This window comes from Panthera leo, chromosome A2 (assembly GCF_018350215.1).
Source record: "Panthera leo isolate Ple1 chromosome A2, P.leo_Ple1_pat1.1, whole genome shotgun sequence".
In the NCBI taxonomy this organism is placed as follows: domain Eukaryota; kingdom Metazoa; phylum Chordata; class Mammalia; order Carnivora; family Felidae; genus Panthera; species Panthera leo.
This window is the reverse complement of record NC_056680.1, coordinates 55,605,718-55,739,318: the sequence shown is the minus strand read 5'-3', so window position 1 is coordinate 55,739,318 and position 133,601 is coordinate 55,605,718. Positions and strand designations below refer to the sequence as shown.

At 54.8% G+C, this 133,601-nt stretch overlaps 1 protein-coding gene across 5 annotated transcripts; it reads left to right on the top strand.

Moving 5' to 3' along the window:
• Positions 1 to 32,318: 32,318 nt before the first annotated feature.
• On the top strand, positions 32,319 to 121,425 carry FBLN2 (fibulin 2). Of its 5 annotated transcripts, none has more exons than XM_042911797.1 (18): positions 32,319 to 32,386; positions 60,277 to 61,617; positions 91,163 to 91,274; positions 92,712 to 92,841; positions 95,051 to 95,231; positions 98,286 to 98,495; positions 99,112 to 99,225; positions 99,832 to 99,933; positions 102,174 to 102,314; positions 106,481 to 106,615; positions 108,532 to 108,669; positions 110,547 to 110,690; positions 110,818 to 110,946; positions 111,409 to 111,534; positions 113,647 to 113,763; positions 114,285 to 114,413; positions 117,817 to 117,940; positions 120,526 to 121,425. In XM_042911797.1, the coding sequence occupies exons 2-18, from the start codon at positions 60,336 to 60,338 to the stop codon at positions 120,881 to 120,883; spliced, it is 3,672 nt and encodes a 1,223-aa protein (XP_042767731.1). In that variant the 5' UTR covers positions 32,319 to 32,386; positions 60,277 to 60,335; the 3' UTR covers positions 120,884 to 121,425. The 5 variants fall into 5 exon arrangements, with proteins under 5 accessions (XP_042767731.1, XP_042767742.1, XP_042767733.1 ...); XM_042911799.1 differs by lacking the exon at positions 32,319 to 32,386 and adding an exon at positions 59,367 to 59,466; XM_042911798.1 differs by lacking the exon at positions 32,319 to 32,386 and adding an exon at positions 59,367 to 59,481.
• Positions 121,426 to 133,601: the final 12,176 nt, after the last annotated feature.

The following is a 133,601-nucleotide window of genomic DNA, read 5'->3' as shown; positions in this document are numbered from 1 at the left end:
GTCCTGGGAGCGATACGATCCCGTGATGGTTTTTGAGGCTGCAGGGTATTTTGATTTATTGATTTATTGATTTAGAGAGCAAGAGAGCACAAGTTGGGGAGGGGAACAGAGAGGGAGAGAGAGAGAGAATCCCAAGCAGGTTCTGCATGGAGCCCAATGCAGGACTCGAACTCACAAACAGTGAGATCATGACCTGAGCTGAAGTGGGTTGCTCAACCACTGAGCCACCCAGGCACCCCAGAGGCTGCAGGGGATTAAAGTAGGAGCTTCCCATCCTTCACCAGCCTGGCTTGGAGTCCTGCCTCCTCCCCTTGCTAGCTGGGTGATGCTTCCTCTCTGTGCGTTAGTTTATGTCTCTGTAGAATGGGGCTGATAGTACCTACCTCACAGGGTTGTCATGAGGATGAAATGAGTTTGTAAGGTGCTTAAAGCAGTGTCTGGCATGGAGTTGATCTTAAAAAGAAACCTGTTATTTTGCCAACAAAACTGGGTTTATTTGGGAACGGCAGAAAATTTCAACTTGGGACGAGCAAGCTATGGCAAAAACCATAGAGTAATCTGACCAAGGAGAGGGAACATTATTTTATGGAGAAGGAGAGGAAGTTGGGAGGGGTTGTTTTGAAGGAAGGCCCAGTTGGAGAGAAGCATGAGTTCAGACAGTTTCTCATTGGCTGAGTTGCTGGGGCAGTCAGTTTCTCGTAGGAGATGTGATGTGCATCTTTTCCTTTTGGGAGCTATAACTGAGGATTCTTTGCTGTTGGGGATTCTTCCCTTGGGACCTAACTGACCCTTCTTCCTGTAATTGGCTGCCAGTGGTGTGGTGTGAGAGCTCCCCCTTCTGGCCTCCTGGCTCCATTTTAGCGAAGCTTTTCCTTTATTAATTTTCAGAGTAAGTCCTCTACATAGGTTAGCCATCATCATGATCACCATTTAAAAAATGGGGACATTAGAGACTCAGAGAAGTAAAGATCACAAGTCAGGTGATGGAAAAGCCAGGGAATGGACCCGTGTCCATGTGACCCCCAAACTAGTGCCCTTTTCCTATAACCAGACCTGTCGGCAGGGGTTTGGAATGAGAATATGTGGGGGAGCTCGTGTCCTGTAGCCCACCTGGACCTGTCAGCCCCTCCGTGGCTCACACCCTTACTAGCAATTGTGGGAGAGGCACAAATCAGCACCCCAGAGTCCAGACGAGACAAGGAACCTGGAGGGGAAAGACAGCCTCCGTGGCCCCTGGACAGTGGGGCAGGGCCAGGCCAAGGGCACTGTGGCAGCACGTGGGTAGGTGGCTGTCTGTCTGCTTTTGAGCTGGGGCCTGGAGAGATGAACGGCTTCCCTGTCCTGCCCTTGAGATGCTCTTTGGCCGGAGGATGAACATTGGGCTTTCTGCAGCTCGAATTTTGCAAGCAGAAAGTTAATTTTTAAAAATAAAACAGGGCAGGCAGCTGAGAAGTGCTTTGTGAACTGGCGTGTGCACAGTCAGAGCCGAGGGTCCCCGGACAACCTGTCCCACCTGCTCATTGGGCAGACAGCACACGGAGGCCCAGCCTCGTGCCACCGCAGCTGGCTGGGGCGTGCTGGGCTGGAGGAGAGGGAAGGAAGGCTGCCCTTGTCCGAGGGCCTGCTCAGATCCTGGCTCGGTGCTGGCAGTCACCACCGTCACTTTGTCTCTAGGAAACGTGAGGCCCACGGAAGGGTGTTAAGGAGCCTGACGTCCTGGCAAGCAAATGAACCAGAGCCCAATCCTGGCTTTCCTCCCTCAGTGTTCTTCTAGGGGATGGCAGGAGGGAGGGACAGAGGGGCCATGTCGAGCGTGTGCAGAAAGTAGTGTCCGGAAGAGGACTTGAGGAAGCCCTCCCACCGTGAGCCACACGACCTCTGACCTCCCTGTGTTCATGCTCACAGTGGCCTCCCTGGGAAGGGACCTGGAGCCTCGTTTTACAGGCTGGGAAACCAAGCCTCAGAGAGGCACACGGCACTTGCCCAAAGCCACACGCAGCCAAGTAGTGGAGGAGAATGGGCTCTACAACCCCCCGCCCCCACCACGTGCTTTCTTCTGCATTCCCTTGTCACTATTAGGGTTAAGACGCAGGTGACAGCATGAGTAGGAGCCATGAGCTCTGCCGAGGAGGTCTCCAGAGAAGGGGCACAGGCTTTGGAATTGGCCAGCCTTGGGCTCGAACCTGCCTCCACGACCGGCCTGCAGAGTGACACTGGGCAGGTAGCATCCCTCAGGTAGCATCTGAGACCCACTTCTCCCTCGACAAGGACCGAGCGAGATGACGGAGGAGGGGCTGTCGTATGGTCCCTGGGTCATTCGAGGACAGAATTCGGATCCAGAGAGTGAGTGTGGGAGGGACCTTCCTGCCTCCCTGTCCAGCCCCTTGTTGCACAGGCAGTGCACCCGAGGCCTGGAGACGCTGGGCCCCTGGGAGGCAGTGTAAACACAGTGGCTAGAGCCGGGATGAGCTTCCCCGCAGGGCCACTCCCTAGCTGTGCGCCCTTCGGTGAGACAAATCCCTGCCCCGAGCCCGCATCTTTTCCCCCAAAAGACGTGCCGGCATAGGCAAGTGCTCAATCAATATCAGCTAATGATGCTCTTCGGACGGGAATGAGGCAGGACGCTTGCTCTCACAGTCAGAGCTTTCCAAAGATCATCAGGATGGCGGCCGACACAGCGTGGCGCTTCTGGGTTCACGGCACGGTTCAAGCAGCAGCCGTGCACTGCCCGGCTTCATCCTCACGCAGCCGTGTTCGCAGACGAGGAAAGGGGGTGCGGGGAGGGTCTGTGTCCCAGCCGGGGTATGCTCCGCGGCTCGCCCCAGAGCCTGGTGCCGAGCCACTGTGTATGCTCCACCTTTGGGTGTCCCGGGGGGGGGGAGGGGTTGACCTCCTCCTTCTGGAAGGTGGAGTGGTGGGGGGAAGGATTTCACATCAGGGGGCCCTCTGGCTAGGCCGTTTCTGGGACTTCCCACCCCTTTTCCTGCTCTGAGTGTGCAATGGCCTTGGAGCTCAGGGGAATGTGTCACACGCAAAGGGGGAGGGGTTCCTGCTGGGCCAGAGGCCCACTCCCTTCTGGGACCCTGGAGCCAGAGCGCGCAGCCTGCTGGTCGTCTCGGTAACCGATACCCAGGCGGCCAGACAAAGTTATGGTGTGTGGCTGGGAGGCTATTTTGTCTAATATGCTAAAAGGCCTTTGGAAATTCCTGGAGCCCATCTGGTCCTAGTTACACCACAATATTGCTGTCTCTTCAACTCACAGACAAGGGAACACTTTTTATTTCTCCTTTCGGAGCTCAGGAATGTGCCTTAAACGCAGCCCGCAGCCGCCCATTTGGTTCCCCGAGTTCCTTGATCATGTGTCAGACCCATCATCCTTTTAAATGCCCACCGCTCCTTCCCCTCGGCTCCCCCCGCCTCAAACAACCCCTTCGAATCCTGAGGGCACCACGGGGAGGGCTGAGGCTTTAGAGGTGGGCCTGCTCAGCTTTGCGATATGCCCCCGACCTCCGTGCTTTCTTGGCCGTGCAGCAGAGACAGGAACCCCCGAGAAGCGGCATGTGGTGGTTGCTTAGTAAATGCGGGTTTCCCAATTAGCGCCATGAATTTGAGAAAGTTCCTTGACCCATCTAAGCGCTGGTAGCTTCTGTAAAATGGGCTCCACAGCTCTAAGGGGTGTCGGCAAGCTTTCTTTTTTCACCTGGCACCTGTCCACCCACTCGCGGCCGCCCCAAGAACTGCACAGGTAGAGGTGCTGCATCTAAAACAGCTCTGAGGAATCCAGGCAGGGCCACCTGGGCGCTTCTCCCTGTGCTGGAGTCTGTGTGTTTCTTCCCTAGAGTTCTGGTCCCTGTGGGGCCCTCGGGGCTCCTGCTGGCTACAGTGTCCGGGGGGCTGGGTGTGGCTGCTCTGCGCTGTCTGGCTGACACACGGCCCTCCCACCCTGCGCTGGCTGGCTCCTGGCTGCTACCCTGGGCAGTTGTTGGGGCAGCCGGTACCCTCCCTGCTTCCTGAGGAACTCCTACTCCCCAGTCCCAGACTGTAACAATCACAGTCCGCTGCCTACTCCCAGCCTAGCTGCCCTGCCCCAAAGGTAACCACGTGACTCAAGTTCAGAGCGTCCTCATGCAGACCCCTCCTTCCAGGCCAGGGCAGGGCTGTACCCCGCTCCCCACCCCACTGTCCTCTGAAGTTGGATGTAGCCGTGAACTTTCTTTATGGACTGTGAGCTCAGGGGCTTGTGCACCTCCTGGGTGGAAGCTTTCCGAGCCAGTGGGTGATTTTCTGGGTCCTCCTGTCCCCTTTGTCATGGTGATGGTAGGAGCACATTTTGAGCCATAGCATCTGATAGTCTGGGTCCCTGAAAGCCCAAGGTGAGCAGAGTCCCCACTCAAACAGGGGTGGACATTCAGTATGAGTGAGAAATAACCCTTTGTCATTTAAGCCACTGAGGTCTTGGGTGGCTTCTTACACAGCATAACCTCGCCTGTTCTGACTGACACACGTCCCCTTTCCATGATCACAGAGGTGGTTTAGCGATGCAATGTTATTCAAACTGGACCAGAGTCCTTACCTAGACTTTTTTTTATTTTGGGGTGAGAAGGGAAGGGACCTTGTTTCTTGAGTTATAGAGCAGTCATATTTTGACCACAAAGATAAAGCCCATCTAAGGTATGAAAGAGTAAAATGGAGGCAGAAAAAGATAAAATGTGATAAGATGTGATAAAAATTCTGGTGACATCAAAACAGAACTGCCATGAACAGCTGTACAAGTTGTGCACTACACAATTCTAAATAGGGCTATGTGCATTGCTATCACAATGTATTTGTGTATTTATCAGGACAATTTCCCAGCAGGTGGCAGTAAAGTGTCTTAAGGAAGTGGAACTTTTCTCTATTTGGCACGAATTTGCTATACAGGCTAAAAACCATGCTGTGTCAAGTCCCCAATTTCAGTCATTAAGTGCCCAGAGCTTCCTGAGCTCAAGCTCAGTAGAATTTATTCTTTTGATAAATTGCCTTTGTTGTTGAGCCGTGCTCACAACAGAATCATTGACACTCCAGTCACCAACAAGATGCATCAAGCTTGTTTTTCACTTTCCAGAGCAGACCTTGAAGTGCTTTTATTTTTTTTTAATTTTTTTTTAATGTTTATTTATTTTTGAGACAGAGACAGAGCATGAACGGGGGAGGGTCAGAGAGAGAGGGAGACACAGAATCCGAAGCAGGCTCCAGGCTCTGAGCTGTCAGCACAGAGCCCGATGCGGGGCTTGAACTCACGGACTGTGAGATCATGACCTGAGCCGAAGTCGGACGCTTAACCGACTGAGCCACCCAGGCGCCCTGAAGTGCTTTGAGAAATAGAGTCCAGGGGTGCCTGGGTGGCTTAATCGGTTAAGTGTCCAGCTCTTGGTTTTGGCCCACAGGTTCGTGAGATCAAGCCCCGTGTCGAGCTCTACACTGAACAGCGCAGGGCCTGCTTGGGATTCTCTCTCCCTCTCTCTCTCTCTCACATAATAAGTAAATAAACTTAAAAAAAGAAAAGAGATACAGTCCAACAACAAGAGAGGACACAGAACAACCATTAAAAGCAGACCTAACAGGGGTGCCTGGGGGGCTCAGTCAGTTAGGCATCTGACTCTTCATCTTGGCTCAGGTCTTGATCTCACGGTCATGAGTTTGAGCCTCGTGCTGGGCTCCACACTGGGCATGAAGCCTACCTAAAAACAAACCAGAACAAAACAAACAGACATAACAACAACAACAACAACAACAACAGCATCGGTTTGAGGCCATTTGTGTAGATACAAGTCATTTTCTTATCTCAATAAGCACCTCGGTTCTTACCCTATGGTGCTGTGGCCTAAAAATGGTTTGCAATAGTAATTTTTCTAGGGACACAGAGCAGACATTGTATAGACTTTGGTTAAATTATAACTATGTTGTTGCTTAACAACATTATCTGGAGAGTTCACATATGTGTGGCTTAAGCTGGATAAACAAAGTATCATCGTAAAAGAAAGGATGGTGTCCAGTGAGGTCCAGCCCCCCTGCCATTCCCAGCACCAGGGGAGGCTTCCCCACCAGCCGGGGCCCTGACCCCGCTCTGCCCTGTGCGTGATAGCTCACTCCCACGACCCTAAATGCCAGGAGTTTCCAGGAAAGGTTTAGGGGAGGCTGTGGGCCCAGGCGTCAGATGATCTGGGACGGGGTCCTGGCACTGCCTTTTTTTTCTAGCTGGGTGACACCAGACAAGTACCCCCCACCCCCTCATCTGGAGCCTCAGTCGCCACTTATCAAAAATGGGAATGCTGACACCCACCTGCGGGGTCGTTGGGAGGGTCAGGTGGGTGTGGGAACCACCAGCCTGTAGTTGGTGCTCAGTGAACAGCCTTCGTCACTCATCCCACTGTCCGCGCCCCCCCCCCCCCCCCACGGCCAGGCCGTGAGGGGGCGGGGATTGGTCTGCCCTGCCAGCCTGCACTCACAGCAGGGCCCGTTGCCACCTGGTAGGTGCTCCATAAACACCCTGTCACTGTTCCAGTTGTGAGGGAAATTGGCTTGTGCCTGTCGGGGCTGTCCCTGCCCTCCAGGCTGCGGGGGAACAGGCCAGGAACTGTCTTTGCCCGGTCAGGCTAGAGATCCACTTCTCCCTGACACTTCTGGGGGCAGGGGGCCCCCGTGTCCCCTCTGGATCCATGGGGCCCCCACCCCACTCCTGAGCAAGCACTCCCCATTCCCTAGGCCCCTCCGGGCCCTTCCCTGCTCTCCCAGTCAGCACCTCTTGGCAGCGGGACATAGAGAAGGGGAGCTCCCAGGCCCCTCCAGGAGCCCTGGGCCAACACAATGGTTTTTCTGCCTGAGGCTTCTGGTTTGCTGCTGGCAGCCAGCCTGGGGGGCTCCGGGTGAGACGCCAGTGGGCGTGGGAGGAAACAAATTCTCCCTCTCCGCCCAAGAGGGAACTCTGGGATCCGCTGGACAGCATTGGTTGGGGTCCACTTTCCTTTGACCTTGGGTGAATGACTTAACCTCCCTGGTCTCAGTTTCTTTATCTGTAAAATGGGATAATCTCGGTACCGGGGGTGGGTCTTAGCCAGGCTGTGAGGGATGGATTAGTGGGCCCAGGCCAAGCACTTACAACAATGCCTGGCATGTACTGAATGCTCCAGAAATGAGTTGTCATGATTATTATGACCGTAAGTCGTTCCTGGCGGGCTTCTAGTGGCGCAGGGCTGTCATTCCCCATCTCCGAACCTCAGTGTGCCCAGCGTGTGGGAGGCTGTGCGTGCCCCGAGGCTGTGCGAAGGAGGCAGAGTGTAGGTGAAAGTTGCCTTCCTCCCTCCCCTCCCCCCCACCCTTCCTCCATTCCTTCTTCCTTTAGCCTGGGAACTGCCCCTGAGGCAGGGCGTGGGCCACCTGCCCCCTGGGAGAGTCTGCCAGCTCCATCAGCCACAGAAAAAGTGGACCCGTGGGCCCCGGGGTATTTCACGTCCCACCTCCCTTTGCATGGGATTAAAAATGGAGGCCTGAGAGGAACAGGGCTGGCTGCTGAGCAGATGTTAGGTCCAGCAGAGCTAGGTGTGGTCAGCCAGGTTCCCCTGGGCCCAGCTATGGGAACAGGCTGTCCCGACTCTCTGGCTGCCGTCCCCTGCTGTTGTTTGGAAGAGAGAGCAGTTGTCAGCCGCAGCCCCGCCCGCCCCTTGGCTCCCCTGTCTCCTTGGCCTGCGCGGCCCCTACCGGTGGAGGTCATGCTAGGTGACCCCGGGTAGCCCTGCTGCCCCCAGGACCTCGGTCCTTCACCTCCACCTGAACACCAGTGCACAGAGCTGCTGTTCTCTGAGTGCCCCTTCCCCCCAAGACCGTGGGGAAAGAGGACAGGAGGCGTGGCGCAAAGGGCCGACACTTGGCGAGTGCCCGCTGGGCACCAGGAGCCACTCGGGACTCCACACCCCTGATGGCATCTGGGAGGCAGACACAGGCACTGCCCTTTTATGAGTGGAGTGTGCACATCCGGCGGGTGGGGCGTCTCCCCTACCACAACCTCAGCCATCGCACCTCGTCCACTACCTACCCCCTGCCCGGACCCAGCGTGGGTCTGGGCTGGGCAGAGCGGCCCCTGGGCCGCGCGGATGGACCACATTCCCCAGAACCGCACAGGGTTGCAGAGCGAGCCGCGGAGGCCCTCGGAAAGGGGAGGGGCTGGGGGAGCGTATCCTGGGTCCCGGGCGGGCAGATCCGGGGGAGGCAGACCCCAGTCTCATTCCTGTGCGCTGGAACCGGGAGAGGCAGCAGAGCCCAGCCTTCTCAGCAGCAGGGGAAACTGAGACAGGAGCCCCCTCACAGGCCTGAGGAACATGGCTCCTGTGTGGACACGCGGGCCCCAGGGTCACTGTGAACCCGGGGCTCCAGGCCACTGACTCCAAACCCTACCTGCTGGCGGAAAGGAGGCTGTGGCCCGCTCCGTCACTGGTCAGGTCAGGCCCAGCCCCAAACAGGGAGAGGCTGCCTTGAGGGGCATTGGAGACTGGGTCCTGGGTTCAAATCCCACCCATGTCACTTCTTAGCTGCGTGACCTTGGGCAAGGCCCTTCTCCTCTCTGAGTCCCCATGTCCTCTTCTACAAACAGGAGAGTCATGCCCTCGATGTGTGAACTTTGGACACAGTGCGCACGAAAGGCCCAGGGTGTAGTCGGTGCTCCGTGCCTCTGTCCTCCTCCACCTTCACTTCCCTGTCTAGGGTGCCCGAGGAAGCAGGCACGGGTGATGCTCGTGCTGGCATCGGTTCCCAAGTCCCTGGCAACCTCTAGGCCAGGCCTCAGCTGCCTCTCCCAGACGATGCCAGCCCAGGGACACATTCTCTGCCCATGGGAACTTGGGCCCATCCCAGGAACGTGGGCTGGATGGTGGGAAAGAGAGGGCAAGGTGCAGGCTTGACCGGGGCTCTGCCAAGGTCTCCTGGTCACAGGATGGAGAGTGGGCCCTGCCTGCTGAGCCCAGCGCCAGGGGCTGGCGGCCAGGGTCCAGTGCAAACCGTGGCACTCCCCACTGAGAGCTGGAAACGGGAGCCTAGAGAAGCCTGCAGGCGTTGAGTAAATATTTTCCCAAAGGATGCTGGAACAAAGCTCACTCAGGGAGCTCCCTATGGTGGCTGGACACATGGAATGCTGGGTGGGGGGGAGGGAGGCGGCACCTGCCGACAATGAGGAGAGGGTGTCCAGCCAGGGTTGACAGTCAGACCGCAGGGCCGGGGACTGGGACCAGGCGTCCTGGCCTGGGGCCGAAGCTCCAGGGGCTACAGCTCCCTCTCCGGGAGGGCTGGCAAGACGCAGCAGGCCCCAGTGCTAGACCTCAGCATGCCCCCGTGCATGTTAGAAGAAAGTGCCCCCTCGGCAGACACAGCTGGCATGCTCCACCAAGTGCCCATGTCACTAGACATGGCAGCCCTGGGCATCCTCAGAGCTGATGGCTTCCCAGGCTGATCCTGAAACGGCAGCCTCCTTAGTCAGGGGCTGGGCAGGGGGGACGGGGGGCGGGCCTGGATCACAGTGCCCCCGCTGACTCTGACCCACGTCCTCCCTCCCTCCCCAGCAACTTCAGGCCTTGCGGTGGGGGTCAGGTGACCTTTCTCTCTCAGACACCCTGGCCCCAGCATGCTGGAGGTCCTGCCCTGGGGCCCTGCAGCACCAGGGTTAGACTGTTTACAAAAACTTGTGATGACTTAGGACAAGAGGGAAGTGAGAGTGGAGCGTCACCAGTGGGAGACCATGGAGCTCACTGTGAATGACCGGCTGCCCCGTCCATAGCCGTGGGCTCATGGGCTGCACCTTCACCCTGTGCTCTCCTGCCTCCCTCCCTTCTTGCTTCCTGGCACGGCAGAGATGCCCCCCCCCCCACCGCCTGCGCCCCTGGCCCTGGCCTGCCCCCCTCTTTCCTTCCTCCTCCCCCAGGCTGGGGAGGTCTCTGAGGGGCACCCAGCCCTTTGTAGTTTGAGCTTTGCAGAGATGTGGAGAGTCCCCTGCTCTTCTGGGCCTCTGTTTTCTCAACTCTGGCTCTTTCCACACTGTTCCTGGGGACTTCTCATTGGATTCCGAGGCCTGCAGCGGGAAAGGCTGAGTGGCCAGCTGCCCAGGTGGGGGCAGAGCTCTGTCCCACATCTGTGAGGCCCCTGCCCTCCAAGCATCCCTTCCCACCCATTAAAGAAAGAGCTTTGCAAAAATGCAAGCTCATTCGCTTTTTGTTTTGAAAGAGTAGCTATTTTTCACACAAATATGTTATTTATTATTTAAGAAAATAGATGTATATTCAAACAAGTTTTCCATTCTGGTTTCCAAATATCCAATGGTGATATTTACAACTCGCATAAACTAAAATTGTTTGAAGTTCTCAATGCTATTTAAGAGCGTAAAGAGTAGGGTCGCCAGATAAAATGTGAGTTTGTCCTACGCGGTCTTTGGGACACGCTCATATTACAGAGGTTATTTGGTAATTATCTGAAATTCAAACTGAACTGGGCATTCTGTGTTTTTATGTACTAAACCTGGCAGCCCTATCCGAAGATCGTGAGAGCCGAATATCTGAGGACCGCTGGTATGATGTACAAGCGTTATTCTGGGTAATAATCCAGAGATTGAGGGAGATCACCAGTTCAGTGTGGTCGGGGACAGTGACATTGGGTGGACCGTGAAGGGGAGGGAGCTCACACAGGAGTCTCTGTGACTACCAGGGGCCTGGTCCAGGCTTGGGTGTTGGAATCGTGGCAAGGAGGGAGGGGGACGTGATCCCCCGTCGCCCTCAGATATGTTCTGGGAGGCCGAACATCTCTAGATCCAGGAAGTGGGGCACAGGGCAACTCAGGAACGGGCCCGTATTTGTGTAGCTCGTGTGTGGCCATCGGGAGCAAACCCCCCTGGGGGGGACACCAAAGCCCACGCTTGGCCTCTCTAGCAACTTTCCCAGCTGCAGGACAAGGGCAGGCCAACACAGAGCCTGCTGGTGGTAGACACAGGGCAGGAAGCCTCCTTTCTCCCGGGCTGTGGGGAAGGCCGCGATGGGGGCCGGGGGCAAGGGGCAGAAGAACAAAGGCCGTTTGTGAGACACAGATTTCAGGCTGGCCCCATCCGCACGTGGGATGAGGGTCATCAGTCTTGGCAGAGCAGACACGGGTTAATCCAGGCCGCATGCCGAGCCTGGGATTCCTGCTGGAGGGGGGCTTGGCCACTAGGTTGCATTTCCATGGCAGTGGGCTCATGACCATCCGGGCTGGGAGAGTGAGGAAGGGACCCTGACAAGTGTCTTTCTGGAATAATAGGGCAGAGCCAGAAGGGTCCTCATTCTCAGAGATGCCCCCCCGGGGGCTTGTCCTGCCACTCACGTCAGGGGCCTGGTGGTTGCCCTGGCCAGGATGCCGTCGGGGTGGTGACCCGATTGATAACCGGCCTACCAGGTGGGCCGAGAGAAAAAGACAAAGGCTCCAGCCACAGCCATGTGTGGTGGTCACAATGCTAGGCCTAGGCAGTAGAAGAAAGCCTCTTTCACAGCTGGTGCCACTCGAGGACCACGACGGACCAAGGGCAGGCGGTGGGACCAGTTTCTCCTGGCACAGCCCACAGGGGGTGTGTGGACTGTACATGATTTGATTTGGATCAGTAACAAACCCCACCAAAAGGCGGTCTGCTTTTTATTATCACCATGCTCTGGGAATTCTAAAAAAGGATCAGTGATAAAAATATTCCTCCCTGTTGTAAACAATTACAGTAGATACTGTTAAGTTTTAATAATATAGATGCGTGCCGCAGATTCGCATGTTTTGCTAATGTATAAACTCCCCCTACACAGGCACGCAGACACGTGGGGACTTAACAACGAGCATATGTTTGGAGGGCAAGTTTGTGACAGTTTGGAAGCCTTCAGGCAATTTCATTCATTCATTCATTCATTCATTCATTCGTTTGTTCATTTTTAAGTAGGCTTCATGCCCAGTGCAGAGCCCAAGGTGGGGCTTGAACTCATACCCCAAGATCAAGACCCGATCCGAGATTGAGAGTTGGATGCTTAACCGACTGAGCCACCCAGGCACCCACATTTGGGCAACTTGGCGTCACCACCCGCCTGTGGCACCATCTACTCTCGTGTGAGGCAGTGGACTTGAAACAATCACTAATTGCACAGTGATGATAACGATGGAAGGAGCAGTATTTGACTTAGGTCCTTTCTGTGTGACCACACAGAGTTTCTATTTAAGCTTAAAATTTCGTACAGTGAAAAGAAATGCAAACTTGGAATGAAACGCTTTTGCTGGGTAAGTGCACATGTTTGTTCACACATAAAATATTTCCATTTTGTGATTATTACAAGCAAAAAGTTTGGCATATAGAGAACAGGGCTTGTGAACAGTGATCCTGAGTGTCCAACACGTTAGGTCGGCCACTGGGTCAAAGCAACCACAGAAAGAGCTGAATTGGGTCTGAGAAACTAAGTCCTACAGAAGGTGGCTCTAAATCCCAAGTCGGAGTAGAAGGCAAGGCTGGGCCGGGGAGGGGGTTGCTGAAGGCACAGCTGAAGTAGGAGGAGGTAAGAGGTCCCAAACTGAGGCTGTGGATGGCCAGGTTCCAGATGGAGCCCAGAGAGGGCTGGGGGCAGCTGTGACTGGGACGAGTTTACCAGAACCACCACTCCCACTTTCTGCACATTGTATCTCTGTTAACATGACCTTTGGCTGCCTCTGTTTGGTGGACAGCCCCACCACTCTGCAGCAAATGATGACTGTTCTGCCAAGCCCTAACTCCTTCATTCTTTCTCTGCACTCATTTGTCTGACACCAAGGGCAGGACAGCACGGGAGAGGGGGCCTCAGGGCAGGGAGCATGCCCTGACGGAATGCCCCTTGTGCACCCTCTCTGCCACCCTCTGTGGACTGTGCCTCGCTGGGGCTTCCCACCTGGCTCCTCCCCAAGCCTTTCTCTCTGGTTTCCTCTTGACTGGCTTCACCCCCCTCTTCACCCCACCCCAAGGTTCTGCCTCCATTCCCTGGCTTTTCCCACCCAGATCTTCTGGAAATTTCCCTCAATCCCACATGTTCCTTTAGCCTCTCTCTTTTAGAAACCCCAAACCTGGTTTGGCCCAGAGCACTCCCCTGAACTCCAATCCTGCTTCTGGGTGGAGCCCCGATGGACAGTCATACTCAGCACGTCCATCCCAGGCTCACCCCTGCTCCCTGAGCTGGCTCCACACCCCGTGCCCCCCTCTCCTCCTCCTCGATGTCCCCAGTCACCAAGCCCAGCTGGTTCTGCCTCTGTCGTAGCTGATCGGTGTCTCACCTCTCCAGCCCCCAGCCTCCTGACTGCTCCCTCCACCCCACCCGCCGGGCCCCATTCCTCACCCTGGTCACCACTTCCTGCACATCCGTGCTGGGCTCATTGTCAGCTTACTGAGTTCCTGCTGCACACTCACCCCTGGGTCAGGCTCTGTGGGAGATCCACAGGGCAGATAAAGATGCCGTCCCCTTCCCAAGGGCCTCACCAGCAGCGGAGTAAGGAGAGCTGTCACGTCCCACCCTGTCCCTTCCCTCCCTCCGTCTGTCCCTCCAGTCACCTCTCCCTTGCTCCAGCCCCCTTCCCTGTCTTTTCCTCCCTCCATCCAGCCTCTGTCCATCCCTCCATCCCTCCGCCTAGTCCCCTCTCTACCCATCTCTGCCCCCATCCACCCCTCCATCCACTTATTTATCCATTTGGCCCCATTTTGTTCCAGGCCTTCAGCTGGCCGCGGGGGGTCAGTCATGACTCAGGTGTGAGGGTGATCAGAGCTGTAAGGCAGACACACAGGGGCGGGGGACCAATGCCTGAGCCGGGTTCTGGAGGGCAAGTGGGAGTTTACCAGGGAAAAAGGTGAGGAAACAGTATCTGCAAAGGCACGGGGTTACGAACGGTGTGGTGTGCAAGGGGGGGCAGATGTGTGGGACACGAGACAGGGAGTAGGGGAGGGCTGAGCCCGCTCACATGGGCCTTGAAGGCCAGGGTGATGCAGTCAGACTCCATCCTCAAGGCACTGGGGCCGAGGCAGGTGTCTAGGGAGAGGAGTTCTGCGGACAAGGTGCGTTTCCAAAAGCGCCTCCTTACGGCCGCTTTCTGGGCAGATCAGAGGGGAGCCAGGGAGCAGCAAGACACAGTGAGGTGGGCACAGGGGTCTGCGTGAACCAGCGGAGAGGTGGCAGAGCAGAAGAATGGGGACACAGGCGAAAGGGCCACACTCATCCTGCTGGCGGAGGACTGGTTGTGGGGCTGGGCAGATGGCGGTAGGGACCCAAGAGCAAAGTGGGCTGGAGGTGGGGTGTGCGGCTGAATCACCACGTTTCTCTTTGAGCATCCAGCCACCACTCACACCGTCCGGCTTTCATTCGGTGTCTGTTATGCAGCCCGAGAGGCCTGGGTCTCTCAGGCCTGGGTCAGCTCAGGTCACATCACGGCTCGTGGGTTCGAGCCCCGCATCGGGCTCTGTGCTGTCAGCTCAGAGCCTGGAGCCTGCTTCAGATTCTGTGTCTCCCTCTCTCTGTGCCCCTCCCCTGCTCGTGCTCTGTCTCCCTGTGTCTCTCAATAATAAATAAACATTAAAAAAAAAAGTGGCAATGACATTCATGTTGGGGGGGAGGGGAGGCGAAGGCAGGCCGGGAGGCTAATGTGGTGGCACTGGGGTGGGTCCTGTCTGTTCCCAAACCTCTAAGGCATCTAATCCCTCTGCAACGGGATGAGGGCTCTGCACAGCCGATGAGCGTGCTTGGTTCCACAGACGCCCTGGGCCTTGCTGTGACCTCCGCACCCAGCAGAGGGACGCTTGTTGACGGGAGGAGGGAACTGGTATGGAAGTGAGACGGGCGCGTTCAGCTCAGGCTCTACCTGCAATTTTCGGTAGAAGTTGAGTTTGCATATTGCGTATACAAGTTTACGGGTGTGCATCTACTTTATCAGATGAAGGAAGCTCCCTTCTGTTCCTGGCTGGCGAGGAGATGCTGCCCTGAGGAAAGACATTTTTCTCCCCACACCTATGGGGACGCCCGTATGGTTGTTCTCCTTTCGCTTACGTACGTGACGAACGAAATGATTTGCTCTTCCAGAGTTAAGCCGGACTCGTGCCGCTGGATAAATCATACTTGCACGTGCTGCATTACCTTTTTAGAGATGGCTGGATTTGGTTCGTCCCTGTTCGTTTAGGATTTTTGCCTCTGTGTCTAGGGATGAGTCTGGCTTGTGCTTTACCTTCCCATACTTGCAGGGTTGGGCGGAAAGCTTCTATTTCTCAGCACATCCACACCCCGGCCATGCTCATGAGCTCAGTCAGCAAAGCTGGACAGGGCCCCAAGACGGAGGGCCCTGGGTGGGGCCTTGGGTGGGCATGAGCCCATCTGTGCAGCCTGGAGGGCTCTGGGAGGAGGGTTCATGATGTGTGAAGTTGGTGGCTCCCGGCAAAGTCACTGAGGGAGTAGAGACCCCCCCCCCCCCCCCCCCGCCGACTCCCCTAGTCTGCACAGTGGGTAGGGGTCTGGTGTGGCAGATGCGGACAGGGTTTGGGGACAAAACCTAGAGTTCTCTGACAGGAAGAGTCAGGTTCAGGTCACTGGGGACTTAAAATCTCCTCCCTCCCCCACCCCTCCTTTGTCCTTCAGATTTGGATTCTGCCTGTGGCCCTGGACAGGGTGGGGAGGGCGTGGCCTGTCTTCCCCTGCTCTCTCCACCCTCTTCTGCAATCCAGCGCGGGGAGGCAGGAGGTTGCGGGGAGGAAGGCCAGCCTCTCTCTGCCCATCTCTGTAGCCTCCTAGGGGGCACTGACAGGCTATCAATGCCGACGGTATCCTTAGTGTGGCCTCCATCCCCACCAGCACATTCCTGGGCACATGTAATTCTTCCCGAAGCCCTATTGGGAGAAGCCCCCTCTGCAAAAAGCCCCTAGATGCCGCTGGATTCCTTCCTACCTGCTCATTTCCTGCTCCCAGCAAGGTCCCCTGCTGCTGTCGTCCCCCCATAGCCAGGCATCCCCATAGGGCAAGGAACTGGCAAGGCAGTCCACACCTGGCTCCCTATTGTAGTGACCATCCGTGGGCCCTGACAGGCAGTCCCTGTGCCTTCTGCCTGCCCTGCCCCATCTTTCCCACTCTCTTCTCCCCTGCGCACACAGGCCCAGGACCCAGGGGTCCTGGTCCATTCCAAGAGATGACATCCAAACTGAGAGTGGGGTGCCCACCCCCCCTCCTTGCAGATCTACCCAATCCCTTAGCAATGCGGCTTTTGAGGGAGCTTTACTTTTCGGGGGGGAAAGGAAGCTTGGCTCCTGCCCCCATAAGCAATAGTTTATGCCCCTCCTCCTGGTGGTCTGTATATGCAGACTGATGGGGTGGGGCAGAGGGTTCCTGGGATGATGGCTGGAGCTGCAGGCTGCTTCCGTCCCTCATTGGCTTCTGGCTTGCTTGCTTGCTTTCTTTCTTTCTTTCTCTCTTTCTTTCTTTTTACTTTTTTTTAATGTTTATTTATTTTTGAGAGAGAGAAAGAGAGACAGAGTGTGAGCGGGAGAGGGGCAGAGAGAGAGGGAGAGGGAGACACAGAATCTGAAGCAGGCTCCAGGCTCTGAGCTGTCAGCGCAGAGCCCGATGCGGGGCTCGAACTCATGAACTGTGAGATCATGACCTGAGCTGAAGTTGGATGCTCAACTGACTGAGCCACCCAGGCACCTCGTCTGGCTTTCTTTAAAATGTGGGCTTCGGGGACTTCTTTGTCCTTAGCTCTGGGTCCTGGCCACTAGTTCCTGCTAAAGTGAGAATCTCAGCACCCTGTGCTACTGACAGGCTCAGATAAGCAGGTAACTTGCCCATGGCCACATGGGGTCTTCTCGTCAGATCTGGGACTGGCTTCCCTCCCCTGATGGGGACCCTCCCTCCGTCATTCTCTCTTGTCCTGACATTTAGGGTTACAAAAGATGACGTGGGGCAAGGATTTGAGTGCAGGTAGTGTATTTGGGATATAATTCCAGAAACCACAGTGACGATGTGAGGCAGGGGAAGGAAGAAAGCCAACAAAAGCTGCGTTTGCCAAAGAGTCACCATTGGAGGCAATTGGGGCGCAAGCCAGCTGGGGACCCTGAGGGGACTGTGCAGAGCAAACCTCAGAATTGCCCGGCATGGGCCGAGGAAGCTGGGATGTGCGCCCACCAGTGCCCCTTATTGGCTGAGGCTGTTCCCGGAGGCACGAACCGCACGGCACCTGGGGCTGTCCTGCAGGCCAGGTGCTCTCTTGTCAACAGAAGACATTGGTGTGTGCAGCGGGGACCACGGAGGCCACAGTGACGTCCCTCGCGGGCTGACAGGTGACGGGCAGGGCATGGATGTTGTCTGCCACTGGGCCACTCTCTAGCCATCCCTTTAGAGTCTTAATAAAAGAAGAAGCAGACCAGTGAGGGACATCGCGGCTTACCCCGCAGCCCTGTCCTTTATTAACTCCTTAGGCCTCCGTCCTAAGTGTGTGCATGCTGGATTTTCACAAATCAAACCCAGTCATGAAACTGGCACTCAGATCAAGAAGCAGAACCCAGCCGGCCCCCTGAGAGTCACCCCTGTGCCCCTTTCCGGTCACCACCGCACACAGCGGACCTGCTCCCAGCTCCTAACGGCAAGGGATTCGTTCCGCCCGTTGTCGAACTTGGTAAACAACGGACTCATACGTGTGTAATCTGTTGAGCCCGACTTGAGCTCGGAGCTGTATTAGTGAGCTACATCCGTGTTGGTGCGCGTGGCCGTGAACTCTTTGCTTTCGCCGCGCTGCGGTACCCTCGGCTGTGCGAACGTGCCGCGACCTGCGTCTTCATCCCGCTGCTGTTGGACGTTTTGCGTGGGTGTCTGGGCTGGGGAATCACGAACAGGGCTGCTGGGGACCAAGGTCTTGTCCTCACTTCTGGAGGACACATGCTGTCCTCCTCTGGAGTCGACACTCAAGAGTGGAATTTCTGGGTCATAGGCTGTGCATGTGCTCAGCTTTAGTCAATCCCACCAAATAGTTTCCTAAAATGATTGTACCATGTGAGGCTCCCACCAGCGGCGGACAAGAATTCCAGTTGCTTCACTTTCTTGCCCACACTTGATCTTCCATTATTTTCCCTCTGCCACTCCGGGGGATCGAGTGGCCTCGGCTTTGGCACACTCTCCGTGTTGTGCTGTCCCCAACCCCCCCCCCCACACCCCCACCCCCCCCAGCCCTCACTCACATTTCGAGGGTGAGAAAATGGAGGCTCAGAGAGGGGAGGCCCTTGCCCCGCATCACACAGCTTGTGGGTGGCAGGCTGGGAACTTGAGTTCTTTGCAGGAGACCTTCTGAGGGCTGGCAGGCAGGCAGGGTGGATACTCAGATTTCCAGATGTGAAGTGGCAAGTGGGGCTGGGGCCTCCCCCTCCTCCCCTGGAAGCTGTCGAGCAGGCCGGCGCTGACACCCTGTCCCTTTCCATTCTCGGACTCTCTGAGGGGAAGCCGCACGGCCCGCGTGTTCTTGCAGGGAGGCCAGGGTGAGGTCTGGTGGAAGAGGATGCCCCCTGCAGCCCACCTTGATGGCAGAGAGTGCTCTGGGGTGTGGTCCCAGGCAGGACCCCTCAGGGCAGCAGAGCAGTGGAGTCAGGCTGCCCACGTGTGGTCCGCCCTCTGCCTCTCCTGGCTGAGCCCAGGGCTCGTGACCATGACCTCTAAGCCTCCCGCATTTCTCATCTGCTAAGTGGGCCTGGTGGCAAGGCCTGCCTGGAGGGTTGTTGTGAGCCTTGCTTGACAGGAGAAGAGGGCACACGCTCTGGCTGGCTCCCCCTGCCCCACAGGAGACTCAGACGAGAGTGGCTGGGGGTGTGGGGGGCAGCAGAAGGGGAGCTCTCCTCAGCGTCTGTGGCCTCTGGCACTCTGGGCAGGGCCTGGAGTTGAGAGGGGTGCTGGGATGCTGCCTGCACACCCACCCCCTCCTCCCACGTGTTGGCATGTGGTTTTGTTCAGCTGGGGCCAAGCTGTTGGGGGGGAGTTTCCGTGAAAGAGGCTGGGAACAAGGCCCCTTTGTCTGGCCCGGGGTCTGCCAGCTCACTGGGCCTGAAATTGTAGGTCAGACCTCAGGCCGGCCATCCAGGGGCACATCTCTGATGGGAAGAAGGCTGGGGATCCCTTCTTTGAGATGGGGAAACTGAGACAGAGAAGATATCAGGCTTGTCTAGAAAGCTCCATCCGTCAGCGGGGGAGGCAGGACCCAGTTCCCCTCCTCCACCTTAGTGTTGGATCCTAGTGGCCCCTGGGTCCCTCCCAGGGTCTGCGTTGGTGAAAGCCCTTCTCTTTAACAGTCCCGTGCTGCCCCTGCCATCCCTCCCTCCTTCTCCCTCTTCCACAGATTCTTAGAGAGCTGGCCGACTGTGGCCACATTTCCAGTTATCAGGAATATAAGCCTGCAGAGCAGTCACTGTCTTGGCCCTCAGGGAGTTTGCCGTCCAGTTTCCGGCACCGGGGTGGTGGCCCTGAGACAGAGTGAGCAGGCGCTGTGGCCCTACAGTCTGGGTGGGGGTGGGGAGAAGCCAGGAGGGTTCCCTGGAGGAGGTGATGTTTTAGCTGAGACTCGAAGGCTGAGAAAGAAGTAGCCAGGCAAGGATGTGGGGTCCGTAGGGAGAGGGAGGCATTTTCTGGCAGTGACCCAGAGCAAGCAGGAGCTGGAAGGTTGCAGAAGCAGGGTGTAGGCAAGCAAGTGGAAGAGGGGAGGGGAGAATGTGAGAAGAGAGTGTCAGGAAACAGCTCCTATCAAGAATGGAGACACAGATGGGAGCCAAACCACTGTAGGGCCTTGTTGGCCAGGCCACTGGGCGTGAGCTTTACTCTGAGGCCCCCTGGGAGTCACAGAAGGGCTTAAAGGCGGGGAGTCACATGGCCGGACTGTGCTTTAGAAATCAGTGATTTCCAAGAAGAATACAATGTTTTTTAGGGGCAAAATACATACGCAGAAATTTCATAAAAGAGGCAACGCAGATGGCTGAAAAACACATGTCAAGATGCTCATCCTCGTTAGTGACAAGGGACACGGAAATGAAAACCGCACCGAGATACCATCTCACACCTACTGCGTGGGCAAATGTTGACAAGGGTTTTCAAGGAGGTGCAGCCCTCAGCAGCAGCTGGCGGGATGGGTACGAACACTCTGAAACAACAGTCTGGCATGAGCCGGTGAACTTGAACATGTGCACACCCCATGACTCAGCGCTCCCTCTCCTGGCCGCTGGCCCTAGAGCACTAAAACAAATGTCACGGGAAGACCGGTACAAGGATCATTACAGCAGCACTATTTGTTAAGAGGAAAGAAAACCCAGAAAACAACCTAAACAGCCGTAGACGAGAGAATCACTCTGTGTTAGCCAGTCGGAGGAATACTATACAGCACTAAAAAGAAAGAAAGGAACGGCTACAGGCACTGATAGGGGGCTCTCATCGATGCAAATAGGAACATTTACAGTGTGTCTGCTTACGTCAAGTTCACAACCAGCCCGAACTCAATAACAATTTGAGGATGCATAAACTGGAGAGGGCTTGCAGCTAAGGAGGGGCACAGGAGAGGATTTCTAGGTCTGGTAGTCTCTGTCTCTCAGAGTCCCCCATTCTGGTATTTCCACATAACTGGAATCAGACACTGGGCTCGTATCACATTCCCTCCTGCCGGCTTAACAGTTTTGCAATGGGCGTAACCTGCTTGTTTTATTATTAGTCACCAACCACAGGCGAGGACTTTCCTATCAGACGCATTTTGGCATTTTGCGCTGCGCCTGGCCCCTGGTACCCAGCCTAGTGTGAGTCAATGACGTGTGAGATCCAGGAATCTCTGGGCTCTCATTGGCTGGACTAGCCAGGGGCTCCCTTGGCTGACAGCCAATCACTGACAAACTTGATGAAGTCCCCTTGTGACTGTTGGGGATTTTACAGAGAACATGTTTTAAAAATATGTGCTATTATCTGACACTGTCTGAATCTAATGTCGACAAAAATCAGCTTCAGGTCCAAGGCTGCAAGTCACCCACCCTGCCGGGGCCATTCATGGATTCCTCTCCAGCATCTGGCAGCCGCCCCCAGTTTCCATTTAGAAGTTCATCTCACCCCTGCTTCAGGCTTTTAGGGGAGAGCATAGGACCTGGGCTGAGCCAATCAGCACAGCCCATTCTTCTGGCTGCAGTGATTGGTTTAGGCCTGGGCACCTGACTTAAGACCCTCCAATCAGAGAGAACTTTAAGATGAGGGGACTAGTGTTTCATTTTGTCTGGATGGAAAGGGTTGGAGGCGGGAGCTGCTGGGAAATTTGGTCACCAGGAGAGGTGCTTTTGGTGGTAAATGGAGGAGAGGGGAGGAGAGCTGAGGGACAAGGGGAGAGAAACTTGTTCCTGGAGACATTTGCAGACCTGGATCCAGCTATGCTTGAAGTCCATCCCTCTGCTCTTTTATGGAATTTACCATCTCCCTTCTTTGGGCTTAAGCCTGTTTGAGTCAAGTGCACTGTGATTTGCACACCAGCACCCCTCCCCAGCTAATCAGGGGCACCTCCTGAACCAGGAGCTGGGGAGTCATCCCTGCCACTCCCTTTCCTGGCTCCCAACATCACATCCTCTCCTGAGCCCCTCCCCAGCTGCAAAGTCTCACCAAGTTAATACCTTCTCATATTGTTATTTAGTTCAGGCTGTTTTTGGAACTGATGTAAGCAAACATACTGTAAACGTTCCTGTTTGCATTGGTGAGACGCCCACGTGAGTGCGCAGTCTCTCTTCTCAGTATCTCTCCGATCCTGTCACCTCCCGGTGCCACTACCCCCGTCTGAACCCTATCATCTCCCACCTGGAGTCTACCACCCGCCTCGTTGGGGGCTCCATTGAAATTCTCCAAGGACTCCCCTTGCTCTGAGAAGAAGTGCCTAATTCTTCCTGTGGCCCCTTGCCTGCCACATCCTCTGTCCCACAGCCCTACCTTCAAAAAGTGCCCCAGTTTCCACAGCACCCCCAGGGAGCACTTTCCTTAAGCATTTACCATGTGCCTGGCCCTGTAAAGGTCCTGCCCACCTGTGAGCGCATGTAACCCTCAGGAAACCTGATGAGTTAGGCGCCATTGTCCCCATGTATAGAGGAGGAAATGAGGTGCAGAGAGGTTGGGAGCCTCCCCCAGTCATCATGCAGCTAGGACCCAGACACTGAGGCGCCAGCACCTGTGGGCTGACCACTGCCCCACGCCGCCTCTCCTGCACGGCCTCTTCAGGGTGCTTCTTACTGTTTGTTGGTGAGGCTGCTGAATTTATATCCGTTGCAGGCTCCGTGACGGCAAGGGTGAGTCTGCCCGCCTGCTGGGCCCCATGCTTGAGAGTGGGTGAGAGTGCTGAGAGTGGGTGCTCAGGAAAGACCTGTTGAGTGAATAGCCAGAACTCACTGAGCACTTGCCGTGTGGAAGCAGCCTCCTAAGCATTTCCCACGTATTAGCCCCTTCAGTCCTCACAAGAGCACGCTGCTGTTGGAGGTTACTTTCCAGCTACGAACCCTGAGACATAGGGAACGTTCCCAGGTCACATAGCTAGTCAGTGGCAGAGCTTGGGCTCGAACCCAAGCAGCGTCGCTCCAGAACCTGTGCGTGGGTGAACAGAGGGATGGACGAACACTGAGGAAGGATTCCGTTGGGGGGGGGGGGGGGGTTCAGGGTGAGTGGAGATCAGGTGTGTGAAGCCAAGACTGGGCCCACGTCCCGAGCGTGTCAGGAGGCCAGGGCTGGACAGATAGTGATGCGGGATTAAGATATACCTCACTGGGGACCTCCTTTGCCCCCTGGGGTCGGAGCCAGCTGGCTGACGTGCTGCAGAGGGTGTGAGTCCCCTGCCGGCTGCCTTATCAGGGCCTCGGTGAGGAGGGTGGAAGGAAGACGAGGCCCGGCAGGCTTCAGGGAGAACTGCGTGGGTTGGAAAGGGACCAGAGGGCAGCTCAGTGCAGATGCCCAGGACAGATGGCCTGGCCGGCTCACAGGTTCCGGAGCCCAGTTGGGTTAGCGCAGAGCCAAGGAGCTCTGTGTGCTCAGCTGGGAAGTTGAGAGATCCTGGAGTCAGTGTGTGTTGGCATGAAATAACTGCCTCTACCTTGGATCACATTACCTGAAGTCTAAAGGTTGGAATGTGGAAGGTGAATGCTCTCTGGGCTGTGCAGACCGCCCCCGGGTCCTGTGCTCAGCTTGGCCCAGCCCTGGGAGGGGGACAGGACGAGCTCTCCGCGGGGTACCGGAGTTGCTGGGGTGGCTTGGCGTGGACAATAGCAGCCTTGGGGCTCTGACTGAAGAAGAGAAGGAAAGTCTGGAGCAACAGAGGGCACGACTGGAATTGAAGAAGGCAATCACCACTCTGTGTGTGATTTTTGCTCAACACCTAAAGTTGCCTAAGAATGGACATGCTGCCTTCCCATCCCATAGCTGAGTTTCTGGCTCCTTCCTCTGAGTTCGGTTGGGGCAGGGGGACCTGGGCTCCTTGCACCCAGGGAAGGGGGTTCTGGGCACTGTCTGCCTGACATTCCTACGGCTTAGAGGGGCCCAAGGGTCTCAGAGTTGGAGGAGCAAACACAGAGCCTTCTGGGCTGTGGCCCCAGGGGAAATGCTACGGACCCGGATGCCCAGACTGAAGACCTTGGTACTCCCGGGGGCCACGGGGCTCTCCCCAGATTCCTGGTGGGAAGGAGAGAGCCTGGATTTTGACCAAAGACAGAGATCCTGTCTCTGAGCCTCAGTCTTCTCATCTGTAAAGTGGGAACAGCATTTAACCTCCAGCGTGTGAGAGAGGGATACAAGAGAGATGGCTGTAGCCGAGCTTTATAAGCATGTAACAGTGACGACTTTAGTTACTACCTTTATCATCTCATTAGTTTAGGTCAAGAAGCCAAAACTAATTTTGCCAAGACAGGATAGATGCGAGAGGACATTACTGGGAGAGGGAGCAGGAGAAGGCAGGAGACACTCAGGCCAGTGCAGCTCAGACACTTGCTACAAGAGACGGGGAAGGGAGAAGGACGGGGAGGAAGCATCTCAGAATGTGGCGCAATTCCTGAAAGCTTCAGGCCGGATGAGGGGGAGCCCTCAGCCAGTTTCCTGCTGGGGGAAGCCCGGGTCTTGCTGGAATGATCCTGCATTAGTAGTCACGGGGAGGGGTGGGGTGGGGACCAGCTCACTGTGGTCTCAGCAGAAATGCAGTGGTGGCTCTACAGGGATGGGCAGCCACCTGTGCCGCCTGAAGCAGGAGGTCTGTGATGCGCCTTCCTGGTGGCCATAATTATCCACATTCTAACCTTTTTGATATCCGAGGACTGCTTGGGCAAGCCCTGTCAGGTAACCAGAGATTGTTTTGAGTCTCAGAGGCCAAGATTTGTTATTTAAGCAGAGATGCCTTCCCTCCACACATTCCTAGAAGGGGAAGCTTCCAGGGATTACTGGAAATTTCTGCCCCACAGCAAGGCAGTGTGTTGGAGGGGTCGACCCAGCCGCCAGCTGTGCGGGGTGGGGTGGCCAGAGGCCTTGGGGTTAGATGCAAGGGCAACAATGAATGAAAGATGGATGGATGGGTGAAAAGGTACCGTAAGAGAATATAGGCAGCTTACTATGTCTACCTTAGAATGGGGAAAGCCTTTCCAGGCACAAAGGAAAATAGCGGTAGGTTTTTCTACATCACATTTTACAGGTTCTGTATGTAAAAAAAAGTACAGCACCAAAGTTAAAACAGGGGTGTTTGCTGCGTGTGCGTGGGAGATGAAGGGCCAGCTCTCCTACTATATAAAGAATGGTTAAAAATGGTCGAGCTAAAGTTGAACACTTCACTAGTGGAAATGAATGACGAATATGTACGGAACTTCTAGAAGAAACACAGGTGGTTGGTAACTGTTTAAAAAGATGGTCAACTTCAAATAACAGAATACTACCTTCACCGAAGAGATGGACTAAACATCAGCAAGACTGAGAACACCCAGGGGCGGTATTCTCACCATTATTGGTGGGAGGAAATTTGTACAACTTCTGGGGAGGGTCCTTGGCAGTATATCTCAAAAGTAGTTAAAAATGTACACGCCTTTTGCCCTTGCAACTTCTTGGAAGGGGACAAGTGTCCAAATACACAGATTGAGGGTTGTTTTTCCAATCAGCTTTTAATTTTTTTTAAGTTTATTTATTTATTTTGAGACAGACAGAGACAGTGCGAGGGGGGGAGAGAGAGATAGGGAGAGAGAGAGAGAGAGAGAGAGAGAGAGAGAGAATCCCAAGTAGGCTCCACACTGCCAGCTGTGGAGCCTGACGTGGGGCTGGAACTCACGAACTGTGAGATCATGATCTGAGCCGAAACCGAGAGTCGGACGCTTAACCAACCGAGCCACCCAGGCGCCCCAAATCAGTTTTTATAATAAAGAAAACTAGGAATGATCAGTGGAGGGTCAAATAAGTAAACTGTGGTGAAAGCAGACAGTGGAATTCTCTGCAGCTGTTGACAGTGATTGTGTAGATACATTATTGACATAGAAAAATGGCTACGATATATGGAGAGGAAAATGGAGCAGAAAAAAAAATGTCCGTTAGAATTTGTGCACATCTGTGTGTAAATACGTCCATGCATATGCACACTTTCCTATATATACACACATACGTATAGAACAAAAGCGGCTGGAAGGCGTTCTCTTGTGAAGGTAGATCTGCTGATGTTAACTGTTCTATTGTATGTTTTCTCCAACTTATTTATTAAAATCAGAGCCAGCCTCTCCCATTTCACAAGTGGGAAAACTGAGGCTCAGAGCAGACAAAACGCTTGCTGGGACCAGGCCTCCTGTCTCTTGGCTGCTTTTGCCGTCTCGAGGGCCCCTTTCGGCCCCTTTGGGCTTCACTGTGTGGCCTTAAGCAAATCCCTTCCCTCTCTGGGCTGCTCCAGTAGGGAAGGGGCTCTGAGACCCTGCAGCCCACTGGGTAGATCTCAGCCTCTGAGCTCAGCGCTCAGTGGGTCTTGCCCACTGCCAGGAGAGCTGGCTTAAACGGCAAGGCTGAACCAAGTCTTGTCTGGGGTGACCAGAACTTTTCAGAAGTGCCAGAAATTTCATCACACCAGGCGGAGAGACGGGTGGGAGTGAGTCACGAATGAGCCGAGCGAGCCGGGCTTCGAGGAGGTAGGGGCTGACCATTCCCAGATGGGAGGCGTCGGGCTGGCCAGCTTTCCTGTAAGAAGCAGACAGCTTGGGAAAGTGCAGAGAAGCCCCAGAGCAGAAGGAAAATTGTAACGTTTTCCCCACCTCTTCTCTCCGCACACCCCGTTCTGTGTGCTTCAGCCCCTCCGACCACTATGGCAAGGGGTCACCCAGTCCCTGCTCACGTACCCGAGGAAGGGGAGCCCACGGCCTCACTGCAGCGTGCTCCATTCCTCCCTCTGCAAGGGCAGGGCGAAGGGTCCAGACTCTGAGTCAGACAGCTCCGGGCAGGGGCCCTGGCTATGCCGCTAAGCCCGACTCTTTGTAAAATGGGGGTAATAATATCCAGCATCTCTAGGATCGTTTGGAGGATGAAATGAATGAATCAATAGAAGGTGCCTATTCAAATCGATGCTTGGCACGCAGTGTATGATTAACAGATAGGAGTTTATTTTTCATTCCAGTCATTGTCTCCTTCATTCAGGACAAAGCACCTTTGGGGAGAGTCTGGACATCATAAAATCTGATCCCTAATTGCTAACTAGCCCCGGTGTCAGAAGCAAGCCTGGGGAGTGCAGGCGCCAGACGTGGTTGGTAACGTTGCCTCGATGAGACCAATTCTGTTGGTCATGACTCTTGGGTGCAAGTGATAGAGCCCCAACTGAAATGGGCTGAAGCCCCAAAGGGGATGTATTGGCCTTTGTGACTGAAACATCCAGAGGTGGCTTGGCCAGGCCAAGCTATAATCAGGTGCTTAAATGCTAGGCCATCCGAAAGCCGTCTCTCTCTCCTCTCTGCCCGGCTTTCCTCTGAGCTGGTGTTTCCTTCTTAGCAGGCTTCCCTACGCGGTGGCTCCCATGCCACAGGCTCATACCTGCCGCTGGGCAATGCGGCACGAGCAGCGCCTCCTTCCCGGGCTCCGACACAGGAAGTCCACTTGAAATAAAGGGGCTCCTCCCTTCATCTGGACGGATTACTTTAGCAGGTGCCCCGCACTCCTCCCCGGAAGGGAGGATCGGCTCCATCCGAACAAAACCCGTGGACTCGGAATGGAGAGAAGAGGGTTCTGTGCAGGACACTCAGGAGGCTGGTGGCCACGGCCGATGTAGATTGCACGGGTGTTCACGGAGGCCTCGGAACCATGAGCACAGCGCCTGTGGAAGAACAGTGCATACGACGCGTCTGTGACTTGTTCATGGAGCACCGGGGCCAGCGGTTGAAGTGGGATGGGGGTTATTAGTTAGGTACAGGTTAGGCTGCTCTATCCAAGAGACCCTAAGACACTGGCTTGTGCATTTGAAAGCTTATTTCTCTTTCAGGGGATGATCCAGGCCGGGTACTGTGGCTCCGCGATGCTCAGGGGTTCCTTTCACCCAAGCGCAACTTCTGCCCGCTCTACAGGCTGGCTTCTCCTGCTCTCTATCCACCACCAGGTCCTCACTCAGCCAGCAGGAAGGGGGGAGGGAAGGGGAAGGCCACATCACTTCTGCTTCCGTTCAGTGGTGCCACACCTCCTACCTGGCTGCCAGGGGGGCTGGGGATGTGTCTTTAGCTAGGAGGCCAGGGGTCTGCGTAAAACGTCTACAGTTAGGTTTCTAACATGAAGAGTGGGGCATGACTGTTCCGGATGGAACAGCTTTCAGGTGGATGGAAAGGCAGGGAAGTGGGGTGTAGAATCAGTTCCTGGTGTATAATCAGCTCTTCACTGGGTTGAAGAGTAGAGACAGGGGTGTGCGTGGGGGCAGAGGCCGGAGGACCGGGTGAGGTCCGGGCCTGGGTTCCAAGGACCGATTGTGTGCCCACGGATTGGGAACGTCATTCACGTCACCTGCCGGCAGCTGCCCGCAGCCACCCTTCGGGCCTGGGATGTGTCCACTGGTGCTATGGCTCACTCCTGGGGAGAGGGAGGGATGAGTGGAAGAAGCCAGCACAAACCCTGGGGCTCAGGGCCACTCGGGAGGGAATTCAAGGACTGGTGTGAGTCGTCATGGGCCCCAGGTGGGCACAGTTCCTTGGTCTCTCCTTGGGGAGGGGCACAGCCGGAAGATGAAAGCCAGAGGGAAGTCCTTGAAGCAGTGTTTTCCATTCTTGGCTGTTCCTTACAGTCGGCTGGGGGTTAGAAAAAATACCGAGGCCTCGCCGCACCCACGGAGACATAGATTTAATTGTTCTGGAGTAGAATGCAGACATTGGTATTTGAAAAAAAAAAGAAAAAGGGGCCTGGGTGATTCTCCAGGACTGCCTTGTTCCAGAGCTTGAGTGTAGATGCCGCCCTGGGTCTCAGTTGGACAGCAGGATGGCAGGCAATGCCTCCTCCCTGGGTAAGGAGAGCCTCTGTCTGCAAATCACCACCATCATCCTTGAATATCATTCCCGTATTTGTGGGATTCTCCCTTTTGGCGGTCTGGCTGGGCCCAAACACCCTCTCTCCTAGCTTTCTTTGTGGCCAGGGACACACAGCTGCCTCATACTGTCCAGTCGCTGTGGCCACAACAGATGTTGGAGGGACGGCAGGAGCTACGACTAAGTGAACCCAGCGCAGAGGAAGGGGTCTCCCATCCCCTCCCATCAGCTCTCAGAAGTGGCAGCTGGGGAAGTTCTGGTGTGGAGTCCCAGGCCCATCATTCAAGGAGTGGGCAGCCCCGTGCTGTCTGCACGCAGGTGGGTTGCGGGCTCACGTTGGTTTCGGCTGTGTGCAATTAACACCAACAAATCTTAAAAATAAATTTAGGTTTATTTATTTTTGAAACAGTGAGAGAGAGAGAGAGAGAGAGAGAGAGAGAGAATGAAAGGGGGAGGGGCAGGGGACAGAGGATCCAAAGTGGGCTCTGCGCAGACAGCAGAGAGCCCAGTGTCAGGCTCCGAACCCATGAGTGGTGAGATCGTGACCCGAGCTGAAGTCGGTCGCTTAACCGATTGAGCCACCCAGGTGCTCCAACAACAACATTTAATTGAGGGCTTATCACACGCCAAACTCTGCTCTCCGCATCTTGACTTCAAAACTATCCTATGAAGCAGCAAGTATTTTATAGATGAGGGCGCTGAGGCCAGAGGGTTGAAGCCACTTGCTCAACGTCATATGGGGATGTGGCTTCAAATCAAGGCCATTTGGCTGCAAATTCACTGCTCCTAGACCCTAGGCTATTGTTGTATGGGGGTGTTATCGTTATTCCCATTTCTCAGAGAAACGGGAGAGGTGTGGTGACCTCCCGGAGGCCACCCGAGCGAGGACTCCGTCTCATGAAGCCCAGTGAGCCTGAGCCTGAGCCGAGCCTTCTCCTCCCCAGCCCCGCTGGCCAGGGGGTACAGGTGTGCTCCGGGCCTGCGAGCCGCGGCGCCTCGGTGCCCGGGGGGCTGGTCACATTGTCGCTGATGTGAAAAACTCCGCTGCCCACTGTGAGTACTATCTGCGCCTTATCGGCCTGGAACTTCCTCCAACCCTGGCGTCTCGGCCAGGCCCCGGGCCCCAAATTCCTGGTGGGTGATGCGCACTCTGTGTGTGATAACAGCCCTGGCAGGACTCCGAGGAGTCAGCTGCCTTGGCCACATCTGCAGCTCAGATAACAGAGGACGGGCAACGTGTCTCCACTTTATCTTGTGAAAGCTGGCCAGGCCTTGGTTCCGCCTCCGCTGCAAGGTGAGGCCAAATCTTGGCTCACTGCCTCTCCTCCAGGCCTGGGACCTGTGGGGGGTGGGGGTGGGGGAAGGGGGGGAAGGGAGCCTCGCCAGGGGGCGGTGAGTTAGGTGAGTTTCGGTGCAAGGGAGGCAAGGCCCAGTGCCTTCTATGCCCCAGGACTCCTCCCCTGCTGACAGAAGGAAGGATTCAATCTATCACTCACTCATTAGCTATTTGCTAAACACTCCCTTGGGCTAAGCCCTCTTCACAGTACTTTTATTTTTGATTCACTTAATCCTCCCAATAGCCCCTTGAGATAGGCCCTGTCGTCCTTCTGCTCATTTTACAGTTGAGGAATTCAAGGCCCAGAGAGGTGCAGCAACGGGCTCAAAGTCACACAGCTGGTGAGTGGTGGAGTTCTTAACCGCAGGCTATGCTGCCTACAGTCGCTTTTAAATGAAGAAAAAAAAAGTCAGCTAGTGACAAGTACTCTGGAGAGTAGAGAGGGTAGACAGTGAGAGAGTGGTAGTTTCCACCTCTGCCGGGGTCTTAGGGTAGTGACATGGATGAGCCAGTCATGAGGATGCGGGTATGTGCAAAGGCCCTTGGGGAAAAGCAAGCTCCAGCTGGCAAAAGGGCCCAGAGAGCCCAGGGTTAGACAGAAAGCTGGGGCAGGCTGGACCGACGTTCTCAGTTCAGGCTTTGGCCCTCCATCCCCTCCTGGCTCTTCTGTGGTCAGCCCCGTCTTCGCCCCTGGGCACTTCCTGGCTTCGTCTCCTCCCGGCCACGTGACCTTGAACAAGTGGCTTCCCTTCTCTCTGCCTTTGCTCTTGGCGGCCTTATCCTTGTCCCGGGCTACAGCGAGGACTCTGGGTGGGGGTGGGGGGGACACAGCTGCTGCCCAGATGGGAGGTGGCAACTGTTGGGCTACCTGTCTCCGGGCAGGTGGAAGACGGTCCTGGAGGTCCTGGTCTGGGCTTTGGGTCCTAGAGGTGTGGCCCCGGGACTGAGAAACACAAGGAGACCAAGAGATAGAGTCATAGGGAAATGAAGAGACCAAGGAAGAGAGAGTCAGATGGAGAGACAGAGTGGTATGAAAACAGAGACAGAGGCACGGACAGAGACATGGAAAGGAGAGACAAAGTGGGGGAAGAGTGAGAGACCTGAGAGAGAGAGACCCGGCCAAGATTCATGCAGATAGAAGTTGATTCACAGCAACAGAGAGAGAGACAGAGACAGACGGACAGACAGGTAAAGATGACGTGGCCAAGAGAGGACCACAGAGAAAGTTGTGAATGTTCTAAATGCCCCTGAATTGGACACTTTAAAATGGTTAAAATGGCGAATTTTATGCTGTTGTGACTTTTGCCACAATAAAAAGAGAAATCGGGAGACAGAAGATGGCAAAGAGAGGGACAGAGAGGGATGGAAGGACAGAATTCCTGGATCCTGACTCTCTTCGGGGCTGACTGGCCTTTGGGACGCTAGAGAGTGGGAAGGGACTGGGGGCTTGGGGTCCTTGTGCCAGAGTCCAGGCCTGCAGGGCCCAAAGTTTTGAGGGTCAGTTCTGTTCCACCTGGGCTGTTCTGGGGCTAAATGTGGGACTGGCAGCACCAGATTTTGCTTGTGTGTTTTGGGGATGAGGTTTCGAGCCCTTGGCAGGGAGGAAGTGGGGGGAGGCCAGCTCAGGGCCAACTGCCTGCTCCCCACGGGGCCTCCTGCCAGGCACAGGCTCCTGGTCCGCTCCTAGTCAGACCGGGGGATGCCCCACTCTGCCTCAACTCGGGGCATGACAGCCACAGTAACTGACATTTTAGTTTCCCTTTTGCAGTGTGTTCACTATCTGTTGGGGCCTGGGGTGTGGGTATGACACCCGGTTCTCCTGGGCTACCCATCACCAGTCCGGGTTAACCCATTCAAGAGATGAGGAGGCTGAGGTCACACTGGGGTCACAGGCAGCTAGCTGGATGCGCCGAGGAAAAGGACAAACCTGGACTGCCCCGAAGCCGGGGCTGGGAACCATCTGCCCAAGGACCTGTGGTAGCAGTGTGCAGGTCAGGCGGAGCGCGGGAGCTCCCAGGGTGGGCAGCAAGGGGGACGGAGAAGCATGCCTTCTGCCCCTATCACACCGCCTGCCCCTTGGCAGTGTGGTACCCACACCCTCAGGCCCTCCCAGCGTGCCCCGGTTGCTAAGCCCATCTCCCAGGTGGGAACACTGAGGCCCAGGCTGGCTGAGGACCTCGGAGTTTAGACCGGGCGGGGCAAGAGGGGTGCCGGGTGGGTCGGGTACTCAGGGCTCCGTCGCGGACGCGCCGGGGGCGGAGGGGGGGGCAGTCTCTGGGCGTCGGTTCGCATGGCTCCGCTCGCCGCCAGAGGCACGGGCTCGGCCCCCTCCCCGGCCCGCGGCGAGACCCCGCCCCGGAGGCGGAGGCAGGGGAGGGGGCCCGGGGCCGACTGGGGCCGCCCCTCCGCGCCTCCGCCCCGCCCCGCGCCGCGCACAGCCGGGGCTCGCGGCTCTCGACGCGCCGACGGCCGGGCGGACTGACGGACGGGCGGCCAGACGTGCGGAGCGCCCCGCGGTGAGTGCGCGCCGAGCCCCTGCCGCGCGGGGTCCCCACCTCCTCTCCCGCGCCGCGCCCCCGCCAGCTCGCCGTTCGCCGCGGTGGGCTTGGGGGCCCTCGGACGCCCCGACGGTTCGGCCGCCCCGCGGACGGGCGCCCGGAGCCACGGGGTGTCCACACCCGCCCCGCCGCGGGCTCGCCATCCCGGTCCCGGTCCCATTGGACGGATGCGGGCACTGAGGCCAGCGCCGGGAGGGGGGTGCGGGGGGTCTCGGGGTCCGCGGGCAGGGTCCCCCCAGCCACCCCCCCTCCCTGCCCCCTGTGCTGCCGCCCCTTCCCTCCGCTGCACCCAGCCGGTCACCGCCCCCCAGCCCCAGCATGGCTCCACTCCTTCCCTAAGCCCCCTCCCCCTCTCCCCCTGCCCCTCAGGTCCCTCCGTCGTCGGGCACCACCCCCACCGTCAACGCTCACATGGTCAGTTCCCCCCCGCCCGTCACGCTCACTGCCACACAGGCACCCACACCAGTATACAGAAGTTCCTGCACCCTCTGCCTGGGCGCACCCACCATCCCTCACCCCATCCCCCCAGTCATAAAGTCCCGTGCTCAGGGCTGCCCCCCCTCCCATCTCTCACACACATGATCCGGGTCCTCACACTCATCTCCCACACACGTCGCTCTTGCACACCCATGCCTCATACACACGTGCCTCTCGCTCGGGTGTCTCCCAGACACGCACGCTTCTCTCACACAGTTGTGTCTCCGTTCCACGCGTGTGCCTCCCCTAACACGCATGCGTGTCTGCCACACGTGTGTCTGTCACACAGGCATATCTATCTCACATGTGTCACACACGTGTCTCGCGCGTAGCTGGAGTAACAAACATCCCCGCACGCACTGAGTCTTGCACAGAGTCACAGACGCTGACAACTTCATGGTCCCCCTGTGCCCTGACACTCCCGACTCTAACGGGCACTGCTCTCCTGAGTTTGCTGGGAGCCAGAGTAGGGCTGGGGGAGATGTCTCTTGGCTGAGGCTGTCTTGCCCTGGGGCCTGGGAGGCTGTGGGAGCACTGAGAGCCTAGGGAGGGGCCTTAGGGGATGGGCCAGACTCCACCGGCCTGCTCACTCCTTATCAGCCCCTGCATCCTCTCCCCTTCCCCCACCCTGCTCTCCCAAGCAGGGTTGCCCTTTTCTGTCTTTACTGTTACCAGGTGATTGCACTTGGACTGGTCCAAAGCTGGTGTGAACCAGCAGGTGTTACCATGGCAAGCCAAACCAAAAAAAGATTTGGGTGCGGGGCATCACCCAGAGCCCCTTGAATAGGGACTGGTCTAGGTCCCTGGCAGAGCAAGCCCCCACAGTGGTCCCGGCGTGGGCTTGCAGCTGAAAGATTGGGGCCCTGAGCCTGCCTCACCTTCCCCACATGCAGATGAGGGTGAAGACCCCCGCCAGGAGGAGGGAGGGACCTGTAAGTGTTGCTCCCTCCACTTTCACCCTCCCCTCCTGCATCCAGAGCTGGGAGATGGGGGAAGTGGGCAGGGAATGGGTGAAATCAAAGAATCTTACTCCGGCTGTGCAAACCTGCCAGCCTTAGCTTTGACTGGCTCTGTGTGTTTTGTTTGGCTCTTACCATGTTGTTATTATTTTTAAATATTTAATTAGCTGCCAGCGTTTGCAAATTGGCAGGTTTCACATAAAAGTCCGGATTTCCATCTTCACTTGAAAAATCGCAGCGCCTGGCAGCTCAGGGTCCACGTCCCCCTGCGGTACCCATTGGCTAGGGCTGCCTGCCTTCTGCCCCTGAGGGTGGGAGGGAGCATCATTTGGCCAAAGTCTCCACCAGGCCTGCTTGTACGTTCTCAGCTCCTACCTGCCTTGCACAGGCCTCTGTGTTGGCTGTGCCTGCTGTATAAACTAGGCTGTTTTTGCTGCCTTGCCCACCCTGAAGGGGTCTAGGCTAGTCCACTCACCCATGGCTGGGGAAGCCTTGAGTGAGCCTCATACTTCTTCAGTGCATTGAAAGGCATGCTAGGGCCTGGACCACAAGGCATCTTTGTGGTGATGGCGGGCACTTTCTGCTGGGCTGTGGGGGACAGTGTCCTGGGAGCCCCCTGGAAGGGAGGCAGTGATCTCAGAGCCAGACCTTGACCATCACATTTCTTCCTAGATCCTGTCATTGATTCTGCAAGGTCACATTCTTACCCTGTTTGACAGATGGGGAAACTGAGGCTTGGAGTTTTCCAGCAGACACATGGTAGAGCTGGGATTTCAACCCAGATTTTCCTGACCCTACAGCCAAGCTCTTTGTCCCCCCTCTCTCCCTCCCCCCAAGGAATCCACTAGAGGAGGGACTCGGTCTCATCCACCCTGGGCGAATTCCCCAAGTCAGGTCCACGCCTGGCACACGGTAGATGCTTAATAACTGCTTGTGGAATGACCGAGGGAAGTGTAGCTGCTTTCTCTTCAGGGGTCAGGGTAGAGCTAAATTCAGGGCCTAAAGTGAAGAAGATTTCATGCAAACTGACCGACCACCCAGGTTCCTTTTATCAGCCTGAAAGCTCAGCAGTTTTCTGTGCTTTTTAAATTGTACTATTATTTTTTTATTTTATATAGAGAGAGTGAGGCAGGGAGAGGGGCAAGGGCAGAGGGAGAGAGAGACCGAGGTAGAATCCCAAACCGGCTCCATGCTCAGGAGCTTGATCCCATGCCTGTGAGATCATGACCTGAGCCAAAATCGAGAGTCGGATGCTCAACCGCCTGAGCCACCCAGGCGCCCCTCTGCTTTAGTCTTTATGGTCATAGTCTCTGTGACCCCGTGACCACCAGGGTGAAGATTCCTGAGTCTCAAATCTGTATGGCCTCAGGAGCATCATCGTGTGCTGTGTTGGACGTCAGGTTTCACGTTGGCCTTACATTTGGGGGCCGTGGGTGTGAGCATTTTCCTCAGTAAGCCCAGGTCGGCCTTGGTGCCCAAGATGCCTTGCAAGGAGGGACTCAGGTGGGGAACAGGCTCCAGCTCCCGGCTCCCATTCCTTGGGTGGCCTCTCCATGGGTGGCATGGGTGGGGCAGTTGCTGTGTTATTTTAAGACCTAGTTCCCATGCTGTCTCTTGTGAGCACATGTACGTGGCTAAATTCACGTAAGTGAAGTGCCCTAGTGATGTGCCACCTCCTGGATGTTTGCTGGCCTGACTGAATGAGGACCCGCCCTTCCAGAGTGACTGGGGGTGATGGGCAGCCCTGGCCTCTTCCTCATACTTGCTGAAGGTTTTCTTTCCTGCTAGGCTGTACAAGGTAGTGCAGAGGGCCCGTCCCTCCCTTCTCTGGGCCTCAGTCTTACATTCTGTAAAGTGGATATCCTCTGATGGCTTCCCGGTGCTCATGGTCCTGAAGTGGGGAGGGGAGGATGGAATCCTGGGTTCTGCTCTCCAGGAGGCATTTGGGTGTAGCCCGCCTCCCAGGCTTCCTGAACTCCGAAGGGCCTCCCCTGGACGAAGGCCTGGCCCCGGGATGCAGTTCCGTTGTAGCTTGCAACAGGATTCTGGCCGCTGTGCTCCCATGGTCTCATGATCTCTGTGAGGGCTAGCAGGAATAATTCTGTCAGGCGGGAGCTGTTGCAGGAGCTTGGCTCCCCTGGGCCAAGTGCGGGAGTCACATCCTAGGTGAGGCACCGTCCAGGTAGGGACTCACGGTGGACAGTGCAGACATTGTCTTTGCTCCCATGCAGTTTATTTTCTAGTTGGAGGGGTGAGGTGGGGTGAGTCAGGTGACAAATGAATTAGGTTGATTTCAGATGCTGTAGAGAAGTTTAAGTCCGCAGGACAACCAAATCTAGGTGGGCAGGGAGGGTCCTTTGAAGAGAGGATTTCTGAGCTGAGACCAGAGTGGTGAGGGAGAATGCCAGGCAAGGGGCACAGCTAGTGCAAAGGCCCTGAGGTGGGACCCTGCTTGGTGTGTGTGAGGGATGGAAAAGAAGGAGGTGGGAGTGGGTAAGGGAGGGGACTGAGGAAGTGAAGAAGGGGCAGGGCAGGGAGTTTGAAAGCTACTGAAAAGTTTTGAGGGAAGGAGCAGTGAGATCTGATTTCTGTTTTATTTTATTTATTTTTTTAACATTTATTTATTTTTGAGACAGAGAGAGACAGCATGAACAGGGAGGGGCAGAGAGAGAGGGAGACACAGAATCTGGAACAGGCTGCAGGCTCTGAGCGGTCAACACAGAGCCCGACACGGGGCTCGAACTCACGGGCCGTGAGATCATGACCTGAGCTGAAGTCAGACGCTCAACCGACCAAGACACCCAGACGCCCCTGATTTCTGTTTTAAAACACACCCTCGAGCCATAAGATCAAGAGGCTTGTGCCAGGCCCCGTGTTGGGGTGCAGTTCTCACCCTTGAGAAGCTATGGGCGGGTGGGGGAGACAAGTCTGTGGGCAGATGTTTGAGATCCAGGGTGACGGATGCTGGTTAAGTAGATGTTGGCACAGCCTCGCCATGGAATATTATGCAGCTACAAAAAATGAGGATGCTCTCTGTGGAAAGAAAGTTCTTTCAAGATCTGTTAAGAGAGGAAAACAAGGTGCTGAATGGCATGTAAAGCCATTTACTATTTAAAAAAATTGTTTATTAAAAATTTTTATTTTTTAATTTTTAAACAAGTTTTTTAATGTTTATTTATTTTTGGTATATATATAGAGAGAGAGCGCAAGTGGGGGAGGGGCTGAGAGAGAGAGAGAGAGAGAGAGAGAGACAGAATCTGAAGCAGGCTCTAGGCTCTGAGGTGTCAGCACAGAGCCTGACGTGGGGTTCAAACCTACGAACTGTGAGATCATGACCTGAGCCGAAGTTAGACGCTTGACCAGCTGAGCCACCCAGGTGCCCCTAAAACATGCTACTCTTATGTCAAATAAGAAAAACAAATTCATGGGACACTTGGGTGGCTCAGTCGGGTCAGCGTCTGACTCTTCATTTTGGCTCAGGTCATGATCTTGAGGATTGTGAGTTCGAGCCCCATATCAGGCTCTGTGCTGACAGTGTGGAGCCTGCTTGGGATCCTCCATTTCTCCTTGCTCTTTCTGCCCCCCCCCCCCCCAATAAACGAATAAACTAAAAAAAAAAATAAGAAGAAAGAAATACAAATGCACATTGGCTTATATGTGCATAAAGAACAAGGTTCACTGGTGTGGTTACCTGGGGGTGGGGGTGGGTTGGAGTGGGCAGGTGGGGCCTAGGGTGCAAGGGTTAGGTGACACCTCCCACGCTGTGCCTTGTTTATATTTTCTGCTTTTTGAACCATGTGACTGGATTGCCTGCTCAAAACATCAAATTAAAAAGCAGTTGGGCAGTTGGTGGGTGACTGTTGGTTTGTGAATTTTAAGTGGGAGTGTTTGAGGATGGTTTTTAAATTCCCTGCTTTACTGACCTTGTTGTTGAGCAGACGGACTTCTTCCTGGCATGGCATGCAAAAGTTTCCACTGTGATCAAATTAGATGGTAACAGAGTCACTTTTTGCAAAGTTTGGCCAATGGACAAAAGAAAAATCCCACCCTTTTTCTCTCTCCTTGTTTCTTACCCCCTTTTCCTGTGGGTGTGTTTTCCTTCTGGTGATTTGACTGCTGGCTCTTCCTGGCGTGGGCACCATGGCATTGACTGTTCAGTCCTGAGACTGTTTCCATAGTCAGCCCCCCCACCCCGGGCTGGCTACAGGTCCGGAACCGGGGCAGTCAGGTGCAGGAAATCCCCTGCTTTGGCATCCTGTAGGGTTCAGATTCGCAGTCCTGACACTCACAGGCTGTGCTCCCATCAGGCCACTGACTTACCCCACTGAGCCTCAGTTTCCTCCTCTGTAAAATGGGTGTCATATCTCTCTCTGTTAGGGTTAACAGAAGGAGAAAATGAGATCACTCATTCCTTCATTCAGCAGATATTTCTTGGGCATCCACTGGGTACTGGGTTCTGGTTTAAGTGCTGGGAATAAGTGCCTAAGACAACATCCTCTGCCCCCACAGAGCACGTTCTGGCAGGAAACACACACAGGAGACTTACGGGTGCTCACTGTGATGTCCTGTGCTGGCCGTGCATGCAATGAAGAAATGGCAAAGCTGGTCCAGGACTGGGAGGTGGGGTAGAGCATCGGAGGAAGCAGTGGAGCAGACACTTTGGGTGGAGTAGTCACAGCAGGTACAAATGACCTGGAGCAGGTGGAGATCAGGACCCCCATGCTCAAGGAGAGCCACTGGTAGGCCAGGTCTGGGGGCCACAGGAGGGCTTTCATTTTTATTCTTGGTGTGACACATTCAATTCAGGGAGGGGTGAGCTCTGAATGAGATTTAAAACTTTTTATTATTATTATTATTTTTTTAACGTTTATTTGTTTTTGAGAGAGAGAGCATGGGGCAGGGGCAGAGAGAGAGGGAGACACAGAATCTGAAGCGGGCTCCAGGCTCTGAGCTGTCGGCACAGAGCATGACACGGGGCTCGAACTCACGAGTAGTGAGATCATGACCTGAGCTGAAGTCATACGCTTAACCGACTGAGCCACCCAGGTTACCCATATTGAGATTTTAAAGTTCCGCACCCCTGGGCTGTTGGGGGAAGACCACTGGGGCCTAGAGCTGGGCCTTATGGGGCAATGGCGAGTAGTGGAATTGTGGTCGTTCTCTGGGAGGGTTAGGAACCATGGCTGAGCATTGCTTTGAACAGCCAGGGAGAGGCTTGTGAAGTCAAGGTTCCTGGTCAGTGGCTCCCTGGACATCACGCCAAGGATGTGTGCCCAAGGTTTTGGGGTGCTTGCAGTAGCCTCTGGTGTGGGGTGGCTCGGTGTCCCTCCCATGCTAACCCGAGGGCCCCAGGGATGCACACAGGCAGTTCTGACATGCTTCAGTCAGGGCTGTCCCGAAGGACAGCCTAGAGGTCATGAGAGCCAGAGAGGCACCTAGCTGAGTCTGGCAGTGGTCAGGGAGGGCTTCCTGGAGGAGGTGATACAGGCACTGTGATGTGAAGGTAAAAGGGTGAGAGAGAGACAAGGACGGGAGAAAACCCAGCGTGTCTTGGAGAAGGGCAGGTGGGAAGTAAGGGTGTACTGGTGGACTAGACTCCGACAATGGACCACCTCACATCCTGGTCTGTGAACTGGAGCTGGGCAGCCTGGGGGCATTTCTTAGAAGAGGACGGACGTGGCCAAAGCATTAGACGGTCCCTCTGGCAGCCCAAGCACGAGGGTGGGACCGGAGGGGGTAAAATGGTGGGTGGAAGTCCTGTGAGAGTGACAGGGCAGGGAAACTGAGGCTCAGAGAGGGGCATGCCTGCCTGTAGTCACACGGCAAGTGGGGAGGAGGAACTGAGCGGGAGCCAGGTCTGTCCGCCTCTGGGTCCTGCTCCGGATGGGCTGCCCTTTCATTACAGGCACGGCTGGCACGCACTGCTCATTCTCCTGCTCCGGTCGGGTCCCTTCCCGGGGCCCCTCTCAGGTCAGGTCATGCGTCATTTTGCACCATTGTCCTCACGGTTACTGGAATTTGGAAACACTGCAAAAATGCCTCTGTCTTCTCATATATGGAGATTGTTGCAAAGAAAGTGCTGGTTTGGGGAAAGGTTATTTCCTTCCTTGAGGGTGGGGAGCCTAGCTTTTCTGGTCGGGGGGATGCTGCGTTGTAGGCCAGAGTGACCCCACCCGGGTCACAGTGCTCGTGAGGAAGTGGGCAGCCTGCCCGCCCGGGGCTGGGAGACTTGGCCGGGCCCAGAGGGTGGGGGGCAGGGGCAGTGCACACCCTTGCTCCTGGGGAGTGGGACGGCCGCCTGCGGCCGCAGCCACCGGAGGCTTCTTGCCTTCAGGCAGACCCTGGCCTCCTGGGCCTTTAATCTCACCTCCTAGGGTTTTAGTTTCCTCATCCCGGCTCTGCTGTTTGATGCCCAGGAGTGGCCTGAAATGTGGGAAGAGGGCCTGACGTGTGGAGTGATGGTGGGGTGAGGGCTTTGCCAGGCCAGGGAAGCAAGGAGGGTGCTGGCACAGGTCCCATGACCCTGGATAATGAGGGCCGTGTCTCCCAGCCTCAGCTTCTCCATCTGTGAAGTGGGCCTGGTGGTCGTGGCCTGCCTAGTAGCCTGAGTGTGCAGACTGCAGGACATGTGGAAAGCCCCAAGCACGGCTCTTGGTAGGTACACAGTGCTTCTCTGATGCGTGCTAGCTAGGCTCTTTGAGTGCCATGACCCCATTCTCCTGTCTTGTGTCTCTATATTCTGATCACTGAGACGCCATGGTCTGCGTAGGGGCCAGCCCTTGGCCTTGTGGTCAGGACACATCAGTTATTATTATTATTTTTTAATGTTTATTTATTTTTCAGAGAGAGAGAGAGGGAGGGAGAGAATCCCAAGCAGGCTCCATGCTTTCAGCACAGAGCCCAACACAGGGTTTGAACTCATGAACCATGAGATCATGACCTGAGCCGAAATCAAGAGTCAGACACTTTGGGGCGGCTCAGTCGGTTAAGCATCCAACTTCGGCTCAGGTCATGATCTCGAGGCCTGTGAGTTCAAGCCCCGCGTCAGGCTCTGTGCTGACAGCTCAGGGCCTGGAACCTGCTTCGGATTCCGTGTCTCCCACTCTCGCTGTCCCTCCCCCACTCTCACTCTGTGGCTCTCTCTCTCTCTCAAAAATAAATGAACATTAAAAAAAATTTTAAGAGTCAGACACTTAACCGACTGAGCCACTCAGGTGCCCCCAGGACACACCAGGCCTTGATGAGCCTCCCAGAGCTCTTTCCTCAGCCTGGGTCTCCCATCCTGGCCCTGAATTCCCAGCTGTGTCTTCGGTCCCTAAGTGAGCTCTAGGTGACCCAGAAAATTCTGTTCTTCTCCTGTCTCCTCACAATGAAAATACAACATTAAAAATACTGTGGTAGAGAACTCTCAGGACCCCTGAGAACACCTCCCCAGCCCCCAAAGAGTCTGTAGCCTGAGTCCTAGGGACCAGGGAAGGAGTCTGAGCAGGAGAGCACAGCCGGCTGGGAATGCATGGGACAGGCACAGTGGGACAGGATCTCGGAGGACCAGGGCAGCACAAGGGGTCAAGGCATGGGTGAGCTTGACCTGTGCCAACTCCTCAAAGGCACAGACACACTGTACCTTCCTTGACCCCCCTGCAGGCATGTGCGCATACACACGTGCACACACACACACACACACACACACACACACACACACACACACACGGCCACAGCTCTTCACTGTGGTTTCCGCATCAGCCTTCCTGGTCCTCGGGAGCTGAGAGATTAGCTGTCCTCGTGGTGGTTTGGTGCTGGCTGAGCATCTCAGTGTCCCTTATCTGCTCCCCTGGCATGTCCTCAGAGCGGATTCCTTCAAGTGTTGTCTGACCATCGGCACCCCAGGGTCTCTGGCTGCTGTTGTCTGATTACAGGGGCTGATGAAGGCAGGCCCCGTAGGGGGCCTTGTGTCCTTTCTTGGGGAAAAAGCCAGTGGGTATCGGCTTCCCTCTTCTGATAAAGGGATAATTAGCATAATACTAGCACATGTTCTGCCGTATCTCCCAACCTCCTGTGCCTTGATGTTATACATAGTATATTTTTATTCTTTATTTATTTTTAATTTTTTAAAAAAATGTTTATTTTTGAGAGAGAGAGACAGACAGACAGAGTGTGAGCAGGGGAGGGGCAGAGAGAGAGGGAAACACAGAATCCGAAGCAGGCCCCAGGCTCTGAGCTGTCAGCACAGAGCCTGATGAAGGGGCTCAAGCCCATCAACTGTGAGATCATGGCCTGAGCTGAAGTCAGACGCTTAACTAACTGAGCCACCCAGGTGCCCCATAGTATCTTTTTAAAAATCCTTCCCCTGTTAAATTTATTTAAAAGGAGATCTTTTGTCACAACAGTAGACAAAAAAATCAGACTTGCCCTAAATCAGCAATACCCATGAAAATGCAGGTAACAGCCTCCGAGCAAGACTTTGGGTCCTATAGCTGCTTCTGTTCCCTGCCTCAGCCTGCGGCTGTGGGACCCGCCCTTTCTTGGTACAGAGGAAGGTTGGCAAGTGTCAGGGAGATGTTCCCTGTGAAAGAGAATGAGGAGGGGGATAATTACTGTCCCCAGGCCTCCGTGACCCCTGCTTTGTGCCTGAGATCTGACCTCACCCTGCACGGTCTTCTGTAGCCCCACTTGGACAGACCCCTCTAGCTGGTCATGCCGCACCTCCCGTCTGCTGGGGACCCCCCTCCCACTTTCTGGGCGCTTGTTGGCATGTTTCCTGCTGAGCAGGGCTGTGAGAGGAGGCTGCAGTCCCTCCAGCAGGGATGTCTTCTCTGAGACCAAGTCCCTGGTTCTCAGGCCGGGGGTGGGGGGGGGGTGGGGAGGGGGGGCGGGGAGCCTTCCCTGAGGCGTCGGGTGGCCCAGGGTCCATGCCAAGGGGGTAAGGGGCTGGGGCCTTAGGGCCAGGGCTCCAGCGCTGAGGAAAGAGGTTGATGGTACCTGGTGAGGTGAGGCTGGGCCGAGTCTTTGGGTGACATGGGGAATTTAGGCCTGCCTAGGCAGCAAAGTGCCTCGCAGGCTGTGAAGTGCAGTGAGCAGATGCCATTAACGTTCCTTCTCATGGGTAATGCCAGTAACACGCACAGTAATGGCCGGTGAGCCCTTAGTTAGCCACGTGCCCTGGCGTGAGGGAAAGTCCTGCCCTACTCCCCTCACCCCTGCAACTTGTTTTCTTGAACGGAGTGGCTGACCTTACCCCCTGACGAGGGAGACAGACTAGTTTACTGGAGTGCTGGCCGTGGAGAGGATATGGTGACGTCAGTTGCCTGTGCCTGAAATGTCCCACTGTGACCCCAAGGCAAGACATGCCTGACCCAGGTGTGCTCCCTTGGAATGGCTCTGGCTTCCTGTGCATGGGCTGGGAGCAGTGACCCTCCCTCGGTTCCAGACCTCGGGGGTCTCACGGGGATGGTAGGGCCTGAGCGTAAGGCACGGTGGCCCCGCCACGCCCTGGGCTCTGTCCCTCAGGATGGTTTCCCCTGTTCCCGGCTTCCGAGGGGGCCTATGTGTTGTGGGGTGAGGGATTTCTCCTCCATGTGGAGTTCGCTTGAGGCCTCTCAGGAGGAGCAGAAGGCTCCGCTGCATCGTCAGGAAAGACTAGGGACCTACTGGCCCCAGAAGGCTGTAGCTAGGGACTCCGATGCCACCAAGCCTGCCTGACACCCCAACTTCGTTTTGTCTCTGCTTTTCTCTGTGCACCTGGTTGATTCTCTCCAGTTGACTGAAACGTGCCTGCCCTCAGCTTGGAGGCCTCCTGGCTCACAGTCTCTTCCACTGGATGGTCCGTATGTTCCTTTAGTTCCAGTTCAGAGTCCCGGGGAAGAGCCCTGATTGGCCTAGCTTGGGCGAAACTTCCACCCCTGGCCAATGGGCTGTGGCCAGCGGTGGGGTCGTGATATTGACATGGCTCTCTGGGCTGTCTCCAGACGGTCCCTGAGAACGGGCCCTGAGTGGAGCAGACTGCCAGTGCCAGAGGGGCCTATGGCAGGGACCAAGTTTACTAATTCCAGAAACAAACATTCTTGGAGTCATGTCAGCAGCAGACAACACGGTTGCTAGTCTGACTTTCTCATCATAAGTGTCAGGATTATTTTGATCGTAGGTGAGAGAAAGTATCACATAAACAAAAAAGTCATGGAATGGGGACACCTGGGTGGCTCAGTCAGTTAAGCGTCTGATTCTTGATTTCAGCTCAGGTCGTGATCTCACAGTTTATGAGATTGAGCTCCAGGTTGGGTTCCATGCTGACAGTGTGGGGCCTGCTTCTGATTTTCTCTCTTTCTCTCTCTCTCTGCCTCTCCCACGCTTATTATGCTTGCTGTCTCCCAAAATAAATAAACTTAAAAAAGAAAAGTCATGGAATGAAAAGTACAGGGTGTAGTTTCAGGCTTGGCTGTATCCAGGGGCTCTAAAGATGCCCTTAGGACTGTGTCTCCATCCTCCATGCTGTGTTATTCTCAGGCAGGCTCAGCCATGTGGCAGTCAGGTGGCCTGGCAGCTCTGGGATCATGTGGTCCATGTAGCCCGAGAGAGGACGGCTCCCCAGAGGGAAATTGGGGTTCTCTTGCCAGGAGAAAAGGGCGGGAATCCCCACAGCATCACTGGATTGCTCTGTATAAATGGCCTACACTTTCTTTCCCCATTCCTATCTTACTTGAGGGGCCCATGTGGGCTAGACCTTCATTAAATAGGGAGTTGAGAGAGGGGGTTGGGGCTGTGGGGTCTTGGCCTCCAACCCAACCACACTCACCCCGTGGTGAGGATGTGGGCAGAGTCCGTTACTCTCCGAGGGTTTGGTCTAACCCTCTTGTTCACATCCTTCTTGTCCGTGAACCCTGTGAAGATTCAGGCACTCCACGTACAGAGTGCAGGGGGGGTCAAAAGAAGCATCTGTGAACTCTGAGGAAAGCTTTCTCAGAGGAGGGGATGGTGAGGGGATGAGATGAATAGGAGTTTGCTAAGAGGAAGAAGGATGTGCCTGGCAGAGGGAACCGAGGAAACGGGCAGATTTGAGGAGGTGTGACAGATTTAGAGTAGCTGGGAACAGTAATTTTTAAAAATATTGAGCATGTATTGAGTGCCTGTTGTTTGCCAGGCACAGTGCTAGGGTCTCTACATCATCTCCTTGAGTCCCTTCCCTACCCCCATCCCCCACTGCCCGTGTTGCTGAGAGGCTGCTTTGATTGGGCCCATGTGCAGATGGCTTCTCAGAGGGTCACACACTGGAGTGGCCCAGCAGCCTGGGCGAGTCCAGAGCTCAGTCCTGCTTGCTGTCTGTCTGTGCTGTGGCGGGGTGGCTGATGGCACCAGGGGGCCAACGGTTATGCCACAGCCTGGGCCAGAACCCACCATTTGCTGCACACTGCCGCCCCACTGGCAGCCCTGAGAAATTCCTGAATTTCGGGGCCATGCGAATAAATAGGGGCGCTGGGCACAGCAAAGGCCGGAGGGAGTCACAGAGTTTCGCCGGCTGGTGCCTCCTTCCAGATGCCGCGGCAGCCAAGGGAGCCTGGGGCTGCTGTGGGCCGGCCCTGCCTGCTTGTCTCCATCATCTCCTCCTCCTGTCTGTCTGTGTCTTGTCTGTGTGTCTGCTTGGCTTTTGGTCTTTGCTGCTCTCTGTCTGCCTTTCTGTCTCGTCTCTTTCTGCCTGTCCCTTTACACTCCACCCCTGCCTTTCATGGAGTCATGAGGCTCAAAGAGCACACATTATACACCCTTCTGTATAAAGGGTGGGTGCACACCTGCGGTTATGGTGTGGGGCTCCCAGCTTGGGCTGTGACTCTCCAGGTGACCTCAGGCAAGTTTTTGCCAATTTCAAAAACCCTTCTTGAGGGGAGCGCCTGGGTGGCTTAGTGAGTTGAGTGTCCGACTTCGGCTCAGGTCATGATCTCACGGATGGTGAGTTCGAGCCCCCTGTCAGGCTCTGTGCTGACAGCTCAGAGCCTGCAGCCTGCTTCATATTCTGTGTCTCCCTCTCTCTCTCTGCCCCTCCCTGATTCATCCACTCCTTCTCTCCCTCTCTCTCTCTCTCTCTCTCTCTAAAATAAATAAACACTAAAAAAAAAAAAAGACCCTTCTGGGATGAGTGTTGGGAACACTCGTTTATAAGTCATCCTGTGTCTTCTGTCAGTCCTTTTCTGGGGCCATACACACTAATTAATCTACCCACCCACCCAAAGCCTTTTGAGCACCTGCTGTGGCCTAGACCCTGGGTCAAGGCTGAGCAGGAGGGCAGGATTCCTGCCTCAGAATCACAGTCCAGTTGGGGAGACCAGCAGGTGGACACATCAGTGTAAGATGTCAGCTCCTAACTATGGGTAAGAAACCTTCCAGTCTTGGCATTCCATCTGGTTAGCTGGGGGATAGGATCTCTGAAATGCGGTTGATGGCAGAATGAGCCTGTCCAGGACAGCGTGTGGTGATGTCAGCAGGGCTGTCTACACTGGGGCTAGAGAAGTGATGTAGGACCGGATGGGCTCTGTTGGAGCTCTGAACAAGGTGGGGGGGCCAGGGATGTGGCAGGGAGCAGGAAGCAAGTCCCTGGGGTGTTGAAGAGACAGCATGGTCTGGGCCAAGGGGAAGGGGCAAAGGTAAGGAGAAGGGAATGGTCAGGAGCCTTGGGGAGCAGTGACCCACTACCTGGGGCTGGAGAAGGGAAGGATGGCCCAGCACATGTGGGGTGTGTGTGTGTGTGTGTGTGCGTGCATACATACGTATACATGCACACATCCTTGTGTATTCTCTCCCACTGGCCTGCCACAGTGCCTAAAATCCCACCTCTGTGTTCCTTTGGGAAAAGCATTACATTCCCCCAAGGCCAGTTTATTTTCTGGGAGTGGGGGATGGGTGAATCCATTTCCATAGGAGCCTGGCAGGTGGTCCTTTTTACCAGAAGGAGCTGACTAGTCTCAGAGCTTTTAATCGCAAAATGTCAAATTTTATTGAATTTTTTTCCCCAGCATCTAGTGAGATGATCCTTTAGGATTTTTCTTTTATTGAACTGCATTGATTTTTTAATATTGAACTACCCTTGCATTCCTGAGGTAACGCTGTTTGGGCACAATATATTATTATCCCCATAATATGCTGCTGGATTCAATTTTCTGGTATTTTATTTAGGACTTGGCAGCTAGATTCATAAGTGAAACTGGCCTATACTTTTCTCTTCTTATAGTATCCACGTCTGGTTTTGGTATCAGAATTTTCCTAGTCTTACAAAATGAGAGAAGGCCACCCCTTTTCTTTTTCTAGGCCCTGGAACAATTTTATTTTAATAGGATGGAAATTATTGTCAGCTCTGACTATGCCATGCCTAGGGCTAGACTCTGCACATAATTCTTTATTTTAGCACACAGCACCCTGTAGGGAGAGCATGATGCTTCTCATTTAACAGATGGGGAAAATGAGGCTCAGCTTCTGGTCTGTGGTCACACAGTGGGAATCTGCTCAGCTAGGCTGTGAATGTAGGCCAATGCGACGCTGAGGCCTATGCTTCCGAGCTATTCACCGTGGCCAAGAATTGTCTGAGATGCTGGCCTATAGGAGAGCCTTTGGCCTTGTTCTAGGGTTTTCTGGGGGGTCTGGGAAGAGCACTGATTGAGCATCGGGAGAACTTACCTGTCTGCTGCCCGACCACCTGTGTACCCACCTACCATTCATGCCTCCACTTGTCCACTGATCCATTGCCTGCCTGGTCATCAAGTCGTGCCTCAGCCATTCATTCCCATGCTGATACACCCACCCATTAACCCACCTTCCCCTCCGTCTGTCCTCTGTGTGCCATCCATTCACCCACCCATGTATCTATGATCTGTCCACTATCGGTCTGTTCACCCATCCATCTCTTCATCAACTCTCTATCTACATACCATTTCACTTACCCACCCACTAATCCACCTTCTTATCCATCCATCTTCCACCTGCTACCCACTCATCAGCCACCCACCCAGCCACCCTCCCACCCACCCACCCATCCATCCATCCACCCACCCATCCATCCACCCACCTACCCATCCATCCATCCATCCACCCATCCATCCATCCATCCACCCATCCATCCATCCATCCACCCACCCATCCATCCATCCACCCACCCATCCATCCATCCATCCACCCACCCATCCACCCATCCACCCATCCATCCATCCATCCATCCATCCATCCATCCATCCATCCACCCATCCACCCATCCACCCACCCATCCACCTACCCACCCACCCACCCAGCCATCCACTTGTCCATCTATGTACAAGGCTTAGCCTTAAAGTAGGAGCTGGGATTTTAGTCTTCAGAGATTCATAACAGAGGGCACCCTGGTCTGGGGCAGCGATATAAGCAAAGATGAGGGGTTGGGAACCAGAGTTTCCAGTTTATCAAGAATTGCGTGAATGGAAGACAGCAGAGGGAAATGGGCTTGGAAGATAGGTGGAGCTAGATGGTGATGGACTTTGAATGACACCCTTAGGGGTTTTCACTTTATTCCTGGGCCAGGGGTCTTCAACCAGGGGTCTGTGAGATGCCTAAAATGATACACAGCAGTTTTTGGTATTTTCCCCGTTTTTCTGTTAAGACTCTCAGTTGCAAGTGACAGAAAACCTGGTCCCGGTTAGTTTAACACGCTGGGTTCCTGTCAGTTTTTCAATTAGGCGTGGCTGGGTCCAGGTTCTCGACAGCTATCACTGTTTCTGTTTTCCCCACCTCTTGCGTTTTTCTTGTTTGGGTGTTGGTGCCATCCTCCACCTGAGGATGAGATGGCTTCAGGGATCCTGGACATTAAATCACTTCATGTCCAGTCCAGTGGGAAAGAGAGAGACCACTTGCCCCAAATCTCACCTGTATTGGGTCTCTTGGGCTCGTGCTGGCCTAGTGTCCGGGTCTGAATTCCGCATGTCGTGACAGGAATAGGAAACCCTGATAGTGGGGGACGGGGGCGGGGGGGGTATGGATGCCAGAATGAAGCCCCCAGGCTGCTCTTGGAAGGCAGGTAAATATACAATGGGATGGTCAGAAACCACCCCCTGTCCACTACCAAGCTTTGCTCACATTTTCCCTTTCATTGGTGGAGGGTGGTGTATTATGCATAGCTTTTCCTGGGTTCTCCAAGGGAACCATTCAGGATGTTGAGCAGGGGTGTGAGATCTGACGAAAAGCCTCCTGAGGGTGGGACAGGGCGGGCTGGGTGGAAGATGCCTGGATCTCCCGGAGAGAGGGAGAGGTCAAGGGTGTGACACTGCCCATCCGTCTGGGGCCGGGTGGAGGGCGTTGGACGCCAGGTGGGGAGAGCAGTGAGCTCAGCATGGCTGTGGGCAGGCCCATTTCTCATCGCTCCTCTCTGGCAGCATTTCTTCTTTCCAGAGTTGTGACTTGTGGGGAAGGAAAATAGCAGCTCCCTCCCGGTGCCAAAAGCAACATTTTCTTTCCTCAAAGGTTGATTATAAGTCACGGACATTCATCTTTGTAATTTTTCACCTGCTTATGTTGGTAATGAGATTAGTGATTATATACACAGGGTCAGCTCTCGCTCAGCCTGTAAGGAGCTTTTTATTCATTTCCTTTTTTTTTTTCTTTTTTTCTTTTTTTTAAAGGGAGGAGAGGGTAGGGAGGGGAAACTACCCTGGCTGTTCTATTTGAAGGATGATTTTTCACAGTGTTTTCATGAGCTCACCCCTTTGGCCATCCCCAAGGGCCAGTGAGCATGTGAGGACACAAGGCTCCCTGCCCCTCTCTATGGCCCCCCCGGGGCCCTGATGTTCCTCAGCACTCTGCACCCAGCTCAGAGATGCGGTGTCCCCCTGCACGCTGTCCCCAGCTCCTCCCACCTCCTTGGGGATTTCAGGCCACTGACCTGTGCCTTCAGCCTTGCCTGGCTGTCCGCTGGCACACTCCCGCTGAGGCTCTCCCAGACCCCCACCTCCCGGACAAACCCTTGGCCCTGTAACCCTTCTCCTCACGGCCAGCCCTGTCTTCTTGCAAAGGACGCCAGCAATTATAAAGACTTTCGCCCACAAGGAAATGAAGGAAAATAAGACTGCAAAGACGGAAGCCAAACGTGATCACTTTTCTTGTGGTAATTTGTGACTGTTTTTCACACCCCCCCCTCCCCTCCTTCCCATGTCTCTGCCAACACCCTCTCTCACTCTTGTTTTCTTTTCCTGGGCTACTATAATTGGCCCTTTTTTCTTTTCTTTAAAAAAACTCTTTTATTGTAAAAAAGCACACATACAAAGAAAGTACATAAAAGTCAGCATACCTTTGAACAAACCCTCGTGTAACCACTACCTGGGTGAATCGAGAGGACCCCCGCCCACCCCCAGGAGCTCCTCTAGCCCTTCCCTGTCTCCCTCCCCTGACCAGGTACCCCCCCCCCCCCACCAGACTTTTATGGTGACCATTCTAGCTTGGCTTTTCAGTTCCGCCTCCTATATTTGCATTCCCTGTATGATGTTGTTCAGATTTTACCTGGTTTTGGACCTTATAGACTGGAATCTTCCTCAGGCTCCTTGAAAAGGATGTCTGCAGTTCCCTCTTGAATTCTCAGTGTGCTGGACGCAGTGCTGGTCCCCACCACCCTGTTGGAACAGTGTCTGCTAAATGCACTAGATGCTTCGCTGAGTTCTCTGGGGGGCACTGCACCTGGGGGACTGGTGGACCTCCTCTTCAGAGCTTCTCTCTTTTTTCAGTTTCACATCGCTTCCTCCACCTTTTCTCCTCTTGCTGCTCACCTCGCCATATCCTGCTCTCTTCTTTGTTCCTTGCATATCAGCCACAGTGTGTCAGGCTGGTTCCTGCCTCAAGGCCTTTGCACATACTGTTACCTCTGCTGAGATGCCATTTCCCAGATCTTTGCATGGCCACCACATTTTTGCCAGGCAAGTCTCAGCTGAGATGTCGCCTCTTACATGTGGTTACTCTGACCACTCTTGCCAAAGAAGGGTCCCGGTCCCTGTTCTAAACAATGCCCGTATTATCTTCTTATTTGTTCCTTGTCTTTTCCCTCCACCAGGACATTGGCCCCATTTGCTGGTTTTGTTTTCTGCCACATCCCAGTACCTATAATAGGAGCTGGGAGGTAGCAAGTGTGTGATAAATATCTACAAGCTAAAGGACTCTGGCTGTATTCCCTTAGCTGGACAGACCTGGCTTCAAACCCCCATGCCACCTTTTACTGGTGATCTGACCTTCCCTGGAAACTCTGGGGCCAGGGTTTGGCATTGTGTTGGCACTGAGGAAGTGATCGTTGAATATGAACCTAGCCAGCAGCTAAAATCCCTGCTAATATTTTGTGCCAAGAACAAGTTTATTTTTGTCGATGAACTAGATGACTTCCTCTGATCAGACAAGGAGCATTGGATCATCCTTTGATTTCCCTTCTGGCCTTGGCTGCCAGGAAGCTTACTATCAAGGGGAGGTCTCAGGAACAGCCCTGGTTTCCTGTTGGGCCTTCAGTGCAATCCTTCTTTCTTTGCCTTTCTGTGCTCTCTAATAACTCACTTCTGGCCCCACAGTGCGTGCGTTTTTGCTTCTTACTGTAGTAAAATACACATACCATAAAATGGACCATCTTAGCCATTTTTAACTGTGCAGTTTGGTGGCATTAAGTACATCCACACTGCTGTGCAAACATCACATCTCCTGGACTTGTGTCTCTCAAACTGAAACTCTGTCCCCGTTGGACAGTTCCCCACCTCCCCCATCCCCAGCTCCTGACAGCCACCATTCTACTTTAAGTCTCTGTGAGCTTGATGACACCAGGGACCTCATATAAGTGGGATCATACAGTATTTATCCCGTCGTGCCTGCTTATTTCACTTAGTGCAATGTTCATCCGTGTTGTGACTTGTGTCAAAACTTCCTTTTTAAGGCCAAGTAGTATTCCATTGTATATAGAGACTATATTTTATTTATCCACTCATCGGTTGATGGACACCTGGCCTGCTTCTCCCGTTTGGCTGTTGTGAATAATTCTGCAATGAACGTGGGTATGCAAATGATGTTTCAGTACATTATTTCTCACCTTTCTGAGCTTGGGGTGATCTCAGACTGAATTCTAAATTAAAAGTAGGTGTTGGGACACTTTGTAGGACTGTACTATTTTATCTGCCTCTGCCTGGTGTGTGTGCATGTGTGTGTGTGTGTGTGTGTGTGCGTGTGTGTGTGTGTGTGTGAGACGCTGTGGCCATTGCTGGTGCCCTGTCTGGTCCCTGTCACCTGGGGGCACACTCATCCCCCAGCTGCCCCAGGTATTGGCTGCTAGTGGCTCCCACCTGCATCCTTCTCCAGATCCTCATCCTTGGCCCACAGGTCTTGCCTCCCACTGCATGCCCGGCAAGTTATCCTTCCCCCTTCGACCTACCGTGGCCCTTGGCCAGTGACTGACTGAGGTCCCTGAGTGGGATGAGCCCTGGGGAGCCAGTCGCACTACAAGGCTCCCCAGGGACCAGGCTGGTGCCTGACTCTAGCCAGTAGCACATCTTTGCCCAGTGTTGTCCCCTCTGTCCCTTCCCTTTCTTCCAAGAGTTGTCCCCCACTCAGTCACATGCATGAGAACCCATGTCAGGCTCTGCTTCTGGGGGTCTCCGTGAAAGACAGCTTGTAACTCCCACATTCCCCGCTGTGGTTGTATATCTTGTACGACTGAGATGCTGTCAGAATCTGCTAGGATTGACATACTGTGGCCTACTATGCCATCTGGACAGTAGGGGGATCCTTGCAAGGGGCAAAATCCCCACTGTCTGCCACTTAGAGAAGAGGTGGGTCCTAACCCAGGAGACCAGGACTTTCAGGAGGTGACCCCGGGCAGGAGGGAGCAGGAATTCCCACCTCCTCTGGGCCTCCATCCTTTGGGTGTGGACAAGAGAAGCCCGAGGCCCAGGAGGGTCCGAGGGGATAGAGAGGAACCAGGGAATCCACTGATGCCAATGGGGAATGACTGTGGACCTGCCGTGGACCAGAGACACCCTGCTGTCAGGTCCTACCTTCTGGTTTTCTTGGAAAAGTTGGGGGTCTAGTTTCAGTGCAAAGTCTTATTTTTTTTTTTTAAATGTTTATCTATTTATTTTGAGAGAGACAGACAGACAGACAGAGAATCCCAAGCAGGCTCCACGCTCAGTGTAGAGCCTGACGTGGGGCTCAATCTTGCAACTGTGAGATCGTGACCTGAGCTGAAACCAAGAGTCAGACGCTCAACCAACCGAGCCACCCAGGTTCCCCCAAAGTGTTCTGGTTTTAAATGTTATCATTAAGTTCATTATACATTAATGACACTGAAATGTTATAACATCAGCAACTAATTTCAAAAGCACACACGGGCCCCCGAACATGGACGGTGAGCAGACAGCTGGTTTGTGACCCTCTCTGGCTGGACTTGTGGGGGGCGGGGGGGGGGGCGCAGGGGCAGCTGTGTGGGCCGGGCTTCTGGAAGGAGCAGGGCCAGGTGGTCCTGATGACTCATGTTTGTAACTGGTGAGTCTACAAGTGTCTTGTGTGTTTATTTCCCTTCTGTCATCCCCAGGTGCTTGAAAGTCCCATTGTTTTCATATAGCTGTCTCTTGTGTAAAAAGAGAGAACCCCCTGTAAATATTTAAAAAGTTTTGAAGCCATACCAGCACCAACCTGGGCTTTTCTTTCTGTCTGGGGTTTCCTGGTAAAAATGTGGGATGCCCAGTTAAATTGGAATTTCAGATAGACGATGAATAAGATAGACAAGACATACTTGTGCTAAACAATTACGTGTTGCTTATCTGAAGTTCCACTGTGACTGCATGTCTCATGCTTTTATTTGCTGGCTTTGGCAAGCCTGCTCTTGTCGAGACCAGAAGGATCAGAGAACGGGCGAAAGGAAGCATTTCCTTATCTTGTGATTTGACGCTGTATAGAGCCAGACCCCGCTTTTGATAACGGCCCTGGCGATGAATCGGTGTCTCCCAGGGCCATCTGGGGGACACCAGGGTGGCCTGGCTGGCCCAGACCATTCTCATCTGGGCCTGCTGTGGATGGGAGCTGTAGGAGGTGCTGCAGAGATGTGTGTTTGAGTTTGGGAGCAGCAGCAGTGAGGGCAGCAGAGAGAGGAGCTTGCAGACAGAGCGAGGGAGGGTAGCTGAGGTTTGACGAGCACCCAGGGCACCTCTGACTCCGCTGTGCCAGGGACTTCCCTTCCTGATGCTGCCAGCCCCTGGAACCCTGCGAGGGGTGGTGAGAGAGCAGGCATGTCTCCACACAGTGCGCTTAGCCACCTATCTTGGGGGATGCTCCCTGGGAAGGGATCCTTCCTGAGTGTGCACCCACCCCCACCCATGAGAACCTGACCCAGGCTACATCAGAATGCCCACTGGCCCCACCCACAGCAGGTGTCTGATCAACAAAGACGGAAGCTGTGGCAGCCCAGACCGTGACTGCGACCCCCCCACCCCCCGCTGGTCCTGCCTGGAGGCCGCTCTGGGATCTCCAGTTCAGGGAGTCAAAGAGTCACCCCCCCTGAGCGGGACACACTCCCGGATGTGAGTGTCGGTGGCTTCCTGGCCTTCAGTCCCCCCTACACATCCACTGTGGCTCTTCGTTGTAGAGAGTGGCAAACGGAAACAGAAGAGACCCGAAAGGACACCAGACACCCATCACCTAGATCTCACGGTTGTGAACATTTTGCCATTTTGCTTTTGACCTTTGTTCATGCTGAAATATATTAGGGCACATTATAGACACAATGACCAAATTAAGTATTAATAAAAAAGGTGAAGTATTCATCTTTAAAAAATGCCAGCGTGTGCCAGCCATCACACCTCACAGAATGATGGGCTGCTCCTTACTCTGTCCTTGCAACCCCTCAAGTAGCTGAATGTCTTTCTCATGTGGTTAGTTCACACCTGGGGCCGATCAGGACCCCACACAAATTGGACTGCTCTATCTCAGGTCTGTTTCCTCTCTCTGCTTTTCCTATGTGCCGAACAGGCAGGGGGCATTTGTCCCGTGGGGTGTCCCCCCTCTGGATCATCTGCTGCTCATTGCTTAGATCCCAGTCGTTCTGGTTACCTGTCCCTGCATCACCAGCGACCCCGACCCTTGGCAGAGGAAAGCAACAACAACAGCAGCATGGAATTTGCTCAGGAATTCAGGCTGCCTTGGCCCTTTATTCAGCTCCACATGGCATCAGTTGGGGACATTAGTGGTGTTCACCTGGCCTCTGGGCTGATGGGGAGCATCCAGAGTGGACTCACACGCCCAGTGCTGTGACCAGGGGGATGGATCTTGGGCTCATGTGGTCTCGCTGGCAGGGTGGTCACACCTCTTCCCTGGTGGCCCAGTGCCCTCAGAGACCCAGGTGGAAGCTGCCGGGCCTCATCCAGGCGGCCCTGCATCCCCACTGCCATTCCCCTATGGGAGGAGTTGGGGTTCTGAGTCTCATTGGTGTTCCCAGGCCCATCCCTCAACCAGTCACAGTGGAGAGGGGATAAGCTTTGTGGATTTGGCTGAGTGTGGTCATGGGACTGTGCCCCACCCTGGAGCTGGGTGCAGGAAGGACCCCCCCACTGAACCCTCCCTGAGGCTGGTGGGGTTCCTGCTTGTAGAGCGGGCCCAGTTAGGACGTGGGATTCTTTTTGTTTATTCAGCTAGACCTCAGGCACTAATAGTTAAGTTAATTATACTCCTCAATAATAACACACTATTATCTTGGTCTCTGCAGGGTCCCACTTTTATTTTATTGGTTGGTTTATTCCCATTATCTTTGCTCCCCACGCCATTCCATTTCCCCACTATGGCAGACATCCAGTTCTGCTCAGTGCGTTTCTGTTTGCCTGCGTTTTGCAAATGGTGTATTTTACCTTGGGCGGGTGTATTTTTACTCCGCATGAACGGTGTCGGGCTGGCTTGTGCTTTTTCTTACCTTTTCCATTTAGTGTTCTGTTTTTAAGGTCCATCCTTGTTGCTCTATGCACACCAAATCATTGACTTAGAGTTCTGTAGGGTCTTTGTGGGTGTGTGTCTGTCAGGGTCCTAGCCGGAAACGGGGTGGGGGTGGGGCTCACACGGTTTACCAGAGGAGTGGTTAATGAGGAGACCTAGAACAGAGGTGTGGGCAGGGTTGGGGCAGTTCTTGGAGTCATGGCTGTGGGTGGGGAGTCCTTGGAGCCCCAGGGCCTGCAGGGGTAGGGGAGAGGCAGCTCTCAGAACCCAGCAGGGTCACCCAACTGGAGTTGTGACCAAACCCCTGCCCTGGAGGGAAGAAGGGATGGAGATGGGGAATAGATTCCCCGCTCTCTCTCTCCTTCCCTCTGGCTGCTGTTGAAGGATGCAGGAACCTCCAGTCTGAAGAGGTCAGCCTCCCAGGTGCAGAGCAGGGTGGATAAGGGTAGGGGAGTGGATCTAGGGACAGGTAACTGGCACAGTGGCCCGCACCTGCTGTGGTATCCCCACCAACCACGGGATGAATACCCGGTGACGACCGTGGGCCTGTGGACCTGCTGCAGATTTCTTTAGATGGTTTGCTGGCGGCAGAACACTGCAAGACCGCAGTGCGTGCCCACGTGGGCCTGATGGCATGTAGGTCACTCTCCAGGGTGTCTGCTCCAGTGGTCACTTAGGCCAACTAGCATTATAATAATAACGATTTTCTTGTTACTAATGTGCAAACACTTGCCAGCTTTGCCAGTCTGATCTGTGAGTTTTGCTTTGCATTTCCCTGGCCCTTAATAAGTTCCCACCTTGGGAGTGTGTGACCCAGCCTGCAGGCACTGGGCAGCCTGGCTCTAGGCTCTTTGTTTGTGACCACAGTCTGGCTGCTGGGGCTCCCCCCTGCAGGGAGGTCAGGCTCCCTTTCTCAGCCCCTCCTCTCGTGGCTCTTCTTTTTAGATTGGAGGGAGGGGGTGTCGGCAGAAGCCAGACATTAAGGGGGCCACTTGCTGTGGGGGCCGTGGGAAAACAGCAGCTGGAGTCTCCAGGAGAGACATGTTTGAATGTGAGAACCAGCAGTGTGGAGATTGTGGCCTCCTACTTCTCACCTGTGTGTTTCCAGCCCTGCTTGCCTATCTCCAGGGACAGGGGGCTCACCCCTTCCCCTAGCAGCTTGGTCCATCCCTGAACGGAGAAAAGCTTTTCACCTGTGGACCCTTCTCAAAGGTGGGCACGCAACCTTCAGACGGCACCAGGAGGCTCTGAGCAGTGTGTAGAGGGCCCCAGGCTTCCATTCTCTCAGCTGGAGATCATAGAATGACCGTGAGGTTTCCAGTTTAGGGGCAGACCTTGGGGGACCTTGAATTCAAGCACACCCAACCACATGTATGTGAGTGATGAGGCCACGGAGACTATAGGAGCTCATACCCTGTGTGACATCTGAGGGTGGCCAGGGCTTGGTGGTTTTCAGGAAGAGTCAGAAACCTGGATTTCCTCCCCCCCCCCCCCCCCCCCCCCCCCCCCCCCGTCCCTTCCCTCCCCGCCCCTTCCCTTCCCTTCCCACCTGAATTTTCACATGAACATTTCTAATTTGTAAATGCTAGTAACTAATTTAAAACCGAAAACCCACTGTGTGGGACAAACAAAACACACTTTCGGCTAACCAGCACCTGTGGGCCCCCTGCTGTGACCTAAGGTGTGATGGAGCCTCTTCACTATATACAAATGGCTCAGAGAGGGCGAGGGCCTTGCTCAGGGTTGCACAGCAAATGAGAACACAAAGTCAGGGCCTGATGTTCTTTACGGTTCCCCTGGGCCTGGGGTGGGAGTGATGGGTGAACCCAAGATCTGGAATCACCTAGGTGTGGGCAGAATGTGACGCTTGGGGGGATCAAGGGCCAGGGCACCCAGGGGGCCGAGAGGAACTAGGGGACCAGCTCGTGGGAGAAAGTGAGGTGGGTGGGTGGAGTGTGGCAGGGCTGGCTGGGACCAAAGTTCCTCTGGGAGAAGGTCTGGGAGAAGCCTGCCAGCCGGTGGTGGGAATGTTTGCCCCTGGGGGATGTGTTGTTTGTGTGATTGGGGTAGAGGTGGGAAGAGGGTTTTAGTCTTGGTCTGCGAAGATTTCCTTCCTTAAATGACACTGTTGACAGTGGACTCAAGGGCTGCTTTGGGGCCTTTGTGCCCCACCATCTCCAGGTAGAGGGCCATGCCCCTGGTCAGTGGGGATCACAGGCCCCGGGTCTTCCCATGGCCCATTCCTAGTCGCACGTTACGGAGCCACCCGCCTTCTGAGATGGCTACTCAGCTCGGGTCGGGGTGGGGATGTCTGTCGGTGTCTTTGCCATCTTTTGGGCTTTCCTTGGGCTTCTCAAACTTGGCATGGCTCAAACTGGGCTGCATCCCCCCCACCAGGCCCTCCTTTGACAGCTTTCTCTGCCTCAGGAAGCCACAGCTCCATCCTTCCAGGGGCTCAGACCAAAACCTTGGCTCATCCCAGACTCCTCTCCTGTCACACCCCATCCAGTCCATCAGCAAATCTTGTCAGTTCTACCTTCTCAGTAATTCCCCTTTCCATCATCCTCTCCTGCTTCCCCTCCCTTACCACCCTGGCTATCTCATGCCCTCTCCCTGGTCTCCCTGCTCCTGTCTAGCTCCCCTGTTCTCAACACAGCAGCCAGGTGAATTCCTTTAAGTAAAGAGTCCCATCACATGGTTCCAGACTCCAATCCAAGTCTTCCAGAAGCACTGCTTGATCTGACTGTTGTTCCCACACTCATCCTTGCTCATTTGCCGAGCTATGGTGGCCCTCTGCTGTTCCTCATCTCCCCCCTGCTGGTCCTGCCTCGGGCCCTTTGCGCTTGCTATTTGGCCAGCTGACATACAGATATGCCTTTACCACCAGAGATATTCACATGGCCATCTCCTTTGATTCATGCCTCAGCTGAAATGGCACTTCCTTGGAAAAGCCTTGCCTGACCACCCCTGTTAAAATAGGCTTTCCCACAGCCCAGTGACTTCCTGTCACATTTCCTTGCTTTCTGTCATTTATTTCTCCATTGTGCTTCTTACTGCCAGGCATTCAGTAATCTGCCAAATTGCTGTGGGTTTATTACCTGCCTCCCCACACCAGAGTGTCTGCACGGGCAGAACGGCCATGAAGCCGTCTTATGAAGCCATAACCCAGCACCAGTTCTGGTTGACTGATCAGCAGAGGCAGACCTTCTTGTTCCGCCGTGCTGGGTGCTGCTGAGTTGCTGTCACTGTCCCCCTGACCCTTGAACTCCAGCCCCGCCCGCCCGCTCTGCCTGGGCGCAGCCAGGAGGCGGGCAGCACGAGGCTGCGTCTTCTAGAAACAGTGGTGGCTCTGCTCTCTGCTTCCTCTCTCCTCCCATCAGAAACTTCTAAGAAGTTATTATTATATATTTTTAGGTTTGCAATGACAAACACTTAAAATACTAGAGATGTCACTTTATTGTGTATTTCTTCCCCTTCCTGTTTTTAGAAAGCCAGCCGGTTTTAGCAAAGTGACTGCAAACAATAGCTTAGGTCGCTGCGGTGGGTGGAGAAGGAGCCCATGTCTGGGAGTGAGGGCAAGGTCAGGGTGGTTCCCACCCGGATGGCAGATCTGCCCTTGCCGGAGCAGGGAAGCGTCGACAGGGCTTGGGGCCACAGCGTGTTGGGGTCAGCTGCTCTCAGGTCACACGGCTTCGCAGAGAAAGGGCTGAATGGAGTTGGGGAGGGCAGGGAGAGTGACGGGCATATCCTAGGGCAGATGGGAGGTGAGGCTGGAGGTGGGGGAGGTCTAGGGAAATGAGGAGAAGAGGGCAGAGGGTAGAGAGCTGTTCTGGGGGCAAGTGGACAGGTCTTGTGGGGGTGGGTGGTGTGAAGGACAGAATTTTCGGGGATAATTCTGGGAATGGTGGTGACATTTGCTGAGGCAGCTGAGGACATTGGCAGGAACCTCTCCTGTGGCTAAGCTTGTAGTCCAAGGAGGTCTGTTGGGGGGTGTTCCTGAGCCCTGGGGTCTGAGGGCTGCAGTCGGGGTGGGGTGGCTCGGCTGGCTGGTTGGGGGGGGGGGCTTGTTGCTGCTCAGCGTCTGTCTGACCACATCCTCTGGCTGGCAGCCCGAGCCGCTGGGTGGATGGCTGCAGAACAGAAATCTTTTGGGTGGTCGTGTGTGTGTGTGTGTGTGTGTGTGTGTGTGTGTGTGTGTGTGACTGTGGGCAGGAGGCTCCCTCTCAGGAGGCATATGTCAGAAGGCAGGTGAGGGCGGGGGGGTCAGCGGCCCTGAGTTGGGGCCGTGTTGGCGACGGGACGTCAGCACCTGTGGCACCTGAGTGACTGTGGATGCCCCCATCTGTGCGTCTGAGCAGTCGCGACCAGGAGCGTGTGCGTGGGTGTGCCGTGTTCCAGGGGCACACACGCCTGGGTGAAGGTGGCCGAGGCTCCGTCCACCTGTGTGCTGACGGGTGTTCCTTCTGCTCCCCCCAGGGCCTCGCAGGAGAGGACGCAGTTCATCCTGAGGCGGCATCTGGACTGGCCGTGGGACCATGGCGCTGCTCTGGGAGCCCGCAGGAGCTTGGCTGGCCCTGGCTGTGGCCTTGGCCCTGGGCCCGAGCGCCGGCACAGCGGCCCCGAGGCAGGACTGCACGGGTGTCGAGTGCCCGCCGCTGGAGAACTGCATCGAGGAGGCCCTGGAGCCGGGCGCCTGCTGTGCTACCTGTGTGCAGCGGGGCTGTGCCTGTGAAGGCTACCAGTACTACGACTGCCTGCAGGGGGGCTTTGTGCGTGGCCGGGTGCCTGCCGGCCAGTCCTACTTCGTGGACTTCGGCAGCACCGAGTGTACCTGTCCGCCTGGTGGTGGCAAGATCAGCTGCCAGTTCATGCTGTGCCCGGAGCTGCCCCCCAACTGCATCGAGGCCGTGCTGGTGGCCGACAGTTGCCCGCAGTGCGGCCAGGTGGGCTGCATCCACAGCGGTCGCAAGTATGCTGCTGGCCACACGGTCCACCTCCCGCCCTGCCGGGCCTGCCACTGTCCCGACAGCGGGGGTGAGCTCATCTGCTACCAGCTCCCCGGTTGCCATGGAGGTGCCGCTGCCACCGGGAACTTCTCGGATGCTGAGGAGGGTGACCCCGAGAGGCACTACGAGGACCCCTACAGCTATGACCAGGAGGTGGCCGAGGCGGAAGCTGCAGCAGCCCTGGCGGGAGAGCTCCAGGCGGGCCCAGGGGGCCCAGCCGCTCTGGGAGGTGGCAGTCAGCCGTCCTCCGCCATCCAGGCCACCCCCTGGCCGGCCGCCCTCCCTAGGCCCACGGCGGCTGCTGCCCTGGGTCCTCCGGCCCCCGTGCAAGCCAAAGCCAGGAGAGTGACGGAGGACAGCCACGGGGCAGGGCAGGGGCAGACAGAGGAGCTGACCTTCAGGGAGCAGCCAGCAGCAGGTGGCCCCGGGGAGCTGGATGGCCAGCCCACTGAAGGCCCAGCTGGGCCTGGTCTCCCTGCCCAGGAGGACAAGGCAGAGGCTAGGGCAGGGCCTGAAGAGAACCTCATCCCGGAAGCCCAGGTCACTCCCCGCGGTGCCGGGCAAGAGGGAGCCGGGCCCATTCTGATGTCAAGCGCGGCCAGCGTCCCCCCGACGCAGTCCACACCAAGCTCTCCCGAGGGCACGACGAAGCCCAGTACCCACACCATCCTGACGACATCTCCTCGTGAGGCAGCCTGGGTCCCACCTACCCAGGAAGTGCCCAGGCAGCCGCCGGTCCTGCTCCATTCTCGGCCAGAGGAGGACACGGATCCCAACTCTGTCCATTCTGTCCCCAGAGGTAACCCTGAAGGTAAGACTCTCTTCTAGTTCCTCCAGGAGCACTCAGCCCAGGGATGGGCAGCCTTAGGGCCCCTTCATTGCCCCAGGTCCCTGCACATTTGCCTGGGGCAGGGGAAGCTGAGTCTGTGGGGCCAGGCTAGAGGCAGCCAGCCCAGCCCCCACACTACGGGGCCGGGGACTCTAACATGATGGAGCTTTCTTCCCTGGCTTTGCTCCTGGGGATGGGGTGGGTAGATAGGGGTGAGGTCCCCATTGCCTTAGGCACTGGGCTGCCTGCTAGGGCTGTGGTTGAGGGCTTCTTAGGCATACCTTATCAGGGCTGGAGGGTCCCTGAGGAGGGTTCTAGCTCAGGGACAGGCACGGCTCAGTGGGGTCCACAGGTGCCCTGGCAGGAAGTGGGGAGTTTTGCAGACACAGCTAATTGCTCACATCCTCCCTGACAGTAGCCTCTGGGCAGGGCTGTGTTCTCCGTCCCGCGGTGGCAGCAGAAGTGATGTGGCCTCTTGGGGCCCCTTGTGAGAACCCGGTACCAGGTCGCCACCCCTTTCGGCCAGGGGTCCTGTCTACACACCTGTCATTCTCGTCCCTGCTCCGCTCAGCACTCTGCTCTAGCTCCCACCTACTCAGAGTAGAAGCCACAACTTGCTCTCGGGCCACAGGCTCGGCAGTGTCTGTGTAACCAGTCTGGAGTGTAACCTCCTGGACCACCTCTCCGTCACCCTTGTCTTAGTCTCTTCTGGCTGCTCTTAACAAAAATGCTACAGACGAGGGGGCTTAAACAACAAGTATTTGTTTCTCATGGTTCTGGAGGCTGGGAAGGCCGAGATCAAGGTGCCGGCAGGTCTGGTGTCTGGTGAGAGCCTGCTTCCCGGTTTGCAGCTGGCTGTCTGCTCGTTATGTCCTTGCCTGGCCGATGAGGGTATATCTCACCTGAGATACACTAGAGAAGGGGCGCGTTTTCTTGCATCTCTTAGAAAGGCACTAATCCCATCCTGAGGGCTCTACCCTCATGGCCTAATTATGTCCCCAGGGATCCGTCTCCATATACCATCCCCATTAGGGTTTTAACATATGAATTTGTGGCTGGGGCTTAAACACTCAGTCCCTATGGGTCTCTCCCCCTCACCCACTCTGCACTGGCTTCCTACCCCCTGTCAGGTAACTTCTAGCCCCAGGGCCTTTGCACTTGCTCCCCCCTCTTGAAATGTTCTCCCATTCCTTCCTTCTTGTAAGCTCTCTTTTCAAGGTCACCTCCCCGGAGAGGCCTTCTTTGACCAGTTAAAAGAGCACCCCACCTTTCTCTTACCCTGCTTGAATTTCTCCTAGAAATACCTGGCATTATAGTATATAGTTTCTTTAATGTTGTCTCCCCTAGTGGAATGTTAGTACCACGAGTGAAGGGACCGCATCTGTCATCTCCTCTGCTATGCCTGAGGGCCTCCAGCAGGGCCTGCAACACTGTTGGTGCTCTGTAAACATAAGGTGAATAAAAGGGAATGGGTGGGGGCTTTCTGGCCACCCCCGTCACCCTCTCTCACCCTAGCTCCCCTTCCATCCAACAAGCACCTTATACTGACACATTCCCTCTCTTCCACCCATTTGCTCACACTGTTCCCAGCCAGCTCAGGCAGCACCTCCTCCAGGAAGCTTTTCCCTGAATCTTTATGCCTTGTCTGATCCCCTCACCACCACCCCTCCCTGGCTCCCTGGCTCACCTCTGAGGGTACCCTAGGCAGGTATCTGATGGTCTAGAGATCCCTCCCCATAGCTGAGAGTCTGCATCTCGTTCAATCCCTATTGTGTTCTGTGTAAATGTTCCTTATAAGCCTTCTTGAGGCATCCACTGTGAACAGGCCCTGGTGGGCCCTGGGGAGGCAGAAATGGACCGCTATGGCCCATGTCCGTAGGCTGGGGGCTGTGAGGGAGGGATGCCTGGGTGGTGTCTGGGAAGGTTTCTTGGAGCGGGGGGCCCGAGGGGGCCTCCCTCTCGCTCTCCCCCTGTCTCTCTTCCTCTCGAGCAAGAGGGAGAGGGAGAGAGAGAGAGAGGAGAGGGATCTGGGATTTCTGCAGCATTCCCGGACGCCCACCCTGCTGCCCACAGCTCTCAAGTACTGCGGCTCTGGTCGGACATAGACTGTGCACAGCTTGTGCCTCTGCGGCGAGGGGGTGACACTGCAGGCTTCCCCTGACCTGCAGTCAGTCTCCCCAGCCAGATGGCTCTCCTTCCAGCCCGGTCATAGCGAGTGGGGTGCAGAACTTACCCTTGCCGAGCACCCCCCGGGTGCCAGGCCCCGTTGCCGTGGTTGGATCCTTCCCACACGCCGGGGAGGTGGGCTCTTCTTGAGCACCGAGCACGTGCGGGTCAGAGAGGAGTGGCTCCAGGTCCCACAGGGGGAGTTGGTGGGCCGGACCCGGGGCAGTGGGCTTCAGGGGGGCTCCTCCTCACCCAGCCCTGAGCCTGCAGGATGTGGGGAGCCTGTGTGGGGTGGGGTGGGGTGGGGTGGGGGCTGTAATGAAGTACATGTGTAGCCGGGGAGAGCTTGCAGGCCTGGCTGGAGCATGGTACATGCAGTGTGTTTGGGTTGTAGCCTCCGCCCCCACCCCTGCCTCTTGCTCCAGAGGCCTCTCTGTGGTTCTGGGCCTTTGGAATCTTGGAGACTTTCTTTGTTCTGAGGAGCCCTAGTTTGTTTTTTTTTTTTTCTCTGCCCTGAGCTTTCTCAGATGGATTTTGGGGTGTGGCGTTTGAGGAGGGCTGCTTGGGGGCAGGGGCCCCTGATTGGGTGTCCCTTATCCCATCTGAGGGCTGTCCTGGCAGAGGGCCCAGCACATGGAAAGCCCAGGGATAGTCATCAGGGCATGGACAGGCGGCTGCACTTTTTGGTGTGCAAGAAAAGGAAGGTGTGGGACGCTGGGAGCTGGGGGAGCTTGGCCCTGGCCAGATAAACAAGGACCGGCCTGCCTCCCACCACCCCGTCCGTCTTTCCTCCTCGTCTCACCCAGTGTTCCCACCGTCACCCACCAATCCATGCACTCTGCTCCACTACCTGTACAACTTAGGCAGGCGGCTCGCCGTTTCCGGTCTCGTTTTCTCCATCTGTAAGCAGGAAAGTCCCTGCTTCATGGGGATGTCTTGAGGTTTCAGGGAGCTGATGCGTGCCCAGTGCTCAGCATGGAGCTTAGCGCTTGCTGAGTAGTTAAAACTGTTAGCCATGGTTCTTCCCCCCCTCTCTTCTCCAATCTACAGATGTTTTTGGAGCACGCTGTCTGTGCCAGGGGTGTGCCAGCGAACAAGGCTGGCACAGCCTCTTCCCTTCCGAGGTCTGATGGCGGAGATGGGTATTAAATGGATAAGCACACACACAGATTTCTTCGTGGCCGCAACTGAGGACACACAGCTCATGGGTGGGGGTCAGGTGCCCGACTGAGCATCCTTTGGGAAGTGGGGACGTTAGAGGCCCCTGGCTGCTGCTGTGGGGAGAGAGGACTGGGGCATCCCAAGTGACGGAGGGGCCTTCAGTGGGGAGAAGCTGGGGAGGTAGCTTTGCCCTGCTCACCAGTGGGGCTGGCTGAGAGGCGGGCCATGGGGCCGGAAATGACCCCCAGCCATGTTGCCATGGCAGCCCTGGGGCCAGGAGAAGGAGGTTTCCAGCCATTGCCCCAGGCCCTGCTGGGGTGGGGGTCTCGTCTTTGAGGCGGAGCCGTGCCAGGGATCCCGGCTGCCTCTGAGCATGTCCAGATGTGGTCTAATGGAAGCCACATGCCCGGCTCTCTGGGCCGGGGAGAAGGGGTCTGATGTCTGTTGTCACTCAGGGGGCTTTGTGAGAGTGCCTTCCCCTTCTGCCACTGGGCTGGCATGATGGAGGGAGCCAGGGACTTCTCCCCACTGCCCTTCTGGGCCCCAAGGGGCAGGGTGGCCCTCAGGAAGTCGGAGTTTCCCCCTCCTGGGAAAAGGCTCCAGCCAAACCCCTGTGGGCCCCCAGACCACGTGGCAGGAAAGGGGCCCCTTACTCAGGACCCTCATGTAACCAGATTCTGCAGGGCAGGCATCCTTGGATGCTTTGACATTCCGGTTAACAGAGAAACTGTAAACTCAAATAACTGTATTAATTGCACACCCCTTGTAGTGTTTGTGACTTGTGCCAGCACCGTTGTGAGAACTCTGTGATAATTAACCCCTTTAATATTCACTGCCGCCCCCTTAGGTCACAGCAGAGGAATCAGGCAGTTCGTCTGCGGACACACATGCAGGGAATGGTGGATCCAGGGTTCCCTTGCGTTTCTTCTTGTCTTCATCCCTGTCATTTCTGAGTGCCTCGTGTGTCCATGGGCTGTGGCAGATGCTGAATGGACAGTGTAGAACAAAACCCAGCACCATCCTTGCTCCTGGGGAGCTTACGGGTTAGTGGGGGAGGTAACCCAGTGACATTCTGAGCCATGACTAGGGCCGAGGAAGGAGGTGGGCGTGCTCTGTGAGTCTGTCTCGGGGATCTGACTTCTCCTGGGGATCAGGGAAGGCTTCCTGGGGGAAGTAATATTTGAGCACGAGGGCTTGTTGAGTGGCCAGTAGGTGGCAAGCAGAGAGAAGAGAGTGCTTCAAGCTGAGGGCGCAGCACGTGCAAAGGCCCTGTAGCTGGAGGGAGTGAAATCGATTGAAAGGAGGCTGTGTGGCTGGGATGAAGCTGGGGAGGGGTAGGGGACCGTGATGGTGTTGATCCTCAGGATGAAGATTTGGGTCTTTGTCCCAAGAGCAGTGGGGAGCCATTGAAGGTATAAGGCAGGAGGTGGTATGATCTTATTTGTGTAGTGCAGCACTCCCTCTGGGTGCTGGAAGGAGGGACACAGGACAATCACTGGGCCTTCCCTATGTCTGTGGGTTTCCAGTCGCCCCCTCCTACCCCCTGCCCAGAATCACCAGGCCGTGACTCTAGAAAAGGGACTTGCCTAGGCTCTTTCTGTTCCCCAGAGGATCCTCACAGACCCTCCTCTCTCTTCTCGTCTTGGCCTGCGGGAGATTTAAATTTGTGTGGGGCCTGAGGGAACCTGGTTGGGATTCTGGACCCCTGAGCCCAGGTCGCATGCAACAGAATTACCTCCTGCAAGAGCTCCAGGCTCCTGGAGCAGGCCGGGGATGGAGTCACCCTGTGGGGGCTGTGACCCTACTCAGCAGCAGAGCCCGGCCGGAAGAGCTCACAAGAGGGCCCGGCCAGCCCTTCCTGTCCTCACTCCAAACCACAGGGCCTTGAAATGGGGTATCTGACTGCTAGGGCCGTGTGGGGCCTATACTGTGAGCGACAGGATGGGCAGACAAGGGTCCCGGCCCCCCCCCCGCCCCCAGACCCTGCACGTCCGCCGTCAGTCCTCAGTCTGAAGCCCACTACTGACTTGTTGTGTGATCTGGGGCCTGGGACATCTGGGACGTCACCCCCTCTGAGCCCCACTTTCCTTGTTGACAGAATGGCACGGTTGCACGGGCCCGAGGCTGTGGTGAGGACAAAGGCGTTAGGAGCAAGGCCTGCGTGGAGTGAGGACGTGGGCCGGTGTTGCCCACGCGTCTCCCTGCTATGCTGTCAAAATGGCGCACACCCCTCCCCTCGGTCCGCCCGTTACCTTCTTTCTGCAGAGCACTTGTGTAAGCAGTGGAATTTTGTTGGGAATAGGTTGAAATGGGAAGGTTTCATGTAAATTTTAGCTCTCAGGCTTTCCTTGAACATTGGCAGCTGTGGGCACGCCAGGCCTGTGTGCCCCAGGCGGGCTGTCGGGGGAGCTGGGAGGGGGCTGCCCGCCCTGCAGACTGGGTGCGCGCTCTGTGCTTGGCTGGACCAGCGCTGCCCGGTTCCACCCCCGGCCTGGCCCTGGTTAGCAGTGGGGTCGGGTCCTGTGCTGGGGGCACCTGTGAGAGCAGAGACTTTCTTCCTGTGGTCTGTGTGACCATTCTGTTTCATGGAAGAGAAACTGGCATCCTGAGGGGATGGGAGGTGTCGGTAGAGCTGGGCAGGGGGCTGCAGTCTCCCAGTGTGTGTGTGGGGGGGTGGGTTCCTGGCTCCCACGGGGTACCTGGAGACACAGTGAGTCTGAGTGGCCTTAGCTGGGCCCTCCCTGTATTTGCCTGTCCCACAGCATATAGCACTTGGAGGAAATGGGTGCATTTCATAGGCCACTCCCCTATAGCTAGGCCTGTAGTGGGTTTCTTTATTTTAATTTTTAAAACTATGTTCCTTCCCTCCCTCCCTCCCTCCCTTCCTTCATTCCTTCCTCCCTCCCTCCCTCCATCCCTCTCTCCTTTCCTTTCCTTTCCTTCCTTCCTTCCTTCCTCCCTCCCTCCCTCCCTCCCTCCCTTTCTTCTTTCCTTTTTCTTTATTCCTTCCTTCCTTCCATCTTTCTTTCTTTCTTTCTTTCTTTCTTTCTTTCTTTCTTTCTTTCAGAACAGCTTTATTGAGATATAATCATGCACCATAAAGTCCCCTCTTTAAGAGTGTACAATTCAGTAGCTTTTATCAGAGTTGTGCAGACATCATCAGACTCCACTTTTAGAACATTTTCATCACTCCCAAAAGAAACCCCATGCCCAGTAGCAGCCACTTCTCATTTCCTCCTTCTCTCAGCCCCCCGCAACCACCAAGCTACTTTCTGTCTGTGGATTCGCATATTCTGGACATTCCTGGACGCAGAATCATACAATATGTGGTCTTCGGGGGACTGTCTTCTGTCACTTAGCATAATTCTTTCAAGGTTCATCCGTATTGCAGCAAGCGTTGTACTTTGTTCCTTTTTGTGACTGAATAACATTCCGTGGTGTGGATTAGTGTGTTTTTCATCCATTCATCCCCTGACAGACATTGTGTTTCCACCTCTCAGCTATTAGGGGCACACTGCTGCTATTGATGCCCACGTACGTACTTTTGTGCGGACAGCTGCTTCTGGTTCTCTCGGTAGAATTGCTGGGTCATGTGGTGACTGCATGTTTACTCATCGAATGAACTGCCAGACCGCTCTCCACGGCAGCCCCATCATTTTACATTCCCGCCAACAATGCGTGAGGGTTCCAACTTCTCCACATCCTTGCCAACACTTGTTATTGTCTGTCCTTTTGAGTACAGTCGTCCCACCGGCTGGGAAGTGGTACCTGCAGTTTGGATTTGCAGTGTTTCTGATGCCTGATGATGTTGACCATCTTTTCATGAGCTCACTTTAGAAAATTCTAGGAAACACAGAACACACAGCACACATTCCACTAGCCACCGAAGCGATGGCGTCATCACAATGTCATGTTGTCTCTGGAAAGCTCTGCCATATACTCGTGGGACAAAGAGCATGAAGAAGGCAAGTGATGTAGTGTTGTTATGAAAATAATGCTGCCTCAGGGATCCCTGGGAAGGCCTTGGGAACCGTCCAGGGCCTGGGACCACACTTGAGAACCACTGGTCAGTATGCAAACACTAACATAGCATGCACACCGTTCTGCCCTGTGCTTTTTTGCCATTAACAATACATCTTGGAGTTCTTCCTTGTCAGTATGTGGAGAGTTCCCTTACCAGCCAGTGTTCCAGCTTTACTTTCCAGTCCCTCCTGACGGATGTTCAGCTTGTTTCCAGCCTTTTGCCATTGAAAAGCAACGCTCTAGCAGTTCCCCGGGTGGCTCTGTCGCTTAGGTATCTGACTCTTGATTTTGGCTCAGGTCATGATCTCACGGTTCATGAGATGGAACCCCAAGTCGGGCTCTGTGCTGATGGTGTGGAGCCTGCTTGGGATTCTCTCTCTCTCCCTCTCTCTCTCTCTCTCTCTGTCAAAAAAAAAAAAAAAAAAAAAAAAAGGCAATGCTCTAGTGAATATCTTTATGCTATGCCATGGTGTGGAGCACTGGGTCATTGTGCATTTCTTTACATATTTTAGCTATTTTTTGTAACATTACTGAAGTATAATCAATAGAACCTATCAGAAGCATACAGCGCATTAATACGTCTTCACAAATGAACACACCCATGTGACAGGCACTCAGATCATAAAGCATCATGTGACAAGCCAGGTCACCCCCTCAGTGCACGTCCCGGGAACCCACCGCCCTGACTTCTAATAGCAGACGTGAATTTTCTGCTCTCAGACTTTTATAAATGGGACCATATAGTCTGTTCTCCGTTGTGTCTGGCTTCTGTTGGCTCAGCACAGCCTTTCCGGGGTTCCCCAGGTTACCTGTGCTCTAGCTGGTCCTTCTGATTGCTGAGGGGTGCTCCGCTGTATGTGTGGACCCCAGTCCCGTTGTTCATTGTCCTGTCAAGGGGTGTTGGGGCTGTTTAAGTCTGACCATTAGGAAGAGTATTGCCGTGTAACTGCTCGAGCCAGTCTTTTCGTGACTGCTCGCACACACCCCTTTTGGGAGGTGCTGGCTCCCGTGTGCTCCTCTTTAGAAAACACAGGATGTGTACTTAACAACCTTGGTAGATGTCGGCTCAACTCAACCTCCTTTGAAAAGGGTGCCACGTTTTGCTCATACCTGTAATACAGGAGAATGCGTTTTCCCGTTTCTTTATTCCACAAATAGTTACTGAGTGCCTCCTGCATGGCTTCGGGTGCTGGGGACACAGCACAGTGATCAGAATATGGGTGGACCTCCCATCCCCCTCACGGAGCTCCCACTCCATGGTGGGCTTGGAGGGGGACACACAGTCACAGGAGTATGGAAGATCTGTGTTAGATGGTGCAAGGCGCTAAGGAGAAAATGAAGCAGGTGCTCTAAAATGTTCTCAACTTGGCCAGCCTGGGAGGTGGAAGATGGCATGTGGGGTGGGGTGGATTTAGTGTACATGTGGGTTTTGTGCTCCCCCACCCCTCCCGCCTTGGTCTAGGGCTCCTCGGCAAGTCTGGCCAACCCTGTGTGGGGGTGCCAGCTGCTCTTTCTGCCCCTCTCAGCACACCAGCGCCAGCCCTTCCTTCTGGGGACACACCTTGGTCGCGGTATGAACGATGTATCGCCATAGTAGTGTGAGGGGCAGCCAACCGCACAATCAACGTTCATTTTTGCTCCCAAGTCCACGGGGCCAGGAGTGGCTGATGTCAGCTGGGCTCACGCTTGTGAGTGTCTGTGGTCGGCTGGCAGCTCTGTGGGGACTGGCTGGTCTGGGACGGCCTCCGCCAGGGTGTCCCGTCTCCGCTCTCTGCACTCTGTCCCCTTCAAGCGGGTTAGCCCTGGCTTGTTCTCACCCCGGAAACAGGGCTCCAGGAGAAAGACCAGAAGCAGGCAAGGATTCTTGGGCCTAGGTTCAGAACTAGCAGACCTGTTTCGTTTGCCACATTTTGTTGCCAGCCGGTCATGAGGCCAGCCCAGGTTCAAGGGCTGTGAGGTCACGTTGCGCAGGGTGTGCATAAAGGAAGGGAGGAGAATTGGGGCTTTCAGTGCAGTGAATCTACCCCGGGCGCTGCCCTGGGTGCCCCATGTACCTCATTTCACTTAGTCCCAAACGACTTTACAGTGAGTCCCTTCCCACAACGGGGGAAACGTTTGTGTGACCTGTGGCCCAGCAGCAAGTGGCGGACCCAGGTCTGAACCCGGGTTCGTCAATGCTTAAGGCATGTCTGGATTTCCTGCTTGCCTCCTTAGGTAGGCCTGGTACAAAGCTCCCCGGGTTTGAGCTGGCTCTGCCCCTCCCTAGACTGTGCAACCTTAGGCAAATTGCGTTATTGCTCGGGCCTCGGTTTTCTCATCTGTAAAATGGGCTTTCCTGAGGGCTGCCTCCTACAGCTGTGTTCTCAGCTGGCAGAAGGCTGGTGTTGGGCTGGGGTCTGTTGCATAGGAGGGCTCTATTCACAGCTGGTGTCCTGTGTGCTGATTCCAGCCCCAGGGTCTCTGTCAGGAGGACAACAGCTTTTGTGCTCTGGGCTGCTTCCTGTTTATCTACTGAACCTGAGACAGCAGATGCGGCTGTCCTGAGGCTGAACCAAGCCCTTTGGCCTCCTGTACCCTGAGCCTCCCAGAATCCTGGGTGCCTTGCTGAACTGGAGCTGAGGAGTCTGTGTTCAGGGCTTCCCCGAGGGCGGTGTCAGTATCTTCTGCCTGCCAGCATCTCCTCCAAGCCCCCGCTAGGATTTTTTGTGGCCTCTGGGTCCTTTGTCCTGCAGCATCTGGGGCTTTGAGGGGGAGGCCTCTGTAGACTAAGGTCAGCATCGTGTGGGCTGGAGTTCTCCTGGGCCCTCCTTGTCCACTCCGGGAGTCTCCATACTGGGAAAATGGGCTTGGGGCCCGTCGTATCAGAGATGAGCCAGCTTGGTCCTCAGAGGGTGAATCTTTGGGTGTGAATCCTGCCTCTGCCACTGTGGCTGTGTGACCTCAGGCAGTTGACTCTCCCTCTCTGGGCCTCAGTTTCTGCATCCGCAAGATGGGGGAGCCATCTTACTGGCCCAGGATTACTGAGAGGAGTAGGAGAGGGGATGTCAGCCCCCACGGGGCAGTTGCTTAGGACTGAGTTGCCGTCTTTCCCGGGTCAGAGGGCCCCTGCTCTCTGGGGGTGGGCGTGCGGGTGCGGACTTGAGTTTTTGTTTACGTGAACAGATGTGTGTGTCTTTTCTGGTGGCCGGCCGTTGTTCCCGCTGGTGAAAAAGCAACGAGGCCAGGCCTAGTGGGGTTGGGTGGGGGGCATTCACTCCCTGCTCCCCACCCCTGCGCTGTCACTCCAGCTGCCTCCAGATGTGCAGGGCTCCTCCCCAGCTGTTCCCTCCCCACCCTGCACTTCTGTTTGAGCACCTGCCAACTGAGTCAGCGAACGCCCCGTCCCTGAGGTCTTTGCTTCAGTGGCGCAGCCTGACGGTGAGGCTGACAGCCCAGAGATGGGGAGGGGCTGCTCTCCGTGAGTCTCCATTATCACAGGTTGGCCTGTGTGTGGGAGCCTTCATTCCACGGCTGCTGCCGTGCTGGTCACGGGATGTGTACTGGGGTGCTAAGCCTCGTGACACCCCTGTCACGAGAGGTGGGGTAACTGAGGTGTAGAGAGGTTAGGCGGTTGTCCACGGCCACTGAGGGCAATGAAGCAGACGTTTGCCACCATGGACTCTCAGCCCTTTGCCCTGACCGCCTCCTCGGGTTTGCCTAGTTGCTCGGCACGAGTATGTAGTTCTCATCGGCAGACCGGGGCTCCGGGACTGCCCTGTGTCGCAGGCCCGCAAGGGGCACACAGGGTCCAAGCGGTGTGTGTACCCTTGGCCCTCGGAACCCTTCCTGGGATAGAGTTTGGGATTCCGGGGTTCTCTGGGATCCATGTCGGGGAGGGTGGAAGAGGCTGAGGAACACAGTCTGGCTGCAGGGAGCCACCTGCCTGGGTACAGAGAGCACCCAGCCCCTGAGAGGGGTGGGGTGGGGTGGGGGAGAGTGAGAGAACCTGTCTTGTGGGGCCCACAGCCTCCACCCTGTCGTCTGTCCCACTCACTCACTCAGCATGTTTATGGGCCATGCGCTCTGAGCCAGGGATCCGGTGGGAACTGAAAAGGAGAACACCCCCTGAGCCCCACCCTGGGGTGCATGTACCTGCTATAATGAGCAGACCTTTGGAGGCACAGGATGGGGAAGCAAAGCCAGATGCTTGAGGTGAGGCAGCTGGAAGGCAAGAGCCGCCAGCTGATGGGGTCCTGTGGGGGCTGTGGGGGCCGTGGGGACCGTGGGACCAGGAAGGCACCTGGAATGCAGCTGCTCTCCAGCTCCGATTGTTGCCCTGGGGCAGGGGAGGTCCAGCATGGCCCCTAAGTTTGGGTTGTCCAAAAGAAGCCAGGGACCTGGAATTTTATATGAAGGCTCCCAGTTTGTAAATGTTGCCAACGAATTCACATACATTAAAGCCCCGGTGAAGCATGCAGTGGTCCGGTTTGCCACAATTTAGACCCACAGAGCACCACCTTCCCTACCCCTTCCCACCCCTAATTACACAGCTAGGACACAGAGGCCGGAGGTGGATGAGGGGTGGCCAAAGACTCTCCGTGAGTTCAGGGGATGGGTCCCGAAATCCCGACTCCCAGCCCAGCGTGCTTTCCTCCCAGGCCTCCCTGCCCGGCAGAGTCAAAGCCCAGGAAACCAGTGACACACTCGAAGGGCCACTGGAGAGAATGAAGAGGCCACATGCACAGTGAGGGTGGGGTTAGGGGACCAGCAGGGCCCGTGCAAGCATTGGCATCTCTCACACCCAGGCCTGAAGGGGAACCTAGCAAGAGCTGAGGTCCTAAAGGAGCTGTGGTCTTCTGTAGAGGTGGCCACGCCTGCCTGGGGACCCTTGCTGCAGCCCCTCCAGGCCAGCCTCTGTCCTCGAAGAGCGGGGCCAGGGGCAGATCCAGGACAGATGGGGACAGGCAGCAGGTTTGGTGGAGGATGGATATATAGGTGTGGCTGGGGAGGGGTCAGGATCTCTCCAAGATGCCACACCTCCCAGGTATGGTTTGGGGGATGTGCTTCCTGAGAGGAGTGACCCCAAATCTGCGGGCAAGGGCTACTCACGGTCTCCTTCTGGAGGCGTTGGACACAGTTGCTGACACTCCGGTAGAGACATTGCCTTGACAGTGGGTGTGTGAGTCTGGAGTGCCAGGCCGAGATCTGGGCCAGAGGTGGGAACCTGGCTAGAGAATGGCTGGGTTTCTGTCTCTTCCCCATCAAGTTTACCCCACTTGGCAGGTAGGCAGTGCGTGGGTGGTGGGTAAGCACCCAAAGAAGGACCATTGATTCCCTGTCTGTCACCCCATGGCCCCTGAAACCTGGATGCAGGAACAGAGAGGCCAAGGGTCTTGCCTGAGGGTGCTCAGTCAGTGGAGGGCAGAACGGGGCTCTGGGTGGCTTCTCTGGCATCCTAGCTCTCTGCTCCCACTTACACCCAGATGTGGCCCTCAGTGTAGACTGTGGGGTTGTCAGCCCACCTCTCCTGGGCTCCTGGGCTGGGCTCATTGCTCTGCTGAGTACTGAGTCGCCAATCCCTTGCAGGCTGCAGGGGACAGAAGATGGAGGTATGTGGGGGGTGGGGGAGAGATCCGGTAAAGATCTAGGTGGAGTCAGGGCTTGGTGGGGCTGTAGTCCCAAATATGTCAGTTAGGAGAAATGTAAAGTTGCTGGGCAGAGTCACTGGGAATTTGGTTCTGGAAGGGCCCCAGCCTGGCCCTGTGGTATCCCCCCTGGGAATGCTGGGAGCCTGAGATCACAGGTTCGCAGCCCCTCTGCCTCTTCTGGTGACTGAGCCTGGGGCACCCACTGCCTCTTCTCCAGGCAAGATTTCCGCGTCAGCACCGCCACCTGGGGCTTTGCAGGAAACCTTGGTGACGCCCTGCTTCCTGTTTGCCTCTAAGAGGAGAAAAAAAAAAAAAAAACTGACCCAATTTTTTATGCGATATTTTAATTTTTGTGATTTTTCAACCCATCACTATTTATTAAGGTAAAAATAAATGTTTACCTTGCTCTTACGGAAAAAAAACTGGCCTGGGGAAACCAAAATTGCCTTATAGTTAAACCTCTCTTACTAAACTGTACATATGTGTGGTATGTATAGACGGGTAATTAAATCGAACTATCCAGAAAGACCAGTGAAATAGAATTCAGTCATTTGTCAGATTCAGGTATAGAACAAAACGCCGTCCCGAGAACCAGAGTTTCATCAGACTCCTCCGTGAGCAGAAGTCCATAGAGTGTCTTAGGTAGCAGCAAGGTTCTTAAACTCATAACGAAGGGGATGTAATTCACCGTGCTTTTTGAGGAGGAACAGAACACGTCCCACGTCCCGGGTGTCTTGAAGTTCTGGAAGGTCCACGCACTTGCTCTGAGGTTGGAGTGATACTGGAAGGCTGCACTTGGGTGGGGGCTGGGAGAGGCCTCCTCCAGGAGCACAGCGAGCGAGGGGTCTCGCCCTTGGATCTGGTGCCTCTGTGAGCTTCAGCAGGCCATGGACATGGCCGGTAGCCTGGGGTGATCCTGAGCGGAAGGAGGGATAGCTCGTCTCGTGTTTTAGATGAAGGCCAGCAGTTGGTGAAGGACCGTAATGGGCATCCGCCCTTGGACACGTGTACTGTTTTGGAAGGCTCTTTGCCATGTTCTAATTCTGGAGTGATCTTCCAATGACTGGTTCATTCTTAGAATGTGAGCTGCCCACTCCTGTGTCCCAGCGTATGGACCTTTGTCCTGTCCCTGTTCTGGGAAAGTTATTTTCTCAGAAGATGGGGCTGGTCCCATTCAGCTTTTCAGAGTTTGCCTCAAGGTTCTCTATGTCTGGTGACTCTTTCTAGGGTGGCATCCTCTAAAAATGATGCCACTTCCTTATACTCCCTTTGTTTGTTTGTTTGTTTTAATTTTATTTATTTTGAGGGAGGGGCAGAGAGAGTGAGGGAGAGAGAGAGAGAGAGAGAGAGAGAGAGAGAGAGAGAGAGAGAATCCAAGCAGGCTCCATGCTGTCAGCGCAGAGCCTGATGTAGGGCTCGAACTCACAGACCGTGGGACCATGACCTGAGCTGAAATTAAGAGTTGGCGGCTCAACCGACCTAGCCACCCAGATGCCCCTGCATACTCCCTTTGAACAGAACTAAGCTTGTCAAACGTTTTTGCACTGTTCTTGATCAGGAAAGCCTGTTCTTCTGTGCAAGCTACTTTTCTTTTTTTGCACAGAGTTGACTTTTCATCAACTGTAAATACCTCAGCGAAAATGGCCAGTTAAAATGCAGAAGGCAGGCACACACCCCATCCCACCATCTGCTCCCTGGAAAGCCGTGGAGGGTAGGGCCTGTCCATGGGTCATCCTGCTGCTCAGATACCACCTCCCAAAGCTTCCCAAAGATCATGCTGCGGCCACGTGCTGTGGGGCCTCACAGGCCCTCCACCTCGGCAAAGCCCACCAGAGAGTCCCCTTCGTATCTGTGGCTCTACCAGCCACAACATACCAGCATCCCCGGATTCCACTTGGAACCCGGCCCACACCAGGCAGCTGGGATGGACCCTCAGTGGGGCTGCTCTAAGGGCTCAGGGAAGTCTCAGCCCCCTAATTATGTAGGTCTTCCTCCTCTGCCCCCTTTGAGACGGAGTGTGTGTGCACACGTACGTGTGTATACGTGTGATGGAAGCATTTCAGTCTTGGCGCCGTGTATATGGCGTAACTCTAAAAAATAAAGACGCTTCTCTCCAATACTACTGCGTACCATGATCCTACTCTTAACTCAGTTACTAATTCCCTAGTGCCATCCGATTCTCAGACCATATTCTTATTCCTCACCTTGTCCCCAAAGTGTATGTTTGCCTAGTTTTGTAAAGTAATATCTAATCAAGGGTGATTTAGACATTATTTGGTTCATATGTAGTTGTTACATCTTCTGAGTTTCCTTCTTTCTAGAAGTTTGTGCTAAATTATGCCATGGATACTCTTGAGTGTTTTTAAGTCTCGATTAATATACCAGTACTCCCTTTACAACTTTTTATTTTCGTATTTTTATTGTATTTATTATGCTCTTTGTCAAGTGCAGCATATGTGAAGCACACAGATCTTAACAGAAGAGCTCAGTGGATTTTCACATACGAATACACCAGGGCGGCCCCCCACCCCAAATCAAGATATAAAACACTTGAAGCACTTGAGCGTTTTCCTGGTGCCCCTTCTCAGCCATTCCTACTCTCCCTCCCCTGTGGGAACCGCGATGCTGACTTTTATCGCCATCTTGCCTGTCCTTGAATTTATTTTGTATAATGGGAACCGTGTGGTGTTTTGCATTTAACTTCTTCCACTCAAGATAGCTGGAGACTCACCATGTTGCATATGGCAGTGGTGCGTTTAGCAAGATGGCTCTTTGTTGTTCCGTTGTGGAAACAAGTCATGGTTTATTTTTCTATTCTAGCATGGAGGTCCATTTGGGCCACTATCAGTTTTGGGCTGTGATGAATACAGTTGCTGTGAACGTTTTTATCAAGAGTCTTTGGACAACAGAGGCATTCACGGTGGATAGATACCTAGGAATCAGATTGCTACGATAAGGGATTTGGTCAGCGTTAGCCGACACTGCCCTTTTTCCAAAGTATATCACCGGTTTGCCTCCCCACGGGCAGTTGCTCTCCATCTTTGCCAACGCTGGATGTTGTCATTCTTTTTCATTGCAGCCAATCTGGTGGCTATGTAATGATATCTCGTTATGGTTTTAGTTTGCATTTTCTCATAACTCATGATGTTGAGCGCATTTTCATATCACTGTTGGCCATTGTGTTGTCGTTTGCTTGTTTTGAAATTGGCCTTCTTTGTCTTGCTGATTCGTGGGAGTTCTTTATTCTGTGTGTCTTTTTTTGGATCACATGTTACCGTATTTTGTTCTGTGACTTTTCTTTCCACTTTCTTCCTTTTTTTTAAGAGAGAGAAAGAGGGTCCATGGGAGCAGGGCAGAGAGAGAGAGGGGTTGAGAGAGAGAGAGAGAGAGAGAGAGGGACAGAGAGAATCTTAAGCAGACTCCATGCCCGGCGAGGAGCCAGAGGTGGGGTTCTATCTCATGACCTGAACCAAAACCAAGAGTTGGACGCTCAACCAACTGAGCCACCCAGGTGCCCCTCTTTCCACTTTCTTTACAAAGAAAATTTTTTTAATGTTTATTCATTTTTGAGGCACACACACAAAGAGACAGAGCATTAGCGGGAGAGGGGCAGAGAGAGAGGGAGACACAGAATCTAGAGCAGGCTCCAGGCTCCGAGCTGTCAGCACAGAGCTGGACGCAGAGCCTGAATTCAGGAACCGTGAGATCATGACCTGAGCCGTAGTTGGACACTTAACCGACTGAGCCACCCAGGTGCCCCCCTCTTTCCACTCTCTTAATGATGGTATCTGATGAGTACATTGCAAATACTCTCTTCTGAGGAACCCAGATCCCTAATTTTAATGAAAGGCAAGTTACTGATCTTTACTTTTACGTTAATGTATTTTGTGTCTCTTTACAGAAATCTTTGCCGCAGAATTGTGAAGATATTTTCCTATGTTATGTTCTGGACATTTTAACTTGATTCACCTTTCACATTAGATCATATTTAGATGTGTTTCTTCGCAGGGGGTGGTGAGTAGGAATCAAAATTCATTCTTTTTTCTTTTTGTAAAAAATTTTTATTTTTGAGACAGAGAGAGACAGAGTCTGAGCAGGGGAGGGGCAGAGAGAGAGGAAGACACAGAATCCGAAGCAGGCTCCAGGCTCTGACCTGTCAGCACAGAGCCTGATGTGGGGCTCGAGCTCACAGCCCATTGGTCATGACCTGGGCCTGAAGTCCACCCAGGTGCCCCTTCATTCTTTTTTTCAAATGCATATTCAGCTCATCCAGCACCAGGTGTTGAAAAGACTGTCCTTGTTGGCCTTGTCAGAAATCGAGAGGGGCTGTATACAAGTAGGTCTCTTTTCTGCCCATGGTGACAATGGGGAAGGAGCCTGAGGAGTTGAGGGGGGGCTGCTTCCCTTGGAGCAGCTGCTACGGAGGATCTTGGACTCCCCCTGCCTGCCTCCTTCCTCACCCTCTCCTTTGCTGGCTTCCGCACTATGCTCAGTGGCCCGCAGTCTGGAGGCACCGCTCCCCTAGGATCCTGTGGCTGCTCCTAGCTGCTTATGTGGTCTGGGGTGAGTGGGACCTCCTCTTTGGGCAGCAGACTGCTCCTCTGTAAAATGGGGGTGCGCATAGGAGCCCCTTTCTGGAGCTGAAGGGAAGATGCAGTGAGTGCCAGCAGGGCCCCCACCCCACCACCCCCCCATCCGCCCCTGCAGGCGGCTCAGCCAGAGCAGAGACCCAGCCTCCAGCCCATCAGCAAGAGCAGCCAGCCCAGCGCCTGTGACTTGGGCAGATGTGGGCAGGCAGTAAACACCCCCACACAAGGAAGCAGGATGATGGGAGGTGCTGGAAAGGGCACGGGAAGCTGGGGACTGCCCTTCCCGGGTGCTGGGTGGCGGGTGGTGAGGAAGACATCTCGGAGGGGCTGAGTTGGGTGGGCCCTGGTGGGTGGACTCAGCCCAGGAGCTCCGGTTGTGTGTGGCCATTGTGTCTGTGATCCTGGTGCAGGGACACGGAACTCAGGAATCTTTCTTGTTTGTCCAGTTTGCAGTCACTATAAGAGGATTCCAGGCACTCCCAGGGCCTGCAGGTACCCGCCCCTAAGAATACCAGGCTGCAGGGAGCATCAGAGCTGCAGCACTGGGCTGTTTGCTCAGGCCCCTCAAACATCCTGTCCAAACAGGGCGCTGGCGGAGATGGCCCGCTCATCACCCTCCTGCCAGGTGCACACATTTTTCGGCGGCATTTCCCAAGCACAGTTCTTTAGGGCTTTAATGTCTGGGAGGTGGGGGACTGTCTAGAGGGGTCGCGACCTCTGGGCTGGCTTGTTCAGAGCACCCATTGTCCTGTGATCAAAGGAGGGTATAATCTCCAGAATTCAGGACCTTTTTATCACAGAATGCCTCTTGAATGGGCAGTACCTGCACACGACGGGAAACAGATAAACAATACAAAAGGGGCAGACAGTGAAATGTCAGTTTGCTTCCTCCCTCCCATGGTCGGGTCCTTCCCCAAGCCAACCAATGTCATCGGTGTCTCCGAATGTCCTTCCAGAAATACTCCATGTATGTCCGTGCGTCCCTTTAAAGTGATAGATGATGACATCTTTACAGCGCTGAGCCTTTTCTTCTTAATGCTTCATAGTACATTCAGAAATTGTACCATAGAAGTGTAATGAAGTTCTGTCTAATTCTTTTTAACATCTGCGTAAGAGTGGACGGATAGAACATCAGTTATTTAATCACTGCCCTCTTGGTGAGATTTGGGTTGTTTCTGGATCTTTGCTGTCACAAATTCAGTTGTGACAAGCATCCCAGTCCTGCATGTTTGAGCCCGTGGGGAAGGGGAGTCTGTCAGTTTAGATTTCTGGATGGGGAAGTGCTGGGTCACTTTTTTTTTTTTTTTTTTACACTGCAATGCATTTTTTTTTTTTTTTTTCATTGCAGTAAGATACACATAACAGTGGCCGTTTGAAATGTTTTGTTTTGGTTTGGTTTAGTTTGGTTTTTGAGAGAGAGAGGGTACAAGTGAGGGAGGGGCAGAGAGAGAGAGAGAGAGAGAGAATTCCACAAGGGGCAGAGAGAGGGAGAGAGAGAGAGAGAGGGAGAGAGAACCAGGGCTCACCTGAATGAAGCAGGGCTTGAGCTCACCCCAAGTGGGGCTTACACTCATGAACCCTGAGATCATGGCCTGAGCCAAACTCAGATGCGAGCCACCCATGCACCCTGAACCAGCTTTAAGTGTGCAAATCAGTGACACGTGTACATTCACGTGGTACATCATCCGTCTCCAGAACATTTTCGTCTTCCTACACTGACGTCCTGTGCCCATCCAACAGACTCCCCATCCCTCCTCCCCCAGCTCTGGTAACCTCTATTCTACTTCCTGTCTTTCTGAATTTGCCTATTCTAGGTCCCTATGTAAGTAGAATCGTATACTATTTGTCCTTTTATGTCTGGCTAATGTCATTGTTTAGGTCACAATTTAAAAGACTCTTAGACTTTATTTTATTTATTTATTTTTTTAAAGACTCTTAGACTTTAGTCTGAGTCTTAGACTTTTGTAATCATACTACTTAAAACAAATTTTTTAAAAATGTTTATTTTTGAGAGAGAGAGAGACCACAAGCAGGGGAGGGGCAAAGAGAGGGAGAGAGAGAATCCCAAGCAGGCTCTGTGCTGTCAGCCTCGAGTCCAATGTGGGGCTCGAATCCACGAACCATGAGATCATGACCTGAGCCAAAATCAAGAGTTGGACACTTAACCGACTGAGCCACCCAAGCACCCCGCTGTTTCCCTTTCTTGAACTTCATGTAAAAGGCAGAATGCCGTATTCTTCTGTGACTTGCTTCTTCCCCCCAAGGTCCTGTCTGAGATCCATCCACGTTGTTGTGTGTGGTTGTAATGCATGTGCTCACATCACGTGGTCCTGTCACGGCTTATTCACCCTTTCTCCTGTGGAGGGGCACCTGGCTTGTTTCCAGTTCGGGGCTTCTGTTTGTGGGTCTCCAGGTGGAGCCCATGGGAACCTGTTTCTCCTGGGCGTATACCTGAACATGAGATCACTGCATCATTGGCTTTGGGTATCTTCCGCTTTAGTAGATGAAGGTGATTGTTTCCCGGAGTGGGTTTGTTCCCCCTCTGCTACTCGGAGATGTCAGAGGCAGGCTCCCTGCCAGAGTCCGTGAGGCAGATGGTGGTGGAGTGTTCGGAAGCCAGGATGATGTGATGCTGGCCCATGTCACTGGAGGCCAGAGAGAGGGCCAGGCTGTAGCTGTCACGGTGGGAGATGCCCCTCCCGTCCTGTCCACAGTGCTTGCAAATAACCAGCAGGTGAGGGACACCGCACGGCCTCTTGGCCAAGAGCTCAGGCAAGGTGGCAAAGTGGCCAGAAATGAGGGAGTCCATGAAAGCCCAGAGGAGAGCAAAAAAGGCAGGGAGAGGTTGCTGAAAGCCCCATCGGCTACCTGTGCTAAAGGGGTTATTGTCCTATCTGCCCCTTTATTAGTCTATTCCTTGCACTTAAAAAAAAAAATTTTAATGTTTATTTATTTTTGAGAGAGAGAGAGACAGAGACAGACAGAGCGTGATCATGGGAGGGGCAGAGAGAGGGAGACACAGAATCCGAAGCAGGCTCCTGGCTCCGAGCTGTCGGCCCAGAGCCTGACGCAGGGCTTGAACTCACGAACTGTGAGATCACAACCTGAGCCCAAGTCAGAGGCTTAACTGACTGAGCTAACTGGGCACCCCAGTTCCTTCGTGTTTTAATTAATTAGTTAATTGGGGAGTAGTCCCCAAACACCTGCTGTGTGCCAGGGGTGGGGAGGAACCGATTACTGAGCATCTGTTGTTTGCCAGACACTGAATCTTCTCACCTCCCCACTTTGTGAAGTATGGCAGGGAGAGGTTATTCGCCCATCTTACAGGCGAGGAAATGGAGGCTCAGAGGATGAGTGGCCTGCCGAAGTCCCCCAGCCCATGTTCACAGTGATGGTACGGACGTGTCTGGGCCCACTGGGACCCCCGGTGGAAACTGCCACATAGAGGCAGTGCGGGCAAGGTGGACGGGCCATGGTGTGCCTTCTTTCTCCTTCCTCATTTTCCTAAGCTTGTGCCCTGGGCTGTGTATCTTAAATTCTATTTACACATCTGGAAGATCAAGATAATCATCTGACTTCATGTTGTTGATGTAAGCTTTCCCTGACATGATATACACCAAGGGCCTGGGATACTTCATTCGGCACCAGGCCCTGGGAGCCCTGAGAGGACTCAGACCCAGTCTTGGCTCCCGAGACCCTCTCCATCTGGTGGCTGAGACAAGCATGTCATCTGAGAGTGACATTACGGTGAAAGCATGTACCGAGTGCTGACGTGAATGAAGCCAGAGGAGGGGGCTGCTGGTCCCCCCGGGATGGAGGTGGGTGCCAGTGGGGGCTCAGAGGGAGTCATATATGAATTGGCTGGTTAGGGGTGGATAGTTGGACAGCGCAGAGAAGGGCATTCCTAACATGGACCAGCATGTGCAAAGACAAAGTGGTAAGGGGAAGCATGTGTAGCTAGGGTACAGGGTGAGAGCTGGGACATGACTCTGGGCTGTGGTTGCCACACCAGGGAGGGGTGCTTCATCCCATACGTCAGTGGCCATCCAGTAGGGTCTGTGGACCACAGGTTCCCTGAGCTGACTCTGGACTGGGGAAGGCCAGGGTTAAAAGATGGAGTAGGGTGGTGTGAAAAGGGTTGGCATAGAGGTTAGTTTAGATACAGGAGTCAGGGAGATCCTCTCTGAGGAGGTGAGAGCCCTGAAGGAGAAAAGGAAGGCAGTCCTGTAGACAGTGGGGTTGGGGCAGGGCACAGGAAAAGGGCAGAGGATTCCAGGCAGAAAGTACAGAACACGCAAAAGCCCTGGGGCAGGAATGAGCCCAGGGAGTTCAAGGAGTGGACGGAGTGAGTGAGAAAGAGGGTCAGAGAAAGGAGATGAGGTGAGGCAGTCAGCAGGGCTTTGTAAAGAAGGGATAACAGTTGGGGGCCTGTGGGTCCAGGAGAGACACAATCTGATTTGTATTTGTGAACTCGTTCTGACACCCTCTGGAAAATGGCCTGGAGGAGGATACCCGTGAGAGCAGGGGCCCTGTTGAGCCAAGTGGTGGTGGCAGGGTGAGGGGCCAGGTGGCTGGACTGGGATCACTTCCGAGGTGGCCCCATGAGTGATGGAGGGAGGTGAGCAACGAGGAATTGGCCCGGGAGGGTCCTGAGGTTTCCAGGGGCCCCTCATTGACACAGGGAAGACCCGGGGAAATCAGTTGCCGAACAGATTCTGGCAGTGGGAACACCAGGGAGCATCGGTGGTGGTTCCTTAGCCAGCTGCATGTGTGTGCAAAAAACTACAGCTGGAGACAGATGTGGGGGGAGGGCATCGTGTTGGAGAAGGCACTTGAAGCTTGGAGACTGGATGAGATCAGCCAGGGCCGGGGTGGAGACGGAGAAGGGAAGAAGTAAACCCTAGAACTGGAAATTTGAATGATTGGTGCCTGGGAACTTAAAAAGAACCAGAGGGAAAGACAGAGTCTGGGGAGCTCAGAGGGGTTGGTCAAGGAAGGAGAGGAGAGGTCAAGGAGGAGAGGGCCTCTGGGCCGAGCCTCGAAGCCCTGGGGCAGGGGAGGCGGGTGTGTCTTTTGGACAAGGATACAGGGGTCCACATCTTGTTGGGCTTTGCCCGGCTCTGCCTCCCACATCTTGGACAGTGCCGAGCAGCACCAGGCTTGGCCCCTATACGGATTCCCCCTCCTGCTCCAAGTGGGTGGCCCTCCCAGCATAAGGGTTCACGGCCTCTGAGTTCCTTTGTCTGAAACAGGGGGAAGCTGGAGTGGGAAAGGCCAGGGGAGAATGGTGGGAAGTCTGCCAAGCACAGGCTGGAACCTGGCTTCTGATCAAGGAGGGGGCAGGAAGAGAACTCTAGTCGATCCACAGGGAAGCAGCACCCCCTCTCAGGCTGGTTCTGGTTAGATTCTCAGACAGCACCTTCAGGATCAGCTACATCAAGCAGCCTGTGCCACAGATGTGGGGAAGCTGAGGCCTGGAGAGGGGAAGAGAAGTTAGGAAATTGAGGCTCGGGAGTTCTGGCTCGCCACCTGAGCTGTAAATAAGGCAAACGAGAGTACTCATCGAAACTGTGAGGATGAAAGTGCTTGGACCCGAGCCCAGCCCCCACTTCATTTTAGCTGCTACTGTTACTTCGATAGGGCACCCATCTCATATCAGCTGGCTAAGACCCAGGGATCCACTGTAATCTCCTAATGTCAGTAAGGCAGTCTTGGAGAAGGCCTGGGGCAGTAAGAGTTCGGTCCAGCAAAAGAAAGCTGTGAACTTGAGATGTGAAGAAAAGGGACAGGCTGCCTGGGTGGAGGGAGCTCCCCATCACCAGAAGTATTTGAGCTAGGCGTGACTCCCACGTGCCCGGAGTGTAATGTGAAAGGATTAAGCACGGAATGGTGGCATCACTTTCCGTGGCCACAGAGACCCCAGTGCCGTTGTAGAGAAGGAAACAGGCAAGCGGAAAAGTAAGCTCATAAGTAAACAAGATTTCACATAGTGATGAATGCTACTCAAGGAGCCTTGAAAAGGAGTGACGGGGTAAGAGAGTAGCTGGGGCTGATTGGATATGCTGTCTTTGGCCATACAGGTATTTCACACTTCATTGTATTCAGGTTTTCCTTTGTACTTGTGAATTTTATTCCTCCCCACCCCTCCAGCTTTATTGAAACGTAGGTGACATACAGTATTGTGTAAGTTTAAGTATACAGTGTGATGATTTGCTCTACATATGCCCTGTGAGGTGATTACAACAATAACACTAACATCCATCACCGCACATAGTTGCCATTTTTTGTTGTTGTTTACGGTGAGAACATTTTAAGATCTACTCTCGTAGCAACTTTCAAGTGTACAAACACTGTCCTGGGCATTAGATCACCAGAACTCAGTCATCTTATAACTGGAAGTTTGTGCCCTTTGCCCGACATCTCCCCATCTCCCCAGAGTACCCCCCTGACCCACCCAGACTACTCTGTTCCTTTGAGTTTGGCTTCTTTTGATATCACATATAAGTGAGATCATACAGCATTTATCTTTCTCTAATTTATTTCACTTAACATAATACCTTCAGAGTCCAAACATGTTCCTGAGAATGGTAGGATTGCCTTCTTTTTTTTTTTTTTTATGGCTGAATAACATTCCATTACACACACACACACACACACACACACACACACGCGCACACGCACGCACACAGAGCACATCTTTCTCCATTCATCCATCAGTGGACACTTAGGTTGCTTCCATGTCTTGACTATTGTAAATAATGCTGCAATGAACATGGGGGTGCAGATATCTTTTTGAGATTGTGCTTTAATCTCCTTCAGATGTATACCTGGAAGATTTTGTATATGGAGTTGCTAGACCATAGTTTTTTGCTTGTTGGTTTTGTTTTTGAGGAACCTCCATACTGTTTTCCATAGTGGCTGCACCACTTTACATTCCTACCCACAGTGCAGGAAGGTTCTCTTTTCTCCACATCCTCACCAACACTTGTTATCTTTTGCCTTTTGACATTAGCAACCCTAACAGGTGTGCGGTGACATCTCATTGTAGTTTTGATTTGTATTTCTCCGGTGATGAGTGATGTTGAGCCCCTTTTCACATACCTGTTGACTATATGTCTATTTTGGTCCCTTGCCCATTTTAAAATAAAATAATTTTTTTTTTTTTTTTTGGCTATCATATGAGTTCCTTCTGTATTTTGGGTATTAGCCCCTTATCAGATATGTGGTTTGTAGATATTTTCTCCCATTCTGTAACTTGCCTTTTCATTTAATGGATTGTTTCTCTTGCTGTAGGAGCTTTTTAGTTTGATGGCATCCTACTTGTTGATTTTTTGCTTTTGTTGCTTGTGTGTTCATGTCATTACCAAAAACTCATTGCCAAGACTAATGTCAAGAATCTTTGCCCCTGTGTTTTCTCCTAGGACTTGTACAATTTCAGGTCTTACGTTTAAACGTTTAATCCATTTTGAGTTGATTTTTTTAGAGGAAAACATATTTTTTTAAAAATTTATTTTAGAGAAAGAGATCGAGAGAGACAGAGTGTGGGCAGGGATGGGGAGGCTGATGGAGAGAGAGAAAATCTTAAGTAGGCTCCATGATTAGTGTGGAGCCTGACATGGGCCTTGATCCCGCCACCACAAAGTCACGACCTGAGCTGAAATCAAGAGTCAGAGGCTCAACCCAATGAACCACCCAAGCGCCCTAAGTTGATTTTTGTATATGGTGTGAGGTAGGGTCCAATTTCATTCTTCTGTGGATTTTACTTCTGAAGAAGGCTCTCTTTATCCTAAAATTATTTTCTTAGGTTTCTTCTAATCCTGCCTTTGGATTTGGACTTAATTTTTGTGTGTAGTGTGAAGTAGGTCCCAACATTGTATATTCAGTCCTTTCCACACTGAGTTTGAATAACACCATTATCACATACTAAATTCCCAAATGTATATCGTTCTGTTTCTAAATTCTGTTGTTTCATTGATCTCCTCGTATCTTTAGTTATTGGAACTTTAAAGTATGCTCTTCTTTTCTTTTCAGAATTTTTCCTGGGTATTCTTAGACATTTCTTGTTTTGGATGAATCTTAGAATCTTAGCCTGACAAGTTTCATGATAAATTGTGTTGGGATTTTGGGTTGCATTGAATTTGTAGATTAAATGGAGGAGAATTGACATCTTTTAAGGTATTGCATCTTCCCACCTTCCTGTCCAGCCTCATGATATATATTTTTAATAAAATATCTTATATTTTATTATTATCTTATTCTTATAAGATATTCTTATATTCTTATTCTTATAAGATATTATCTTATATCTTTTAGACAATTAAATTTTTTTCTTCATGTGGATTTAGCATGTTTATGATGGATTTATTTCTAGGTTTGTTTCTGTTTTGAATGGAATTTTTTCTACTACTTTCCTATTTAATTGTTGCTCTTGTATAGGAAAGCCACTAAACGGAGTACGTTGGTTTTGATTTTGGCTACCACATAATAATAATTATTATTAATTAGTATTCATTTTAGTACTGTGTGAGTTTTGATTCCTTTGGATTTTCTAGAAAGATGAAACCATAACATCTACAAATAATGACCATCATCTCTCTGTAAAATTTTTTTTGCTGTTTGTTTATTTTTGAGAGAAAGAGAGAGAGAGACAGAGCACAGGTGGGAGAGGGGCAGAGAAAGAAGGAGGCATGGAATCCGAGTCTGTGCTGAGCTGTCAGCACAGAGCCTGATGTAGGGATTGAACTCACGAACCGCGAGATCATGACCTGAGCCAAAGTTGGATTGAGCTGCCCATCATCTCTTTGTTTCTATTTCTACTGCCTCTTTTTTTTCTCTTGCTTTATTGTATCTGCTAGTATCTGTCTCTAAGACAATACCAAATAGAGTGTTGTAGGCATTTTTTCATATCTGTCACTTCAGTGAGGCAGGCATCTAATGTTGAGTTTGTTTCTGGTAGATGGTTGTTATTAAGAATTGTTTTCATTCCTCCTGGTACAGCCCTCAGGTTGTTACTGAAATTTATTTTCCCTCTTTTAAGGAATGGGACTTGAAACTTAGAAGAGTTCAGTAACTTGAAATGCCCACTCACGGGATGAAACTGATGATTCTTAGTGAGCTGTCACTCTTTTCCTGGAACCTTGCAGGCTGCTGACATCCCTTAGTACATTTATCCCTCAGCTCTGCTGGGTTATATGACCTGCTCAAAGACATTTAGAGAGTCTTCGTAGGTTTCAGTGGTTGTGCAGCTAAGGGTTTTCATAGCAGAGAAGGACATGGAGTCTTTAGAGAGAAGAAATGCCTACACATGGTAGCACAAACAGGTGGACCCAGGCTCAAAGTTATTCTGTGACACCCTGCTGCCCCCCAGCATGCATGTAGGTATTCTAGATGAGCTTTGCCTTTGTTTTTTAAAATTATTGTTCACGTGTAATAGCATACCGTGTTATGTTAGTTTTAGGTGTACAAAATATCTATTCAACAATACTGTGCATTGTTCAGAGCACCATAAATGTAGTCACCATACTATGTTATTACAACATTATCCACCGTATTCCCTATGTTGTACTTTTCATCTCTGTTTATTTTGTAGCTGGAAATTTGTGACTTGTAATTCTCTTCATTATCCCACCCACCCCACCTATCTCCCCTCTGGCAGCCACCAGCTCGTTCTCTGTATTTAAGAGTCTGTTTTCTTTGGGGTTTTTTGTTTGTTCATTTGTTGTGTGTGTGTGTGTGTGTGTGTGTGTGTGTGTGTTTACATTCCACATGTAAGTGAAATGATATGGTATTTGTCTTTCTTGTTCTGACTTATTTCACTTAGCATAATGCCCTTTAGATCCATCCATATTATTGCAAATGGCAAGATCTCATTGTTTTTTTAGGGCTGAGTAATATTCCATTATATATAGATGTACATATAGGTTGCTTCCATGTCTTGGCTACTATAAATAATGCTGCAATAAACAGAGGGGTGTTTCAAATTAGTGTTTTGTTTTCTTTAGGTAGATACCCAGTAGTGGAATTACTGGACCATAGGCTATTTCTATTTTTAATTTTTTAAGGAACCTCCATATTATTTTCCACAGTGGCTGTACCACTTTGCATTCCCTTTTGGGAACCCCTTTGGGTTCCCTTTTCTCCACATCCTCACCAGTGGTTGTTATTTCTTGTGTTTTTTTAATATTGTGGTTATGATTTGCATTTGCCTTATGATTAGTGATGTTGAGCACCTTTTCATGTGTCTTTTGACTTAGATGTGATTTATCTTTGCATGTCATTTATTTTTAGATCTCAGAGCCAAATGGTTGGGTGAATTGTACTCATCTCTGGCACCTTACATGTTATTGTCTCTGTAAGACTCTCTCTTGTTTTATTTATGTATATATTCCCTTTTGGCCCTTGTCCCCATCGCCAGCTTCTGCCCCACCCGAGGTAACTGTTCTCTTCTGTTTAATTTGCATGTGTGTGTTTTTAATTTATGTGCAAAAACATATTATAATTTTGTGTGCAATATTTTTAATTTGTGTAATAGATCTCATTTGGTTTCTTCCTCCCCCTCCCGCTCCCCCCCCCCCGTGCTCTGTTTTGTGCGCTTCCACATTGCTGTGTGTGTGTCCAGCTTCATGTTGTTGGGTGTACGTCTATTCTATTATTTCTGACAGCCATGGAGTCCTCCATGGAGCATGTCCCCAAATTCTATTCATCCACTCCTCCACTGATGAACACCTAGGCTGCCTCCAACCCCTTTCCACAAATGGTGCCAAAGCATTGCATCCTTGTAGTGAGCCTGGGGGAGGACTTTCCTGGCATGCACAGCCAGGAGCAGGACCACTGGGGTCAGGACGAGGTATATAATTAATTGTGTCAGCAGTACCTCATCTCCTTCCAGACTGGCTGTGCCGGTGACCCCTTCCGCCCCCAGGGCAGGAGGGTTCCCACCTGTGCCTGGCATGCATTGCTTTTTAAAATATTTCTAGTTTAATAGGTATTTTACTTTGTTTTAATATTAATTTTCAGGAGATTATTATATTTTCTCACTGGCAATTCTTTGCCAGTTTTTTTTAAAGTTTATTTATTTTGAAAGAGAGAGAGAGAGCACGCACGCACATGAGCAGGGGAAGGGCAGAGAAAGAGGGAGCGAGAGAAAATCGCAAGCAGGCTTTGCACTGTCAGTGCAGAGCCTGATGTGGGGCTTGATCTCATGAACCATGAGATTGTGACCTGAGCTGAAATCAAGAGTTAGACACTTAGTCAGCTGAGCCACCCCGACGTCCTGCCAGTTTTAGACATTCCAGAAATGCCTCCTAACCTGTCAGCAGTCTCTTCTATTTGTCTATGGGGTTCTTTTTTATACAGTTTGAATTTGGGGGTGGGCAAATCCATCTGTTTTTTTAAGCTGTGGTCTGTGCCTTTCAGTTTTAACACATTCCCCTACCTCTGCCTCCTCCTTCTGTCCCCAGGCACAAATATTTCCCCCACAAACTTTCCCGGACGAGTTTTAAACTTCCCTCACTGCTGCTGTTGCTTCTTATGCCTTGTCTTGTCTTGGTGTCGTAGGTCAAGTTCCTTAGAAGCAGAGCCTGACTTGAGGGTTTTGTGCGTGTGGTGGTTCATTTGGAGAAGCCGCCTGGGGAGGGGGCAGGGAAGGAGCTGGCCAGTGTTCTCCATCCCACAGGAAGCTCCACAGGGCTGTCCCCTTAGAGGCAGGGCTGGGCTTTTGTACCCCCACTCGTCCTGTATTGGCCGTACTTCCCCAGCCTCCTCCCCCGTGGGGTGGACTTAACCTCGCAGGCAGCTCTCCGAAGAAGGTCGTCCTTGTGGGCTGGGGGCGAGTGAGTCTCTGGCCCAGTAACGGGGGTCTGGACAGCACCAACAACATCTACTGTGCTTGCTGGCCCTGGGAGACCTTGGAACCAGATGCCTCCTCCACGGTAGTGACTCTGCCTATGTTGCCACCCACAGTCTCCACGAAGGATCTGATCGAGACGTGCTGTGCAGCCGGACAGCAGTGGGCCATCGACAACGACGAGTGCCTGGAAATCCCCGAGAGTGGCGCTGAGGGTGACACCTGCAGGTAGGGGTGGGCACACTGGAGCAGGAAGAGCTGCCCATTCGCCTTTTCCAGATCCCTGCCTGCTTTGGCCCCGGGGCCCTGGCAGTGCAAGGTGAGCACGAGTCTCACCTGTCTCCAGGTGTACAGGGGCAGTTGGGTTGTAGCTGCTGTGAGCCTGCTGGCCGGCTTTCTCCAGGTGTGGAGAGCCCAAGCCTGGCTGCAGGACTAAGCTAACCACGTACTTTTGTAGCTGGACTGATGAGCAGAGTAAAAAGATCCTACAATTTGGAGCAAGTGTTAAAGAACCACTATCATCCAGGAACGGTTGGGTGCCTCACTCGCTGTATGTTGCCCTTGCTGCTGGGGCAGTGCTTGGCCCGCACGGGCTTTTCGTCCTTGGCTTTGAGCTGGGAGCCTTCAGCCCTCTTTCTTTCCCCACTCTGCTACCCTGGGGTCTCCAAAACGCTGGCCTCTCACTGTCCTCTGCTGCCTGTGTTGATATTTTCTTCTGACTCGTATTGTCTGCAAAGGAAGAATTTATACCCCTGCCCCTTCGGTGCCAGGCCCCGAAGACGTCTCGGCCGGCCATTCACCTCCTTTTCCCCAAGGATGCCTTCTTTTCCAACCTACTGTTTTTCTAGACAACGAGGGCAAGGTTCAGAGAGGTGGTATGACTTACCTGAAGCCACACGGCTCCCCAGGAGCACGGCCAGGGTTAGACCCCCTGTCACCTAATGTCTGGACCACTGTCCGCCCTTTGGAAACATTTAAGTTCTAGCCTTGTCTCTTTCCTTTCCCTTCTGTCATTGCACCAGTTCAGGAGCTACTTAGGAGTTAGAGAATGTTATCATTCAGGAGTTTTGAGCTTAGGGGCCCTGAGAGTGTGCTTGTGTTGTCTTGGGATGGGAAACTCACTCCTTCATAGATAGACAGTCCCATCACTGAACAGCTCCCACTGCGACATGCCCTTTCCCAAGTGAGGCTGAACCCCACCTCCCTGTGAGCCCCCCTATTAGTGTGCTGGCTCATCAGCTACCTCTGCCCGGGGTAGCCCTACAGACCCTGGGAGGCATGGCCAGGGAGCCTGGAGGCTACTCTCTTCCGGGCTGAGCTGCCCTCTGTTTCCTGGGGTTGAGTCCCCCTGTCTTTCTCAGCCCTGTGGGGACCTCAGGATGCTGACCCCCTCCCACATTGGTCAGGAATAGACAGCATGGAGTCTGGTGGGCTCCAGGCCCCGAGTGTTCCTGGTTAAGCTCAGAAATAGAACGCGTGTTCTTGGGCGGGGGATGGGCTAGCTTTGCTGATGCCCCTGCCACCAGCGTTGGTCTTGCTTGCAGTGGGTCTTGGGAGGGGCTTCCTTCTCTGAGCCTCAGTTTCCTCCTCTGTGAAATGGGACCTGTTATCCCTCCTGGATGGGGGCAGGCGCTCGGGTGCGGCTGACGCACACCTCTGTTGCAGGACAGCCCAGAAGCACTGCTGCGTGTCCTACTTGAAGGAAAAGAGCTGCATGGCTGGTGTCATGGGGGCCAAGGAGGGTGAGGCCTGCGGGGCCGAGGACAACGACACCTGTGGCGTCTCCTTGTACAAGGCAAGCCCGACCTGCGGCATTCGTAGCCTGGGCCCGAGGTCCTTGAGGGCTGGGGCGTCGGGGTCCCTGGGGGACTCCCCCATAGGGAGTGACACTCTTGCCTGGGGTTGGGGTGGGGGGCCTCTTCATCTGTACAGAAAACATCATCGGTTATTATAGCGGCCAATTAATTCAGGAAATATTTATTCAACACCAGCATGTGCCGGGCTGTCTTAGGCATTAAGGATGCAGAAATGAGTAACATGTGAAAATTCCTGCCCCCGGAGGGCTTTCTGTTTCTTTTTTTTTACTTTGTGTGTCCAGCTCATTTCACTTAGCGTCTTGTCCCCACAGTTACCCACGTCGTAGCATGTGTTAGACTGTCTTTCCTTCTCAAGGTGAAATAACACTTCGGTGTACAGAAGTAACACAGTTCATTCAGTCTTCTGTCAGTGGGCACTGACAGCTGCCTGGTACCCTTTGTGAATAATGCTGCTGTGAACGTGGGGGTAAGAAGACCCTTCCTTGAGGACAGAAGGCATTTCCATTTCCACTGCATTGGCTAGAACTTAGCCTGGCGGCCACACCTAGCATCAAGGGAGGCTGGGGAACTCAGTCTGTATTCTGGGGAGGTCGTGTGTCCATTGAACGTCAGGAGGAAGGGGAAACAGACCGTGGGGGTGGACAGCTGACTGTCTGCAGCAGGGGCCGAGAGCAAACCTAAGACCGTAGAACAGTCTCAGGAGCAAACCACGGAAGGAGGTGTTTGCGGGAGACTGGGAGAGAGAGGAAGGGAAGGAGTGGAAAGAAGCCTGTGTCACGAGCCCCGATGACTGTGACAAGGAGGGCACCATTTGGGAGAGGATTTGGACTTTGATTTTTGTCATGTTGGGGTCAATTTCCTAAAAACTGATATTAGGGAAAGGACTTTGGTGTCAGGCAAGTTTGGCATTCCACTGTGTGTGTTCGACCCTGGACCAGTCCTCTTTTCTAGGCCTCAGCGTCTCCATCTGTAAAGTGGGGCTAATAATCCACGTCTTCTGGGGTGGCTGTGAGGGTCAGAGATAATGCAAACTATTAAGGACATGGTGGCTGTGCTCACCATTGGGAAGTGCAGGTCTGGAGAATCCATGAGCTATTGCTACATAACACACCAGCCCAAAGCTTAGTGGCTTATGCCTCACTTAACTCATGAGTTAACTCATGAGTTGCTGACCTAGGCCATGCTCAGCTGATCTGGCTGGGCTCGCTTACCCGTCTGCCACAAGCCGATGGCTCTCCTGGCACCGCTCTGGGATGATGATGGCTGTGCCAGCTTTTCTTTGCTGCATGTGGTCTCTCAACCTCCAGCAGCCTAACCTGGGCTTATTCCGTTAGTGGCTGGGTTCCAACACCGGGCGTAGAAATGTACAAGGCCTTTTGAGGCCCAATCAAGCCGTTGGGACATAGATTCTCTCCTTTGAAGGAGAAACTGAGCTATCACATTGCAAAGACAGCAGAACAGTGAAGAGTGAACGAACGGGGCTGTTGTTGTAATCCATCTACCACAGGAGTTTCAACAGATTAAATATTTTGTTTTTGGAGGTAGACAGTTTGGGATGGGGTGGATCTACATGATACCTTCAGGTACCCAGGCTTCTGCTTCTCTGCACAGTCATCTTCAGCTTGTAGCTTCCATCTTCCGGGTTACTTCATGACCCTGGATAGCTGCTGGAGTTCCAGCTGTCACACCAACCAAAATCAAGGAAAGAGAAGAGCAAAAGAGATATACTTCCAAGCTGAGTCAGCCCTAGTTTAAAGCTCTCCTGAAAGCATCATATCACTCCTGTCTCTAACTTCAAGGGAAATTCTGTCTTTTAGGGAGCCTGAGTAGAACTGGGTTCCGCTAGTCAATATTGGTGTGTGGGGGTGGGGGTGGGTGTTCATGGATATGTCTGGGGTTAGTTTGTGGTTCTTTTCATAGGTGGCCAATTGTTAATTATTGCAAAAAGCTTATATTGGCCCTGCTTTGAGCCAGACATGGGAAGTGGAGACAGGGAGCACTGGTCTCAGGGAGCACATACAGGGCCGGAAGAAACAAGACAAGGATGAATTCATCCCAGTCCCTGAGCCTGGACCCAGGCTGTGCCCTGGGGGCCCTGAGTGAGTCCCATGGGCTGACGGTCTGTGAGGAAGGCAGATGGGCTCTGAGGGGCCAGAGTGTGGGCAGTGATGGCCCCTCTCCCTCCAGCAATGCTGTGACTGCTGTGGGCTGGGACTCCGTGTGCGGGCTGAGGGCCACTCGTGCGAGTCGAACCCCAACCTGGGCTACCCCTGCAACCACGTCATGCTCTCCTGCTGTGAGGGTGAAGACCCCCTCATTGTGCCCGAGGTCCGCCGGCCTCTGGAACCCGAAGCCGTACCGCGGAGAGGTGAGTGCTGCCCACTGGGCCACGGTGTGTAGGCCAGTTGAGTGAGAGGCAGAGAGAGCTTTGGGGGCTTCTAGCCAAGGTCGGATGCCCTGTTGCCTCCTGTAGGAACCTTGTGTGTACTGTCACCTGTGGCTTGAGGCACAAGTTCGGCTCCTAGGTAGAGTTCTTCTGTAGCCTCCAATGGTGACTCTGCCCTATTATTTCTGAGATGGTAATTGAATACAGCTATGCATGTACTCCAGCCACCAAACCACCAACCCCCTACCACCTTTCCACTCTCCACTCACCCACCCTCCCATGTCTTTGTTCATCCACACATCCATATGTCTTCCTTCCCATCCGCTTTTTTATTCGTCCATCCATCTCACCATCCCCTGCACATTCTCCTGGCCCCTGGTCCATTCCTCCATCCATTCATCCTTCCAGTACACCATCCATTCCTCTGTCCCTTATCTATCCACTCACACATCAATCTTTGCATCAATTTGTTTACTCACCCATCTACTTACCCAGCAGCCCATCCACTTACCTTCTGCCTGTCCATCCATCCATCCATCCAGCCATCATCCATCCATCATCCATCCATCATCCATCCATCCATCATCCATCCATCATCCATCCATCCATCATCCATCCATCATCCATCCATCCATCATCTATCTGCCTTCTGCTCATGTATTCACCTACCAGCCCAGCCAGGAAACCTTTTACTCATCCATTCATTCATTTACCCTTCCTTTATCCATGTGTTCTCTGTCCCTCTCACTGTGCCATTCTGTGTCTTCAGGGTACAGGATATAACCGGTATAGAGAATGCATTCATAAATGTTGCCCTGCCCACCTGATCAGCCCCTTCAGACCAGCCCTGTCTTTTCTCCCTATATTCTCAGTGCTCGGCCCCTAAGAGTCACTCGCCAATAACTGAATGGATTATGGGTTTGTTTGGTGGCCTTCCCTTCACCACCACAAGCCCTTTGAGGGCTGACCAGCCCTGCGCCCTCTTCCTCTGTGTCCCTGTTCCCAAACAGCCATAGGTTATGGGTATGAGAACTCTGGTGCCAGTGCAGAGCTTGGAGCTGTTTGCTGCTGCCTGAGCCCTCAGTGTCTCCGGGGTCTCCTCCTTCTTCTGACCTCCACGTGCTGTGGTCACTGTTCTAGGTGCCATGTCCAGCTTCTGTCACCCTAGCCAGGGATGTCTTCTGGACTCATGACCGTTAGCCTCCACTGTGCCTGTGGGCCAGCAGGAGCCTGATGCAGTGTCCCAGTGAACCCACAGAGACTCCACTAAGAGGGAGTGGCTAGCCTTACCAGGCTAGTGTGGACACTGATCTGTGTCCAGTCCAAGGAAATACCACTCTCTGGGGTTGGCTGTAGGGGCCTGGTGTAGCAGTGTGAAGGCCTGGTGAGTACCCAGAAGTGTTTGGTTCAAGGTGAAGTTTGGGAGGAAGTTAGGCTTCAAGAGTCACAAGACGGGGACAGGGCTAGTCAGGGTCCAGATGCAGAGGTACACGTTCCTGTCCTCTAGTGGGGAACTGGTGGATAACCTGGGCCTTAGGGGACGTAGATGGCAGGATCAAGTTGACCTGGGTTCCATTCCTGCTCAGGTGACCTTGGGCAAATCATTTTACTCCTCTGAGCCTCAGTTTCCCCCCTGCCAGGAGGATTGTTTGAAGAGCATGCTGATGAGTGTGGGCTGAACATGAATCCTAGAAATGCTGCCCAGGGTGTGGCATGCTTATTGGAGCCCTGGGCCCAGGTCTGTCTGCTGCCCACCCATAGTGCCAGTACTCCGGGCTGGACCACCAGCCATCACGGCCCCACCTACATGCGCCAGGCCAGGACTGACCGGGCTGGAGCGCAGTGTAAGCATCCTCAGTACGAAACATGTTTATCAGATGTGACCTCATGCAGTTGGTCTCTTGTGGGGCTGAGCTGTCTGGGGCTAGTGAGCAAGGCTGAAGCCCTATGCCGACTAGGAATGTGGAGGGCTGCGGGCCCCCCTCCCTTCCCCATCCTATTACTGTTATATGAAGAGCTTCCAGTGCAGCTCAACCCCGGGAGCCTTCCTTGCCACTCTCACCTGCTCCCCACTGTAGCCTGGGGAGGAATGGAGAGACCCAGTACTGCTCAAGTGACATAGCTAAGGGAGGCCTGAGTAAGAGTTCAGATCTCTGTTTGACAGAACACATGTTTGGGGTCTTTCTGTTGCTAGAGGTGGTCCTCCCAGATGTCACTGAGACTAGGGGTCTGGATCCAGTTCAACACTTTAGCCAAAGCTTCTTGAGGACTGTTGTGGGCCTGGCCCTGTCATGTTGCAGGGCACAAAGACTTGGACCTGGCTCTGATGGGTGCATTCTTGTTGCTGGAGGTCTGTTCCTTCATCCTTCCATCCATCCATCCATCCCTCCATCCATCCATCCATCCTTCCCTGCATTCATCATCTATCATCCTTCCATCCATCCATCCATCCATGCATCCATCATCCATCCATCCGTCCATCCATCCATTTATCCATCCCTGAGTTCATCTATCATCCTTCCATCCTTACATCCATCCATCTATCCATCCTTCCCACATTCATCATCATCCTTCCATCCATCCATGCATCCATCATCCATCCATCCGTCCTTCCCTGCATTCATCATCTATCCATCCATCCATCCATCCATGCATCCATCATCCATCCATCCATCCATCCTTCCCTGGAGTCATCATCTATCATCCATCCATCCATCCATTCATCCATCCCTGAGTTCATCTATCATCCTTCCATCCTTCCATCCTTCCATCCATCCATCCATCCATCCATCCATCCATCCATCTATCCTTCCCTACATTCATCATCTGTCATCCTTCCATCCATCCATCCATGCATCCACGCATTCACCCATGCATCCATGCATCGATGCATCCATCCTTTGTCCATCCATGCTATCTTAGCTGGGCACACAGAGGTTCTGATGAGGACGTACACTGATTTCCATGGGGGCTTGTAGTGTCAGCCACCCGCTGGGTGAACTCATGTCCCATCATGAGCACTGACCCCCGCTCCAGTTTCAGAGGCAGAGTTGGCGAGCCGGGAGGCCCTGTCACTGGGCACGGAGACTGAGCTGCCCAACAGCCTGCCTGGCGATGACCAGGATGAGTGCCTGCTCCTCCCAGGGGAGCTGTGCCAGCATCTCTGCATCAATACCGTGGGCTCCTACCGCTGTGCCTGTTTTCCTGGCTTCTCACTGCAGGATGATGGCCGTACCTGCCGACCAGGTAAGGGCCCAGATGGCTGGGGCAGGGGCTGATCTTGCCAGTGGAGCATGGTGGTCCTGTGATGGCCACAATGGGCTCCTTGCCCTCCTGTCATCCTACATGCTGGAATCTCTGGGAATCGGAAGCCTCTAGCAATGGGATTTGTAAGGCCAGGCAGGCAGGTTGAAACTCCATCTGCTCCATCTGAAGCTTCGTCTGCACGGGCAGCCCCAGCATCCCACCCTAGACCCCAGTGCAGGGCCAGGACCCAGGCTGCAGAGGCTCCCACCAACCCAACTCAAGCTGTGTCCCCAGCACTGGGCCCAAGGAGGTCAGGCTCTGACAGGCAGCCTACAAGGCTGCCTTAGACCCTGCTCTGGGGGTGCTTTCTGCCTGCTGCTTTTCCAGGGATAGATACTCACTCCCCTGCTTCCTCTCTTCCTCTGCCCCAAAGAGCTGTAATGTAGTATGTTGCTTTCTGAGCCTCAGTTTTCTCTCCTGTGAAATGGGTAGGAGGAGAGGATTAAATGAGGCAGTCTCTGACACATGCCTGGCATGGTGCCCAGGGTGTGAGTTGAGTTTGAGGCCAGGCTGAAGGCATGCATTCTTCCCCTCCTGTCTGCTTTCCCCATGACAGACAGTGACCCTCCACAGCCGGAGGCCCCAGAGGAGTCCGCGTTGAAACCAGAGTCCTCCCAAGTGGCCTCCAACACCATCCTGCTACCGCAGCCACAACCCAACACCTGCAAAGGTAACCTGGGGCCATGGGGTGGGTCTGGGCTGCCTTCAGGGGGTGAGCTCCCCAGTGCTGGGCATGTGCAAGCTGGCCTCCTGCCAAAGGGGTGCTTCTGCTTTGGGGATTTGGTTGGTCTCGCCTGTCTGAGGTCAGGAGTTGAGAGTGTAGCTGGTAGGAGGTGAGGTTGTGGATGGGGGGAGCTGAGGGCCAGGGTGTGACCCCAAGCAAGTCAGTTAGCTGCTTTTGTCTCAGCTCCTAGAGTACTGAGAGAATAAAATCCTTGCTTGAGAACTGTCTTGGAGACTGCTTGCAGTACTACGTAGAAAGTTCTCTTTGTTCTTCCTCTCTTCCTCTTTCTTGTTCCTTCTGTCTCTGCATCCTTGCTCTCCCTCCTTCTCTGTCCTCTCTGTCCCCTTCCCTTCTGGCAGCACTGTGACTCCCGGGAGGGGTTTGGTATCCGAGTGTTGGTGGCGATTGTCCCAGATACCAACCAGTTGTGCGAGCTGGTTTACTGGGGGACCTCGTGAAAAGGACCAGGAGTGTGGGGTGCCTTCTGCCTGGAGGGCGGAGCCGGGGGTAATGAGCCCAGTGGTCCCTGATCTCTGTGTGGTTTCTTCCCAGACAACGGGCCCTGCAAGCAGGTGTGCAGCGTCACTGGGGACACAGCCATGTGCTCCTGCTTCCCTGGCTATGCCATCATGGCGGATGGTGTGTCCTGTGAAGGTGAGATCCACGGGGGCTGCTCTTGTACCTGTGCCAACCTGAGCTGGCCTGTGGTGGGGCCCCGGAAGGGAGACGGGGCAGGCAGAACGAGGCGGCCTGGGTCCGGGGTGGGGCCCGAGGGTTTGTATTTCTGACAAGATCCCTGGACCACACTCCCGACTCGCCCTGTCTGCGAGGCTGAGGTTGGTTTGTGACCACCTTGTCCTTGTTGCGGTCATGTGTGGAGAAAGAGAAAGGGGGATGTCCATGCCCCGCTGTGAAGGCGGGACCTGGAAGTGACGTTTATCCCTCCCACTTGCCTCTGATGGGGAGCGGGGCTGGGGAGTAGGAGCCCCAGTTGAATGGCATGCGCTCAGTTCTGTTACTAAATCCAAAGAAGGGGCAGTAGATGTTGGTAACTCTGCCATTCACAAAAGGGCCAAAGAAGGTTGAAAAGCGTGTGGCTTTCACACCTGCGACCCCATCAGGATGGGGTCTTGTCTCTGTGGGACGTCGGTGGACCAAGACTTGGGGGCATTTGGATCCGACACCTGCTGGGGTGGTTCCCACAGTGAATGATGCCTGAGAGACCTCTAGACTACACCTCCTCATATCTGGTGGCAGGACAGGCCTGGAGCGTGGGACGGGCTAGGAAATGCTTTAGTTCAGGTTCAGGTTCTGGAGATGTGACCTTGATGGGTGTCCAAGGGTAAAAGGGTTAATTTCAGTCTTTTGTTTTTTATTTTAATTTTATTTATTTATTTTTAAAAATTTACATCTAAGTCAGCTAACATAGAGTGTAATAATGATTTCAGGAGTAGAATTTAGTGACTCATCGCTACATACAACGCCCAGTGCTCATCCCAACAAGTGTCCTCCTTAGTGCCCCTTGCCCATTTAGCCCATCCCCCTCCCCACAACCCTCTAGCAACCTCAGTTTGCTCTCTGTATTTAAGTCTCTTAAGGTTTTTCCCCCTCCTTGTTTTTGTATTATTTTTGCTTTCCTTCCCTTATGTTCATCAGTTTTGTGTCTTAAATTCCACATATGAGTGACGTCATATGATATTTGTCAAAAGGGTTAAGTCTATCTGAGAAAATACCCGTATCCCTGCCACATCCTGGGACCCCACATCCAGCCCCTTGGCTGAGACTGTGTTCCTATTTTATTTTACTTTACTTTTTTTGTTTTGTTTTATTTTATTTTACTTGTGTTTTGAATGTTTATTTTTGAGAGAGAGAGAACACACATGAGTGGGGGAAGGGCCGAGAGAGATGGGAACAGAGGATCCCAAGTAGGTTCTGTGCTGATAGCAGCAAGCCTGATGTCCGTGGGGCTCAAACTTATCAACTGTGAGATCATGACCTGAGCTGAAGTTGGACGCTCAACCAACTGAGCCACCCAGGTCATCCCAAGACTGTGTTCTGCTGTGGACGAAAACCACCCCATGGCCAGGCAGTAGGAGCAGATCTCAAGTGCCCTCTGGGCCCTGCTCCCCATCTCTCAGGGCCCTGAAAATGTGAGGAATGTGTCTCTCCTATGTCGGGACTCTTCCGGGTCCCAGTCAGGCCTCAGGCCAGTGTCTGTGTGTCTCCAGGCCTCTGCAGGACCCCTGGTGGTGATGGCTGTGGGGTCCAGGCCAGAGGTTACAGGTGGCATTTGGAGTGGTGCAGCCAGCCCTGCAGGGGAGTCCTGCTGGGCTCTGCTCCGTTTAAAATAAGCAAGCAAGTTACCAACCGTGAAAACTCAAGAACTTTAAAAAAAAAAAAACAAAAAAAAACCCAAGATTTCAGGTTTCTCTTCAAACTTCTGCCCACAAGGGGTTCACAGTCCTGGTCCCCCAGTGGAACAGAGCACAGACCCCAAAGTGCCCCATAGAGCCTCCCTCTTGGCCCCTTCTCCTGTATATGTTGCCAGCCTGGTCCCTTAGGCACTTGAGTTTGCAACACCTGCCATTGTGTGGCTCCTTTGGTTGCCTCTGGAGGTGGAATATTTCCGGAGCTGGGTGGGAGACGGCCTCTGGTCCCACCCTGCCATCCTCTCTGAGCCTCACCTTGCCATCTGTCCTTACTGGGGTTCTGGCTCTGATATCACGTGACTGTACAAACGCAGACTTGGGCCCGAAGCCCAGAGGTACGACTGATGCGCTGGGAGGCCCTGGGCAGGTCCCTGCCCCTCCCTGGGACTCAGTTTCCCTCTCTGTCACTGAATGCTCCACGCCTCTCTAATGGCCCTTCTGTTTTCCCTCCTGCGGCTGTCCTAGACCAAGACGAGTGCCTGATGGGCACTCATGATTGTAGCCTGCGACAGTTCTGTGTCAACACCTTGGGATCCTTCTACTGTGTCAGCCACACGGTGCTCTGTGCTGAGGGTTTTATTCTCAACATGCACAGGAAGTGTGTGGGTAAGCGAGAGCCCCTGCCTGCCGCCACTGTCACGGCTCTCTGCTCTGCTCCACGCCAAGCGGCCATGCCGTGGCCACATGCTAAAGGGCCTGCCCTTTGCATATGAGCTCTCAGCACGGCCGGCACCCCCCTGCTCCGTGCCATGCCCTGTCTGTCCTGGTGTCCTGTCCCGCTTCTCTACTGACACCACTGGAAAGCTGCTTTCCTCAGGGATGTACGTGCCTGCGAGTCAGAAAGGTAGTTGATATGTGACTTGCCTGGGGCGTTGCGATGAGGAGGTCGCACGTCCAGGCAGCAGGATGGGGGTCCGTGGGGTCTGGAGGCAGGGAGGCCTGGGTTTGAAGCAGGAGCCCCTAGTAGCTCTGTGGCCTTGAACAAATGTCTTCCCTTCTCCAAGCCTCAGTTTCATCATCTGTGAAAAGAGGAGACATTGACGCTCCTTTGGAGATTATATGACATATGCATGCCGGAGCCCAGACCTGGGGCATCATGAGCACGTGATGTCAGCTGCTGAGGTTGTCCTTAGGTACAACTAGAATCCCCTCCAGAGGCGGAAGGATGGAGCTGGGGTCTGGCAGACCTAGCATTGCACCCCCACTCAGTGTTCATTTGCTGTGTGACGCTGAACAGTGGAGCTCCCTCTCTGAGCCTGGTTCCTTGCCTCTAACCTTGGGGCCAGAGGACTGGGCAGGGGGTGGTACCGAGTGGTACCCAGCTCCTGGCCCAAGCATGGGTGGGGCTGGTGCTCTGTAACAGCCCTCCCCTCCTGCCTCTTGGTGCACATGTGGGCCAGTGGCTAGGGCTTCAGGTGTGCCCCACAGGGAGTGAGGAGGGCACCAAGTGTGGGGTTCTGATATTTTCATGGAGGAAACGTGATGGTCCTGTACAGAGAGATAGACCCAAGGTAGCAGGGACTCAGGACAGACTCTTGGAAATGCTCTAGCAGAGGCACAGGCAAAGGGAGAGGTCACTCCACCTGTTGGCATCTGGGCACACTTCCCGGAGAAGGTGGCATTTGCAGTGGTCTCCACGGATGGATGGGACTTGGAAATCGGGAAGGGCGTGCAGGGTGGGAGGAACAGCTTGAACACAAGTGTGCAGGTAGGAGCAGTGCAGAGCGCGTCCAGGGCACGTGATCAGAGCCCCGTCTGTCTTCTTTGTGCTTGGGGACCATGTCCAGCCTGGACATGTCCTCTTCTTCGTCACCCTCCGCCGCTGGGCAGATGGGCCCACGGCGCTGGGCTGAGGGGCGGCTGCAGACATGTTTGCCCTTGGCCCCCCAGCCGTCGGCACAACATGAGCCCTCCCGAACCTGCTTGTCAGTGGCTGGGCGGCTCTTCCTGTCTGGGTCGTGTCTGTGTGTGTATGTCTGGGAAGGCGGATCCTGCCCAGGCCTGCAAGCACCCCTCCCAGGATGCCCGTGCCGTGCCTGGGTGTGCGGGCTCCCCTGGTGGCCTGGACAGAAGATCTTGCAGTAAAAGGGGTCACCAGGTAGCCAGAAAACAGGTTCTGGGACTAGAAGAGCAAAGGTGTATTTCATTCAGCAAAATTTATGAGCTCACATTCTCATTCTTTCGTGTCTCCCTCCTTGCTCATTCTGCACAGACACATGGGCGTCTCCTGTCCTTCCTCTCGTTCCACTGACCTGCTCGTCTTACCATCTGTTAGCACTTGGTCTTTCCATCATTTATTCATGCACAAATGGGTACCGATGTCTTCTGCCGGTCATCTGTTCGCTCCACGCATGCTCATGAACCCTGGCTGGTGACGTGGGAGATTCACACGCGGATGAAGAGTATGGCCTCTGCGGCCAGACTGTGTGGGTTCAAATCCTGGCTCTGAGCTTTCCTGTTGTAAGACCTCAGACAAATCAGTTCAGCTCTCTGAGCCTGTTTCTTCATCCGTGAAATGAGATAATGATAACATCCACCTTAGTCACTGTAGAGATTGAGTTAGTCTGTGTGAAGAATGTCCTGGTATTCGACGTCATTGTTATGATTCAACAAATGTGTCACGCCGAGGCAGCCTGCATAGGTAGTGAGCCCCCCATCACCGGAGGTATGGAAGCCACAGTGGGATTGGGTGGGGCCAGGTTCAGAAGACTCCTGATGGACGTGCAATTTCTGCTGTTTGCCTTTTGTGCCCAGCCCTTTGAGGACCATCTTGGCCCCTGGGAAAAGTGTCCCAGATGGGCTGTGCTGCTAGATGATGGGAGGGTTCTGGGGCCTCTCCCACAGCAGCGTGGAAAGGGCGCAGCTCTAGGCCGGGTGCTCTGGGTTCCCTTTTTGCTGCTGCCACGTGCAGGCTGTGTGACTTTGGTCCGGTCACAGCCCCTCTGGGAGACCTATTTCCTCGTTTGTGAAGCTGCATCTGTAAACCGCCAGGCCCCTGGTGAACCTCACTGAGTGCCGGCTGCTTTTATTTGTTACCATGATTCCTCCCAGGCTGTTGGGGCTCTGGCGTTTCTGGGGTCGTGGGAACATACCTCCCCTGTCCATCCATCCTGTGAATCGGAAGTCTTCATCTTGCCCAGCCAAGCCTTCCTTGGAAACTGCTGGCCCCAAACTCTCCCTTTCCCACCTCCCCACCCCCACTGAAGTCTCACGGTCAGCCTGGCCCATGTGCCATTTGGCTCACCTGCGAGGCTGGGGGAGTCTCTTCCCTCACTGCCCTGCTCTGCCCCCTTCCACCTGGTCTCCAGCATCCTCGTGGAATTAGCTCACCTGTCGCTGCCCCCGAAAAGTGACTCTGACAGGCCAGGGCTCCGAGCCTATGGCTTTTCTCCCCAGCATCTCTCCTCCCTGTCCCGTCCCCACGGCAGGCTGGCAGTTCCCTTGAGGGCAGGCGCTGTGGCCAACGCCCCCGCTTGGCCACCTGGCACAGGATAGGTGCTGGTTACTGTGTGTGAAGGGAGGAACACATCAGTGAATGACTGGGGCACCTCCCTGCCTGCTGGAGAGTGGAGGCAGCAGGCACTGGGCCGGCCGGCCGTCATCCAGAGCGCCAGGCCTGGGGCAGTTTCTGGCTGACTCTCCAGTGTCCTGCCCTCCCTTTGCACACCGTCACCGGCTTCTCCCCTTCCCACTTGCTCATCCCAAGTGGGTTCTTGGCCTCTTCTGTGTCCTGTGCCCTGGGTGACCTCAGCGACTGACCACTCCCCGGTTAGTGTCTCCGCTCAGACCCCTTCAGTGAACTCACGTGTGTGCCTGGCTGCCTCTTGACACTCGAATGCAATGTGTCCACAGGCTCTGACCTTCCCTGCCAGCCTGGTTCTCAAAGCTGTCCCCATCCCCAGGCCTGGCACCCCTGCCTGTCTGGCTGCTCAGCCAGAAAGCTCTGCACACCTCTCAGCTCCTCTTTCTTGCTCACCTCTGTCTCATCCATCAGTGGATCCAGTTGGTTCTACCTTCACTGCATTTCCAGAAACGGCTGGCTTCTCCTCACCTCCGTGGGTGGTGGTCTGAACCCCAGCATCCATCTTCTGTCCTAACAGCCTCCACACTCCCCCCCCCCCCCGCCCCCCGGAGCATTCCCACCCAGCCAGGGGACCCTGTTACAAATGAGCGAGGCCATTTCAGTCCTCTGCCGGAACCCTCCATGGCTCCCACTTTGCTCTGCCATTTCTGAACACTCTCTTCTTTTCTTTCCCCTGCAGCCACACCCCCTCCTGGCTGGTCCTTCAATCTGCCTGGCAGGCTCCCTCCTCGGGGCCCTGGCATCCATTGTCCTCTCTGCCAGGAATGTCTGCTTGGCTCATTCTGTCACCCCTTCAGACGCTTGCTCCAAGGCCCTCTTGTCGGATGATCCCTCCTTGACCTCCCTGTTGCCCCTACGCACTCCTTATTTCCTTGGCCCTGCTCTGTCTTTTCCACAGCACTTGTGACCACCCCCCTCCCTACTTTGTGTATTTATCTGTTGGGCCTCCGCCAGGGCTGTGTCTGTCTTAGTCACTGATGGATGTGATCTGGTGCCAGGAACAATGCTTGTTGGCACAGCAGATGCTTGATAAATCTTTGTTGAATGAACAGATGCACAGAGAGGTGGACACCAACCACGTGTGAGTCTCTGGGTGGTGAGCACCTTGAGGCCTCGAGGGCAGGGCTGGCCGAGCCAGGGCAAGGTCCTGCCGCCACCCCATTGCCCCTGACGGCCCCTCCCCCCGCAGACATCAACGAGTGTGTGGCAGACCTGCACACGTGCAGCCGGGGAGAGCACTGCGTGAACACCGTGGGCTCCTTCCACTGCTACAAGGCTCTCACCTGTGAGCCCGGCTACGCCTTCCAGGACGGCGAGTGCGCAGGTGAGGAGGGCAGGCTGGACACCCCACCCCTGCCGTGCCCTGCCCCTGGCCCCACCCTCACCCTGCCCAGAGCCTTCTCCCTCTGGCAGGCCCCAAGCACTTGGGTTTCTTGCCTGTGGGAAGCCCCCACAGATGACCAGTGTTTGGGGCAGGGTGGGGGCATCTGAGGCTGGTAGTGGGGAGCCAGAGTGTGCTTCTGGGCTTGTGACCTTTGCTGGTGTCTTGGTGTGGAGTTGTTCCCCTGTTTGTACGTTGGGGTAGAGCTCCACAGAAGGCTCACTTGTGTGCCTTCCACTGGAAAATTCTAGTCTCCTAAGAAGAGGGAGAATTTTCCTTGAACCATTTGAACAGATACATCCTGAGCTGCTGGGGCACGGTGTCCTTCTCTGTCACCCCCTGATGAGGGAGACAGAGGCTGCACAAGCAAATGGGGGGGCAGGAGTGTCTGTGGGCTGGGTGCTCCCTTCGGTGGGGGTCCAGAGAGGCCTCCCACGGAGGTGATGTCCGAGGAACCCAGACGTGGAGTCATGGGGCTCCAGGCAGAGGGAACAGCGACTGTGAGGCCTTTGGGGACAGGGGAGATCTTGGCATGGTCAAAGAACGGAAAGTCTCGGGGTTACAGGCAGGCTGGGAGTGTGGAAGGCTGGGGGTGGGGTTGGCAGGCCCCATTAGGGAGGGGGTTGAGAGCCTGTTTCACAGGTGATGGGAAGCATGGTTTTTTTTCTAACTAAAAATGTCCAGGAGGATGTCACCAAAGAGGTAAGACCTACAGAGGTACGTAATTGTTGCAAACCCTGGAAACTGTGGACGAGGAGTGGCCCAGAGTCGGGCGTGAGCTCGGGAGGGGGGGGGGGGGGGGGGGGGGAGGGGGGGCTTAGCAAGCTCCGTGTCCAGCCCTGAGCTGGGGGTGGGGGCAGCTGGGAGGGGGGATGAGAGATGAGCCCTGTCCCCTCGGCACACATGTGTGCACACATGGATCCAGGGCCAGCACCCCCAACCCGAGAACGCCGACGCCTGGCAAGGGGCACCGCCCCCCTGGACGTGTCCCACGCCCGCTGCCGCTCTGTCGCCTCGGGGTGCTGGCCACCTCCTTCTTAGCCACTCTGGTCTGTGGAGGGGCTGCCTCCGCAGGCATGTGGTGGTCCCTGAAAGGCGGCCGTGCCTGGTTCACATCCGGGTGCCTGGAACCCCATGCAGGGCCTCCCAGAGACTGGGCTGCTGTGACAAGGTGGCGGAGGCCTTGGAAACCAGACAGGGGGTGGGTGGAGGCAAGGACGGACAGGTGGCAGGAGCACAGACAGACACATATGCAGGCACTGGTCTGGCAGTCAGCGGCAAACCTGAGCGAGGGTCCGCCCCGCGGCTGAGCATGTGTGTGGCCCTCCCGCGTCCCGTCTCCGTTTCCTTGTCTGTGAAGGAGGCCTGGTATGACTGCTGCAGGGAGCGTGAGGGAAAGGGCAGTGCCAGCACTTTGTAAACAGTGGAGTGCCGTGCAGAGGTGAGGAGCCCTCGGTGACCCGCTCGGAGCTGTCCGGGTGTGGCTCAATCGGCCGCACTGCCTCCTGAGAGGCCTGGACGCAGGCCCTTGAGCATGAGTGCTCACGCTCCTTTCTGCGGCCCCGGGAAGTGTGCAGCAGGGCCCAGCCCAGTGCTGCCGAGTGCTCCAACCGTGTGTGTGCCTCAGTCCCCCCTGTCGAGGATGGGGTTTGTCACAGCACCTGCTTCCTAGGCTTGTCGCGAGCGTCGCGTAAATAAATCCATCTCGGAGTACTTGGGACAGTGCCTGGTACTGCAGAGGAGCTCGGTCAGTGTGGCGATGTCGTCGTCAAGGTCATGGTGGGGAGTACGGGCAGGGGCCTGCCAGCCCCCCCCGCCCCCGCCCCGCCGAGCCCTGACACCCCGCCTCTGCGTGGCAGATGTGGACGAGTGTGAGCTGGGCAAACACAATTGCCAGGCGGGCTTCACGTGCCAGAACACCAAGGGCTCCTTCTACTGCCAGGCACGGCCGCGCTGCATGGATGGCTTCCTTCAGGACCCCGAGGGCAACTGCGTGGGTGAGCAGGGCCCAGGGGCGGGGCAGGGGGAGGGCGGTCTCTGGGAGGGGGTGTCGGGGCCTCCCTGCTGGCTGCTGGTCCCCTCTCCCAGCCTCAGCGTTCCTAGTCCCTACCCGTGAATAGACATGTCCGTGCCCCAGGAGGCACTTGGGAATCGGAACGCTTACTATCCCGAGCTGTCTGACCTTGGCTAAGCTCCTTCTCTTGTGGCCTCTGCTTACCCATCTGTGGGCATGAGTGCGTCTCAGATTCTTTTAGCCTAGCTAGCCGCAGGGAATATTTTTATGTCTTGACTTGGTAAAGACACATTTACATGCGGCCGGAACACAGACGCCACAAAATGTTAATCTCTCTGCTATATGTGATACTCGCTACAGTTTCTATTTGTAGAGAATGCTAGTGAGGCGGATGAGGCGAAAGGACGGGTTGATTTCGTGCCGCACTCCTGGGTTAAGGCCTGCATATGGTGGCCTGGTTGTCCTTGCGTGGGTCTGAGATCTCACACTCTCCGACTCCGTCCGCACAGCTGCTGGCCGGCAGCCTCGTCTCCCCCAGGGCTCCTGAGCACGTCTGGCCCAGAGGCAGGGCGCCAGAGCCCCCGCGGGACTGACGGTGTCTGGTGCGGGCATGGCCAAGGCTGTGCTCAACCCTGTGGGGGTGGGGCGGGGTGAAAGATGCAGACAGAGAGGTGGGAAGGCGGGCAGGTGTGCAAGGCCGGCCACTGGGTGTGGACAGAAACCGGGGGTGTGTGAGAGTGTGGCTCTGTCACACGCCTTTCTGGGGCACCGCCTTTACAGCTCCTCACTGTGTGACCCTAGCAATGTCACGGGGTCACTGCAGGGTCGTGGGCACAAGAAGGTCCCTGCGATCTGCCCTGGGATACCCAGCTGGGGTCAGGGCAAGGTGGGGAGGCGTCTGCCCGATGGCCAACAGTTCCTCACTGATTTGTTCGTTGACAACATTTTCGGAGCACTGAAAATGTGCCTGGTTCTAGATGTCAGGGAGTTCTGGCACTCCTTTTAAGTTTATTTTATTTTGAGAGAGAGAGAGAGAATGAGTAGGAGAGGGGTTGGGGGTGTGGAGAGAGAGAGAAAGAGAATCCCAAGCAAGCTCCACACTCAGCACGGAGCCCAACGCAGGGTTCGATCCCACAACTGCAAGATCATGAGCCGAAATCAAGAGTCAGACACTTAACTGACTGGGCCGCCCAGGTGCCCCAGGGAGTTCTGGCACTTTAATGAGACATTTTGGAGAAGGAGGGACTGAATAGGCAAACATATTTATAGAAGTGGCAGTTATTCAAAGGTGCTTTGATAAATAATAAAGCAAGTAGAGAAAACAGTCTTAAAAAGGGGGGCGGGCTCATCTACGTAGAATGGTTGGAGGTGGCATTGGGGCAGGGACCTGAGGAAGAGAGGAAGCCAGCCCTGAAAATATCTGAGGGCAGTGTTGGCCGGGGGGGGGGGGGGGGGCAGCATGTGCCAAGGTCCTGTGGTGGGCTGGGGCATCATGGGATGATGAGGAAACAGTGAGGCTAGGGCAGAGTGTGAGGGAGAGATGGACGATGAGCTTGATGGTTTGGTGGGAAAATGCAGAGCAGGGGCACAACTTACTGTAGGTAGCCTAGGACTCAGCTCGAAGTCGTAGGGGGACCTCTGCCTTCAGCTGCTTCATCAGGGCAACTGTGAGAATGTAGGAAGTGCCCAGCGGGCGAGGTTCTTGGAGGAAAAGGCCCTGGGGTCATAGGACACGGGACTGGGACGATGTGACCCTGCAGCCCTATCCAGGGCTGGTCTGGAGCCCCACACCGGCCACCTCCCGGTGTGACCCTGGACTCAGCTGTGCCAGGCCCCCCGTCACCCGCACCGCTTCTGCAGACATCAACGAATGTACGTCGCTGTCCGAGCCCTGTCGGCCAGGCTTTAGCTGCGTCAACACCGTGGGCTCCTACACATGCCAGAGGAACCCGCTGCTCTGTGGGCGAGGCTACCACGCCAGCCAGGACGGGACCAAGTGTGTGGGTGAGGCCAACCTCCTCCCTCCCTGCCTCCCATCCGGCCTGGGCCTTCCCGGGCTCCTCTGCCTGTGGGAGGCCCTTGCAGAGGGAGAGCCGAGGCCTCAGGGTGCCCTGCTCGCCTCCCCTGGCAGACGTGAACGAGTGTGAGACCGGCGTGCACCAGTGCGGCGAGGGGCAGGTGTGTCACAACCTCCCCGGCTCCTACCGCTGTGACTGCAAAGTTGGCTTCCAGCGGGACGCCTTCGGCCGGGCCTGCGTCGGTAGGTGGGCGCTGGTGGCCGGGAGCCCCCGCGTGGGGTCTGGCTGCCCCCGCCCGGCCCTCAGGCCTCCTCCTCCTCCCTCCGCCCTGCTCTGCCGGCACGCTGGGCGGCCCCGGCTGGACCGCCTGCTGCCATCCTGCCCAGCGGTGCCTCCTTGCTGCTGTCCTCCCTGCTTCTCTCGGTCTTGGTCGCTGCCACCCTCCTTTCTTGCCCCTTGCTGTGTCCGTCTCCATCCCTGTCTCTGCCTGCAGCCTCCTTCCGACACCCTTGCTGCCTTTCTCGTCTGCCCCGGTCTTTTTGCCTCTCCCGTTGCCTGTCCTGGTTCCTCCCTGTCCCTCCTGGGTGTCTGTGTCCCTGTCCTCACCCAGCCCCCTCTTCTACCTGGGGGTGGGGGAAGCGGGCTCCGGGCCACCCCTGCCGTCGCCACGGGGCACCCACCCCCTGCCCGCCGCTCGCTTGCAGACGTGAATGAGTGCTGGACCTCACCCGGCCGCCTGTGCCAGCACACGTGTGAGAACACCCTGGGCTCCTACCGCTGTTCCTGCGCCTCCGGTTTCCTGCTGGCTGCCGATGGCAAGCGCTGCGAAGGTACCACTGGCCCCGACCTCCGACCCCGCACAGATGCACAGCCACCATGGAAAGCCATCTCGCCCGGGCCCTGGCCTCATAGCTTCACAGACCCCGTCCCTACCTCATGCCACTTCCCTACTTCTGCAAACGCACCCTGGCCTCAGCTGGTCCGGCTCTTTCCTGCCATGGGCCCTCCTGGAGGGCCCAGGGCCTGGCCATCTCGGACCAGAGGGGTGGGTTTCTGAGGCGTCCGTACCCCCGGACGGCAGCTCCTTTCAGACCCAGGTGGCAGCCCAGCCTCTGCCCCTTCGTGGGTTCTGATCCTGGTCGTGACCGCACAGCCTGGGGGTCCAGGCAAGGAACAGAAGTGAGTGAAACATGAGGTAGGGTTCCTGGCCACCCGGAGAGCCCAGCGGCCGCCAAATAGCAGCAGCCGCACGGCACCTGTGGATGGTGCCACCCAGCAGCACCAGTCCGGGGCGACCCAATCTTCCTGGTTTTCCAGATGCTAGACATTTAGGTATCTGTGTAAAATCTGCTGGGTTTTTACATGTTACAATGGATTTAAACTTATTTTTTAAATTTATTATTTTTTTAATGTTTATTTTTGAGAGAGAGAGAGAACGAGCAGGGGAGGGGCAGAGAGAGGGGGAGACATAGAATCTGAAGCAGGCTCCAGGCTCTGAGCTGTCAGCACAGAGCCCGATGTGGGACTCAAACCCACAAGCTATGAGATCATGACCTGAGCTGAAGTCAGACACTTAACCGACTCAGCCAGCCAGGCGCCCCGGATTTAAACTTTCAAAAGACACACTGTGAGTTAAGCCAAGCATGTGAACGGGCTGGACCCTGCCCACGGGCTGGTATCTGAGGCCAAGTTCTTACATGTGTGGACTGTCAGGCTGTTCCCATGTGTGTTTGCGGCATGGTCGGACCAGGCCTGGCAGGACTGGGACGGAAGGAAGTCCCGAGGTGGCTCAGTGGAGGGGTGAGGGGGTCGGCGAGGGAAGGGGATGTGGGTCTCCAGCCATGGTTAACTGGCACCGTCTTCCCCAGCCCTTCCCATTTTAGGGGCTCTTACCTCCCTCCTGGGCAGGAGAGCCTTTTGAGACCCCTGGGCTGGCCCTCCTGTGGGACAGGGCCAGCCCAGGGGCAGGGAAGTGTGACCAGGCTCCACATGACTGACTTCTCCTGCTCCCCTCCCCTGGCTCACTCTGCTCTGACCACGCTGGCTTCCTTGCTGCTGTCCCTTGAGGGCACCAGGCAGACGCTCACCCCAGGGTCTTTGCTCTTACTGTGCCTTCTACCTGGAACACTTCCCCCAGATGCCCACACGCCTGCAGAGCTTCAGCCCTCCCAGACACACTCCCTGTCTCTTTCTCTGCTCTTTCCCTGCAACATTTGCCCCTCCTGACATACTGGTTATTTTACTCATTTAGTTGACCCCTCCCCCTTCTTTACCAGCACACGTGTGAGCATGAGCTCCGCAAAGTGGAGGTTTTGTCCATCTTGTTCCCGGCTAAGTCCCCAAGTTCAGCACAGACCCGGGATGTTGTAGGAGCTCAGCAGTTCCTGGTTGGATGAGGGAAAGCCGCGTCCCTGCCCTCAAGGAGCTCAGGGTGCAGATGTTCAAGCGGAGCCACGAATTGACCTCTCGTTCGTCGGCTGCCACGTTGTTTGGCCCATACGCCCATACGTGCAGCTCTTACCCTTTCCCCCAGCCCCATGCAGGGGCAGGCCTGGGGATCAGGGCAGGCAGGCGAGGCCTCAGCCCTCTAGGGGTTGGCGCGTAGATGATACTTCCCAGAGCTGTCTCTCCCAGGCGCTACAGGCTCTCCATAGGGCGGCATCTAACTCCCCGCCCGGGAGACCTGAGCCCCATCTTTCTGTAGCTGCCTCCTCCAGGCAGCCGGCTGAGACTCTGCCAGCAAGCCCCAGCCCTGCCCCTGCCTCGGCTGCATTCCCCTGGTGGGCTCCTTGCCCTTTCCGGGGTCTCTGGTTCCCCACTGGCCCCTGAGAGGGGCTGGAACGAGTGGCTTCCCAAGCTAAGGCTCCAGGTCAGCTGGGGCCCTGGCCCTCACTGCTGGGCTGGGAGGACTGTGCCTCGACCACAGGCCGGTCTCCCTGCAGACGTGAACGAGTGTGAGACCCGGCGCTGCAGCCAGGAGTGCACCAACACCTATGGCTCCTACCAGTGCTATTGTCGTCAAGGCTACCAGCTGGCCGAGGATGGGCACACCTGCACAGGTACCCCTCCCCTGCCCGGGGGCGCCCTGACCCACTGGCACGCCTTCCCCTGCGGGCCCCCAGAGGCTCCGTGCCGGGCAGGGACACGCGGGACATACACAGGCTTTAGCGTCACATCAGAGCTGGACTCTGAGCCCTGCCATCTGCTCGGCTGCGTGACCTGGGGCAGGAGCTCCCCAGCCCTGACCTCGGGCTTCTCCGCCGTAAAGTGGCGGCGACGGTCCTGGCTCAGCGAGACGGAGGCTGCGCTAACAGACCTTGTCCAGGCCTGTGCCTCGTAACTTCTCGGCCCTGCGCCGATAGCAGCAACGATGGGGCAGCCCCAGGGAGTGAGCACTGGAATGGGAGTCCCGTTTTGCGGTGTGGGTTTTGGCAACTCTTTCCCCCTCTCTGTGCCCTGTTGTCCTCATTGGTAAAATGGGCCCCTGGGCTCCGGGGCTGTGGCAGGGCCAGAATGACTGTCAGTGGCTGGGCCCTGCGGGTACAGGGGCTTCACGAGGGGCTGACCCTCTCTCTGACAGACATTGACGAGTGTGCTCAGGGAGCCGGCATCCTCTGTACCTTCCGCTGTATCAACGTGCCAGGGAGCTACCAGTGTGCATGCCCGGAGCACGGCTACGCCATGACGGCCAATGGGAGGTCCTGCAAGGGTAAGCAAGGGGTCCCTGCCCCACCAGTGCCTCGGGCAGGCTCTGAGCAGGCCCAGAAAGCCTTACACAGCTTGCTGTGCGATTGGAGCTACGACACCTAGTGCATAAACGGGGAATGGCCAATGCCGCTGGTGGCCACGTTAACTGAGGTCTGTGCCCGGGATGAGGAAGGAGACAGTCTTCTGTTCGACTCAGCTCGGGCTAGTCTTCCAGGCTTGGGCTGAGCTCTGGGCCCTCTCCTGGGGCAGGGACAGGCATCCTGAGTGGTGGTCCTAAAAGGCGGGTGAGGAACCTGGAGAGAGCCTCAGGGTTGTAGCTCAGGGGTTGTAATGTCCATCCGCAGGCAGCTGCGTCTACTAAGCTTGCATGCAGAAAGACACTGTCCCATCCGGAGCTATGCAGAGCTGGGTAGGGCCACACGGAACTGGGGAGGGGGGGACTTCCCGTCACTGGGGATGTACAGGCTAGGTGGGCAGTCACCTGCTTTTGCAGTTTGCAGCTACTTCCGTGGATGGAGACCAGGTTCTGTGACCTCTAATCTTCCTTCTAAGTTGGGAAGTCACGATTATAAGTTCGGTTCCATTGGGACTTCCTGAAGCCACCAAAGCTAGGCCTGGCAAGCCACCTGGGCAAGGTGGAGGGCACGGGTCACCTCTCTTCTGTCCCTGCTACATCTGTAGCCTTCATCAGGAGGTCAGGTGAGACGGGGGCCCCGCTGCACATGTGATAGCCTTTGCTTCCCCTCCAGATTCTCTTGCTGGAAAAGTCTCCGTGCTGTCACAGGCTGGACAGGGACAGAGCATGGGTTGGTGGTTCTGCCTGGTTATGTCCACTTCCTGAATCACCAGTGGTATCCACGTCTATAGCCCGCTGACCTTCAGATCTAAGGGATGACCCTCTTTGTGCTCCCTGGTCCTGTTGTGTCTCAGGCCAACCACCGAGGTCTCACGGCTCCAGCGGGAGGATGGGAGCACAGCCAGCGGAGAACAGAACCTGCTGGTTAATATGTCACAGTAAATCCTGCCTCTCTTCAGTGGTCAAAAAAAAAAAAAAAAAAGGACAGAAAAATGTGAAGGAATTGAGACTTGGCAGCGTGTTTTAGAAACGTGCTCCGTGAAGGAAGGGCCGTGACTCGTTCATTGGCATGTAGGGCAGTGCCCGGCACACAGTAGGTGTTTACTGAACGTTCAACCACTCACCTGAATGGAGAGGCAACTACTCCTGATACTTAGATGCATTTTTTCCAGTCTCGTTATGCCAGTATAGATACGTGTGTGTGTGTGTGTGTACATACACCCCCTGGGTATATGGCCTTGTCCAGCTCTCCCTTTGGCCTGACCTCTCCGAGAGAGGCTCCAGGGTTAAGGGCCCCGCAGATACGAGGGGCCTGGAAGCACTGAGGGGTGGCGACCCCAGGCTCACAGGGAAGTCCTTGGTAGCTTCCTGTGAGCGTGGTGAGGACAGGCTGCAGTGGTGCTGACCCTTGGCGCTCCTCCTGCTCACTTCTAGGCATCTCCATCAGCACTGGGTGGGCAGACAGCAAGAAGCAGCTCCCTCCTGCTTCCTGCCACACCCCTGCCCAAGCTCGGGTCAGGACTTCCTGCTCCCATTGTGGGCCGCCCAAGCATAGCTGGGGCCAAAGGGGGAAGAGCAGAAGGCCCTCCTTTCATGTGGATTCAGTTAATGAACCATCAGGACGACAGCCGCGCCCATCCTGGTCCCACTGACTCCTGCCCTGTTTTCTCCCACTCGCCTTTGCGCCACCCTGGGAAATGGGGATCGTGACCCAGTTTGCATAGGAGGAAAGGGAGGGAGGCTTGGAGAGGTGAATGAATGTCAGCTGATCTGTCGCCACAGGGGGTGGTGGCCCACAGACAGGTTGGGGGTTTGAGCCCTGAACCCTGAGCACACGTGAGGGTGGGAAGTGACACCGTTCCTGCCTCGTGGGGTTGTGGGGACAAGTGAGTGAGTGCAGCAGGGCCTCACGCATCGGATGGACGCCAGGCGGCAGACTCAGGATGCAGCTTGGCTGCTGTTGTAACTGCCACCGCGTGGCATTGCAATTGGACCCCTGGCTTCCGGCCCCAGCTGCCTGCTGACTGCTGTGCGACCTTGAGCAAGGCTGTGCCCCTCCTGTGTCTGGGGAGGCCCACGACCCTCACCCCACAGGCCTGGCATGAGGATTGAGTGAGGAGAAACCCCTAAACTGGATCAGTGTGGAGGATTGGAGAAAGAAACCAGAAGCTTCCCAGGGAAGCTCCTGACAGGAACTCTGCTCCCCTCACCCCAGGGGCAGCCCTTGTGGGGCCCCCGGGGGCCACGCTGTCTGAGCTGAGCAGCTGGTCTTCACGGACGGGGTCTCTGGAACCCATTTATTTTATCCTACTTGACTTACAGGTTGCCTGTGCAACATGCGTGCACACACACACCCATGGGTGCTTCTCTGAGCGTTTGTCAGATATGTATCCATACGTGTGTGCGTGTGTGTGTGCGTGTGTGTATTTCAGCATCCAGAAAGGGCCCTCCTCGTATGCCTGTGGCTGTGATTCTGTGTATCTGTGTGGGTATGCGTGAGCATATGGGTGTGCTCAGCCATCTGCCTGTTTGTGTGTGTGCACGCAGGGAGTGTGAGCACGTCTGTGCAGTGTGCGGAGGGCATTCGTCACCGTGCATCTTTGAGTCTGTATTTACAAGGGATGGGTCCCTCACTTCCATCTGGCCGTGTGTGTGGAGCACCTGCTGTGTGCCAGGCACCCTGCTGGATGCTGGGGACACCACAGGACCAAGAGGGACACACACCCCTGGCCTTCTGGAGCTCACACTGAGGAGGGGAAGGCTGGACACAGTACATACTAAGTAGTGTGTTTCAGACAGGACAGGAAGTAGAAGGAGAATGAAATGGGAGGGGACCACTATAGGGTGGATGGGGAGGGTATCCTGCAGGGGGTGGTCCTGAGCTGAGACCCAAGAGATGAGAAGGAGCCAGCCATGGGAAGATGTGGGGAAAGTTCCAGTAGTGGGAACGGCATATGCAAAGCCCCTGCGGTGGGATAGGGGTCAGGGTGTTGGAGCGGCCCAGACTAGTCCCATAGGGCTGCAGCCTAAGGAGAAGGAGAGAAGCTCTGACGCAGAAGGGCCAGAGGGGCCTGTGGTGTCCATGAAGGGACTAGGTTCTTATTCTGGGAGTATGGGAAGCCCTCAGGAGACAAAAATGATTGTTTTTAGAGCAGGGTCCTCAGCCCCTGGGCGGGTACGTGTGGCATAGGGTGGTCTGGGAGCTGTGTGCTTACCGTTGGGACGAGCTGCCCTGAGACCCGGGCCTGCAGCGTGGGCCAGGGTGGTGTGGACTCCTGCCCCCGGCCGGGGGACCCCACTCTTCACCCTCCTCTCCCCCACCCCCCAGACCTGGACGAGTGTGCGCTGGGCACCCACAACTGCTCTGAGGCCGAGACCTGCTATAACATCCGGGGCGGCTTCCGCTGCCTGCGCTTCGAGTGCCCTCCGAACTACGTCCGCGTCTCCGAAACGTGAGTGCCCCCCCTCCCCCGGCCCCAGGCCCGGGACCCCCGCACCCGTCTCATGCTGTCCGGGGGAGAGGCCGTGGTGCCTGCCTCCGCCCCTCCTGCTCCTCACAGGCCCCGGCCACTGGGTCTGTGGTCTAACTGACCACACGTGGTACAAGTTAGAAGCACCTTGCTCAGGGTGTGGAGAGCAAAGGGAAGAAAACTCACGGAAAATCTCTGCTCCTGCGTGCGTGCGCGCACGCACACACACACACACACACACACACACACACGAGTTGCTGTTGTGTAATGCATTATCCCAACACTCAGCCTCTTTACAGACAAATGGCTGTTAGGGTCAGGAAGCCGGCAGCAGCTTAGCTGGGTGGTTGCAGCTCAAAGTCTCGTGGAGCCGCGTCATCTGAAGGCTTGACTGGGGCTGCAGGACCCTGCTGCTCGCTCACGTGGCTGTGGGCAGCAGCCTCAGCTCCTCCCCGCGTGGGCCTCTCCATGAGGCTGCTTGTGATGTGGCCTCCCTTGGCACGGGTCATCAGGAGAGCAGGTGACAGCCCTTTGTAACCTAATCTAATGTTAGAAGTGACATACCATCCCTTCTGCCGCTGGCCACACAGCTCGCCACTGCGAGAGGTGGGGTACCCTGAGGAGGGACCACGCAAGGCATGACCATCAGGAGGCGGGACACCCGGGACCATCTTACGGACCAGTGACCACACTTCTTGTTGATAACTTCTTGGCATTTTGCCATACTTCCTGTCCCCCCCCTTTTTTTTTTTAAATTTTAACGTTTTACTTATATTTGAGAGAGAGAGAGTGTGTATGAGCAGGGAAGGGGCAGAGAGTGAGGGAGACATAGATCTGAAGCAGCTTCAGGCTCTGAGCTGTCAGTACAGAGCCTGACGAGGGGCTCGAACTCATGAACTGCGAGATCATGACCTGAGCTGAAGTTGGATGCTTAACCGCCTGAGCCACCCAGGCTCCCCTTTCTTGTCCTTTCTTTACTAAACATACGTTCTCATACAGTGCTTTTGTTTTTCCTAAAATTCAGTTGTTTCCCACTTTATTTTACTTTGTAAGGTATTTTCCAGATGTACATTTTTAGAATTGCAAATGTGACATCCGCTTTTAAAACTATCTTAACAACAGGGGTGCCTGGGTGGCTCAGTTGGTTGAGTGTCCAACTTCGGCTCAGGTCATGATCTCACAGTCTGTGGGTTCAAGCCCCATGTTGACAGGCTCAGAGTCCACTTCAGATCCTCTCTCCCTGCTCCCCCCCCCCCCCCCCGCGCCTTCTCTGTGCTTGCTCTCTCAAAAATGAATACACATTTAAAAAAAGTAGGTCAACAACAAGTGGGCAAGGCCAAAGTTCTTGCCCCTCCCCCCCGCCTTGCAGCCAAATCTCATGGCTGCTGAGCGTGTCCACCTTCCCTCTTAGCCTGGCACAAGTTTCTCCCTCTTAGCTGTCTCACGTCTGTGCGTGTGGCACGCCACGAGCAGTATGGATGCGTTCATGATTCCTGGCTGCCCTGCTGGCAGTTTGCCGTTTTTCAGCACCATATACACCGTAGCATCCACGTGCATGCGCGCTGGGACATTTAGGAGAGTGTGGCTGGGGCGGCCTGGACAGGTAGCCTCCCTTCTGTGGGTCTTGGTGGCCCCGTCTGCAACGTGGGGATGAGAGCAGCGCCACCTGGGGGCAGGCACGCGTATGAGATGAGGAAAGACAGCGGTGAGTTGCAGCCTCAGTCACTTGTGGCTGGTGACGTGGTGGTTGTCGTGGTGCCTGTCGCACTTCACCGGTTGGGGACCTCTGCTCAAAGGATCCTGTACAGCTGCTTGCTGGGGCCTGGCGCCTGAGCAGTGTCCGTTTTGGAAGCAGTGAGCTTGTAGACAGTGATTTAGTGGCTCCGAGAGTCAGGAAGGGACAGAGGGGTGCTGTGCTCAGAAATCGAGGCCCCTGGTGGCTTTGGTGGAGGCTCACCCCCCCATTGTCACTGTTTCGTGGCTTGGCCGAGCCTCCAGGCTTCCTCAGGCGGGGGTGAGGTGGAGACCCACGCGGGCCGTTGGCCCCGGTCTGCGGAGAGGCTTCCCCTGGAAAAGGGCAGGCCGTTCCGAGTGAGGAGAGGAAATGGCTCCAACGGAGAGTCAGTTACAGAAGAAAAGGAATTTGGAAAATGATTAAAACCATCAAAACGCTGTGCCCGGGGAATCTGTGCAAATGGCAAGCGTGCAAGTGCAAACAAGGCGGACGAAGGTGGGTAAGAATGAAGGGGGAGGGAGGAAGAAGGCGAGTGGGGGACACACGCATGACCGAGGGCTGCTAACACACGGTGCCAGGCTGATCGCGAAGCCCTGCGCGTTTATTAACTCAGCCCAGCCAGCTGGCGAGACCACGGGCTAGTAGCCCGTCTTACAGATGAGGAAACTGAGGCCCAGAGAGGTAAGGTGACTCGGTATGCCGGGGCTGGCCGGCCCTCAAGCCTGCGTCTGAGGCCTGCGCCGTGTCGCGGACGGTCGGACGTCAGGGGCGGGAAGGCGCGGACGCACACGAGCCCCCGGGCCCGCTGACCGAGCCCCCGTGCATCCCACAGGAAGTGCGAGCGCACCACATGCCGTGACTTCCTGGAGTGCCAGAACTCGCCGGCACGCATCACGTACTACCAGCTCAATTTCCAGACGGGCCTGCTCGTGCCGGCACACATCTTCCGCATCAGCCCGGTGCCCGTCTTCGCGGGCGACACCATCTCCCTGACCATCACCAAGGGCAACGAGGAGGGCTACTTTGGCACGCGCCCGCTCAACGCTTTCACGGGCGTCGTCTACCTGCAGCGCTTGGTGCGTGAGCCCCGGGATTTCGCCCTGGACGTGGAGATGAAGCTCTGGCGTCAGGGCTCCGTCACCACATTCCTGGCCAAGATGCACATCTTCTTTACCACCTTTGCCCTGTGAGACGCCTGCCCGCCTGTGCCCGCCTGAGCGCCCCGCGGGGGCCACGGAACCCCAGGATCCTCCTGCTGTGTCCCTGCGCCAACCCGTGCGCCCCCTGCCGGTGCACACCTTTCCGTGGTTGCTGAACACCGCATGTGCGGGGCCGGGCGACGGTGGTGTTTTTACTATAACTCTGTAAATTAACTTAATTTTGCTGACTCGATTCCTACTGGATTCCTGGGCCTCTCCCGTGCCCCAACCCGAGAGAGGAAGCTTTGAGGGCAGTTCAGGGTCACTGTAGGTGCTCTGTGGGTGGAGTCAGAGGGCCAAAGGCCGAACAGTGACTGAAGAGGAAACACAGTGGCCACGACGGGGTGTTTGGACTTCGCTGGGTGACCTGTCCCCAAAGTTGATATTCCATTTCATATTCCACTGTGATTTGCTCTTTACTTTAAAAAAAAAAAAAAAAAACCATGTTAAGTGTTTTGTTGAATTGTAGTATGTGCACATTGCAAAAAAATATATTCAAATAGTAACAAAGGGTTATAAAGTGAAAAAAGAAAAACGTTTACTTATTTTGTAAAGTGTTTGCGTTTGACGACTGTATCTGCGTGTCTCAGGGTTCCCCAGCCTGACCCATGCGTCTGTTGATCAGGACCTTCCTTGAGGCCTCACTCAGGGGGTTTGCCCCGAACCAGGAGCTCCCTTGGGGGTGAAGGGATTGCAGTATAAATGCATGCCAGCTTTGGGATCCTTCTTATTTTTCTACTCTTCCTTTTCTTCCTCCTCCTTCCCCAAATGTGGACCTCTGCTGGTTTGTCACTCAGGATATCGTCTAGAGACTCCAGGACTGGTCCTGGTCATGGGGGCCTGAAAGCATCAGGTCAGACAGAGGATGTGGACAGGAACCCCAAGATGAGAATTCCATCTTTTTTCTCCCATGTAGGTTTCTGGGGCCTTGAGGCTGGGGCAGAGGAGGAGGGCTGAGAAGGGAAGAGACAGGCCCAAGGCCACCCGGGCGTTTGGGCCCAGGTCTGAGTCCCCCACATGCACCTTTGCTGCCCCCCTTGGCTCTTTCTCTAAGCCAGCGGATTTCAGATGGAGGCAGTGTGTGACTCCAGGGGCCTTGAACGAGATGTGGTGGGTGGCAGGTGGGTGGCAGCCGGCATTGAAACAGCAGAGAAAGAATCACAGTGCTCTGTGCCTGGCAGTGGAAGGAAGGCTTGTGCCACGGAACAGCAGTGCACATGTCTGTGTGTGTGTGTGTGTGTGTGTGTGTGTGTGTGCGCGTGCGAACGCGTGTGCCACACGGCTCCAGCCATGCTGCCACCTGGGAACCCCCACCGCATGTCCAGATGTTCTCATTCTTCAAGACAAGCTCCCAGACCACATTTTGATGTAAAATCTTCCAATGTAAGATGGGGCGATTATTTAAACGTTTTCAACAGTGTCATGAGCCGGCCTCAAAGCTTGTTGCTGTAAGCCTGCCGGGGAGGCCTCATTGTCTCATGGCCTTTCCTCCCCTCCCTGCCCCCCTCACTGGCTCCATCCTCAAGGGAAACCAGGGCTAGTGGCCGTGTCAGGCATAGTCACTTAGCAGGTGGGGACCAGCAGGTGCCAGGCCCCCACTCAACAGGCAGGTTAGGGACACCACAGGGGCTAGGGCAGCATCTGGCTGGTGGCTGCTGGCCCTGTCCTACACGGTTATGTCTTCTTCCCCCAGCTCAAGGGAGACTCCCTGTGCACCCTCGAAGTGACATCACCCCTCTGGGCTGCAGTTGCGTCATCAGTGGACGGGAGTGCCCGCATTTTTTTCCCTCGCAGGGCTGCTGTGTGACCCGCCCACAGGATCTGACTTGGTGCCTGGCTCCCCCGGAGGGTCTCGGAGAGCAAGATTTCCTTCTGACTTTAGAGGTTTTAAGGTTCAGCGATTCTAGAATTCCACGTCTGCAAGGAGTTTAAGGAGCAAGTGCAAGGAGCAAGCCGTAGTTGGAGGGACTGTCTCTACAAGACTGCTCTCGCTTAGGATGCTGGACACAGACTTGGGGGTTCCCGTGACCACCCTCAGGTTCGTTAATTCACCTGAACAACTCAGGGAAGTGCCAAGTCCAGGATGATAGCCTTGTTACAAAAAAGGGGAACGAGGTAGAATCATCCAAGGGGAATGATGCATAGGGTAGGAGGGGTCCGTATCCCCAGGAGGGGTGCCTCTCCTGGTGTGATGGGTGACAGTTCGCACACAGGGTGTTCCCAACCAGGAAGCCATTGGTGTCCAGCACTTTTTTGGAGCTTGGTCATACTGACAGCATGGCTGACCTTTGGTGTCCAGTCCTTCCTGGAGGTCAGAGCCATCTGGCCTGCCCCAAAGCTCCCATTATGAGTCACATTGTTAGACTGTCCAGTGCCCCACATCCCCAGGCCAAGCCAGTCCTGTCAGGACATTCCAGGGGCCTAGAGCTCACTTCCCAGGCACTGAGGGCTCTGCCCTTAGGTAAGCCGAATTCTAGCCCCTGGAGCGGTCATGTTTGGGCATCTGCGTGTAGACTTACTTCTCTCACCCCCTGATCTGCCGCCGTTTGTACCTCAAGATACGCTTGTGCAGAGCTGTGAAGCACAGAAATGAGCTAGCGGTTAGCCAGATTCAGCTGTTGCTCAGCCCGGCTGTTTTCCTCCATCCCGAGGAGGCTGTAACTCAGCGTTGCCACCCGCAGGGCCGTCGATGCCACATGGAAACCCACCCACGGTGCGGGTGCTACAGCGTGTTCAGCGGGTGGGTGAGGCCCGGCTGATAAGGCTGGGTCCCACGCTGTCACTGACACCTTGCCCAGCCCATTGTGTGTTGCAGGACTAAACGTCTCCCAGGTTGGCCCACTCGGGTTGGCAGCTTCCGTTCCACCTTGGCAGGTTCCAGAGGCAGGAGAGGGCTTGGCTTTGCCCATCGGGTATAATCGAGCTAAGAGACCATACCACTCCCTCCAAGCCTCTCCTGAGATATTAACGTAACGCTGGATAAGTGGAATGCTAGGGTTCCCTCACCGCATAACCCATTCCTTTCTTCCCCCTCAGCTACAACGCCCTTTCTCTCCGTGTGTATGCCACTTCTTCCGCCTTTGGAAGGGACAGTGGGTTCGGCCACCGTGCTGGTCTCCGCTGCGGGCACACTTCAGATCAGCCGGCTGCAAACTCAGAGGTCCTGTGACCACCCTCAGTTTCGGTAACTCTCTGGAATGACTCAGAGAACTCAAGAAAGTGTCTTGCTTATCTTCACAGCTTTATTGCAGCAAAAGGATACAAATCAAAGCGAGCCAATGGAAGAGACGCACAAGGCAGAATCCAGGAGCCTTGGAGTATGGGGTTTCTGGTTACACTGTCACTGTGGCCTCCCGGATGACATTACCTCCTCCTGGGCTCAATGTGTGATAATCCCCACAGACCATCACCCAACAGGGACGCTCACAGGAACCTTTGGAGTCCGGAGTTTGTATTGGGGCTGATGGGTGGTTGGGGCGTGCAAAGTCCCCAGCACAAGGTGGCAGCACCATTGCTAATGACGTCACCCGGAGCGTGTGGTCCCAGCGGAGGGGATGCTGCAGCAGGTGCGATGATGCACGCATTTGAAAAACATGAGGGAGCCATGCTCATAGAGACAGCAGAACTGGCCGGTTACTGCTAGATTGTATTGGCCTGCAGAGGGACAAGGAGAAATCTGGGGCTGTTAACAGGTAATGGCTGACGGTGAGGCAGAGCCCTTCAAAGGCAGCTTACGAAGAGGCACCTGCCTGCTGCAGGGGAAGGACAGACACCCCTGAGTGGCAGGCTGCAGACCTGGTTGATTGTGGGAGTCACGGAGCTCCAGGGACATTTGCTGCTCAGCCAAGATCAGTCATGGGAACCCACGGGCCCCAGGGTGAGAAACCCGAGGCCTTGAAAATGGAGGGAAACATCTGGGCGTTTGACCCTCTGGAGATGCGGCGGGGGGGGCTTGCCGCTACCCTGCGAGGCAGCCCGTGCCCCCTCAGGAGCCACCCTCACCTCTCCTGGCTGCCGGGCCAATAACTCGGGTTAAATCCCAGCATAACCTGGCAGGAGATGTGCTGGACTTGATAAAGAAGGAAAGAGACTGCACACCCAGGAATTGTAAAAACTCCAGCAGGTGCTGAGAAGAGCCATCCTGAGATGGATTTTGAGGGCGCTTGACCAGCAGAGCCAGAATGAGAGGCTGGATAAGCAGGACTTCACTGAGCTCGGGGCACTTTTGTGGGACACCTGGGCAAGGAACCCGGGGGATAGGGCATACTCACTGCCAGAGTGTCTCTTTGCGGCCTGGACTAAACTGATGGCTGATTCCAAGCCGTGGCAGAAGCTGCCAGCTTTGGGCGGGGCTACAGCGGGAAAGGGGTCTGCAGTGGGTCCAGATAGACATGCAGGCGGCCTTCCCACTTGGGCCAGATGTGTGTTCATCTGGGCCCTAGTGGAGGCCACACAATCGACCACAGGCACCACGTGGCTGTGCGTCTGGAGCCACTCACTCCATGCTGGGTCTGTCAGACCCACCAAGTCGTAAAGTTGGATGAGCCCATCACAGTCCGCCGTCAGGTGGAAACATATCCACGGGTAAGCCTGAGCAGGACCAGAGGCGTGAGCGGGCTCCACGAGCAGGCGGTTCAGACCCCCATGTCACCCATGTTCCAAGCCTCTCCCCTTTGCCTTGTGGAAGTTTCTCTACAACCAGCTGGAAGAGGAAGAAAATGCCAGAGCTTGGTTAAAGGAACGGTCAGCTCAGTACAGGTGCGAATTGGAAACGGATGCACCTGCCTAACAGCCGCATGCAGAAGTGACCTGGGAAGACAGCAGACAGGGAGCATCTTCCCAGTGGGTGGTGCTGTGGGCAGCGTCCCAGCCAGCCACTTTGTGTGGAAGGAGAAGTGACCTGAGGTGAGGCAGTGTGGGTGGTGGCCGTTGACGGGCCATCTGGCCAGAGGTCTAGACACGAAAGGGCGGGATGACTGGAGACAGGGGTTCTGGGTAGAGGCCTGTGGGTAGAGAGGTGGGAGCGGCCACAAGCGTGAGGATTTCTGCGTGACACGTTAATGCCGACGAGTGCGCGTCCGCCGGGGAAGGATGACGGCCGGCCAGGAGAACAAAATGGTTCATCCGGGCGACGTTAGCCGGTCTTCACGACTGGCCACCCCACATGAGCACACGAATTTTGAGGTCATGTGCCTCTGAGTGCAGCAAGCGTGAACGCGGAGCCCCCGTTCGTCTCTCTTCCGCGAGGAGACCGACGGACCACTTGGTAGTGAGGTGACTCTGTCGTCCCCCCTCCATTCTGGGATAGATGGTGACTCAGCAAGAAGCATCGTCTGGAGGCTTACAGAGTATGTGGCCCTCCGGCACATGGTGCAGGGGAAGAGCTGAGACACCGGCCCAGGACCAGGGGACCCACGGGTCATGTGCATACCGCATGACCCGGAGGCCGCCAGCCTCACAGAGTGTGGGAACGGCTTTCTGAAGGTGCAAGCGGAGTGCCAGCTGGAGGGAAGCAGGCTAACACGATGGGGGCGGGGGCACCCCGTTAAATCCGAGACCCCCTATGATGCTGTGTCCCCAAGGAAGGGTAAGCTGTCTGGGATCCGAGGCAGCAGAAGAGGCCTTGCCTGCCACTGAGTGGTTTTGTCTTCCTGTCCTTGCGACTCGGGGCCCCCAGGGTTGGAGGTCCTGGTCCCTAAAGGGGAGCACACTTTTCCCAGGGGGAACGGCAAAGGTCCCATTGGCCTACCCGTGACAGCCGCTGTCCAGGTGCGTTGGTCTCCTCATTTGCCCAGGACGAGTAGGTGATGAGTGGGGCCTCCACCCTGATGGTGTTGTTGACCCTGGTTAGCAGAGGGGGCAGGGCCGCTTTGACACAGCGGGGCGGGGAGGGTATGTGAGGAGCCCCGACCGCCTCAGGAGCCCTTGCGCCCCTGCGCCTGTGAACAGACGCACGCAGCAACCCCAGACAGTGACAGGCATGACGGTCAAGGTGCGAAATAGCAAAAGCTATCTCGGGATGTGGTTTGGGTCAAACCACCAGCTGAGCCCCCAACTCCTGAAAAAGGTGTGAGGGGACTTTCTGATGGCAGAGGGAGGAGGGGACGAGTATCGGCAGTCACCTGTGGGCCAGCCCCAGTGACAGGAGCTGTGGTCACCCTCTTTACCTCCCTTTTCTGAGTTTTCCTGCCACACAGATGGGTTCACCAGACCCTCTGTGTGGAGAGGGAGGGCGCCACGAGGATACGCCTTGCAGACCTCCGAGTATGGGTGTGTAAGTGACCCAAGACCCCAGCTGCCAAGCTTTTTAAAAAATGTAGTTTTTAATTATTTTTGAGAGAGAGAGAGTGAACACAAGTGGGGGAGGGGCAGAGAGAGAGGGAGACACAGAATCCGAAGCAGGCTCCAGGCTCCAAGCCATCAGCGCAGAGCCCGATGCGGGGCTCGAACCCACGAACCGCGAGATCGTGACCTGAGCCGAAGTCGGATGCTCAACGGACAGAGCCACCCAGACGCCCCACCCCTACCCGGAGCTGCCAAGCTTTGCAAGCCGTTGCCGTGTTACAAGAACACACACTTCCCAAAGGATGCTCCCAGTAGGGGCTGGGCTTTGCAGGGATACTGAGGCAGGCGCCTTCCTGATATCCTCTGATGGATGGCCGACCGGACAGAGGGTCCCCAACAGTGCTGCTCAGCTTCCTCAGACTGATGGCGTCAGGGATGCTTCCACTCAGCACTTCCCTCTCCCTCTCCTGCCCCCGGGTTCTTGCCCAGACCTCTCCCCATTCTCTATCTCAGGCACTTCCCCTAACGAAGTCCTGGCACGTTTAATCCTGTCTAGGCATTGATTTTAGAGCTGAATTCGTGCACACACATGGATGGATGCCGCTGAAGAGGCGATAGTTACTCTGTGATGTCATCTCTGTCGCAAACCGATCCTAGCCAAAAGGTTCAAGGGACCAGGGGAGAGAGGCACTAGGCTTACGCTGGGGTTTTTGGGTTATGTGAGTCTGTGAACCCCTTTCTGCATAAACTGGTTTAGGTTGGGGTTTCTCTCACTCACCACTTAACGGCCTGTGCAGAAACCGGGGCCGGGAGTGTGGTGTTAGAAAGGGGAAGCCCCGAATGTGGAGCTGGCTGAGTGATGGGGAGAGGTGGGGCTGCCCCTGCCGTGGCCCAGAGATGGTACTTCTTGCCGTCTGGTGGTGGTGAAGACGCTGGACGGTCCGCCTGCCATATCATCCAAGGTCTTAGAAGGAAAAATAAGGAGTTCGGACAGCAGTGGGCACCTCTTTCTGCTGTCCTTGCGATCCCACAGCAAGAGACAAGCTGAACCTGAAGTTGATGTCATCAGAAAGCACCCAAGGGTACGAATACAATGGGGATTATTATGGCTGTTCTCTGCCTCTTTCTACCGTGGACATTAGGTATGGAGAGTGACTTACGGCATGAGGAGTTATACCCACATTTCACGGCCGCCTAAGAGCCAAGGCTTGGGCTCAGTGGTGCTTGGCTTTGATGCTTTTGATGGATGTGTGAGCGTGTTTGGGAGTTTGCAGAGGGAGGAAAGTGTGTATAAAGCTGGGAGGCCAAAGGGGTGGGCTTTTCAGGGCATCTGCGTTTGCCAGCCCCTGGCTCTGAGCCCAGCGCCTCACTTTCTGTTTGGGACTTCCTGCCCGAACTTGGAGTCCGTCTGTGCTCGGCCTCGACCGATTAGCACCCGTGTTCCTGCTACGGTGATTGGTTCCAGGGTGGGCCCCTGATGCAGTCCGAGAGGCAGGGAGGAGCCGTGAGACCTTTCCTGGGAATACCGGGCTGACCTTGAACCTGAGGGGCCATCAGGCCTGGAGCTGCTGCCCCCAATGTTGCTGCAGGTGAATGCTGAGGCAGGAGCCAGCCCTGCTAAAGGCCACCAACAGTCCCCACGGCAGCACCTGAGCCCCGAGCCCCACCAGCCCTGCGGTCCCAATGGCCTTTAAATTTTCCTGTCATTACTTTCTTTTCTGAATAAACTAGTTTGGTTGAGTCATCTGTCAAATGCAACAGGAAAATCCAACGGGATGCTGTAAAAAGTGGGGAAGGGTGTGCCAGGTGAGGGGAACAGCACATGCAAACTCCCGAGATGGGCACAAAGGCTGACACACCTGGAGACTGGGTGAGGAGTGCGGGGAGTGACCGAAGGCTGGACAGGGAGGCCTCGGCTAGGGCTCTGATCTCATCCAGGTGGCATGGGGCGCTGTGGAGCCCCTGTAGGCGGGGACAGGGCCAGATTTGTGTTGTACAAACATCCCCCTGGCTGCAGTCTGGAGAATGGATTACAGGGCTGAAGGCAGGTCCTTAGAGGGGTCGATCCCTCTGGGGAGGTAAGCACCTTGGTGGGTTAAGGCCTCTGGACCTGGTTTTATCACTCCAGCCTTATCTCAAGCCCAGGCCCCTGTCTTCCTTACCTCCGGGACAAGCCAGTGACTCACTCACCACACTAGACAAGCCTGCTGGAACTATCTTAGCCAAAACTGGTGACATTCAAGCTCCTGTTTTTGTTTTCTGCTCTTCTGCATGCACTTTGCCCCCCCAGACCCTGGGGATAGGCAGTTCATGGAGGTGTGTCAGGTGGAGGCCAGCCACCCTGCAAACACACACACACACACACACACACACACACACACACACCTTCCAGCAGGCCCCCCGCCTGCCCCCTGACCTCCCTTCTGAGGCTTCCTGGTGCCTCTGGGGCCCAGCTGTGCTCAACCTGCCTGCCCTCTCTGGGCAGAGCCAACTAGAGACAGAGGCACCCGCACGGTGGGATTGGGAGGGGTGTCTGTGCTGATGTGCCGTCACAATACTTACCTCCCTCCTGGGACCCACGAGGGATGGCCGGTGTGTCTGTGCACAGAGGGCTGTGCGGGGAGCGCCGGGGCCACTGGCCTTTCTGTTGCACTGATTTTCAGACCTTGGAGGGAGGGCTGGCACTCGCCCACACGCGTGTCCCTGGGGTCTGGGTCTGCATCCCCATCCTGCCCTCCCCGGCGGGGAGGGGCAGAGAGAGAGGGAGACACAGAACCCAAAGCAGGCTCCAGGCTCTGAGCTGTCAGCCCGGAGCCAGACCCGGGGCTCTAACCCACGAATGCCAGATCACGACCTGAGCCGAGGTCAGATGCTCAACCGACTGAGCCACCCAGGCGCCCCAAACCCTTTATTTTAGAGTAGTTTTAGATTTACAGGAAAAGTGCAAAGACAGTGCAGACAGTTCCCGCACACCTCCCCGGGGGGCCCAGTTTTCTTTATTGTTAGCGTCTTACGCTATTCCACACATTCGTCATAATGAGTGAGCCAACACTGATACGCTTTTATGAACTGGTCTGCCTCTCATTCAGATCTCCTGTGTTGTTAATCAGTGCCCTTCTTTGTCCCCGGACGCCACCCAGGGTACCACATTACCATTAGTCATGGCTCCTCTTGGCCCTGATGGCTTGTCAGACTTTCCTTGTCTGAGATGACGTTGACATTGGAGGAGTGCTGATCGTGTCCATTGTAAGACGCCGCCCCCCGGAACTCGTCTGCTGTTTTCCTTACGATTCCACAGGGACTGTGGTTTGGGGGGAGGAAGACTCCGGATGTCACAGCATATCAAGGGTGCGTGCTGTTAACATGACACATCACTGTTGGTGTTGACCTTGGCCACCTGGCTGAGGTCGTGTCTGTTGGTCTCGCCCACGTAAAGTTACCTTTTCCCTCTTCCCCTGCTGCCTTCTTTTGTGCACATATTTTTAATTCTTTGACGGTCTCGTGTTACAGATGGGCTTCAGTTGCTTAATCGCTTTGCACTCGTCCCGCTTTAAACTGTTACTGTTGTTGCTGCGTGCGTCTGGCCTGTTGCTGCAGAGCCCTCTGGGGGCACCCCCTACACCCCACAGTTTACCCTGTGACAACACCCAGGCTGCCCCTGGGTACCGACGCCCCAGACTCTGCCACCGTGAACGTCCATGTCCTCATGCCTCTGGGCCTCTTTCGGGACTTCTCAGGACAGGAAACCAGGAGTGAACTGCAGGTCACGGGACGCCTGCACCCCTATTTTGGCCACATTTTGTCACGCTGCCTTCCAGAAAGGCAGCACGTCAGCCTCTGTCCCCATGGATGACCTCACTGTCCGACACAGGCCAAGCTACAGGGTGAGCAGTGCCGTGGCCCCTGTGGGGGTGGGGGTGTCTGAGCACCCCACCGGGCATCCAAGGCCTGCTTTATCCGAGTCCCTGAGCCACACCACAAACCAGGGCCCCGTCTGGTGAGCCTGGACCCATGTGCTCCATTGCTTGGTTGAGCCAGTATTTCACATCAGCTTATAGTTTCCCAGAGTAAAGCCGTTCTCTTAAAATATCTTGATGAGGCAGCCCCTGTGGTCCCTTAAAACCTCATGGTGTCCGTAAAGATCAAAGTCCGCTTTTCTCACAAGAGCCAGCCTGTGATGGCCAGGCAGCCTGGCTAGAGGTACTAAGTGCCCCGTCACAGGAGGCATGCAAGGTGGGCCTGGAGCGTCAGGACACAGGATGGAGCCTTGAAGTTCTGTCTTGCCAGATCCCATGGTTTTGTTAGGTCCCTTGTCCTCACCTCCCTGCTGCTGTGCAGCCAGTGGGATAAAGGCGGCTCCTTCCAAAGTTTTCAGCTGAGTTCTGGCATATCTGTGGAGCAATGGCGCCCCCTGGTGGCTTCAGCCTCAGCCCACGCTCTACCTCCAATGGAGAGGGATGGATGGGGACCAGTGGGCATGAGGGAAAGGTGTTTTTGATGGTAAGGAGGACCATGATACCACATGGGACACACTAGAGGCTCTGCCCATGGCCCAATGTGGCTGGGGGAAGGGCATGCCAGGAGTAGTGGCTCGAGGTCTGGGGGAGGCCAGATGGGAAGAGCTTTGGATGCTGAGTGAGGAATGGTCCTCAAGGGGACATGGCCTGGATGGTGCCCTGACTTCGGCAGAGTGGTCAACCCTCCCTTTGAACAGCAGGTGTGTCCCTCGCCCCAAGGCTGTGGTCGCCCTGGGGTCTGCCCTTTTGCCTCACCTGTGGGACCAAGAATTCCCACCCATAAGAATTTTCCTGGCAAATGGACTTATTGACCTGGCCGGGCCTGGACTGCCGTGGACGGGGCCACTATTGATGGCCAGTTGCCGTAATGGTGGAACTGTGGGCAAAGTGCACCACCCAGAGAACGGACATGCCTCGGTTCCACCAGCATCTACCCGGCAACCCCTGCCAGGTTTCAGCCTCTGTGCTTAGAAGCTCTGCATTGCTAAGATTTCACTCAACCCCTCTACAACCAGAAGGGAGGGCTTCTGTTTCTATTTTACAGAAGTGGAAACTGAGGCTTAGAGCATGTGACTTGCCTAAGGTTGCATAGATTCAGGCCCAGGCATTTCTGACTGCAAAAGCTCAGGGCTCAGGAGAACGAGAAGACAAGTGACAGACCGGGAGATTATATTTGCTAAAGATATCACTGATAAAGGACTGTTATCCAGAAAATACAAAGGGCTCTTAAAACTCAACAGTAAGAAAATGAATAAACTGATTTAAAAACGGGCAAAAGACCTGAACAGACACCTCACCAAAAAAGATCTACAGATGGCAAACAAGTATGAGAAAAGATGCTCAACATCATATGTTATTAGGGAAGTGTGAATTAAAATGAGATAGCGCTACACATGTAGTAGAATGGCTGAAATCTAGAACATCGACAATACCAAATGCTGGTGAGGATGCACAACAGTGAAAACTCCCATTCGTTGTCGGAAGGATTGCAAAGTGGTGCAGCCACTTTGGACGACAGCTTGGCAATTTCTTAACCATACCAAACATACTCTTAACCGTGTAATTCAGCATTCACCCTCCTTGGTATTTACCCAAAGGAATTGAAAACTTATGTCCACACAGAAACCTGCACATGGATGTTGTGCTTTATTCATAATTTTGCCCCAACGTGGAGGCAGCCAGGCTGTCCCTCAGTAGGTGAATGGGTACATAAACAGTGGTCCATCCAGACAATGGAATTATTTAGTGCTAAAAGGAAATGAGCAATCCAGCCACAAAAGACACGGAGGAACCTAAGATACATATTTAAGTGAAAGGAGCCAGTCTGAAAAGGCCACGTAGTGTATGATTCCAACAATATGACATTCTGGAAAAGGCAACACTAGGGAAACAGTAAAAAGATCAGCGGTCACCAGGTATTAGGAGTGAGGGAGGGATGCCTAGGAGGGGAGCCCGGAGAGTTTTTAGGGCAGTGGAACTACTCTGTATGATACTTTTAATGGTGACACATATCATCATATGTCTTCAAAGCATGTACACCACAGAGTGGTCCTGTCTACTGTGGACTTGGGAGATGATGATGTGTTGACGTAGATTCATGGATGGGTGTTGATGGTAGGGGAGACTGTGCATGTGTAGGGAAAGGGGTACATGGGAGCTCTGCACTTTACACACAGTGTTGCCGCGAGCCTACAACCACCCTGAAAAACGGTCTCTTAGAAACACAACAAAAGAAAAACCTCATTGTATTGCCCCACCCAGACTCCAGAAGCTCACAGTCTGCTGGGGAGTTAGACATAGAAACAGGTACGACCATTTGCACAGTCACTGCGATGAGAAGGAAGCCGCAGGGGGCTGTGGACTCTTAGAGGGGCTATTACACTGGCATCAGAGAAGGCTTCCTGGAG

What these genes read in the sequence shown, in the direction of transcription:
- FBLN2 (XM_042911797.1), top strand. Translation starts at nt 60,336, where the DNA reads ATGGCGCTGCTCTGGGAGCCCGCAGGAGCTTGGCTGGCCCTGGCTGTG. An exon ending in GTGGCGTCTCCTTGTACAAG is followed by an intron (nt 92,842 to 95,050) that starts GCAAGCCCGACC and finishes CTCTCCCTCCAG; the next exon opens with CAATGCTGTGACTGCTGTGG. An exon ending in CGATGGCAAGCGCTGCGAAG is followed by an intron (nt 111,535 to 113,646) that starts GTACCACTGGCC and finishes GTCTCCCTGCAG; the next exon opens with ACGTGAACGAGTGTGAGACC.